The sequence below is a fragment of the Urocampus carinirostris genome, chromosome 7 (genome assembly GCF_059441175.1).
Source record: "Urocampus carinirostris isolate Australia breed hairy pipefish chromosome 7, RoL_Ucar_1.0, whole genome shotgun sequence".
NCBI classification, from domain to species: domain Eukaryota; kingdom Metazoa; phylum Chordata; class Actinopteri; order Syngnathiformes; family Syngnathidae; genus Urocampus; species Urocampus carinirostris.
This window is the reverse complement of record NC_142355.1, coordinates 21,950,036-22,059,455: the sequence shown is the minus strand read 5'-3', so window position 1 is coordinate 22,059,455 and position 109,420 is coordinate 21,950,036. Positions and strand designations below refer to the sequence as shown.

The following is a 109,420-nucleotide window of genomic DNA, read 5'->3' as shown; positions in this document are numbered from 1 at the left end:
AAAAGTACTTTTCTTTGTAAAGATATTTTTTCACGAACAACTTCGGCGTGTCCATTTATAATTTATAATAATAATACCGTATGCGGCACAGGGGATGAGTGGTTAGCGTGTCCACGGCAGAGTTCTGAGGTCATTGGATCAAACCTTCCTGTGTGGAGTTTTCATATTCTCTCCATGCGTGCGTGGGTTTCCTCTGGGCTCTCCGGTTTCCTCCCACATTCCAAAAACATGCATTTCAGGTAAATTGGCTGGTCCAAGTGAGTAAATGAGACTGTCTGGCAACCATTCTAGGGTGTCCCCTGGCCACTGCCCAAAGATAGCTGGGATGGGCTCCAGCACCCCTGCAACCTTCCTGAGGATGAGCGGTGCAGAATATGATAAATGGATAATATTGCCGTTTTATCACACAAATGTTTTATGTACACTATCTTTTTTTACATTGCTGTCTCTTAGGGATTAGAGATAGAGACGGGGGTTCAAAAAGATTGGATACATTGAGAAAGGGAATTGTGAGAGACAGAACTGGATTAGTAGCGGAACTGAGCAAGCGTTTGGATGAGAGAGTACTTGGTTGGTTTGAACACATGGAGAGGATGGATGAGGAGAGAATGTTGAAGAAGATCTACAGAGCAGAAGTAAATGGAAGGAGACCAAGAGGAATGCCCCTCTTGACGTTGATAAACGGTGTTATGAGTGCACTGGAGGAAAGGGGTCTAAATGTAGTGGAAGCTAGAGCTCTTGTTGGTGATAGGAATGAGTGGATAGGTTTTGTAAACAGATAGTGGGATGCTTAGACGTGTTCTAAGGGATGGGCAGGTCGCCTGTATGATGCGGCAGGGGTAAACCAGTGAAAACTGGCGGGCCCTGCTGTTGAACAGAAGAGTGTGTTGTGTCACCCTGACCCGAGTGACATGGCCACTTTCTTGTGTACGGTTTCATCTGGAGGGACGACAGCCTTCAGGTGGATTGGCCGGTCCAAATTGTCCCTAGGTGTGAATGAGCGAGCGAGTTGTCTGTGTGCCCTGCGATTGGCTGGCAACCAGTTCAGGGTGTCCCCTGCCTACTGCCCGATGATTGCTGGAATGGGCTCCAGCACCCCCGCGACCCTACTCAGGATAAGCGGTTAAGCTAATGAGATGAGATGAGGTAATTTGACACCATCGTGTAGACGTTATAGAAAACTGCATTTAGCTTCCTGTCGGCAATCCAAGAAATATACGACAAATATATATATATATAAGTTCCTCCTCACCCATGGTGGAGTGCTGTCTGTATCATCCTCAAAATTGGGTCCTCTATTTTTACTCAAGGTCAAATTTGAGTTACTTTTGGAGGTTCCAAAATTAAGAGTCTGACTCGGACTCATTGAAACAGATCCTAAATTATTGGGGGAAAACTCTTTCGTTACAAAATCCTAAAGGTGGGGTGTGTTGATTGAAGTGTCCTTAAAAACAGTTCAAAGTCAAATATTTTTTCTACTAAATGTTAACGATGCTGAACTGAGTTCAATGAGCCCTAATGCTTGGTGTCTGTCTTCATGCTCGCCCTGCGTTTTTTCTTTTCTTTTTGTTGTGTAGTAATACTAAAGGCCTGTTTCAAGTACAGTCCAAACGCTAACCCAAACCTCAACAAAGGTGAAAAAAGAAGAGTATGAATAGGCAAGTGTAAAATGCATTGTAAAGGCCTTTGGGAGGTTTTCAGTGACTTGAAAAGCGCTATATGAAATGCAGTCCATTTACCATTATGATTCATAACATCCATCCATCCAATTTTTGAGCCACCCATCTAGGGTTGCGATGGTGCTGTAACCCATCCCAGCCATCTTGGGCAGTGGGCAGGAGACACCCTGAACTGGTTGGCAGCCAATCGCAGGACACACAGATAATTCATTTATGACATGCCCCACTGACTCTTCCTTCTAAAACTCTTCACACAATCCGGTGTCGTGCTTTTCCTATCAATTTTAACGTTTTGTTTAAGTTACAGTGTCCAATCCTTGATCTTGTCAATAATCAGGGTTGGGTAGGGTAACTTTAACTAGGTTACTTTCAATTACTTTTGGATTACTCAAATACCAAATATGCTTATAAAAAACAAAAGAAACTAAATATGAATAAGATGATGACTCACAAGAGGTGGTAAGCTTTCTCTCCTGGCTTTGATCTCTTTGATCCCCGGCAAAACTAACATAAAATGCGACAGAAACCAAATAAAAATAAATCCAAACAGCTTGCCAACATCATTTTTGCCGTTCCATGTATTCCGTTACTCCCCAAGCCTGCACAAAATTAAGTAATTTTATTTATATTTAGTTTCTTTTGTCTTTTATTCGCATATTTGGTATTAGAGTAATCCAAAAGTAATTGAAAGTAATCAAGTTAAAATAACCCTACCCAACCCTGTGAATAATACACCCTCTGGTGTTCTGCTTTTGCCTTCAACCCTTGTCCCATCATTGCGTTGCACTTTCCATCCCATAGGTGTTGCCATTTCTGATGCTTTGTCAAAAAACGAGTGACGTTTGAAATTTACGCGCTGTGATTGGCTAAACTCGTTATCCTCTACTCCAATTGGCCATCGTGGTTTATATGCGGAAGTAGTAACGCTTGTAAACAAATGCGACTACTGACTGTTTTAAGAGAAAATATAAGCCTAAAGAGTGTTTCAACAGCAATATGTTAATATGCAGACAGAAGAAGATGAAGCTCACCCCCCAAGCGACTTTGAGAAAGCTTCTGGGACTTTTTGCGTCCTCATTGGAGTTTCCGGGAGCGTAGCTGCCCTCAAACTTCCGGTTTTGGTCTCCGAACTAATTCGTCTCCCCATGGTTAGAGTTTACTTTTTTTGGGAAGGTCTTTTTGTCTGTTTGGTAGACCCGAGATTTTCAGTTTGCACGTCTGTTCCCGAGGCTTAGTTTAAAACAGTGTGCAGTTATATTGCAGAATGAAAGAGGAAAGAAACGCGCTGTCACAGACGAGTCCTACACACAGGGCTGGGGTATAAAAATGGCTTGACTTTTTGAAGCGCTGCATCCCCAAAAAACAATAACTGTCAACCTCAGCCAATTGCTTCCCCTATGAATGATCGTGATTTCCCTTATTAAGTACCTATTGACTCAAAGCAAAACAGACTTTGTAGAAACTAAAAACAAAATAATCTGTGGAAACATTCATTCATTCGTTATCTGCACGCTTATAATAATAATAATAATAATAATTTCCTTGTATTGTCATTCTGTGTAACAATGTACACAGAACGAAATGTCGATTGCACCTGACCCGTTGTAGCGAGCCGATGCAGCCGCAGCCAACAGAGGGCGCCGCCGACCACTTTTTAAGTCTTAGGAATGACTCAGTAGGGTCGCGGGGGGGTGCTGGAGTCCATCCCAGGCATTCTCGGGCAGTGGGCAGGGGACACCCTGAACTGGTTGCCATACAGTCGCAGGGCACACAGGGACAGACAATTCGCTCGCTCATTCACACCTAGGGACAATTTGGACCGGCCAATTAACCTGACACGCATGTTTTTAGAATGTGGGGGGAAACCCGGGGTGCTTAGGAGAACATGCAAACTCCACACAGGAGGTTCGATCTCATGACCTTAGAACTGTGCCGCACACGCGCTAACCACTGCCCCGCCGTACTGCCCTTTGTGGAATCAAGTTTATTATATTTAATAAATAACGTAAACATATCTTTCTGCATCTTAGTTCTTTACCCACTAGCAGGAAATTTCGTGTGCTTGTTATACATAACAGTAGGCTACAGAATTTGCAGTGTTCATCTGTAATACAGAAAGTTTTATTGTCACAGAAATGGTCACAAATCATTGAATTTGCAACAAAGATGTCAGAGTATCAATTCACATGGCTAAAAACTCTGACTGTTGGCATTCAAGAGAGGAAGGTAGAGTGGAACTTTGAACAGTAAATCCCTTTCATAATGGAAAGTGATCTTGCCCAAATGCACTTTTTAATTCAAATATGTGTGCCCCAAAAAATCTCTGGATTAATACAGCAACAATATTAGCAATCTACATTGACGTTGTCAGCTAGTGACCAAATTAAGCGAATTAGAGACAAAATGGGCAAGACGAAATCCATCCGTCCGTCCGTCCATCCATCCATTTTTTTGAGCCACCTATCTTCACGAGGGTAGCAATGGTGCTGTAACCTATCGAAGCCATTTGGGCAGTGGAAAGGGGACACCCTGAACTGGTTGAGAGACAGACAACTCACTTGCTCATTCATACCTAGGAAAATTTCGAACCAGCCAATTAACCTGACATACATGTGTTTGCAATGTGGGAGGAAACTGGAGTGCCCGGAAGAAACCCACACAGGCACAGGGAGAACATACAAACTTCGCATGCGGAGGCTGGTACATTGAATTGAACCCTGGACCTCCGCACCGTGGGGCTGCATGCTAACTACCTAGCCGTTGTGCTGCAAAACGAGATCAGTATTTACAAAAAAAAAAAAACCCTTTTTTTGTCCTACAGAAAATGTTATACAGCGTGTTGTACAATTTAAAATGATCAAAAAACATAAAATACAGGGAAAGCGTATACATTGACAGGTATATTAATCTGATGCACAGGCCAGCCCTAACACACACACAACTTTTTTCGTCTTGCTAACTCCAGTATTTGCTAAAAAAGTGTGTTTTTTTCCCTCCAGGTAGCTGTGAAAGTGGTGTCAACCGAGCATGCCATGCATTTCTACAACTCAGAGGAGTTGTCGGTTAAAGTCTACAGAGACAAAGATGAATGGGAGGTTAGTTTCCTATTCCACAACGTGTACTCTTCATTACACAAGGTAAACCTCTTTGCCCTGCTGTCCTCTGGTTGGCGCTACAGGTCAATTAAAACAACGACTAACAGGCTCAAAGACAGATTTATCCCCTCGGCCATCACCACCCTAAACAAGAGCAGAAGTCAAGTCACATTCATTTGTACAGCCCTTAATAACAAAGTGTCTCAAAGGGCTCCACAAACCACCCTTACAACATCCCTTGATCTGACACCTGCATGAAGAGAAGGGGAAGAAAAACTCAAAACTGTGCTTAAATATGTCTTGCCAATGTACAGAAAAATTGGTATTCATGTATTTTCCTCCACTTTTGAAAAGTTTAAACTTTGGTAGAAACTCAGAATAAGGAGCGAAAACATTAACGCATTTTGAACTTGTAAGCAGGACAGGGAAAATAGGCCTTCACATAAGAAAGTCCAACCTCTTCTAAAAGCCCTCCCCTGTGACCTTTCTTTCTATCACATATCCCAGGTTACAAAAGCAAAGAACAGTAACATGATTGGCTGATAGTGACAAAGACGCAATAGTCAAAACAACGAACAACAATGTGCAATAATAGTCTAAATAAAGAACGGACATCCTATGAAATCTCCTTCGCAGGTGTTCAATATATAGCAACATTGTGAAACATTATATGCAATGAGATTGAACATGGCACTCCAGGATAAACATAAAATATAAATTATAACAAAAGTGTAATGAAAAGAAGTGCAATAACATTTATCAGCAACATAACTCCCTAAATAAGTCATAAGGTATAGATTTTCAGTTTCATTTCGCACCAACAGCAAAAAAAAAAGTTTTCAGTTTTGTGTGGTCGTTTAGGGTGGTGATGGCCCTGGGGAAGAAGCTGTCTCTGAGCTTGGTTGTCCTTATTTTGAGGACAATAGTAAAAACAGAATCAATTTATCATCGAATTTTGGAATTATTTTGCCGCTAATTCTTACACTATTGTAGTGTTGCACTTAAAACTTAGGTCAGTCACCAAACACTACTTTGTAAATCATTGTTTCCAATTTATCCTGACATTATTTCCATCTCTTTTTTTCCTCTTTTACGCATTTATTACAGTTTTTCTGGACTTCCATGTCTAATCTTGTGGCAAACACTGTTCACTATGTTTTTACAAATAAAAATAAAAGCAATTGTAATTTTAAAATATCCGGCATGGTCATTGATAAATGAAATAAAGTGGATAAATATTGTGTATTATAATAGCTTATTAATAGTTAGATGCAATAGCAGTAGAACCTGTTCACACCCATGTTCAAATGTCACATTTTTGTGCTTATGGAAAAAAATATTTCTCAAAGGTCATTCCACTAATGTACACATAAACATCAACAAAATGATATTTGAATTGCTGGCTTAATTCTAATTCCAATGTGGATTTTTTTGGTTCCAGATGTGGAACCAGCGATCTGACCCAGTGCTTCACATTGAGCTCAGACGTTGGGCCGACCTTCTCGTCATCGCACCGTTAGATGCAAACACGCTTGGAAAGATCGCTAGCGGCATTTGTGACAACCTTTTGGTGAGAACAATTGGATATTGTATTTCTATGCCAATTTCAAACGACTAAGTGTGTTTTATTGGTAGACGTGTGTGGTGAGAGCCTGGGATCCCAGTCGCCCTCTTCTCTTCTGCCCCGCGATGAACACTGCAATGTGGCAACATCCCATCACAGCACAGCAAGTGGAGAAGCTCAAAGAGTTTGGATACGTGGAAATCCCCTGCATTGCCAAGAAGCTTGTATGTGGGGACAAAGGTAAGTGTACAACCACAAAAACTAAATGCAAACTCATTAAACTGGGACTGAGACTGGATGTCATTTTTTTTGACAACCTCTAAGCGAGTGCACAAGACTGTGAAAAATATGTAGTCTATGTATACTAAAATGGGTATTCATATCTTCTTTATCACCTTATTTGGGAATTTTGTTTCTGATCAAGGTTATAGCACTATTTTTATTGCTATTTTGTTATGTTGCATTTACAACTTAGGCCAGCCTCCAAGTACTTCATTGTCAATACCTTTGCCTACTAATTGTGAACATTCTTTTTATCTAATTGTTCTCTTTCAAGTCTTCATTTTTCTTCTTATTGTTTTTATCCTGGAGTGACATGTCTAATCTCATTAAAACAATGTTCACTTAATTGTCATCATGTACAGTAAAGACAATTGTAATTTAATACTTAAATGCTAATTTGATACTTTTGATGCTAAATAGAATTGTCCTATTTTTTCCCCCTTTAAGTTGTTAATTAAGCTGTTCCAAGTAAACCCCATTCATTTTTTTTCCATACATGTTTTTATTATCTATATTTAAGCATTAACCTGTAATTTTGACGTTTGTTTTTTCATACACCATTATTCCCAATTTTCCATCTCATCTCTCTTCCTTTTTACACCAATATTTAAAAGTAGAAGCTCAAACTAACGTAAAGATAAGTTTTATTTGTAATTTCTACACCCTATTCAAACTGTAATCGTATGAATATTTCTTTTTCTCTCCTACAAAAACAAAATACGATAAACAGTTACGTAAAGAGCTGTACCATTTTTTAATGTATTTAACAGTTTAAACTGTCGTTGTTACCCAATTCAATGTACAGTAAAATTCGGATTATAAGACGCGACTTTTCCCCCAAGCTTTTAACCCGGCGGCTTATGCATCGATGCGGCCATTATATCCATTTTTTTCTAACAGCCGCCAAGGGTGCCCAAGTAGTAAAAGTAAGGGTGGGACACGTGGAATATATGTGTTGAGGAAGACGCAAGTTTAATGTGACTTTGCTCTTTGTGTCTGAATAAAACTATCATGAACAGACCCTCGTCATGGAAAAGGTGTCGATCGAAAAGGAAGCACTAACTAGCATGTTGTGAATAATTTTACGAGTCTGTCTTTCTCGTAAACGGAAATAATTTGGAGAAAGGAACGTATTACAAGAAGCAACGTCGAAGCAGAAATGTTTCAGGCGGATTTCTATTTACAGTATCTATCGGCATTATCGTCTGTTTTAGAATGAATATTTTACACGGTTGGATTCTATGGATAGTCCTTAATGTAACAAAGCAATTTTCTCGGACATTCAAAGAAATTGAAAATGACCTAGAGGACGTAATGGTGAGTTACGCCGGCCTTATAGTTTTTTAGTATATTGTTTCAGACTGATGTTGATGATTCTCTGATAAGTACAATTAAAAATGGTAATCCTATCTTGAATCATAAGAGTTGAAGCTTCCCAATGTTTTTGTGGCATGACGTATTTGAGTGACTGGTGACATCGTACAGACACGTATTTGTTTATCAAAAGTCCGGCAGCCCACCGGCAGGCCGTCAGAACGTTAAAGACTTAAGGTACCGTGTATTGTTAAAACTCTTTCTGTGTGCTGTCTTTCTTTATGAATATCTCATGTTTCAATGTGGACACATGCGTGTTATAGTCAGTCGGGCTTATGTATGTACAAAATGTTTTTTCCTTTAAAAATGTACTAGTTCTAATTTTACGGTACATTCCAAAATAAAGTTTGGGAGATTACATTCTAAATGTTTTTTTTTTTACCATAACATCGTGTACCAGATAATTTGAAGTCTAAAAAAGGATGGATTTTGCTTTCAGATTTATTTTCTATGAATGTGATATTTATTTAAAATATTTTGGAGGGTTGAGTTTTCTTGTAGAGTTGAGTAGAATTGCCTTTTGTGTTACCGTACAGAAGTACAACGGGATTGGAGAGCTTCTCATTTCAGTAGAAGAGTAAGACAGAGGTCAAAAGAAACTGTAAAAAGATAAAAGGCCTCAAGTTATACTCTACAGAGTAGCTTAGCTCAAAGAAATGCAAATTTGCACAGCGCTGATGGGCAAGTTTGAACAATGATGAGAACACATTCTATAATAGTGTAATTTGTAATGTATTTATTGCAGGCAAAGGTGCCATGGCAGAAGTATCGACGATCATCAGCGTTATTAAGCAGCACCTTCAGCAAACCAGTGAGCCGTCCCCCCAAACATGAAAGGCAGGCTATGCTTTTCAAAGAGGGACCTTTGTGTAACCTACACGTGAACATTATTTTGACTATTATGGATTACATTTTGAAATATCCGACTCAACTAATTTATTATCTAATTTACTGACATCAAAGAGATATTTTTCTATGTCAGATATGATCATGTATCAGTTTTTTCATTTTTAGACAAACTATAAGAGACATAACTGATTTGCAGCCCCCAAAATACGTACTCACATACTATAGAGTCCGTAAACTGTTTCACATTTTTGTAGGAAACACCTTAAATGGTTTGCAAGGCCAAGTTGGTGTGTAAATGAGGTAGTCCCTTTATCAACCAAGTCTCCCACTCATTAGCCCACAGAGGAACATTGCTGATTTCAATTACACAAGTGCGGAGTACCGTGCATGCCAAGGGACGGCAGAACAACATGCACGTAACGTTCTTTAAACACAAGTATTGCTAAAACCTCTACAATTTATGAATAAAGGAAAGTTGATCACAAAGCTGTCTTTTGAACTCAATACCCGAACGCTTCCTGTCAAAAGTTGCTTTCTCCTGATTATTTTGTGCCTTTAGTGCTCAACTTTGGCCTTTTAAAACCAATCAGTTAGTTATGAATCATTTTATGCTTCTCAACCACCCAAAAAACAGGGATTCTTAAACCTTTTGAATCTCATGGACAAAAGCTTAATTTCCTTTCTTTAAAAGTTGTTATTATGAGCGTCTTATGCAAGAAACTTGTTTAGCAACATTTATCACCTCACACAAGCTAATTAATGCTCAGTGCAATTATATTCGTTCGCTGCTGTTAAAAGCATACGAAAATAAATTATTTGATTCATGCTGTGCAGAAAAGTGATTGCATTTGATACCAGGAAATACGCGCTAAGAAGATGTTCACACAGTCCACTCTCAATTGGATGAACAAAATTAGTTCAAATTAGATCAATTTTCGATCAAGTAATATGTTGTGGTCTATAGTATCATGGCAGCACTGAGATCCAGCAGCAGTAGCAGAATTGACGAGGCGCCGGAATCTATTGTTAAGTGGAGATTACTGGTTACTTTAGTCAGGGCTGTCTCAGTAGAGTGATTTGCTCTGAATGCTCTTTGGACAGATTCAAAGAGATTTATTTTCAGACATAATGTTGTTCAGCTGCTGCGCAACAACATTTTCAAGTATTTTTGCAAATAATTGTAAATTTGAGGTTTAAGGTTGGTCCGCTTAAGAATAGGTTTAATGACAGCAGATTTGATGGCTACTGGAACAATACCTGAGGAGAGCAATATATTTCTAATATTGAAAATTGATAGTCCTAGAATCCCAAACAGATCTTTCATCAGGGAAGCAGGAAACGTGTCAAGCAGGGAAGTAGTTCGTTTGGCCCCACTGATTATCACGGGACACATTATTAAAACCGGAAAACATTTCTGAAAAGCCGCCAACACAGACTTGATCCAAAACCTCTGGATCTCTAAGGTAGGACAAAGTTGCAGAATGTTCATTAAAAATGTATTTCCAGATGAGTTGAATCTTTTTATTAAAACAATACCATAAAGTATTGGGCAGAATTGGTAGAACTATTAGGGTTAAGTTTCTGTCTAGTAATTGTTGCCATTGTGTCGAACAAAAATTTTGTAATATTTTTATGCACAGCAATAATCTTAGAGAAAAACGAATGTTTTAGCTGAGACAAGGGCTACTTTATAATTCAGCGTGCTGTCACACCAGTCTTGTCGAAAAACCTCAAGTTGTGTAATATTTTGATATATTATTCATTTGCCCGTCCCTAAAAAATGGACAGAAGTTCATACATGGATTTATGTCCCTACAGAGTACTGTGCTTAATTAGTTTCAGATTCACATTTTTTTTCTTTACGAATTATTATTATTTTAAATAAAACTGTACCAGTATGTATTGTTTATAGTCATTTGCCACATAATTAAATCATGCTAAATTTAAGAATAAATGAATAATTATCTGATTATTCGACTAATCGCTTCAATAGTCGGTGACCAGTCGACCATTAAAATAGTCATGAGTTGCAGCCCTCCTGTGACCCTAGTAAGGATAAATGGCGCAGAAAATGAATGGACGGATAGTTAATAATAATAATAATAATAATAATTTCCTTTGTATTGTCATTCTTTGTAACAATGTACACAGAACGAAATGTCGATACACCTGACCCGTTGTAGCGAGTCGGTGCAGCCGCAGCCAGAGGGCACCGCCATTATACCAATTAGGTATGTCTCGGCCGAGGCGCGAACCAGCGACCTCCCAGTCTCAAAGCCGGCACACTACCATCTAGGCTGCAGCCCTACTTAAAATATACGCTGCCATTTACAGTAAACAATATCTAAATTTGACTCTAGTATATTTATATCCTGTGGACACAAGATACTAGTATTCAAATGTTATTGTTTTTTCATGTTCAGTTTTTTATCCCTTTGATTTGTGTTGTTGTCCATGTCAATATTTGTGCAAGATTGTGAGTGTGTGTATGTGTTTGAGTGTTGTGCTGCGTGTCGCCTGATGTAACTTCAACAAACGATGGGCTCATGTATTCTAAGGGGATTTGCACAGCCTAGTTTCATCAGCCGTGATATCCTGAGAGAGCGCCTCCTCCTGTGTTGTTGTGCGTACACAAAACTCTCCCAACAGACTTAAGACCGCCCTTTTTTGACATTTAAGAATTTTGCAAATACATAACCGGAGATAATTCTTGTATTTCCTTGATGAAACCTGTAAGCATGCATTGTTTTACGGACCAAAACCAAATAATGCCTTCATCTGGAGCTTTAATGATTCACTCCAACTGATGGAAAACAGGGGGATGGTTCAAAGTTTACCAAGTGAAGGGATTCTTTTCTAAGAGATATTTGTCCTCAGCTATGAGGTTGCAGACCTCATGTTTAGAAAACAAACATGTCGGGCAGTGGAGTATACTTTCATATGTGACAGCTATGAATCCAAATCGGAGATTTGAAAACACGTTACAGTCGCTTAGGAGCAGACCCTTCTTCCCCTAAATGGGCTATCAGAATCTAATGATAAGTATGGACTTGTCTGACTTCAAGGTGAGCAACAATAAATCTCATTATCCTGAGAGGGAAGGTAAATCTAAAATAGATACTCAGGAGGAGACCCAAAAAAGTGGTCTGTTGTAAAAGTAGTTATCAATCTCTCCCCTTCCTTGTGTTAGACCTCAGTGTGGTCTCAGCCATACTTATGATCTTCAATAAAATCTTCTTCCAATCTGACTACACTGAGTCACTGAGCCTTCTTGCATCACCAGCCAGCGTGTCCGGTCAACCCCCTCACGCTCATCAACAATACATAACAGCAGATTGTTGTCTGTCACTTAAGGCCTCATGACGCCTTATGTTTCTCGGCCTCAGGCTCTGTTGCTAGGGTAATGGGAAGCGCCAAGCCATTCCGCTGGGAAAAAAGCCAAGCTTCACCTATTCCAGAGAAGTTTCTTCAAAACAACTGTGACAAGCCCGAGGACTGTAATTACAGTGAATTCAGACCAACCAAGATTGTCTTTGTCACTCGTGAGGGGCACCCGAGCAACCCACTAAAGTGGGCGCTCTCCAAAACTGCTCAAGTGCTATCCCCCCTCGTAAGCCTTTTATTGCAGTGCCAGCGTAAACACGTCACAATAGAGAGTTTGCAGACGCAGCTGCATTAACTGTCAGTCTAGTATCATTTTCGCCAAAGTAAACAGACAACATCTTGTTTCAACCGGAGATCTGACTGTGTGAGTGTATATCACATGCTTTACACAAGATTTACGCATTAACTTCAATAGTGATGAATTCTTTCACAACCAATGAGGTCGCAAAGACTGATGATAGCAAGATCATAGTCTAGAACAAAGTGTCCAAGTCCTCTTGGGGTTAAAATGAAAATCCAATTAATGGATAACGAGGAGCAGGAATGATGCAAGTGCAGCTTGGTGTGATCTCATCCTGAGGGTAAATAAACTTAAGTGATAGAATTTATAATCTCTGTCAAATAGACTATAACTTTATATGATCAGAAATGTCATTTGAATTGAGTAAATATTTCCACCTTCAGACCATGAGCAATCAAAGATATCAATAGAGATAAATGTCTCCTTTGATTTAAGATGTAACATCTCTTGTTTGTATAATACTAGCACAACTGTGTTAGTAGATTAGTATTCTGAACTGCTTGAAATATTTTAAGTGTAATGTACCATGAATGCAATGTATTATTCATATAAAACAATTCGCCCTGGTGCAGTTAGAGAAGTGTAAATGTGGACACAAAATAATAAATCAGAAAGGATTTATTCATGAAAAATGACTCTGCACCAAAAAGTCAACAGAAAAAAAAATTTTTTTTCATGTGATTTTCAGAGTTAAACAACTACTTTAAAGAAGGCTGGATGACTTGTCCTAGTTCCATAGTGTTGGAAATCAAACCAACTGTACAAAACATAAAAGACAATGGAGGGTTTTTAATCACTCATGCATAGATCACTCGACTGTGGCACAGTTCTGAGGTCATGGGTTCAAATCCAGTTACAGGACTTCCGGTGCGGGGTTTGCATGTTCTCCCCGTGCTTGCGTGGGTTTCCTACGGGACAACACAACCCAGAGAGTTAAGAGACAATTCATACAATGAAAATGAGGAAACAAGAGAAACAGTGACTCATATAAAATATATAACAAAGGACATTTAGATACATCTGATTCAATCTATCTAATATAAATGTATTTATAAATCCCAATGTGTGTGTCTGTGTAGACACACACATTGGGATTTGTTTGTAAGTTGCTCCAGTGCTATATTTTGTATGGAACGAATGTTTAAGATTTATATAAGTATATTTAAGGCTTGTATAAGTAACCTGTATTGTTTTGAAACTGAAAAATAAAGGTTCAATAAAATAATATGCTCAATAACGTTACAAAGCAGGCTGAATGATAAAGCATAATACTGAGAAACAAAGCTACACATTAGGCGTTGGTATGCGAAGCACTTTGAGACTCTTTGTGATTAAGGGCTATACAGATAAACATGTCTTGACTATAAAGATAAATAAAGTTAAGTTCAACTTACTTTTGGAGGAGTTAGGCGACTTCCTCCTCCGTGGTTAAAAAGTGGACGAAAAAAAAAGTGATCCAACCATTTTCTAAACTGCAACAAGTTTTCTTATTCCATTTTCATTTCAAAAGAAGCGGCTCGCCTCTTCTTTACACTGCACACCAACCATATCGAATGGATGCACGAGATATTAAACAATAAAAACGTCAAAGTTCTTAGCGTGCTATAGATACAGTGCCATACCTGTCAACCTCCATGGCTCCATGCCCTTACAAAATGTAGTATTTTCCCTTACAAAATACAAAATAATCTTACACCATATTTTTTTTCAAAAGTGTTTATTTATGTAGTTTAACATGTTATATTGTACATGTGTTTTGTTATATCATATACATTCATTTTCTGCATTAAATTATTGCTGGTAATTTACTGATTAAAGGGATAACCACAAACCTGTCTTTTATACTTACTTTTTTTTCTTAGCTTCTTTATACAACAATAATGATTCGTAATATAATGCATCAAAGCAAGTGAGCCGTCAGCACTGTTAAAATGTTCAAATGGAGTATAAGAAAGTATGATGTACTTATCAAGTCATACCCATTAAAAGAATGCAATGTATGCTGATACAATAAATATCAAGTAGTTACCTTTGGCATAAGAAGGAACACAATGTGAATTAATTTAAAAAAAAACGTATCTCGTAGTAACGTATTAAACCTCATTTTAGATACTTTGATAGAGGCCCTCAATAAAAGCCCACATCCATTGAGTCCATTTGATAGAGCTTGAACATAAGATTAGGAGCAGGTGTAACCAGGGTTGGAATACCCATCCATCCATTATCTGCACTGCTAATCCTCAGTAGGGTCGCGGGGGTGCTGGAGCCCATCCAAACAATCATCGGGCAGTGGGCAGGGGACACCCTCAACTGGTTGCCTGCCAGTCGCAGGGCACACAGAAACAACTCACTCGCTCATTTACACCTAGGGACAATTTGGACCGGCCAATTCACTTTTTGGAACGTGGGAGGAAACCGGAGTTCCCAGAGGAAACCCAAGCAAGCACGCGGAGAACATGCAAACTCCACACAGGAAGGTTGGATCTAATGACCTCAGAACTGTGCCGCACACACGCTAACAACTGCGCCGCCGTGCTGCCCGGTTGGAATACCCAATAGTGGGTTTTTCCATGCCCAATTGTTGTTTTTCCCACATTCCTAATCATCCTTGAATTTGCCACATGACACAACACCTGATTTAAATTAGTCAATCACCAGTCAGCTGACCACTATATGAGCTGCTGTAGGTTCCTAAAATGCTTGGGAGAGAGCAAGGAATAGAAGCTGTAGGTCAGTCTTGAGTATGTTCTGAATTTGAGCCCTAATACTTGATTTAACACTTGAATAATCTTTTAGACTTTCAACAATCCCTTTACTTTGAAACCTGTTTGTATGCCTGATGACCAATGGAACTGGTGAGTTTGAATCGTTAGTAGTAGCATTAGCCATAATGCTAATTTTAACATGTACTCTTTTAATACTATTTTTGTCTACAGATACAGCTTCTGTAAAAAAAAAAAAAACAATTATGCTAACATGTGTTTGTACATTTTAATGTACAATCTTGTTTGTTTTTTCCAATATGTTTGCGATGCTAGTGTTAGCATTTTATTAGCAGAAGCTTGAATATTGTTTGTAATACTTTGTAAAAGGTGACAATTATTTCAAACTTGATAATTTAATAACTCTTATGGAGAGAATTTTAAGCTGCAGTCTTGGAGAGGTAGAGGTGCAGTTTGGAAGCCTCTGCGGTGCATCTCTGCTTTTTGCAGATGATGTGGTGCTGTTGGCTTTTTTTTAAGCCGTGATCTTCAGCTCTCAGTAGAACAGCTCCGAGCAGAGTCTGAACCGACAAGGATGGAGATCAGCACCTCCAAGTCTGAGACGATGGTTCTCAGCTGGAAAAGGGTAGCATGCTTTTTCCGGTTTGGGGATGAGATTCTGCCCCATGTGGAGGAGTTAAAGTGTCTTGGTATTGTTCACTAGTAAGTGTAGGACAAAGTTGGATATGGATCGATGCAGCTTCTGCCTACATACGGACCCTTTATAAATATTTTGTGGTGATGGAGCTGAGCTTAAAGGCAAAGCTCTTGATTTACAGGTCGATCTATGTTCCAACCCCACCCTCTTATGGACATGAAATGTGGTTCATGACTGAAAGAACAAGATGCCAGTTACAAGCGGCTGAAAGGAGTTTCCTCTGCAGGGTTGCTGGGCTCTCCCTTACGGATGGGGTGATTAGCCCTGTGATCCAGGAGGAACTCTGTTTGGAGCTGCTGCTCATCTGCATTGAGAGGAGCCAGCTGAGGGGTCCCGGGCATCTGATAAGGATGCTTCCCTAAGGTGGGATGTGCCAGGACACGTTGGCGAGTGTTTAGCCTGGTCTCTGACCACCTTGGGAACCTGTCTGATGAGCTGGAAAAAGTGGCTGGGAAAAGTGAGGTCTGGGCCTCCCTTCTTAGCCTGCTGACCCCAGATAAACAGACAATGATTGATGGATAGGCTTTATAAAAGGATTATCTGGTCCCTTTAGGCCAGGTGCCCAACTGCCTCACCATAGTTGTGGATGATGAGCTGAGGAGTAAGGCAAAGAGTCTAAAGATATCCATTCTGTCGACTTCCCATCAACCCTGTTCTTGTGGGATGCGCCAAAGGCTGTCACTTATCATCCCAAACTCTCAAACATTGACACTCACCAATTTTTCTCAGAACAAATGCTCTATGGGCATTATTCATTTAAACCCATAAACTGAAGGACACTGGAGCTTGTTGTTCATGAACTCCAACCGGGAGATGCTGTCATTTGAGTTTTGTTCGACCTGGACTTGTGCGTACTGTTCTTTAATGCAGTTTGAAATTAAATGAAATTATCTGCATTTATATAGCGCTTTTCAAGTCAAGACTTCCCAAAGCGCTTTACAGTGTGCTTCATTTTCCCAATAGCGGCCATGTAAGGCGCTAACCTGCATATTGGGGGTATTAGGGGTTCAGTGTCTTACTCGAGGACACTTCGACATGTAACACGGAGGAGCCGGGATTCGAACTGCGATCTCTTGATCCCAAGACGAGCGCTCCAACTCCTGAGCCACTTCCGCCCCCAAGTTTATAAACTTTTCAGGGGGGTTTGTAGTTTTCATTATGCAATTTCAATCATTTTTTGCACAAATTGAAATACTTGTCCTGTGTCTTTATCTACTGTTTTCCTGATTTAGATTTTCGATGCTTCGGTACATGCTTTAGTAACATTTTGAAATCCATTGTAGCATTCCCGCAGTGCAATGGTTGGCATATTTGCCTGACATGTGAAAGGTCCTCGATTCAAGACAGTGTGGAAACATTTCTTGGGCTGGAGAAGGGTGTCACCGGGCTGCGCTTGTCCACGACACATCACAGGAAATGGTGCCCCTACGACCCCAGTGGTTAAGGGATCCATGTGGCTTTTAAAAGCAGTTTTAGTGGGCCGCGTGTGTGTGTGTGTGCGTGTGTGTGTGTATGTATATGTGTATGTATATACCGCTTTCAATTGCAATATATTTTCATTGGCTCAATGTAAATAAGTGCAAAAGTTTTTTGTTTTTTGCTAGGTCCTTGAAGTCAGACAAATAGAAAACCAGTGATTCAAACGAGTTAAACGACCTTTGAAAAGTAAACCCCGCCTATTAATTACAGATATCTTTCATATTGTCCACCCCTTCTCCTTTTGTCTTCCCTAAACTGCCTTCATTCCCCCTCGCACTGAGCGCGTGGGCATCCGCAGGGCGCGGGAAAGTCATTTGGAGCAGACGAACCACCCCAGGACTCGTTTATCACTTTTGTTCCCACACAATATCTTTTGAGGATCTTATTTTTCCGGTTTTAAACAGGAATTGCCACCACTATTTTTACTCTCTCCTTCCTCCTTTTTCTCTTTCATATTTTGGATTTACAGCACGTGAAGTTTCTTGGTGTCGAAAGTGCCGCGTGACATCTCAAATTTGAGGTAACTAACTTTGTTGACGTTTTGCGAAGGATGACAGTAAGATGGAAGACATATGATGTTGTTTTAAGGTTAATATTTCTGTTTGCTATCCCTGCTCACGCGTGTATACGTTATCGCGATTTCCAAGTGTTGACATTGATAAAAAATGCAAATTTCACGTAAGTTTTGCGTCATGACAAGACTTCATGTAAACTCCCCAAGAAAGCACGAGAAAAAATGTAAACAAAAGAAAAAAAAAACACATTCATCAATCCACTCTATCCCTGCAACGCGATTTTTGCGCAACGTATTTATAAAGTTGAACTGGTTCCATCGCCACTGATGTAAAATAAGTGTCACGTGAGAGGCTGCAAACTGCAAAGCTTCGTGCCACAATACGCGTCTTTAATACTTAAATTCTAAGAATAAAGGCTTTATTGGTATATGCACTATTCTTTTTCTTTCACTAACTATGCGCTTTAACAGCACTACGTTGTAAAGATGTGTTCTGCCTTTTATCCGGATACTCTTTTATCTTGTCTCTTTAAAGTCTTGATTACATGATTACTCTGGGGAGCCATGTCCAATCTTGTTGGATGCAATGTTTTAGAACGTTGATATGAACTTTGTTAAATCAGACACGCATTACTTCGTTATTAGTTCTTAAATGAGTTTATAAGAGGGTGGATACATCATTTTTCAATATTGAGGTGCAATGGCGTGTGGTAAGGTGCCTGTCTAGTGAGTTAGTCATTTTTAGAAATGAATAAACTTGCACCTTATTTGACAGGCAGAGGAATACCTCATATAAACTGTAGCATAAGAAAAGCTAGCTGTTGGCTTGTGTAGACCTATTGTACATGAATTATATCCTATTTTATTATAAATGGATGTTTGCAACGCAAACTACAAGTTCAAACTAATTTCAGGAAGTTCAAGCAAAAGAACAAAGTTCAGTCTGATATCATGAAACCACAAAACTAAAGTGTGACCAAGGGTTGGAGGAATTTTCAAAAAAGGCTGTTAAAAACAGGATAAGCTGCAAACTGAAACTTTGAGAATAGGCTGATAACACAATGTGCGAACGGTGGCAAGCAGAATACTGAAGTTGTGTTTTCCTGTTGACCTATACAACGCCTTAAAAACGTATAAAAAAATATTTCTTCAAAATGTCAGAGAGAAACTATTGCTATGATTGTTCGATTGAAGACACGTATTGTGCGGTGGCTTTCAGAATATATTCTGCCAATAACTTCTCGAAGCAGCCTCTTAATTTACCAACATTCTCCTTACATCAAAATTCAACAAACACGCGAACATGATCATTTCTTATTCGGTGACCCCGGCACATGAACTTTGGGCTGAGGTGGTGGTTGGCAGACAGAACATCCGATCCAAATAATAGAAGGTAAGGGGAAATGTATCCTCTTATTTGATCTACCTGTCGACTACCCCGAAGCAAATTTTCATTTCTTGAATTTGTGACTAAAAATGTAAGAAGAGCTGAATGAATCTAGATGGACAAAAATCAGACTATGGTTGCATATGAATAACCTATATTTTATGTTGATAATATGTGTATTATTTCCCCTCATGTTGGTTTTAGATGAGGGGATGGTGTCATAATAGTCTGTAGTTTACAATAGTCTTTGATCTGTGCAGCCCTTCACTTGGTTGGTTTCTTTTCATTGGAATCATAGGGACTAAATGTCCGTCAGTTTGTTTTTTTGCCCAAAACAAAATTATATTGCATGTTTTTTGTTTATTCGTTAATAATAAAGGTAGACTTTGTTCCAATTTTGGAAACCTAGAAGTTAGAATTCTTTAACTTTGTCATTGTGTTTTGTTATTGAGGGATTTTTGAGATTCCAGAAGGAAATGTTGACTTGGTTCTCTGCGTAATCATAGAAGTTCGAAAACCTTGGTTTTTGGGTGTTGAGAAGTTTTGAGGTTCCAGAATTTAGTTTTCAAGCGTTAAGTTGGAAAAAGTAGCCTGGAAGGAAGAATAAAGGATGTCATAAAGAGGAAGCAAGTTTACAAAGAGGAAGTATTTTTGCGGTTTTGCAAGAAAATAACCACACCTTAGGAAATTGAGGAGCGGACGCGCTCGCTCGGCAGTAAAACCAAGCGCTTTGAAGTATTAAACAAATGTGTAATTGTGGTACCACATAAAAATTGTATAATGGAGGGAAATGTTGATCACGATACAGAATGGTTTGTTTTACGCATTATTCTAGATTATGGTCAAAACATACTGCTTGGGAACAAATAAAGATTGATTTTGTTTGAGGACTGAGGGGAAGAAGGAGGAATTGCGTATTCAGGTGTAAATGTTCTGAGTATGGCTGGTTTCTTGCGTTGTCGACTGAAGCATGTTTGGTTTCGCTTATGAAGTAGAGAAAGCTTGACTGAGGATGCTGGCTATGTGTTGCACATTAAAACAGTGGAGACAAAATGTGAGAAATTGCAGCACAGTTGTCTCCTACGCCGTCAACGTACTGTAATAAGTCAGGCTTAATGACTGGGACCAGTAAATCCTTTCACCTGACACACTGTATTCGGATGTTTAATAATATACAGGCTCCAGAAATGTCTGTATATGAGGGAACTCTAGACGTAGACTTGGATGATGATGATGATGTTGCAAAAGATGTCCATGCCCACATGAGACGCTGTTTCATGCTGAAGACAGTTTGGCAGCAGGCGTAACAGCCTCTGTGAAAATATTGAAAGGAAAATGGGACACATTTCGAAATACGCAAGGGGACTCACGTGTTAAATTAAATCAAACAGGGGCATTCATTGTATAACTAAGGAGACACCCTGAAGTGCCTGTTGATTTGAGAGAAATTGACAGCAAAAGCTACTTGCTTTGAGGGAGCGCCTCATGCAGAATTAATGGAACTAACGCGCCGCTTGAAAGAGGAACAAAATGAACAAAGCCAGCGACAACGGGAAACCGTTGCGGAGGGGGAGTGCAAGGTGTGCTCCCTGATGTGTTGGCGAACAGCTATCATATTGCATTTTTGCAGAATGAGATTGCTGAATTAAAATGTCATATGCAAACTGCGACAGGAACACTCAAGGAAACTGATTTGACGGGATCTTTCTCTACTTCACAACATCCGGTGACTTGCTCTCACACCAAGTTGACCCGTCTCAGGCACCACTGCCATGATTATAAGCCACTTTCACTGTCTAACTTGAGTCTACAAATGCAAAAACTTCCTTCAATGCAGGCCGGTGGGGAGACAATGATGAAGAATTCTGGTCCAGGTAACATAATGGATAGGGAAGAAGGATCGTGGATTCTGATCTTGTCCTTCGCGTGTTTGTTGAATGAAGAGGCTGGAGATGAACTGCTTCTCGAAGTTTTTAAAGGCAGAATATATTCTGGAGACCACCACAATACAAGTCTTCAATATGACAGTCTTGGCAATAATTTTTGACAAGATTTTAAAATATTTTTTTAGGTGTTTTATAGGGCCACAGGAAACCACATCTTCAGTTTTCTGCTTTTCACCGTTTGCACATTTTGTTTTATCAGGTAATTCTCAATTCACTTGCTAAAGCTATCCCTAATTCTATTGTTTGGGGTAAAAGGTTTTTTAAAAAGGGCTGATGCAAAACAGTTCGACACTCACGATGTTTACTGGTACAGTATTCCATAACATAGCCGTCAAAATCGTATTCTTCTGTTTTTGACCAGAACAGCTTTGATGAATCTCCATTAAAAGGCTCACTTTCAGAGTCACTTTCCGTAAGAGTGAACAGTACAGGCAGAAACATTATACCAAGCATCGTCAATCTATTCTTCTTACTATAATTCGTTGGAAGTTTCCGCACCACCGTAGTCATGGTCAGGGTGGAAAAAATGACAGTTTCATTGATTGAAAGCACTGAGATGACAAGAACTTTCAAATTGCTAACTACACTACAGCGTTAGCATTCACGAGTTATTCCGCAATTATTGCATTGTGTGTGACATACTGAGCTCTCTTCTGCTGGTGGGAAACGAGGGAAAAGGCATAAAAGTCACCCTTAGCAGTAAGATGGTGGACAATCATGTTAGTTCCCTCTTTGGTGAGACTCTTGTGTATAATAAATACAAATGTATTGATTAACCTGTTTTTAAATCAATATGTGTTAATATGATAGCTCATGAATTTGTGCTTATTCTTTAAAATAGATATGGTTTGTAATAATTCATGATTTTTTTAACTAGTAGAAGACTTTAAATACTACACTGTCCCTTTAAGCCCAGTATACATTACAATCAGAATGCTGTAAACGTTTTAAGCTCTCTATTGCTATGCGACTTTTTACAAAGCTGTATGGAGTTTACATGACCAGGTTGCACTCCAAATAGACAAAAGTAATTATATCATTACGAGGAATATAAATGCTTGTAATCCTATAGCATGGCTTTAATATTTTTGCTATGAGGCCAATATGTTATTTTTGTTGAAGTGGGATTCCAGTGTTCTGAACATTTCGACCTTCAGTTAACTTGTAATTGATTAAGGCTAGGTTCACACTGCAGAGCTCAATCCTCAATTCCAATTTTTGGTTGAAATTTGATGTTTTTGTGAGGTCGTTCACGTTTCCAACTAAATGCAACTTGTGTGTTATGTGATCTCCTATGTGTACACCACAAGTTAAGCTAAAATCCTATTTTCCTGCAGTGCGAACCTAGCCAAAGAGGCCCCTTCAGGCGTTACTCATATCGTTCCCTATTTGCCATGTACAGTATGATACACACGTGATAAGTTTATCAAAGCTTCATGTGACTTTGGGTGAAAACTCGAATGTGAAAATTCTAAAAACATTTATTTGCTTGAATGAATAGGATAATCACAAGTAAGTGACCTGTGCTCATGCCTGTTTTGTATGCTTAGGTTTAAAACGTCATCCAACCGTGACAAGATGAGCTCCCGGTTGAAGAGGACCCTCAGGATATTTTGAGCAAGCATGCCTTTTTTTTGACGAAAGCATGGCGTTTGCTGGACTTTCAAAGTCACCCGAGATGTCCGAGTATATTGTTAAGCCTGTACTTCAGTATGGCGGGGGCCATTTTTCCTACAACCCTCTAGAAAAGGATGCAGGAGATTTCATAACGCCTTGGACGAACACAGGCACTTCACTCTTGGACGCAAGCATACGTCTCATGTCCGACAGTGACGCTTCATCTCCGTCTGTCAATCCACTTTTTTTAGCTCTTCCAAAAAGCATGTATGGACATAACCCCTGCTGCCAAGATCTCGCTTGTACGATGGGACACAGATACGGCTTGGAACACAACCAGGTAGCAGCCGGCACCGATTTTGAGCACGACTGGACCAAAGGAGACGCTTACTACCACCAAAGGTCACCCAGCCAGAAAAAGCCTCGAGAATGGCGAATGTTGCACTTTGATCCCAGCGAGGAACACGTCGCAAGGATGACCACTGAAAGTCCGAGCGTTGGGCTGCCCACTGAAACTGAACCGAACTTAAATGGCTACCCCTTCATACCCTCCCTCGCCATGCTAGCTTCTTTAAGCGAGCAGAGCCAACATTTACAACCTCCCCCCAGAGGCTACGCAGGCCTTCACTCCTCCCAACAAACATTTGAGCATATGACCTCAGAGCATTATCAGGAATGTTCTCCCATGTCCAAATATGGACATCCAACAAAGCACCCAATGTTTTACTACCCGCCAGCCAATGTAGGGGGACAAAACGGAACACATTGTCGGGATATTGGCGGCGACCGCAAAGAGGACGTACCCTTTATTAGAAAAAGCATCGTCCCGACCCCAAGGGAGCATTACACTATCCCTCGGACGCTTCACAGAGACATTCCTTTATATATGCACAGCGCTGAAACTCAAGGAAACCATTCCCTTCTGCAGGGGTTTGGCTATCCATGCTACGCACGTCAGGGTTTGTATTTAAGCCAAATCCAAAACTTGGAGAGGCAGCATGCACTGTCTGGGTTACCCTCACGGAGATGCAGCATTTCTCCATCGGATCAATATTTGGCTGTGGCGGCCAGCCTTCAAAAAAGAAACCAGCATATCGGATCATTGGACAGTCCCCATTCTACTTTGCACCCTATCAGTCCTACAATACCGACTGGCCAATTACCTTCCCACATTCCAATCAGCCGGCTGTATCCGCCGCTTACCGTTCGGCATGGTCATCAACTGGATCAATCTGTCCTTTCGCCGTCTGGGTTGACCTACGAAGCATTGCCAGATTATTACTCTCATTTAGGGATGTTGACATGTCCCAAACATCCCAAAGACATTCCAGATTCTGTGAGGTTGCAGCATCCTCCGTCACCAAAACAAACAGCAGATTGCATTTGTTCACTTTTGTTAAACAGACCTGAAACTGTTGTGACAACAGGCCACAAGCTAGAGTGCAGCTCTTCTGATAAAGACAGCCTTAAGAGATGTTTCTCTTCTCTTTTTAATATTAAACAAGAACCAACGGATTCATGTGAAATGGAATCCGTGGAAAAGCGACGGAAGGTTGACACCCTAGTCCTCAGACGGAATTGGGACAGGTCTCCTCAAATGCCAGTTATTGACAGAGTTTTTAGCCTGGCAACTGACCAAGCACATCCAAAACCTGCTGGAGTCTACCCCCAAGATGTGGTACCTCAAAGAGAGATTGAACACTCTAAAGTCCGACCCGCAACACCCCTAAAAGAAATTAAATCTGATCCAGATAAGCCACCCGCTGATACCTACCTGGAGGGTTCACAAATCCAAATGATTGAACCCTCAAAGATAAAAACGGAGAAAGTAGATCAGTCAGATGGATGTTGCGGCGAGCGCTTGCAGAGTCCTGCATTGTGCAGCGCGCTTCGGGACCAAGTCAAACCTCATCTGGAAGACAGGACTTTGTCAGACACCAAGTCCATGCCAACCACTCTTTTGAATGAGCCTGACAAGCATGAATGTAAACCACAGACAGCCCAGCAGATCAACAATACCGACCCTCCTTGCCCCCGGTCTCCGGAAAAAGCCCAGTATAAATCGGGTAGTCAGGTAAAACCACTTGAACCCAAATCCGGTGTCGAAATCGTTTCACCCGAAGCACTTAAGCTTCGTAACCATTACGATTTTCGACCCCTGGCTTACTTGATCGCCCCAAAAGAATCGCCTAAGCAATTTACAATTAAAGTACAGACTGCAAAAATTCCATCTGAAGTGACTGTGCCAAAACCAAAGGCAATCGTCCGGAAGCATTTCCTCGAGCTGCATCGGGCCCTCTGTGGACATGTGTCCAAAAGCGTGTCTGCAACCTCGGACAATCATCTCAGAACCTGGCGGTCTGAGCTGGAACTAACAGAACCTTCGTCAAGCAAAGCCCAGAAAATCTCCTGCTTGCTGGGGAGTAAAGCCAGACACAAGTGGCTCAATAAGGACATGGACTCCACTCTACAGGAAGTCCTTTATCGTTTCAAGGAGTACATCGTGCACAAGCGCTGCCCGTTTCCTCATGTCATTAGAACGGGGGCGGTGTTTCTCCCCATGCTGGTGATGAAGGAGATCCTTTTTCCCACAGTGCCTAGCATCTTCATCGACCAGGTGCTGCAGGAACACAAAGTGGAGCTTCGGCCCACCACCCTGTCAGAGGAGAAGATCCTGATCCAGCTCCACAAACCGTGCTCGTCACGCCTCCGGAGGCTAATGTCGCTCAAGCACCTGCCGGACGTCTATTCGGACACGCTCAACCTTTTGTACTTCTCCGACGTCTGCAAGCAACTGGGTGAGTGTGCTCAACATGTTTGTAACGTGCACTGGGTAAATTCAAGGTTTCAACCTCTGTGATTTGAGTAAGGCTGGATATACACTGGGCAGCACGGCGGCGCAGTGGTTAGCGCGTGTGCGGCACAGTTCTGAGGTCATGAGTTTGAACCTCCTGTGTGGAGTTTGCATGTTTTCCCTGTGCTCGCGTGGGTTTCTTCCGGGCTCTTCGGTTTCCTCCCACATTCCAAAAACACGCGTTTCAGGTTAATTGGCGGTTTCAAATTGTTCCTAGGTGTAGATGAGCGAGTGACTTGTCTGTCTCTGTGTGCCCTGCGACTGGCTGGCAACCAGTTCAGGGTGTCCACTGCCCGGAGATAGCAGAGTGGGCTCCAGCACCCCCGCGACCCTACTGAAGATAAGCGGTGCAGATAATGGATGGTTGGATATACACTAACACGGTGTTTCTCAACTTTTTTTTTCGTAAAAAGAGCCCAAGGCGCACTGTCCATTAATTAAATTAATTTCCGACACCAGCTTCATGTTTTAAACGTACACTGGGAAATATTTTACCGCTAGATGGCACTATTGTGTAGTGCAACTGAAAATGGGTGTTACGAAGCACAAGGTAGAACACAAACTACGGAGCCTTGACGTGACCATACAACACAATTTTTTGACCTTTTTTTTTTTTTTTTTTTTTTTTTGCCCAGCGATTTACAAAGTATTTGGTTTTTGGGAGTACTTGTAGCAGAAAATGGCGGACAATCATGTAAGCTCCTTCTAGGTCAGCCTAATATTGCGTAAAATAAGAATTTTTTGACCTACAAGAAATGCACGTTTCGATAATAGTTCATGTATATTTTTCTAATAATTTTTTGTGGGGAGGGGATTAAATGAAGTTTTTTATCACTAGAAGGTAGAAAATAATACACAGTGCCTTTTGAAAGATGCATATATTAAACAATGCCCATGGTTTTCTGCGTAAAAACTCGTCACATAAAGCAAATTACATCAAATAGGTACAAAATTGAGCCATTTCGGGCGATGTTGGAGATCAACACAATGTCAGCCACTAGTTGTAATGTACATTATCACATCGAGATATGACACTTTTGATTTATCGGCTTGTTAAAAGAAACCAGTCGAGGAACAAGCTTTCATGTCACTTAAGTATTTACACCTTATTTACTTGGATTTGAAGTCACAAAAATTATTATATTATATGGTTTCTCTACGTGACTGCTCTTCCCCCCCAAAATCCAAACGTCGAGTAGTATACAATAGGTACTCTCTTCAGACTTTTAAGTTACTGATTAGCGTTAAGGACTACCTATTAGATATGCATTTTGTCAATTTTTTTTAATTTCTGTTATTGCTATTTTCTCATGTTTTCAGGTTAATTATTAAACATACATTTTATTTATTTATTTTTTTCAAATAAAACGTTTGCTTTATTCCGATTTCTAAATCTTCGTTCGGTTTGGAAATGTCTTTCGGTTCGTTAGGCAATTTGCATATTCGGCAGCCGATCAGAAGCCTGCATCGAATAACTTCGTCTTTCCCGAGCTGGATAAGGTCGTGCATATCATTTTCCAAAGTAGACGCACAGAGAACACAAGAAAAATGGAGAATTGGTCAGGAATCAAGCCAAAACCTCAGCCTCAGAAGATTCAAAAGAAGCTAACAAAATTGATGACGCTCCAAAACGTAAACGTACATTAAAAGCATCGTGGAAAGTTGAGTTCACGTGGCTTCTAGCAGACGACACAATGCAAACATTGCATGAATGAAGATGAGTAAATACAGGTACAGGCTGATGGCATATGCATGCAATGAATGTTATAAGTAGATTTATAATAAACTTAAATTTAAAGTGTTGTTCTGTTATATATTCTGATTATCAATCTTTAAAACTTTGCAACAACGTTTTTTTTTGCAATTATTTGTCTTATTGCATTTCAAGTTGTGAGAAATGGGGCAGGCAACTTTTCAGAGTTGCCTGCCCTGGTGTCTGGTAACTTTTTGTTATTAATTTGGTCAGCCACTGCATATAAACGTACAATTTTATTTCTAGGTCAAGAAATTAGCATTTATTTTACATAACATGAGCAGAAAGATGGCGGACACAAATGTCCGCCATCTTTCTGCTACGGCTACCCACAAACCTAAAAAAGGCTTGTTAAAAAATGAGAAGTAAAATAGCGTTTTTGGGTCACACTGAGTCTCGGTAGTTAGTGTTCTTGCTTGTGCTCCTCAGCACTCGCTGTTGGTTGCAATATACTATACAGGGACATCTAGTGGTAAAAATGATTCAGACGACACTTTCCCTTAAAATATGCTGGTCACGTCACTGATTTTTTTTCATATGCCAAGAACCAGTTGACTTCAAGATGTTGCTCTGGGGTTACAATGGTACCCCCTGCTCTAAGATGTTTCTACCAAATAAGTGATTGATAATACAGTGGGACCTCAGTTATCGCGGTTAATGGGGACCAAAACAACCCGCAAAAAGTGAAAATCAGCGAAGTAGCGAAAAAAATAAAAATCTAATCTCATTATCTGCACCGCTTATCCTTATAAGGGTTGCGGGGGGGCTGGAGCCCATCCCAGCCATCTCCGGGCAGTGGGCAGGGGACACCCTGAACTGGTTGCCAGCCAATCGCAGCTGCAAATCACATTAGTTCTCGCAGCTAGCTGCGTTCTTCATCGACGCACCAGCCAAGTGATCCATTGCTAAGAGTCGTACAGCTGGGCGATTTTCCGTCCGCCCGGACGATCGGAGACAAATTCACGACAGGGTTTATACTTGCGCCGCACAGCGGGTGCCGTTCGGTCGCTCCCGCGAGCGAGCCCCTAACCCGCGGCGCGGGTACTTTCGGGCGCGATACGCACGACACCGCGACAAGCCGAGCGGGTCGGGCGCTCGGCTTGGCGTCCGGCGTCTCCCGCCCGGGCCGCGATGGCGCTACACGGCCCTCGATGGCTCCGGCCGACGGACGGGCGACCGTGGGGGAAAGAGGTAGCTGGGGGGACCTGTTGGGTTAGGGGGGGCGGTGAAGCGGAAGCCGCACCGAAACCGCGCGCCGGGAAACGAGAACGGCGCGCTGTGCTAGGGTCGTCGGCCGAGGGGGATTCCCGTAAAAAGTGAAAATCTGCAAAGTAGCGACGCCCCTTAAAAAAAAAAAAAAAAAAAATATATATATATATATATATATATATATATATCTCATCTCATCTCATCTCATTAGCCGTACCGCTTATCCTCAGTAGGGTCGCGGGGGGCTGGAGCCCATCCCAGCAATCATCGGGCAGTGGGCAGGGGACACCCTGAACTGGTTGCCAGCCAATCGCAGGGCATATATAATATATATATATATATATATATATATATATTTTTTTTTTTTTAACCATTACTGACCGCGAAGCTCTGAAACCGTGAAGTAGCGAGGTCCCACTGTATTTTCTGGGGGGCTGGTTGGCAGGGAATCATATAGGCTTTGACTTCAGATCACATGGGAACAGTCCAAATGTCTGTCTTAATATTACTGTTATGAAAAGTTTTGAAAAACTCCAAATAGCCCCAGGCTAGAAAAACAATTATGACTATATTGCATTCGTCTGAAAATCACAATAACAGAAAACAAATGTTTTGTGACATTGATAGAAAGCTGTCTTCTGTTTTGTGTTTGTCAAGTTTTGACCCAGTTCCCAGCAAGACAACTCTTGCAGAAATGAAGAAAGCATTCTTTGTCGGACACGCTAATAGCTTTAATTTGATTTTGATTTTTTTTTTCTTGTTTGAGCATTGAGACATTTCTACTCGGTCGGCAGAAGCCGTTCATATTCCCAGTAAAATGCATTTATTTTTTACAGATTCTGCATCGTCTGATGTCCTGAAGGCCAGTCAGGTATATGGACTTGATTTTTGTGTTGTCCGTTAAACTCACACTTTTCTTCCTTTTCTGTTTCTAACCAAGAAGTTAATTTACGATTAGAGGATGTCGTATGACTGCGTTGCACTTTTTCGAGATGGGGAACGGGTCATGTGGATGATTGGGGTCAGAGATGTGTTGTGGGTGCAGTGCGGTCGGTGTTTTAACCTAATCTGAAGCGGAGGAAAGAAAATAAACAGTCTTTAATGTTTGTCATCTAACGCATCTAATCAACCCTTCACTCGTTTGGCTTTACCGAATTGAATCTCACTCAACATGGACATTGTTCTGCTGCTGTTTTAATTGCCAATACTTTCTGAATTTGATGCACCCAGTCTAAGTTTTAGTTCTGGGCCTCTGATTTTGAGTTTTAAGTAACACTCGAAAAATATTTTGGTCAAAAATGTGTCCAAAATCCAAATTTAATCCATTACTTGGATTTATTTATTTCGATTATCAGGGTTGCTTTGGGAGTTTTTCCTCGACGAAATGACCCAATTTTCTCGGTTCTTCCAACACGATCTATATTGGGGTTGTTGCCAATATTTTGCCGGGTCTCTTGATTTTTGTACCCAAATTTTGGCTGTTTTTACAATACAACATACATTTTCGAGTTTTTGTAAACAAACTGACATGATTTTGTAATGAAACCTAATTTTATTTTGGGCTGATTTTTCTACACAACTTCCATTTTGGGGTTGTTTTACCCAAATTGACATGGTATTGTGGGGTAACTTAATTTTTGTTGGGGTTTTGTACTCACTCTTTGGCTGTTTTTAGAACACAACCCACATTTTGGGGTTGTTTAAAAACTACCACCTATTTTTTTCACAATATACCCACTTTTTGGGGTTGTTCTGTACAATTGGACCCAGATTTTTTTTTTTAAGAAAAAATTGGTATGGGTCAAGTTCTTTATTTTATTTTTTTATTATTTTTGGTTTTTATATTTTTTATACCTCCCCCTAAAAATAAATGTTTTGGAGTTCTGATCCAAGTAAATCAACATAAGTCAAGGATCGGTCAACTTGTGTTCCAAATTGCAGAGTAAAATATTTTTAAGTATGTGTTAACAATGCCCAACTGAGTTCAAATAGACCTTGTGCTTTTTTCTCTTCTGCGCTTATCTCCTTTTATCTTACTTTTATCAGAGCTGTTCAAAGCCGAACACTAGGTTTGAGGAAAGGGGGTTGGAGAGAAGTCATGCTCATCCCTTTTTTTTTTTTTTTTTTTTTTTTTTTTAAGTCAGCGTAGCACGAAAATGCTGAAATTAAGAAACGGCCTGCTTCCAGCAAAGTCCAAATGCCCAACCCAAAACCCCAAGAAAAATTAAAATTTAATTCGAGCAAGTCCCAAACAGGCATGAAAATCTCTCGCCTTGAGGAGTTTTGAAGTAAAAAAAAAGGGGGGCTATGTGAATTGTATGGATCCAAGGAGAAAATGTTATCAGGTGGCAAGAGGGTTTTTTTTAAGGGTTTTTTAGGGTTTTTAAGGGTTATTGTTCTATCTTCGTTATTCATTAGCCATTATCCGTTATCGGTCAGTTCATAATACGCTACAAAGCCTAGGAGCCGGGACACTTACTCTCAGCCAAAAGGCCAAGCTAAGGTCCTAGCCCTAAAGCCTTGCTGCAATCATTGCGAATGCACCGTTCCCGGAGTTACTGCAATACCGGGCCGATGCGTGGAGTGGACAGAGCAAGCTCTTATTCCATCTCCGGAATGCAAAAATCAAAGATCATGGCAAAGGCCAAGCTAAGGAGTATTGTTAGATTTGCCAGAGTGAATTGTCCGTCTATGGTAGTGCGTTTGTGTAATACGCATTCGATTTTATGTCATTATCACATTATTTTTATTCACGGTACCAGAGACTAGTGTTAGGGAATGGTGAAACCACTGCCGTCCTGAGACGCATAAATAAACTCAAAAAAGCACGAGGAAGGAAATAACTCTTTGGTGGGATTGATGATGAAATGGAAGCACATGAAATAAATTCATTGAAAGTTTCATGTTGGTATTGTGTTGATTATAAATTTGAAACATGGCCTCATGTATTCAACGTTTGTCACATTCAAAGCTTAGTTTGAGCTGAGAAAACATATTTTTAATACATAAAAACAATAGGTGTGCATGTAATACACAAATAAATAAATTTCCTGCACACCTTTCTCACCTTTTTAATTCCTGCCCCATTTTTATGCCTGCTAAGAAATGCACGTAGTGGCATGCGCGTCATGAACAAGCTGACAAAGGGTGCGGGCTATATAAATAAAAATGACTTGACTTGACTGTGTCTTAAAACCAGCAGATGGTAGCAGAGAAGTAACAAGCTTTTAAATTATGTACTGCTCCTCCTACTAATTGTATTTCCACCCTTTTACTAACCGTTTGAATTTTTACTCTAACCCTCGAAGATTTTCACGTTGTCTGGTCTTTTTGTTTCTGCGTTAAAGGAATAGACCTGCAGACTTGGGAAGACCTGACTGTCAGTAGCATTGCTCCGCCACTAGAGAGCTTCAAAGGTAAAAACCTGGAGAGGCCAAAAAGCAGAGTGAAACTCAGCTGCAGGCGCATGTTTCTGGACGACAGCAGATCTGACGACGAAGACAATTCGCAAAAGCACTTGGAAAGCAAACCAGAAAATAAAACCAGCCCTGAGTTTGTCTCACCTTCTGAAGATTCTTGGACTCACCCTTTAGCTTCGGAAGACTCCCTCAGCAGCAACAACGAAACAGAGGGGACTTCGGCTATGTTCGAGACCGGTTTGGAGGTGATCGTAAAGACTGAGGAGGATGAACTTGAGCGGAGTCACGTGACTTACAAATGGCAGCGAACGGGACGCTCGGGATGCACCCTCCGTCCCCTAAACGGGCCCCGGAAGCCAAAGGCAAGATCCAGATTGAAACGGCGCTGGGTTTTGAGATCTGCCATGCGGAGCCCTCGCGAAAACCCGTCCTATCCAGACTTGGTAGGGAAGAGGATCCGGCACCTGTACGAGGAGGACGACAAGTCTGAGGTTTGGTACTGTGGGAAGGTGATCCAGGTCCACAAAGCCGACAGCGACCCTCTAAAAACGGTCTTTGAGGTTTGCTACGACAGTGAGCCCGGTTGGAGGTATTACCTAGAGCTGCTCATTGACTACAAGAAAGGATGGCTCACAATGGAAGAGGACCCATGAAGAAACGTGTGCATGAGTATGCATGCATGGATTAACTTATTTTCCGCACTGGAGTATAAGCCACACCCCCCAAAAATAATCTTTTCAGATTTTTTTTTTTATATGAGGCACACTAAACTATAAGGCACATGGAATTCAGACTGCAGTAAGAGCTTGGGTTGTATAACAGATAAATACCGTATTTGTGTGTGTGTATACCGCCCACTTGTGTATAATGATCAACACTATCTATCTATCTACCTTGGTCATATCCCTCAAGAGGGGTGACCGACAGCAAGACAAACACATACTATAACAAAGAATATAAAAGGGATAAAAAAAATAGCAAAAAAACACAAAAAATTTTGCACCATGGCCAACCCAATTGCCCAAACACCCGAACAAGTTAGGCACCTCGGCACCTAAGTTGGTCATGCTTTCGTCCCTCCAGATGAAATGGGACACCAGAAAGCGGCCATGTCACTCAGGTCAGGGTGACACAACACACTCTTTTGTTTAACAGCAGGACCCGACAGCTTTCACTGGTTTACCCCTGCCGCATCATACGGGTGCCCAGCCCATCCTTAAGAACGTGTCCACAATCCGACTATCCTTTCACAACACTTCTCCACTCCTTTCTATCACAAACAAGAGCTCTAGCTTCCATTATATTTAGACCTCTTTCCTGCAGTGCACTTATAACACCATCCATCCATGTCAATTGCGGCCTTCCTCTTGATCTCCTTCCATTGACTTCTGCTCTGTAGATCCTCTTCAACACTCGCTCCTAATCCATCCTCTCCATGATCAACACTAATTATTAATTAACAATCCATATCAAATTTTCTTTCACTTTCTCAGATCAAACTTGCGTGGGGATGAAATGGAAATTGAACCATGGTGGTAACACACTGAATTTTACCCACCGGACCACCAGGAATCAGATTGGCATTAGATTTGATCTCATAACCACACAGTTTTTACTCACAGTACCAGAGATGAATGGCACTATACAATATTGTAATATTGAGGTAAAGTCTGAGGCCATTTTGTATGTTATCCGGATCAATTGTGGTCCAGTGTTTATGATTCATCGCTCTCACTGCCGGGACTCAGGTTTGATTCCCGGAGCAACCAATGTTTTGCGATTGTGCTCAGCGATATTTTTCGACTGATTAATCAATGCAAAACCTTGTGTATAACGCTCACCTAAACTTGGGTACAAAATAATTTGCGATTTATACACTACTACAGTAACATAATTCTGCACTATGAAGAGAACCAGATTGTAACCCCCCCCAAAAAAATGGTCTTTCTCTTTTTTTTTTTCCCTTTGTAGCATCAAACAATAAACCTTCATCACATGAGGGACCTTGGAAGACCACTCAGTTTTTCAAAGGCAAAACGGTTAATGTATGCAGTGTCATTTAATTATAACTTTTCAAATGTATCCATCATATTTTCCGGTATATAATGTGGACCAGATTATAAAACGGATCAGAATAATATGAATACATTTGATTTAGAAGCGCCACTAAGGACACCCAACGTGTACGCGGAATATAAGTGGCATTTTCAAATTTCTGGCCAGTTTCGAGGATTGTGATAGTGTATGTAGCGGTATGCATGGTGAGCAGAGAATCTGTTGCTGAGACATTTTTATCTTTGGCTATTTTGATCCAAGGACTGTTCTAAACTCCACATTCTACATTGTTACATTGTTTTCTGGAATTTGTAACACAATATTTGTCGAATACTTGAACCAAAACCAGACTGTTAGTAGCACATTATTGCGTTTAGCCAGTGAGAATATTGTTGTCATTTCTGGTGGTTTAAATGTTATCAGTGGAAGTACCTTTTTTGAAATGTTCTCATCAGCTTTAAACATGAGGTTGCTAAGCTATGGAGGACCAATCCTGCATATGTAGAAGTTAATGTGACCCGTTCTGTAGAATAAAGATGCAAGTTGCAACGGTCTATTTGTCAGATATGACATTCTAAAACACATTACCTGAGTTTTATAATCCACAAAATAGGGAAAGTTACACAAATATCGATTGAAGTTCAATATTTCCGATTTTGGAAAACAAAATTGAGTTCTCTTTATGTCTATGAATAAATATGTGCTAAAAATGTATTTTAGTCTGGTTCAATTCTTTGTTTTTTAATTAGCGTACAAATGCCTTTGTTAAAATCAAACTTTAAATTTAGACTATTCCTTTAACTGTGAACATTTGAACGACATCACGACAAAATATTTTCGAGATTTTTTTCAAGTTTTTGAGCAGTAAAAGGTGGATGGAAGGCGGTAACTCAAATGGCCATATTTTTGCAAGAGTTCCTCTTAAAGCACCGGCATTGTGAAGCTTATTTCTTTCATGATTGACACTAAAATCCCCAATTTTTTATTTGCCTCACTGTGACTCATTTTAGTAGAGCAGGTCCCAAATGTCTAGATAAATACCTACAAATATATGCAATATAAATAAATGAACACAAACAAATGATGTATTAGTCAAATATATGCCATACATGCAATTTATTAATGTATTCATGCATGTTTTCATTTATTCAGTCATTTATGCTGTACCGTATTTTGTCATTGTCGTGTATTTCGACACAGCAAAATGACTTTCACCCATTGGTATATCAGTGACTAAAGAATTGGCTGCTATACCGATCACGACAAAATAAATTAGGGCTGTACGATTAACCGAAATTGAATCGATATTGAGATGTGACTTAGTGCAATTGTGTAATCGTAAGACGCTAATTTTTTTCAAGGGTTCATAGTTCCCCTTTGTTATTTGAATGATGGAGTGTTAGGCCAAACAGAATTGTCCTAGTTTTTGTTTTGACAGCACCAGGTAAACCAGACGAGTTTTAACTGCCGAACCTTTTATTGTTTGTGAGTTGCCTGCCACACATCCACGTGTGAGCAGACAGCAACCCTTAAAAAGCTTCACAGAAGAGGGCGCTGTTTACCCAAGTTTAAAGCATGTCACTAGTATTAGACGTAGGATCGGGCCTAAAAATCCAATTAGAGGGACCAATCCCGAAGTAAACCTGAAGCTTTAATTCGGTGGCGTACCGACGTGTGCGTTTTGACGCCGGATTGCATGCTTCGGCTAAAGCAATGGTTCCCAAACTTTTGCAGGCTGGCACACCCTTGGCTCCACAATGTATTCCTATAACATTCCAATTATTTATTTTGACGTTTCTGCATAACCAAACAAAGTCAACATCTAACATAAATAACATTTGAAAAAAGGAAATGATGAACTCCTAAAAAATCAAGAACATTTGCACAGTATAAAATGTACACACTTAAAATAACCCACACAAAACAAAGTAAACAAATTGTGAATTGTGCGCACTATAAAAAGGTAAACATTGCAACTAAAAATAATCCACATACTTTTAAGGCTGTAAAGATGATATGTCTGCAATAAGTGTAATATAAAATTTACCATGTGCTACAGCATCATGTTCATCAGTGAAAGAAATGCATTCACAGTGGGTGTGGCATAGTGTGGTGCTTGCAAACTTTGAAGCGCGTTTATTGGCTTTTGCTACCATTAAAACTTGCCTCTGATTGGTCGGCGCTTTTAAAACTCTCACAATAACAATTGTGGTAAAACTCAATCACTCACTACAAAACCTTGAAAAAAACTCTGTGCCTTGCGGTTTCACAACTGCACTACGATCAAACTTCTGACTTCGGACCGCCCCCCTACAGCCCCATTCTTCCCCACCGCCCCCAGGGGGCGGTACCGCCCACTTTAGGATAACCACTGGGCTAAAGTATGCAGCTTCGGGTTTCCTCAAATCAAGCGTGCACATTTTGGTGAAGTACAGCGAAAGGAACCTGAACGAAATAAAGCTGAAAAGAAAATCATATTCTAAAGATTATAAAATGGAAATAGCGAAATATGCAGCCGAAAAAAAGAAATTTTGTAAAGCTTAATCTGTTGGTGAGAAGCCGAAATAACGTCTGACGTAGGGGTGGAAAGAGGAAGCGGCGCACTTTCTACCGTGACACAGTGGATGAAAATTTCTTTAGATTTTGTGATTTGGAGTTAATCCGATAATTAAGCATGGTATTTTATGCTAAGAGTCATTTGAATAATACAACTCCAGCGCTTGAACTGCAGCACTGAATTGTGTTATGCAAGTAAAAAGTACTGTTACCTTAAAAATACATTACTCAAGAGGCAGTAAAAAGCAATCCTCTAAATAATTACTTGAGTATAAGTATGTGATGTGCAGATCATGAAAAAACAAAACAGAACCCTGGCCCACCTCGAATTAATGATTGACATTTTCGTCCGAACCTGGCTTGAAATTTCGGGGGAAAAAAACCTTTGATGCAAAAATGACGCCATGTGTGGTTCTTCAAAATCGTAATTAAAAAAAAAAACTTTTAACATTGTCATATTCCAGTTATTACTCATAAAAACGTTTCAGACAGGATCCCATTGATATTTGACCCAACTAGTGAAAGAGTGCATGTACTGGTAGGTGATACATCTAAGGGTTAAGTACTCACAAAATAAAACAACTAGCACAGAAAATCCACTTTTAAAGTCGAAAATCGCATCTAAATTGCAATATTAGTCTGAAAAATTGCAATTAGGTTATTTCGTGCAGCCTTAAAACAAATACATAAATAAATGACTAAATACATAAAATATATAAAAAAAATTGCATTTGTGGCATATATGGGTACTACATGCTTTTATTCATTTGTTTATACGTTATATATTTATCGGTATCTGTTTAGAAATATATGTCCACATAGATTGGTCCTCCATACCAAATAGCTTTCGTTCTGTATGTTGATTTTGTTTCTTATGCGGTTTTAGATGTGTGTAGTTCACTGCATGAGAAAATTCCAGTTTTGCCTAATTTTCATGGGATGTTTTATTTATTAGTACTGTTTTATGTTTTTTATACGAGTGTTTTGATAAACATAATTTTTATACCAATCTTTTAAATAAAAGTTTGAAGAGGTTGTTGTGAATAGTATTTTTTTGTGTGTCTCGTATAACCCCTAAAGGCGATAGGGGCGTCTGTCACTATCTTGTGTTCTGCGTATTGCGCATTTATAGAATTGAAAAAAACAAATTTGTCTATTCCTGTTTTCAAAATATTAAAAACCTCAATTGTTGCGAATTATTTTACAAGAGACAATTGGTTGTCGTAAACCACGCCTCTTTTAGACATAGTAACCCAGCTCGTTCAATGCTGGGGTAGCGGTGTGTTTATATACCAGTCAGTCGGAATGTGCACTATTTCAAAGAAAAAGGAATTTGGAAGTGGCTTGAGTGCTATATTTTGAATGTTTATGGTTGATATGAGTATGTTTAAGGGTTGTTTAAGTAACCTGTATTGTTTTGTACTAAAAAAATAAACATTTCATAAAATAATATGCTCTTTAAAGATAAATGAAGTTTAACTTACTTTTGGAAAACGAGCTTCAAGAGTTAGGCGTCTTCCTCTGTGGTAAAAAGTGGACGAAAAAAAGCAATCAAACCATTTTCTCTACCGCATCAAGCTTTCTTATTCCGCTTTCATTTCAAAGGAAACAGCTCACCTCTTCTTTATACTTTAGAACCATATCGAATGGATGCACGAGATATTAAACAATAAAAACTTCACACTCCTAGCGCGCCGGAGATACAGTATAGAATGTTTACACATGAACTAGTAAGAGGAAACAGATTTCTTCTTCGAGGTGGATGCAAGGGGACCTCTGACAGCTCCACTACACGTCGGCGGAAAGAAGCACTAAGTACGGTCCTGTACATGGAAAAAGGTGCACTCAATACAAAATGTAACTTACAGCAATGACCGGATATTTTTCCGTATCCTAAAAAAATTGTTCGTATCTACCGTTTTTTTGTAAGTCGAATAGTCGTAAGTAAGGGAGCGTCTGCAAAGTATTTACTAATCCGCTGAAAGAAAAGGCTAATGAGGGCTGAGTTTTGACAGCACTGGATTGGTGTCGTTTATGAACAAATTGTTCTTACGAGTCGGATCTTGGAAGTGAACGAAGGGAGCCGGCCTACCAATCAACAGCTGGTTTCCTCAGAGACCACCTTTTTTCTCTCTTGTGATTGGTAAATATGCATTTTTGGGAATTCTGTTGTGGACTTTTGTTCAGCATGAAAAAGGTTAAATTATTTGGTATTTTATATTTTTTTGTAGAGTTTAATTATATTTCCAGGTGTTTTTACATAAAATTATAAAGTTTGTTTTCTTTTATGTCTTTCCTTTTGTTATTGGTTTTGCTTGTTTTCATTTTTGTCTTCTTTAGTCTTTCCTCCTTTCTGTGCAGAATGTTACACAGTAATTGGTGATGTAGGGATTAGAGCAACAAAAGCAACCTTTTTAGTGAGACAAGAAAAAAAGGGTTGTTTTAAAATAGTCGGAATTCCTATCTCTTCAAGTAAACTCCGAAGTTGTCACCACGATAACTGTTGCTACTCTGAATACCGAAATCAATGACTCCATTACACATACTTTACAAATAATTGAGGACTATTTGCATGTAGAATATGTGCACTGGTCGTCCACAGTTTAAGATAATAAATGAAGCACACAGATTTTGGGTGCTGTTTGGTACAATGACTCAAAATTTGCTAGAATATTTACCGTATCACTCAGACCTGTCTGTGGGAAAAGGGCACAAGAGGGTTCACAGTAAGTAACTTATGAATGTTTATTATTTTTTTCAACAAAATGTAATTAAATTGTGTCCATTTGTTTGTTTAAACGGCAGTCCACAAGGCAGGTTTCTGTGAAAGTTAACAAATAAGGAGTAAAGGATTCAGTGCTGCAATTATTGCTCGCTCGATTCTTAAGTCATCTCCTTTATGAAATATTTTGGACAATTTCAACACTAGAATTCAAGTGCCTGCACATACGTGTGTACTATTAGTTTGAGAATGGTAATTCCTTGCATAAGATCTTCAGTAAGCAGGATTTATTCATCATTTGATTGGCGGTTTTGTCCCTAATTTTTTGGCCAACAAAAATGTCATGGCAATTGATGAATATTGGCTGGGGAGAAGGATCTATCGAGGCTCCATGTAAAAATATGCGTGGTAAAGCAACTGAAGCAGCTAGGAGGAACATGCGTTACTCTCAACGAGCGACACTGTCGCTCACAACCAACCCTCGTCTGTATTGTGGCCACCTGGGACATTTTGTGGCCATCTGTCCTTCGTGCTCCAGAGAAACACGCTCAGCAGCAGGAGTAGGTGTGATAGCGTCTCCCTTGATTCTCCAAGGTACGCTCCTTTGGGGCTAATTCCTCACGTGAGGGTTCCCTAATGGTAGACTCAAGCGCCGACGGATCATTCATTGACAGCAATTTGACAAGACAATCTGGTATCACATTGGTAAAACTCTCTGAAACCTATATCATAATGACCTCAACAGTCGTACCCTGACCAACGCTCCTCGTTTCAGGCAACCATCTTGATATTCAGTTTCTACTTATTCCATCATCCACCCCTCCGTTGGTCCTTGGTTCCCCCTGGTTGGCTAATCATAACCTACGAACATAACCTTTGGGAGATCTCCCGTTCTTTCGGATTAGCCACTCCGGCAATGTGTGCACCTTACAGGGGGAAGACCAGTTCCAGCCACAGTACACCGCTTGTTTTCAAGCAAAACACAGCGTAACCTCAACATGTGCCAGTCATTGGTATAAACTCCGCGAAGGAGTGCGAGAAAGATTGGAGGGCCGACCAAGTATATTAACAGTATGTGGTCATCCGGTTTCCTCCCACATTCCAAAAACATGCATGTCAGGTTAATTGGACGGTCCAAATTGTCGCTAGGTGTGAACGAGCGAGTGAGTTGTCAGTCTCTGTGTCCTGCGACTGGCTGGCAACAAGTTCAGGGTGTCCCCTCCCCAAAGATAGCTAGGATGGGCTCCAGCACCCATGCGACCCATCTGATGATAAGCGGTGCAGATAATGGATGGATGGATGAAATATTGCAAGCGTTTTGTTTTTGTTGACTTAAAAAATTACTAGGATACTTTTTCATGATATTGTAATATTTTGAGATGGGATACTAGTTTTCACCATAATCAGCTAAATAAAACAATAAAATACTTGCGATACTTGACTTGTAATGATTAGAATATTGAAATAACGTTAGTTAATTTTCTGAGACAGTCCTGAAGATGTCAACTGTGCATTTTGTATTTGAGTGGTCCTACAGTGAATATGTTAAAGGAAAAAAATGAACAATGCTGGTAATTATGTCGAATTTTGCCTCATACCAGATATCAAGGCCAAGGCATATCTGATTTCTAAATGGGGAGCTGTAAACATGACATGTAATGCAACCCGTGACAGTGATTTGACAGACTACTGACAAGGTAGAAAAATATGTTTTCACACAAATAGCAAGAACAGTGATAGTTTTTCACATACGAGACGCTATTGTTAATAACGGGCACTTTAAAAATCACCATTGGTCAACATAGTTGGCAATATTTCAATCCATTTCCCAGGATGTCTCAGTTTGAGAAGTCAGTGTGCATGGGGGCAATGTTGTGCTCGAAAGCAGCGTATTGAGAGTCCCCCGTGCTGGCCAGTTTCAGCTGCTGGGCTGCGTGGGAGAGCTGGAAAGCGGCGTCGGGGTGGGCCGAGTCTGGCAGTAGCGTGCACTCCCGTTCCAGCAAATCGGCAACTCCCTTCAGGAGGTCCCAAAACCCGAAGGCCAGAGCGGCTTTTCGGAGGCGATTCAGCTCCTGGGAGAATACAAGAAAGTAGTTCAAATTTACTCCAAAAAGTAAATGCATTCGTGCCAACCTTTTGACATTACCGAGCGGGTAGCGCACACTCTATTCACAGTCTACAGAGAAAAAATATATGTGTGTACACATATATAAAAAAGAAAAGAAAAAGAAAAGCATGTGCCTGTTTAAAACGAAGTGGCAAACGTTTGCTAAAACAGATACCTAATGTGATCGTTGGAGCGGTTTATTCACTCAACAAAGACAGTCTCGCGGCTGGTTGACTTTATTCTCGTCATTGCAATTTTTTGAGTGTAGCATTGAAATAGTAAAAGTAAGAAACGTCCTGCTTTAAATACAGTCCGAACACCAACGCAAACCCCACAAAACATGAAAAAAGAAGTGTACAGACGCTGCCCTACAGACGAGATAGGTTAGTTAGTTCGTAAGTTGAATTTGTTCGTAAGTTGCTTCAGTGCTATATTTTGTATAGAATGTATGTTTAAGGCGTGTATAAGTAACCTGTAGTGTTTTGTACTAAAAAATAAACAATACAATAATAAACAAAGTGAGGTTTTACTTACTTTTGGGACTTGCGCTTCAAGAGGTCTTCCTCCGTGGTAAAAAGTGGCCAAAAAAAAAGCGTTCAGACCATTTCTAAACCGCATCAAGCTTTCTTATTCCACTTTCGTTTCGAAAGAAATGGCACGCCTCTTCTTCACACTTTACACCAACATTATTGAATGGACGCACGAGATATGAAACAATGATAATGTCAAAGTTCTTAGCGTGTTAGAGATACAGTGCAGTGTGTTTGCACACGAACTAGGAAGTAGAAGCTGTATTTCTTCTTTGGGTGGATGTTATGTGACTTGTCACAGCGCCACGCAGCGGAAAGAAGCACTATAGTACTGTCCTGTACTCTGAAAAAGGTGCACACAATACAAAATCTAACTTACAGCAATTTCCGGATATTTTTCGACATCCCAAAAACATGTTCGTATCTGCCGGAATCCGTAAGTTGAATAATCGTAAGTCGGGGAGCGTCTGTATAAGAAATGCACGTGCTTGCACGCAGATCGTTGATGGACTGTGAATGGGCTGCAATCATGACTTTAAGCCAGGAGATGGTGGCAGAAGTTTCAGAATTCGTACAGCACTTTTTAACAAAATAAAATGTCAGTTTATTTTAAGCACTTGGAGCATGGAGTGAGTCACCATAACGGAGGTGTGAGCATTTTGTAGGAAGAGTGGGAGTGAGGGGTGCGGGAGGAGTTACGAAGCGTTTTCTGTGCACTCAAAATTAAAGTTACTGTAACTTTGAATGAACATACACGGAAATATTTTACATAATTTTTTATATTCATCACTTACTTTTGCCCTTTTAGCTGGACTCCCGACGCCTTCACTTTCTAAATATCTTTTCAAGAAAAACGTATCCATGGGGATTTGTCTCTGCCTCCCCTTAGAAATACTATTGAAATGCATAAGACAAGAGTCATTGAAGAAAGCTATAGCAAGACCAGTAAGTGGTCTCGAATGATCTCTAGTGGTAGCCATTTGGTAATGCCCGTAACGTGGATTTTCCTTCGTATGTCGAGCAAGGTTTTTGATGCAAATCTCGTGTACCAAAATTCTCATGTCAAGATTTTTGGAGTTTAATTTTTTTTGTTTTTTTCTATTTAAATCTTTTGGTGTTTTTAAGAGAAGAAAATGGCTAATGTAATGCATAAAACAATAGTGTCAGTTCTTATGTGGAAGAGAATCCAAATCAATTTTACCTTGTAGAAAGTCTGCGTTTTATCAGGCAATTTTCTGGCGTTACGCAGAATCTTTTGCACGTCGGTCTGGAATGAATTATCAAGAGAGTAATTACAAGTTGAAGTTTGGTCTGATAATGAGCGACATTTCAATTTCCTCCTAGAGAGCCATCAGGCAGGACTTTACCTGTAGCCCGCTGGCTTTAATCCACACGGTGACGTTCTGAGCGTAGCTTCGTTTGACTGGCGGCTGCACGGGAAAGGGACTTTTGCTGTCATCCTCTCCGTAGGGATTCTCCGTGGCCTCTAAAAGACAGAAATGTAATGCATTTGTTTTTTTAATACACAGCTTTAATAATGCCGTGTAACAATTAACGTCCTGATAATGTTAAGATACAGGAAGACATTTGACCTTGAGAAGAAATGTGTTCGTAAGGAGAATACATGAAATCCTCAAAAGACAATGTTAAGTGAACAAGCTAGACAAAAATGGATGGGTAAGTTACCAGAGATTGGCCCCAGATGCGAGATCTTCCCCAGCCAAGGCAGAGGCTCCGTACTGGGTTCAAACAGTGACATCATCAGATTGGATTTCTTCTTGCTGTCTGCTTGTGAATACAGCATGCCGAACCACTCGGGTCTGATACAACAAAAGAGGTTGAGAATTCAACTCTTAAGGGACACTGTGAAATATTTGATCTCTAGATGATGCTGTATTGTATAGTGCAACAAAAAGAATACAAACTACTGAGACTAAAAGTGACCAAAACCACATTATTTTACACATTTGTATTTCTTTGCCTAGCCACCCACGGGGTTATTTGGTATTTGGAGGTACCCTTTACTCATTCAGTGCCATAACGTATGATTTATTTTTCAGAGGTATCGTCTCTGAGTGCCAAAACGTAAAAATATGTTTTTAAATTTGATGTTAAAAATTTATTATGAAGGGTTTGATGGAGCTCATTAGTAAGTATCAAGCCTGATCAAGCCATTATCAGTATAAAGAAATTACCATTAGGTGGTAGGAGTGGCTTTGATCAGATCTTTGTCCACACATTAAGGGAGCCCCCACTTCCTTGTGTTGCTTCCTGTACCCAGCGATTCAAGTGTGTAGATGGCCCCATATGGCAAATAAGTAGTGAAGCAGTGCATGAAATTAATAAATGGATAAGTAGACAAGAGCTTTGAACACCCCCCCCCCCCCCCCCCCCCAAAAAAAAAAGACCACTTCCTTTCTTCATTGTCGGGGTAAGAGCGATGATGTTTCATGCACATAAGCAGGAACGCGAATGCCATGGTGAACGAAATCGTGTAATTATGGCAATGGAAATATCGGGCACTGAAAAGTTCTTCCAAAGTTCATGCATCGTTCATGCACAAGTTTAGTGTTCTTGTAATTAAAGTGTTTATGGAAAGCATTGTTTAGATATTGGAGGGATCCAGAATGCAAAGAAATATATATAATCACCTAAGTGTAAATTCTGCTTGAAATCTATATTTTCACAAAAAACTGTTCTGATTTCTGTTTTCTTGAAAACAAGTATTTTAGAGAAACATAGCAATTATCAACGGTTGTTTCCTAAAAAATGGTAAAAGCATTAGCGTTTCCTAGCTGTCCTAACACATATTAAAACATCCGCAAGTGCAGCACAAAACTCTAAAAAAAAAAAAAAAAAGACTATTTTTTAAACCATTTGGCCATGTTTTTCTAATAGATATCTAGTACTGTTCAAAAGGACAGTCTCAACAATGCGGTAGTAATCTTGGGATTCTGTGCAGAGGATTAAGAATACATGAAAAGAAAGCAAGTCTTGTTTTTTAAGCCAAAAATAAACATTACCAATGTAAAAATCATCAAATTATCAGAGGAGCCCTCAATTTTCCAAACATGGTTTATAAAATGCGGTTAAAAACCATTCAACATTTATATCCAGTACAGTGCACAAAGAATCAATCAAAAGTGAAAGACAACCCATGTCCTTGTGGACTATAGAATGCCTGCATATGAGACACTCGTGCCTTGTCTGTCTGTCTGGGATAAAGAAGTCGCAGGTTTGAATCCAGGCTCCTTCATGTTATATGTATTTGCCTTGGCTGACACTGCTATCGGTGAGTATGTGTAATTGGGTAAGTGTAGGAAGCACATTGTAAAGCGCTTGGGAGGTCTTCAGTGACTTGAAAAGTGACTTGAAAAGTGCTATATACCCGGTAAATGCATTTACATTTACAAAAAATATTTCCAGGTGGGCCCGATTGGCTATTAAGCATTTTCATTTATTTAAATGGGAAAACTGGAATCCAACACCAAGTACACTGCATCATGGAACTAATTCAACTTGTACAACAAGCTTTGTAAACAAAAATCATTTAAGACTGAGTTAAATGGGCTCATTTAAGCTGCGCCCAAATGTGTTACAAAGACTTATTAGTCTGTCCCAGTTCATTCTGAACATGAGCAAATTGTTAAAAGCGTCTCACCCCAACTGGACCAATGCCACCATGCCTTCAACTTTGAGGCTGCCATGGAGGAGTACGCAAAAATTCGGACTTTTTCCTGCCATCTGACTTGCGGACACTTCCTCCTCCAGGTCATCTGTCCCACCGGCGCCAACATCGTCGACATCTGGAAAGAGAAGAAGGAAGATTCAGCATTAAACACCAGCAAGCCTTTTTGGTATATGCCATGCCAAAGTATAATTGAGTGAGAAAAGCATAATTATGTAACATTCTCACTCACCTTTGTTGACAGCTATAGGAAGGACCAAGTGTCGGGATATAACAGGAGGACTGGAAATGTCAGCGATTTCAATGAAGCCGACAATTTCAAGATCTGCAACAGAAAAGAACACAATGTTTAATATTAGCACAGCAAGAGTAACTTTGATTTTTCAAATGGTTTTCGACAGAGTTGAAAACTGTTATCTGTCCTTGGGAGACAAGATGAGATCAAGTTAATTCCTTAGCAGTAAAATACAGTAGTTCCACTCGAGCTTTTAATCACCATAGTATGGCATTTTTATAACTACAAGGTCTTCAAGTGTTTCCTTTGTGTGTGTTTTTTTGTTGTTGCTATAACTCAGGAGTAGATCTTATGACGATAAAACATATGTTATTACACAGTGATAATGAGCAAACCACCCAAAGTAGGAGAATTTGAAACAGACTGTTCTACGTGATGACTTGCTACTGGTGCTGTGGCCCAACGCTTCAAACATGCCAGAGAAAAGCTCCTATCATTTCTGCTTATTGAGTTTGAATAAATGTAGTTGGGTGTCTATCAATTAACGGGTGTGTGTTGTTGAGCGAATCAGTAATTCTTCGTCCAATCAATAAACCGGAGTAAGTATAGCTCCTTTAAAATTATGACACTACGGACGCTCCCCTACTTACGACCGTTCGACTTACGAAAAACGGTAGATATGAACATTTTTTCGGGATGTCGAAAAATACTCGGACACTGCTGTAAGTTAGATTTTGTATTGTGTGCACCTTTTTCCGAGTAGAGTGCAATACTGTATTTTCTTTCTGCTGCTACCGGCGTGTGGCGCTGTTAGAGGTCACCCTGCATCCACCCTAAAGAAATCCGCCTCCTTTTCCTAGGTCGTGTGTAAACATTCTATACTCTATCTCCAGCGCGCTAAGAATGTTGACTTTTTATTGTTTAATATCTTGTGCATCCATTCAATTTGGTTGGTGTAAAGTGTAAAGAAGAGGCAAGCTGTTTCTTTTGAAATGAAAGTGGGACTAAGAAAGCTTGGCACGGTTGAAATAAAAAATGGTTGGATCGCTTTTTTTTGTCCACTTTCTACCAGAGAGGTCGCCTAACTCTTGAAGCCCATCTTCCAAAAGTAAGTGAAACTTGACTTTATTTATCTTTAAAGAGCATATTGTTTTATTAAACGTTGTTTTCAGTTTCAAAACCATACAGGTTGCTTATACAAGCCTTAAACATACTCATGTAAACCTTTAACATACAAGATATAGCACTGTAGAAATTTACAAACAAATTCAACTAACGAACGATCATCTCGTAAGTAAGGCAGCATTTTTAGTTGTTATTTTATAGCGTTGACATTTACCGTCTTCTTTTGTTAATCTGGGGTAACTGCAATTGGCACTATGAATATGTAAAACTGTTCTTTTTATACACATGATAGAGACGCTACACTGTAATAACCTTTAAAGGGACACTGTGTAATACTTAACCACTATATGTTGCTCTATTGTGGAGTGCACTTAAAAAGTACTACATAGCACAAGAAATAATACAAACAATGGAGAGTGAAAGTGACTACACTGCACAATTATATTGCCCAATCTTGTACAAGATTTTTGTTTTTTTAGGGCTACCCTTAGCAGTAATTACCAAATGGTTGGCGTCACTGTTTATCACGTACAGTTTACAAACTAATTTCCAACTTTTGTTGACCCAATGAAATTAATCGCACTGGGGTAAAGGACCAAGCACAACACCAGACAAATGTCTCACACGAGTACAGGAATTCTTCATTTTTCTCTAGGATTACATTACAAAAAACAACCTGCGATAAGGGTTGCAATGTAGTGACAAATTTTTTTCTAGATTATTATTTTACAGCTCGGTGGCCTTTGGGGTAGGGCGCCCGCCCCGAGACTGGTTTGAGCCTCAGCCTGGTCATACTTAAGACTTATAACATTGGTACCAATTGGCTCCCTGCTTGGCGCTCTGCATTAGGGGTTGGAATTGGAGGGTTTGGTCACCTAAGGACACCGACAATATGTTGCAACACATCAGTTGGGTCAGCGAGGGGGCAGGGAATCCCCTCCTCCTGTAGCGATCTCCCAGAAAGAGTCAGAAATGACTCTAACCACCTCCCAATAGGACATGGCTCCGGTATACATACATACATACAAACAATTATTTTACAATGACAGTAAAAGGAAAGTAAGGGACCAAACCTTTCACTCAAAAATGAGTTGAACAAATCACATGAAAGAATACAAGCTACGGAGACTCAAAGTGTCTAAACTGCACCTTTTTTCTTCTACATTTTTGTGCCCTGCCTGTTGAGAGCATTAAGTAGAAAGATGGTAAATACTAATGTCAACCCCTTCTAAATGAGCCCCATATTATGCCAAATAAATAAGAATTTCTCAACCTCAAAGTATGTCCAAAAATGCACATTTATATTATAGAATATGTATTTCTCCATGTTATTGAAATCAATATAGTACATTCTGTTATGAATAAAGTTTTTTAACCTCTAGGACGCGGTTAAAAACACAAAATGTCCCTTTGAATCAGGAAACGTACCTGGATTGATAGCTCGAGCTAAAGGTTCCACCTCCTCATCCACCACTACAGGCTCAGGCCGGGGGAACACCTGAACGTCTGCAGACAGGTTCCCGCAGTGGAGGACAGCATGGAAGGGGCTGTAAGCTCTGTCGATTAGTCTCCTGGGGATGAATCGGAAAAATGTTGTTTTACGTAAATGAAATGACTTGTGAATACTCACAAGATGAAAGCCGTACCCAAACATGGCCTGAACACCTTGCATGCACAGCTGGCCGTCCACAGTGAAGACCTGTCCGTCACCGCCGCTGAGGCAAAGAAGTTCCTCCCATTTGTCCAAAGCGCCTGTCATCTGTAACTGTAAAACAGCAACAACAAAAAATTCTTTTTAGTCTGAAGGGGTGAGATAAAATATCTGATTATTGGAGAAAAACAGAAGCCAAGTGGTTACTTTAAGGGTTTGTAGACCGTTGAAAAACCAAATTACTTGTTGCGTAGTGATGTCAAACGAGTCATGTATAGGTCTGCTAACATTATGCTAACACTTCAGAATGCTGGTGATAAACTAACAAAACGAATACCACAACTGGTATAGTTTGAAGGATTTTATACATTTGACTATACGGGATTTTGTACGATCAAATACAAATTACATTTAATGCAGAAGATATTCACTGAGTGGGCTTCAGGTTGCTCCGTTCCAAGTGCGGAGTGTTTTGGCTGGGGAATTTTGATAACAGAATTCTGACGCAGATGGCAGACGATGTTTGAAGAACAAAGCCCTAATGACGTGGAAACGCGCGGGGATGTTTTGACCATGACAGACACCGAGGCGACGAGAATTCATGTTACTGTATATTGTCTGGATTGTGTATGGTTAATCTTATCTATCCCGGCTGACGTTCAAAGAACCTGTGCGGGTCAGATGTATCGACATTTCGTTCTGTATACACGTGTACACGAATGACAATAAAGTAAATCTGAATCTGAATACATCCCTTTGAGACTTCTTGTGATTAAGGGCTATACAAATAAACATGACTTTATTTTGTTCAATCTTTCTTATCCACATATTTAAATAATTATTGTTGTTTAGGCACATGTTTTACAGATATTGTTTAATTTGCTAGGAACTATGATCGTAACAGTTTTATGCAGCACCGCCCCCTGCTGTCAACTGTATCGGACGTCAAGCGGGCATCACAAGTTTGAAAGTAAGTTGTGAACAGGGATGGGTAGGGTTACTTCAACTTGATTACTTTCAATTACTTTTGGATTACTCCAATACCAAATATGTTAATAAAAGACAAAAGAAACTAAGTATGAATAAAATGATGACACACAACACATGGTAAGCTTTCTCTCCTGGCTTTGATCTCCGGCAAAACTAACATAAAATGCGACAGACACAAAATGAAAATAAATCCAAACAGCTTGCCAACATCATTTTTGCCGTTCCATGTATTCCGTTACTCCTCAAGCCTGCACAAAATTTAGTAATTTTATTCATATTTATTTTCTTTTGTCTTTTATTAGCATATTTGGTATTGGAGTAATCCAAAAGTAATTGAAAGTAATCCAGTTAAAGTAATCCTACCCAACCCTGGTTGTGAATACACAGAACTCACCTCCTCCGTGGTTGCAACACACATGATGTACATTTTAGTCGGAAAGGGGAATGGTAGAGGGAACTTTTTATCATCCCCGCGGTGCTTCAGCGACTGCAGTGAGTGACGCAGGGAACCTTTTCCGATGCCGAGGGAGCCGTCGGTCACTAGCACCACCTAGTGGCCACATCAGGGAACAATATCACCAAAAAAAAAAAACAAAAGCCGCAAATACCCATGGAGTGGAGACGTCAACTTTCACTTGGTCTGCTTTCTTCAAATACCTGGCAAGGACAAGCACTTCCCCACTCTTGCTGCACCACGTTGCTGACACCATTCAGAGCCGATTCCACGCATGTTTTGTCATAGTCGTCTAGGTTGCTGAGGGCGTCCTGCAGAGGGGACTTGGATGATTACTCTCGCAAACCCCTGTTAGAATAACGCTTGGCGCGTACCTGTAAAGCGTTATAATCCCTGGTGAAGGGGACCAACAGTTCCCAAAGGGACGAGAAGGCCATGAGTGCTGTGAACTCCAAGCGGTAGTTGGAGGCCATGTGCTCGAATAACATATTGAGCCCGTGGACGGCCAAGTTCTTCCTTTGGAACTCTTCGCTGCTGTCCTGAGACACCGGTCTCGTCATGGACAGGGACGCGTCCATTAACACCACAGTGGGCATGATTAAACGTGATACAGTGGGGGGCTCAAAAAGGACAAACAAAACAATTAAAAGTCCGTTATGCAGACGTTAGCATCGTTTGCCGCCATCTTTCTTTTGCAAAAGGCTAATTGTAACGTTGACTTTAAGCTAAAGGCTAGTTACTACCGAGTGCCTTTTGTGTTGACATGTGCACGATTTTTAAATTTCCGAGTAAGAAACAAGTACCAGCAGATAGTTCCGCCATCATTTAGTTCTTTTTTTAAGCGCTCCATCGAAATAAACGTATATACATTTTCATGAAAAAAATCGTATTGTAAATTGGCACAACTTTATAATCAATTGTACAACAAAACCAGTATGGAGAAAAATAAATAAATATGCCAAGGGAGAAAATATAAGTTACATAAAAATACCAAAATGTTTGCAAATATTATTAGTTTTAATAGCCTTTTGGTCAGGGGAAAGAGTTGGACAATATATATCTATATATATATATATTGAAAACTGTTATGGCCTTGCATTTTCATTCATGGATGTGATATTTTGCTAAAATGATATTACTTTAGCCCTGCGATTGGCTGGCAACCAGTTCAGGGTGTCCCCTGCCCACTGCCCGATGATTGCTGGGATGATCTCCAGCACCCCCGCGACCCTACTGAGGATAAGCGGTGCAGCTAATGAGATGAGATGAGATATTACTTTAAACTGGACCATACTTTGACTATTCTTACACTACATTCTCTTTCAAGTGGACTACACTTGACTACTCATGCACACTACTTGAGTTAATCTTGTCACCTGTACTGTGATAGTCTCAAAGGTCTGTTTAAATCGTAGAGAGAATCATGAAGAACCAAAATCACACCAGGCAGGTCCGAGATACTGTTCTAAAGAAGTTTAAAGCGGCATTTGGATACAAAAAGATTTCCCCAGCTTTAAATATCCCAAGGAGCACTGTGCAAGCAATAATATTGAAATGGAAGGAGTATCAGACCACTGGAAATATACCAAGATCGGGCCGTCCCCCTAAACCTTCAGCTCATACAAGGAGAAGACTGATCAGAGATGCAGCCAAGAGGCCCATGATCACTGTGGATGAACTGCAGAGGTCTACAGCTGAGGTGGGAGAATCTGTCCATAGGACAAAAATCAGTCCTATACTGCACAAATCTGGGCTTTATTAAAGAGTTGCAAGAAGGAAGCCATTTCTCAAAGATATCCATAAAAAGTGTCGTTTAAAGTTTGCCACAAGTCACCTGGGAGACACACCTAACACGTGGAAGAAGGTGCTCTGGTCAGATGAGACCAAAATCGAACTTTTTGGCAACATAAAAGCAGCACAGCTCATTACGCTCAACACACCATCCCCACAGTCAAACATGGTGGTGGCAGCATCATAATATGGGCCTACTTTTCTTCAACAGGGACAGGGAAAATTGTTACAATTGATGGGAAGATGGATGGAGCCAATTACAGGACCATTTTGGAAGAAAACCTGATGGAGTCCGTAAAAAGCCTCAGACTGGGACGGAGATTTGTCTTCCAACAAGACTATGATCCAAAACTTAAAGCAAAAGCTACAATGGAATGGTTCACCAAAAACATATCAAGGTGTTAGAATGGCCAAGTCAAAGTCCAGACCTCAATCTAATTGAGAATCTGTGGTAAGAACTAAAAACTGCTGTTCACAAACGCTTTCCATCCAACCTCACTGAGCTCGAGCTGTTTTGCGAGAAGGAATGGGCAAAAACATTAGTTTCTCGATGTGCAAAACCGATAGAGACATACCCCAAGCGACTTGCTGCTGTAATTGCAGCAAAAGGTGGCGCTACAAAGTGTTAACTCAATGGGGCTGAATAATTTTGCACACCCACATTTGTGTTTTTTATTTGTTAAAAAAGTTTAAAATATCCAATAATGTGTGTTCACTGATTGTGTCCCACTTATTGTTGATTCTTCACAAGAAATTACAGTTTTATATTTTGATGTTTGAAGTCTGAAATGTGGCAAAAGGTCACAAAGTTCAAGGGGGCCAAATAGTTTCGCAAGCCACTGTATCTATCCAAAATAATTCAAACAGAATTTATATTTTTTTGCTTTGTTTTGACTTCACAAATTCAACATTAATCAGGATACGCGTTGACACTGCTGTTGTTGCTTAGAACATATTGTAAAGGAAATATTTGTATTGGCTTCACCTTTAATGAATGAAATGTCTGCTGACGGTGCCAGAACACAAAGTTACATAAGAAATACCAGGATGCATAACATCATGTGAACTGAGAGCTTTTATGGCCAGGGCCTGTCATATTCGTCAAAACAACGCAGAGGTTCTTTAAAAGTCATTTGGAGGTCAACAGATGGTTCTTTGGGAGTGCTTGCTGGAATAATTGTCCTCTGGAGAGTTGTTATGAACACCATACTATTCTCGTTTGTCATATTTTAAATATATTCTCATTTTTTAAAAATTAAAAAAATAAATAAAACAATACAAATTACTGTTATATTTAATTTTCTTCAGAATTCCAGAAAATTCTTTGCCGTCACGCCTCTGAGCTCCATTTTGTGGATCTCAGTCTTTACATATCTGATGGTGTGGTGGGCACATCTGGTCAGATTTTGTGGCATTTTATTTTGTATCGCACATATATTAAAAACTAGTGTTTTAAAATATTATGGCACTTTAGGTTAAAGATATTTACACTTCACTTGAAAAATATTAGCATTTTTTTTAGATCATTTTAAGGTTCTTTTGTAACCTTCTGGATGAGCCGTTATCACATGTTAGTCGTTTGACAACTCGTGGGAAAGTTGGCCAGTGTTCCAAGTTTTCTCCATTTGTGGATAATGGCTCTGACAGAGGTTTGCTTGAGTATCCGAATGGCTCAAAATGAAAAAAGGTTAGGGAGTGGCCATGTCCTAGTCCGGATTTAAATCCAATTGAGATGCTGTGGTGTACCCTTAAACGGGCAGTTCATACTAGAAAACCCTCTGATATGGCAGATTTTGTAAAAATTAGCAAAGAAGAGTGGGCCAAAATTCCTCCACAGCTTCATGAAAGACTTATTATCAATTAGCGTAAAGCTTTGATTTCTTTCGTCGCTGCCAAAGGTGGCCCAACCCGGTATTACTTTTTAACATAAGGCCATGTAGGTTTTGATGTTTTTGTGCCTTAATAAAAGGAATCTATGTTTGAAAAATGCATTTTGTATTTCCTTGGGTTATCTCTGTGTGATATTGAAATTGGTTTGATGATCTGAAACCTTTGTGATGGATACCTATGCAAAAACACAGAAATCAGGAAGGGGGCAAATACTTTTTCACGGTGGTGTAAGATGAGGTGTGCCTTGATGAGGTGAGAGTGAGACAATACGGTATAGTTAATCCTCTTAAAGCTTGCAGGTTCGTATTAGCTGTTATGCTGATCCGTTGTGAAGACGTGTCCTGCGTCCTACATAAACTCCTGGCCAGCCTGCAACTCAACCTGCTCAACTTCAGACAATTCAGCATTCTGTGACCCCGCCGTTCTAGTAAGTTTGCATCTTTCTACAAAGGCATCGTTGGTGTTGATTTAAAAAGTATGAAAATATGTCATTTCTGTGGTTACATGTGGCTATTTGGATCTTAGGTTTTTTGCCCAAATCAGTACTTAAGTGTTATGAAATGATAGAAATCACCTACTAGAAATTTTAAAGCCCCAGTGTGTAATATTTGACCAATAGAAGGCACTTTATTGTCTAATGAGATCGAAAACAGGTGCCAAGAGCAAACAACCCAGCAAGATGCCAGACAAACATGGCAGCGACTTCTAGGTAGGGATTCCACTATGTAAAAGAAATACAAATTTCTTGACCTCTAATTTTTTCTAATAAAAATTAACATTGGTGTGATAGTTCATGTATTTTTGCCTGGAATTAAAATTAATGTTTCTTTTTGTACTAAATGAAAGGTTTTTGTACCACTAGGAGGCACTAAATATTACACACTGTCCATTTGATAATTAATAATAAACCAAAAGCAGCAATACTTCTTTTTTCATGTAAATTCTACAAGATTGAATCAGACATTGAGGTCAAGCCCCACCTACATTGAACACCTTAAAACAGGGGTCTCGAACTCAATTTACTTGGCCAGCCAGGGTCTGGGTGAGTTAAGGCCGAATCGAATTTTCCATCAGAAAACCTCTGATAAAATAATTCGCCTAATTTCAAATATCTTCAAAAATTCTACAGACAATAAAATATAAAAATGGAAAAATGTATGATAAAAATATAAAAATGATTACATCCATCAATCAGTCATAAATTAATCCATAATTTCTGTAGGCTGCACTTACAGTACATTAACGGGATAGTGTGTATTATATGACAACCAGATGTCACTTAATTGTGCAGGACAACTGAAACTACAAACGAACTACAAAGCTAAAGGGGAAATACAAACTACAAAGACTCTAAGTTACCAAACTGACCTTTTTTTTTTTTAAATTTTATTGGCCAACCTTAAACAAGTTTTTTGGGTTTTGTGGGTACCCGTAGCAACAAGATGATGGACAATTATGTCAGATACCTATAGGTGAGGCTTGTGTAAAATAAATGCTAATTTCTTGACTTAAGAGTATTTAAAAATGTTTTTCCTTTATTTGTGTTTATTTTGCTTATAATTCAAATCAATGTTGTTTTCTTAATGAATGAACTGTTTTTACCACTAGGAGGTGATGAATAATACACAATTCCCCTTTAGGTCAAGCTTTGCCCACATTTGGCCAGGCCAAAAATATATTTGTTTTATATCAATTTCTGATTAGGAAGCACTTGAAATTGCTGACAACGAAAAGAAAGCAAAAAAATGTGAATCTTGCAATTAATCCAAAATGTCTGCATCAAAGTTAACCAAAATGGCAGGCTCCCATCGAGTTTCAGATAAGGCTCATTGAGGCTTTTGGAACCAGATACGTTTCTAGTTCAGCAAAAATCCAAATAAAGAGAGAAGACATCAATAGATTTTAAACTTGCAAGGAGAACAGGAGGTAACTGTACAAAAATCAGTAACGATGCCAAATTCCAAATCTGTTCTAAAAGTCTTCCCCTGAGCCCTATCTTTTGATTAAATCTTTTAGGGCACAACAAGCAGATCCACTCTAAAGGTTGTCGAAATAAAAAAACAACAATATGGTCCGATAGTAATAATGATGTAAATAATGCATAGTGGTTGAAATAATAAACAACAATGAGGAATAATAGCCAAAATAACAAACTAGCATTCTATGAAATCTCCTTTACAGGTGTCTGATTTTCTTTCTTCACCCTCTTTGGCAATTAGATTTATTCCTAACCAAAGCCAAAATTTCTGCGTTTTAACTTAAACCCAGATATATCAGTATATTAAAATAATTTTAAAAACGCAACTAACACATTTAGAAACTATATAAGTCAAGTCATGTTTATTTCTATAACCCTTAATCACAAAGAGTCTCAAAGGGCTGCACAGACCACAGATTATTGCAAACCACAGACTATTAGTACACCATCCCCTGATCTAAAACCTACATGAGGGCAGGGAAAAACTCAAAACCTCAACATGAGGAAAATGAAGAAACATTGAGAAGGGACCACAAATGAGGTAATCACCTTCTAGGATAACCAGGCTGCAACGAATGTTGCAATAACAAATAATGCACAGATATTGTCAACTGGAAATATAGGTCATTCATAAGCTAGAGAATAGAAGCATTTTTTAAACCTCAATTTAAACATTTCCACCGAGGTTGCAGATGGAATCTCAGACTGCAGAGCATTCCACAACACCAGGACCCGAATGTAGAACGCTTTCGAACTTGCGAATCTCTTCTTGGCTCTTGGGATCACTAGTAGACCAGCATTTTCAGAGCGAAGGCTCCGGACCGGAACATATGGGGAAATTAAATCTACAAAACTGTTTGAAAGAAATGTACGCCCCCACCTCAAAGGCAAGCAATTTAAAAACACTTTGACCGCACAGAAATGAATACACTTTCTGTTTTTGTTTATAGTTTTTGGATGGCACAAAACTTTAAAGAATTAATAAAAAAAAAAATCTAAATAAAAAACCCCAAACCTAGGTAAATCTATGGATAACTTTTTAAATGTAAATGGTCTGCATTTATGTAGCGCTTTTCAAGTCTATGAAGACCTCCCAAAGTGCTTTACAATGTGCTTCACACTTACCCATTCACACACACTCACATACCGATAATATTGCCAGCCAAGCAAGGCAACTACCTACTTATCAAGGACATTAGGGATTCAATGTCTTGTCCAAGGACATCATTGCAAAAAACTGACCTTATTAATACATTTTAACAATGTGAGCAATTACTTTTCACAAAATTTAAAGCTGGGGTGCGTCATTGGAGGTGTCCTTAAAACAGTTAAATGTTAAATATTTCCTCTATGGTGTAAAAGTAGTTTGTTGGCCTTGGGAGGGATGGGCGTCACCAGGCTGTACTTGCCCAAGACACACCACAATGTGTGGTGCCCCCACGACCCTAGTGGTTAAGAGATCCACCCACTCAACAGCCCTTTGAGACTTCTTGTGATTAATGGCAGTACAAGTAAACTTTACTTGACGTCCTTAATCAGGGGCCGGCTCCCATACAAACACATGCGACTGTGTACAGTAAACAATGCGATGATAGTCCTACCCGACCGAAGTGTCCAAACACGTGTCGCTGGGAGTCATTGGTTGACCAAACCCACCAATGACAACGTCTAATGCCGAGCGCCAAACAGGGAGGTAATGGGTTCCAATTTTGTAAGTCTTAAGGTGTCTGATATTAAAAAACAGAATAAACCAATGTGTTTTTTTTTTAACTTCCTAGGAGGCGTTTTGTGGAGAAGTTGCACCTAGAACCTCTACACATTATAGATCTGGACTTTGGACTTAGGTTTCACCTATACAACTCGTTCATGAGAAGAAAAACTTTAATGCGTTAAGTAGGATTTTTGGTATTATAGTGGCCTAATGTAAAATGTAAATCATTGAAGAAATGTGTAATCCCGTCAGTCCTGTTTATTTGGAGCCGGACTGTCTCACCATACCCTAATGCATCAGAATCCAGAATAGGTCTCGTGATCTGGGATTATGCATTGCCTGAGAAGGAAACGACTGCAGTTGGGGCGAGTCTTATTCCTCCTAGCCGGGGTTTTCACCTGCACATTGTACCAGCTGAGTATCACTGGCGGACCCTTCAAGCAGTCGTCAACGCTTCAGGTTGGGGACGCTTTCACTGAAGGCTCAGCTGGGTGGGTGGAGGATGTGACGGCCAGGGGTCGGCAGGAGCAGAGAAACCGAACGACGCGGGCGACCCCTACCAATTCCAGCGTAGATCGTAACATCACCACTGCATCTCCTCTATCGGTGACCTCGAAGAAGACGACGGTGCATTGCATCTATGTCCTACCTGAACCTAAGGAAGAGGTCCCCACCCCATCTTCTCCCAGTGAAGGGCCTCACATTAAAGGCGAATACCCCAAAGATCTATTCTCGGTGGAGGAGCGAAGACGTGGCTGGGTGGTCCTGCACATCACCGGGATGATGTACATGTTTGTGTCGCTGGCTATCGTATGCGACGAGTTCTTCGTTCCTGCACTTGGGGTCATCATTGACAAATTGGAAATATCCGATGATGTGGCTGGAGCAACCTTCATGGCAGCCGGGGGATCGGCCCCGGAACTCTTTACCTCCTTGATTGGGGTCTTTATAGCCCACAGTAACGTCGGCATCGGGACCATCGTGGGTTCTGCCGTTTTCAACATCCTCTTTGTGATTGGCATGTGCGCACTCTTCTCCCGGGAGGTTCTCCATCTCACTTGGTGGCCTCTCTTCAGAGACGTCTCCTTCTACATTTTGGACCTGATCTTGCTCATTATTTTCTTCCTGGACAATGTCATCATGTGGTGGGAGAGTATGACACTGGTGGCCAGCTACACCATCTATGTTGTCTTCATGAAGTTTAATGGTCAGTTAGAACGCATGTGCAAATCACAGCTTTACAAACACAAGAGTATTGTCCGGATCATTACTGATGAGGAGATACAAACGGTAAGAAGGACTTTTGTCTTATCTTAGACTTGACGAGACCACATTTTACATATATCCCTCCACGTCAGTGATCTGCGGTAAAGTTTGCATTTGGTGATGCACAATCAGATTTAAAAAAAGGAACCTACTGTATATCTTATTCATTTGACTGGCAGAGCTAGAAAGAAACTGTAGCATAGAAAACCAATGAAGACTATATGCTGTTCCTTTTGAATAAAAACATCAATTATAGATAAAAAATACTATTTCAAATGAAGAATACTTGATGGCTTGACACGGCGACCCAACTGAAGATGAACGGTGCAGATAATGGATGGATGGATGGATGGCTTGACATGTTAATAAAAGTACAAAAGAAGTTCCAAAAAATTGTTAAGTCAAGTAAGAAAGGTGTTGCTGTTGGTGGAGAGGATCCAAACGCTAATACAAGCGTCAAATTGACCGTTTCATTGGGATAAGGGAATTAACAAAAACTTATCTGCGGGGGGAGGAAATGAAGTAACGGCAACAAACACGGGGTCCCCAAAAAATCAAGGCTGTATAAATATACAAAAGAGTCTATAGTCACAGACAGTCAAGGGTTCAGAGAAGCCGCACGGACAGGCAGAAATGTCAACGATCTGACACTGGGCATCTCTTTGTGCTGTTCTTATATGGAGGAGTTTACTGAACACCAGATGCGCCTAATCAGGTAATTACCCTGGTGTGCTGGGACCTCACAAAATAACAACACTAAATAAATATAACCCTTTTGAAAATGTTTTATTCCCATGATGCCTCCTTGACTGCACGTAATTGATTCCTATGTCCTGTTCAGCATATTGATCTTGTGAGTTAAGCCACCCGATTATTTAAATTTTGTAGCTTGCTGTCATGTGTAGTAGAAGTAGTGCTATCAACTGCAATATCAATCATTGAGAATCATTGTCTTTGGAGCTGTAAAATGAATTCTTCAACAATAATCTTTGCTTGTCGTGCCGTAGACAGAATTTTTCATCATTGAGAATATTCTCCAGTAGGGTTGTTGACAGAATCATCCGCCAATCTTCTTAGCTTTTGCACATCGTGGTCATTAAATATGGGATTGTTTTGGGAAAAGAAGAACTGTTGGGAAATCTATGGGGACCTCACAGTGGTTATTACTCAGGTCCCAAATATCTTCCGAGAAATGAAAAATGGGGGCGTCATCCCTGCAAAAGAAAGAAATGTCAAGAGCAGCATGTGCAAAACAGTAATTGCAATACAGATAAAAACAATGTTTAATCAAAATATTGATGCTCACAGACCAAGGTCAATGCTGAGGGTGATGATGACCCCCCTCCTACTCCAGATGACAGGAATCGGTTAAAGGTAAAAGCAAAAGCAGAATTGTTCTTCTATTCCAATTATTTCTTGTCTTGTTTGAAAACTGACCTCCTTCCTTGGTTTACATGATGATTGCTACCATGACAACAAGAAACCTCTGTCAGCTTACTCGGGATTCTTGTCACTCCCATTTCACATTATTGGTCTTGTTTCCCCTGTAGCAGCTGAAGCCATCCCTTCAACGTGGTGGAAGTTCAGCTTCTTTGCACAATAGCACCATGAGAAACACCATTTTTCAACTCATGATACATACTTTGGACCCTTTGGGGGAAGGTGAGGTTGTAAGGTTGTATTGCTTTTGTGCAATCGCAAATCACTGAATGCAACCACGTCTCTTGAACCACAAGAAACCTACAGTCTATCTTTAGTAACGAATTCCAAATCCTTTACGTGGACAATCTGACATAAGTACGGACAGGCGGCTGTGTGTGGTAACGCGGGAAAGGAACCGCCCGGTATTGGCAGGTAGCAATGCTGACTGGCATCAACGCAAACTTATGATGGAGGTCTCGCTTTTGCCTCTACCCACTGCGTCTTCACTGCTTGTCCCCGTGAATACTGAGGCATAAAATCGTAGCTCATGCACAAGTGATCATGACGTCACACACTGCAACACTGCCGCTGGGGCATACCATTGTTTAATTGGGGGAGTTTACGCTCTCTCACCCAGACACCTTGCCTAAACCGTTGTCTCTTACAAAGCTTATTTAGAGCCGAAAAAAACGAAACAAAATTTTATACTGATTTTTTTAAATACAAAATTTGGGGTGCACGTTTTATAGGTGTGCGCGCTATACATGAATAAATACGGTATTTACTTAGCAGGATGTGCGATAAAATCAATAGGAAATGAACAGAAAATGTTCCAATGGTAGCTTCTAAACCAAGTCATGGCATGCAGATGTTTCTTTTTAATGATGTGAACACTTGCAGGTAAATTCAAGGACAAGGCTGAGAGTCTGAATAATGTGGTGAAACGAAAGACTGACGGTCAAATTGCAGCAAATAGTGAAGGTAAAACACAATAGGTAAACTATCTGTCCTGATTAGCATCTCACAGACATCTGACGTCTTTGTTAGATGAAGACGGCGAAAAGGAGCAGGCCAAAGAGGACAAAGCTGGTCCTGCGTCCGAAAACGAGCAAAAGGAAACCCCCGACGATGAGAAGGTACTCCCCACTGTGCATGTCAAAAAGCCCAGAAGTCAATCTTTGATACCTTTCTACGTAAGGTTAACGCGAACGCTCTCAAATTCATGCTCGTGTCCGGTACTGTAGTCTTCTTATTGTAACGCCACAGGAGGACCAACCCGCAGGGGAGGACGGGTCCGGCTGCGACGGGGAGGACAGCAGAGACTCCAGCGACGATTCCAGTGACGACGATTCCAGTGACAACGATTCCAGTGACGACAACTCCAGTGAAGAGGGGGAAAAGGAAGAAGAACCTCTTTCCTTAGAGTGGCCCGTCACTCAACGCAAGCAAGTCACGTTCCTCTTGCTGCTGCCGATCATCTTTCCACTCTGGCTTACCGTCCCTGACGTGCGCAGACAGGTCACTGCATTTAAATGCTTCAACGATTACATATAAATCACATCAAATGCGGATTTTTGTTTTCTGACAGAGTTCCAGAAAATTTTTCGTGGTCACTTTCCTGGGATCTATCATGTGGATCGCCATCTTCTCTTACCTTATGGTGTGGTGGGCACATCAGGTCATTGCAATTTTTCTAAACACCCAGAATTATTCATTTTTATTAAGTGATACAATTAGGCCCCCAAAGTGAATAAGAAGTTGAAATGTGAAGGGGTACGTCCCAAAATGTAATAAAAGTAACTGCAAGTGTCGATGAAGTTCTCCAAAATCAACAGGAAGTGCTTTTAACTAACAGGAAGTGCAGCAGAAAGAACAGAAAATTACCTAGAAATGCTCCGAACTAAGGGCAGCTCAGCAGATGAGTGGTTAGCACATCCGTGGCACAGTTCTGAGGTCATGGAATCAAATCCAGGTACCAGCCTTCCTGTGCAGAGTTTGCATGTTCTCCCTGTGCTTGCGTGGGTTTCCTCCGGGCACTCTGGTTTACTCCCACATTCCAAAAACAGGCATGCCGAGTTAATTGGCCGGTCCAAATTGTCCCTAGTTATGAATAAGCGAGTGAGTTAACTGTCTCTGTGTGCCCTGCGACTGGCTGGCAACCAGTTCAGGGTGTCCCCTGCCCACTGCCAGAAGACGGCTGGGATAGGCTCCAATACCCCCACCACCCTACTGAGGATAAGCGGTGCAGATAATGAATGGATGAATGGCTGCTCCAAACTAAATACCCCTAATTAAATATGAAATGATCCTGTTGTGCCCCAAAATCAACAGAAAATGCGCAAAAATCAACAGGAAGTTTCACATAATGATCCATACTAAATTGGAAATACCTCAAATTGAAAGAGAACTTACTCCAAAAACCTACCAGGAAGTGCAATAAAATAATAGGAAATGAACAGAAAATTTTCCAAACTAAATTTCCATCAACCTAAAATGAAAAGGATGTGATCCTGTTGTCCCCTACACTAACAAGAAGTCCCTAAAACCGAACAAGAAATGCACTAAAATAAACGGAGTGACCTATATACTGTATAATCAAACTCAATTGAAAACCCCCAAATCAACGGCAAGTGCCTTGAACTTTATATAAAGTCTAGTAAAATAAAAAGTAAATGATTTAGAAATGATCCAAAGTAAATTGGAAATCCTCCAAAATAAAGAGGTAAACCTAGACTCACTCAAAAAAACTAATAGGAAGTACCTGCAAATTGACAGGAAGCTGCCAAAGAAAACCCTCCCAAATTAATGAAGGGGCACAAATTTCACATGGATGTACCCCAACTTCCTAAGAATTTATCAAGGAGTAATCCAGAAAGCCCCCAAAATTGAGGGCCCTCAATTTGACAGGAAGTCTACCAAAATAACCTTATGATGGGAAGTGTCCCAAATTGAACTCAAAGTACCAGTTTGTGTCCCAAAATTCATCAGGAAAGGAACTGGAAGTGATCCTATTAATAATTTAATGACCCACAAAGCTCCCAAATTAAACAGGGAGCAATCCAGATCGGCCTCGACCTTCACAGAAGGTCACAGGTAATCACATCAAAATTAATGGGGAGTGGCCCAAATTTACCTGGAAGAGATGTGCTTTAAAATAAACAAAAACTTTCAGCTAACGAACTGGGCGTAAGACCAAAAAAAGAGAGAAAGAAAACACCAGGTGGCCCAGAAAGCTTTCCAACTTCAACAGGAAGTGAACCCGAGTTGGTTTAAAGTCATCAAATCAATCAACAAGAATTCACTTAGAATGAACAAAGGAATGGGAAATGCTCCAAGTGGAAATGGGAGTGACCCTGATGTGCTGCTCTAAAATCCCCAGGAAGAGCCCCGTAAAGGCTCCAGAGTTAATTGGAAATCACCCAAATTGAGAGGAACGTCTCCTAAAACAAACAAACGGGAAGTCACTCTGAATAATGCCCACAGTATTATAACATGCCTTAATTGACCTTAAAGTGGCATTGAAATACAAAAAAAAAGCACCCAAAAGGTTCCTGATTTGAAAAGAAAGTGTTTTAAGGATAGTAGGAACTCGTTATTGTCACGGTTGCCATGGCGCCCAATTGGCCCCGCCCGTGTGACCCCAGCTGCGGCTCATTGACAGATTGCTTTCTGTCTATTTAAGCTCAGTGCTCTCATTTTTCCTTTGTCAGTCCGTCAACGAACTTATGCCCTGAAAGACGTGGGTTTCGACTCGGTCCTGTTCCTGTTGGTATTTCCTGTCTTGTTCCCATTTATTTTGTCCTGTTGGATTTCGGTTTCCAGTTTTGTTTTCGTCTATTTTTGTCCTGTTCATTATTTTCTCCAGTTTTCGTTCACGTCTGGTTTGTCCTGTCTATTTTCGATATCCTGTTTCATTATCTATCCTGTCTGTCCCATCCTGTTTGGTATTGACCCCATCTGTCCGATATCAACTCGGGCAATTGGTATCGATCTCGTCGGCCTCTGGCTTCCTATCATGATTTCACGCCAGACTGCTGCCTAACGTGCATGACTCCCCATTTCCCGTAAAGTAAAAGGCTAGTGTGAGTAGCGTCACGCGTTTAGGTCCTGATCCTGTTCTGGTTCATGACAGTTATGTCCTCAAACACAGAATTGAAAGCCCATCATTCAGGGGTCATTAATCTTTTCGAAGCCGAGGTACATTTTATTTTAACTGATTAGCGTGAACGGCTACAAGTTTAGGATGCGTTTAGAAAATAACCACCTATCATGTTATTATTAGGTTGTTACTATGTTATTATTGTGTTATTTCCATGTGTAATTGATTATAAGACAATTTGAAATAAAACCACTCAAGCACCTGCCTTGTAGAACGGGGCTGTAAGTGATTTACATATATAAATCACAGGCTGAATTTAAAAAAGACAGTGGTCATGTCATTGATTTCTCATGCCAGTTAGAAAACACATTTTCTTCGCGATCACGGTGGGTCATTGCCGGTGTGCTATTTCAGAACCGGTCATGAGCAATTTAGATGTTCCAAGAGGGTTATATAGTGGTCGTGGGCTCTATAACTGCTCAAGATGATCCACTTTATCATAACGTTACTTGTGATTTACCTTTGGTTTCTCTGTCCAGGTGGGCGAGACCATCGGAATCTCAGAGGAGATTATGGGCCTGACTATCCTTGCTGCCGGGACGTCCATCCCTGACCTCATCACTAGCGTGATCGTGGCCCGTAAAGGACTTGGCGACATGGCCGTGTCCAGTTCGGTGGGCAGCAATATTTTTGACATCACTGTTGGGTGCGTTTTAGTCCTCTCAGCTCTTATGCGTTCTGCAATCCATTTTTATTTCGTTCATTTTGTTTTGCATGTTAAGTCTCCCGCTGCCCTGGCTGATGTACTCGGCTATCCACGGTTTTGTTCCTGTGGCGGTCAGCAGCAACGGTCTGTTCTGCGCTATCGTGCTGCTCTTCCTCATGCTCCTCTTTGTCATCATCTCCATCGCGTCGTGCAAGTGGAAGATGAACAAAGCTTTGGGCTTCACCATGTTTGTGCTCTACTTCATTTTCCTGGTGCTAAGCGTCATGCTGGAGGATCGCATCATCGTCTGTCCCGTCTCCATCTGAAGGTCTCGAGACTCTGCTACGGAATCCTAACCCTAGGCGGTCACACTTCCTCAGTATGGCGCACATAATTATTGAACATTGGGTGACATGAATGTGTTGAGGTGGCAGCTCCTGTTTGCACTGGAAGTCTTCGTTTGCATATTACATCTGTCATTTGTGATCATAAAAACAAACGGTGAAGCAGCACTTAAAAATGCATGATAGTTTTGATGATTTTACAAATTGTTGAATAAAATTGTTGTCTAAGTTAAAAACCTTAAAGCTTTAACTTTGAGTGACTACTTTTCCACGTTTTTTCAAAGTAGAGATGACTGAGTTGAAGCTTAATTTTTAACCTGGAAGTAGGTAGCGAATCACATTGCATGGCAGTTGTACACCGAGCTTAAATATTAGCGTGTGAATTTTACCAAATTACCACAGAGGTAGCATCCATATCAAACTTGCGTGGACCGCACTAACATTACCGTAAATTCCGGACTATAGAGCGCACCTGATTATAAGCCGCACCCACCACATTTTAAGAGGAAAACCGATTTTGTACTTACACAAGCCGCACCCGTATATAAGCCGCATGCGCCCATATTAAAAAAATGTAACACAAAATTAACCCAAACCCGACTTTAAGTCCCGCAATTGAAACTGAATGTCCTTCATAAAAGTACACAGTCCAAAAATCACAGCCAGCAAAATGAACGGAAAATGATACTAGTACTTAAGGTTTGATGCAGACCTGCAGAGTCTGGGTCCCGTTGAAAGTAATCCAAGGAAAAAAGTTTATATTTCCAAAGGTAAGGGTGGGAAGAATATATATCCGCTATTGTCCGCCGCGTCCACAAACACTCACCTTTACCGGTCCCCACTTCCAGTCAGTCCGCATTTTTTTCGCCCCCTTCTTTTTTATCCGCCCGTGCAAAACATATCAGAATAAGTGTCTAAAATAAATACATTACAAAAATATACAGTTGCAAATACATATTATACATGGTTACACATATTTGCAAAGAACGATGGTACACCGAGAGAGTTTTCAAAGCTTTAATAATAATAATATAACGTGCTTCGATTTGCTTTCGCTTTTAATATAGGTGTACGAAGTGCTTTAGCCCATATTTTTATTTTTACACGTTTATGTTAGCGTAATATTTCGTACAGAAGATTACAATTACGTGAACGTACGATTAGCCTGGGTTAGCTTTATGTTAACGTTAAACATTTAACGTAAACATTCAGGGTGTTGGAACGGATTAAAACAATTTACATTATTTTTAATGGGAAAAATGATTTCGGTGATCGAACGAATCGGTTTTCGAACAGGGTTCTGGAACGGATTATGGTCGAGAACCGAGGTTCCACTGTATGCACAAGCCAAGAAGTTTCAGTCTTCCTCGACGCGTATATTCCACCGGTCTAAGTCTTACTTTTTGTACTCGAGCGCCGTTGGCGGCCATAAGAAAAATTACATAAATTGGCCGCATCACTGAATAAGCCGCTGGGTTGAAAGTTTGGGAAAAAAGTAGAGGCTTATAGTCCGGAATTTACGGTACGTGAATATATGTAGTTCACAAACATTTCCTTCTTGGGCTCGATTGTTGTTGCCACTGTTTTTGACTTTTCCTTATCACAAACTTTCTTGGGATCCATTATTATGGGAAAAAAGGCAATACATCACTCTAAATAACAATAAAATGAAATGTGGTCTATCTCAAACAATAATCGGGGCAGGCAAAAATTGACTGAATAGGAGGAAGAAAAGGGGAGAATTAAGACGCGGCACGGCTGGGGGCTATTCTGGACGCAAGATTAAGGCTGGGATACGGGGTACAGGTGGAGCAGCCGAGTCGGCGAGCTTGTCTGATTTATAGAAAGAGCCTGATTTGGGTGGCTCTGCTTTTCTTGTGTTAATTTTGTTTGTAAATAAGCCGACCAGCTTATTTCAGTACTGTATTGTGTGATGAAGTTCAAAATTTAGCTGTTTAAGTGTTCATATTATGGATGGAGGGCCCAAACTATCGTCTTACAGGCCGTAAATTTCCCATGGGCCATGAGTTTGAGACGTATGACAAATGTGAGAACATATTGTTTATGAGTTAGAATATAATGTCAGGGCATTTCCGATGACTGTAAGATAATTTGTGTACCGACATTGCGAGAAGTTTGTGGAATTATAGATTATTCTATGATATGACAGTATGACAGAGGACTCAAGAGTGTTTTGTACTCAACGTAAGAAGATTTTAATAAGGTGAAAATACATTTTATGAAGTGATAAGCGTGAAAGCAAATCATTGTTCAGGTCCCTTGAGTCGAGCATTTTGAATGTAAAATAATCAGATCATTTAAAATGTCCGTGTGTTTTTATTTCAAAATAAGCGCATGGAACAGATCCACTTTTTCGTTTGTTCAATATAAACGAATGTCCGCCTCACAAATGTGAGTAACAAACCTTGACACAAAAAAGTACAAAGACAGGTTCTGACGTGACAAGCTGAAATGAAAGGACATTGTGTATTATTTAGCGCCTCCTAGCGGTAAAAGGCTACATTCATTAAATAAAAAATATTGATTCGAATAATACGTACAAATACATGAACTATCAGATAAACATGTATTTTTTAAAAATACATGTAAGTCGAAAAAGTTGCATTTAATTTACACATGGTGGTGCTCACGTAGAGGGAGCTGACATGATTGTCCCGCTACTACGGGTACCCACAAGAACCAAACAAACCTGCGAAAGACAGAGCAGAAAAATGAATAAAAATGGTGGGGTTTGGTCACTTTGGATCTCCGTAGTTTGTATTCTTCCGGGTGCTTTTTAGCGCTCGTTTTTAGTTGCACTACACAAAACAGTGGGCAAATATTACACAGTGTCCCTTTAAGGAAGTGATACAGAATTAGGGCAGGGTACAACTACAACAATACACACAAAAATGAAGCCCTGTGCAAAAAAACGAATTGATCTTCACATTTGAATTGAAGCAGCTCATTTTCTCTGAAACAAAACCCACAAAATACATCAAAATCTGTACATAATTTTTGTTCATTTACTGTCACGATATCGACAAACGAGATTGTGAATACTTCATCTGAAATGTTTGATAAAAAAAAAAGGTTTTCACGTATTTTGATTGTACTGTACCGAGGGAATGTATCTGTAGTGGTCCCTTACAACATCTTACACAACAAATCTCACTTGAAAAGAGTAAAGTATTGCTTTAAAAAGTATACAGATCATATACGAAATTTCCCTTCTGTTTTTTGTTTTTTGGTACATTGTATAAAAATACACAAACCTTGTGCACATTAATTCATCTAGGGCTCCCTTCTTAACTTGGAAATCACGTTTTTAATCATTAATATTAGTTTAGCACATTCAGTGCCATTGACGGATATTGACGTCCAAACTTGGTTTCCCGTTTGAGTGAGTTGGCAGTGAATGAGTTAGTGTCTTGAGATATTGAAAGTGTACGTGGTGAGGACGAGGAAGGATGTGTTTTGCGTTTGGTAAATCTCTATGTGTTACGGTAACGTGCAGTCAGGTGAGGCAGGTGAGGCTGTGCCTCATCATGGAAATTAAAATTAAAAAAAAGAATTAAAATGTTATATTTATTCAGCTTTAAAGTAAAGATGCTCCCCTACTTATGAACATTCGACTTACGAAAAACGGTAGATATGAGCATTTTTTTTCTGGATGTTGAAACATATCCGGACATTGCTGTAAATTAGATTTTGTATTGTTTGCACCCTTTTCTGAGTACAGGGCATTACTGTAGTGCTTCTTTTCGCCGCTACCGGCGCTGTGAGAGGTTACTGTTTAATATCTCGTGCATCCATTCAATATGGTTAGTGTAAAGTGTTAAGAAGAGGTGAGAAGTTTCTTTTGAAATGTAAGTGGAATAAGAAAGCTTGATGCGGTTGAGAAAATGGTTGGATCGCTTTTCTTTTGGCCACTTTTTACCACGGAGGAGGAAGTCGCCTAACTTTTCCAAAAGTAAGTTAAACTCAACTTCATTTATCTTTATTTTTATAGTCAAGTCAAGTCATGTTTATATGTGACGCCCTTAATCACAAGGAGTCTCAAAGGGCTGCACAGACCGCAGAATGTCAACGCCTAATGTTTAGCTTTGTTTTTCAGGACTATGCTTTATCATTCAGCCTGCTTTGTAACGTTATAGAGCATATTATTTTATTAAACCTTTATTTTTCAGTTTCAAAACAATACAGGTTATTCATATAAGCCCTAAACATACTTATATAAACCCTAAACATCCATTCCATACAAAACATAGCACTGAAGCCACTTACGAACAAATTCAACTTATGAACGATCGTCCGGAACGTATCTCGTTCGTAAGTAGGGCAGCGTCTGTATTTAATTTAACTTCACTTTTTTTTCTAATTTTCTTTTTCAAAGTAACTGAATTTTAACAATATATTATGATTATTGAGTACTTAATACGTATTACTGTGTTGAATGTCTGCTGATGCAGATTGAGGCACGCCATTCTCTTGCCTCTTGACAAAGGGCGATTGTGAGACCAAGAATTCCGATTTGGTGCACACCTCAGCCCAAAATAATATTGATATTCTTAGAAAGCTAACAGAAAGTCAAGGCATCCAATAATTACATTACATTATTATTATCATTATTAATAAAATTAGTCTGCACATATAATCGTGTTGAGCATCCGCAAACGCAGACTGAGGCATGTAATTCTCTTGCCTCATGGTAGAGGGCGATAGTGGTACCAAGGATTCCGATTTGGCGCACACCACAGCCCCAAACAATAGAATAAGTAATAGTAGTAGCAGGCTAACAGCAAGTCAAGCCATTCCGTAATTTCTTTCACGTTGCATTGACTTTTTCATAATGGAGGATTACTTATTTATTAATACTTTTATTTGATAAGAGCAGTATGTAAAATAATACTTTGCTAAGCAACTGCAGAGTGATGCATGCAACTTTCTTGCCTCGTGTTAGAGGGCGATAGTGAAACCAAGGATTCTGATTTGGTACAAACCTCAGCCCCAAACAACAGAATTAGTAATGGTATTAGCAAGCTTGGTGCTTGGAGTTCATTCATAATGAAGGATTATCTATTTCTTGATGCTTTTATTCAAAAAGAGCAGTATTTAAGATATTACTGTGCTGAGCGTTTGCAGAGTAAGTTTCACAAATCTTTTGCCGTATAGGAGAGGGCAATAGTTAGGATTGCCTACTGTATCTTTTGATAAAATATCAACACAAAGGCTTCACTTGAGTTAAGGTAAGACAATAAAACATGTTTACATATTGCTTTCCCGCACTACCGATGCTGAATAAGAAGTAAGTTCATTTCTTTAGAAATCTGACTGTGCCTCACCAGACACGAACCTCACCGCACGTCACTGATGTGTTAGACACAAAAACGCTAATAAGATATTTTGTTCAGTGGCCTTAATCACGTCTTTGACAACTAGACAGACTCAAACTGAAAGTGCTTTAAAACAGTCTCAAGACGGGTCGCCAGGACCGCAAATTCATACAAAAGTCCTATTACTGTACAAACAAATGACTACTACAAGTTATAGTGAAAACACAGTGAAATGTCCTCAAGATTTACTCACTGCTCTGTACCTCCCGGCGCTTAACAGTAAATACATGTCAGCATGGCAGTTGAGTTGAAGAGTCTATAATCCTCTTGTGCTTGGGAAGAGCTCAGGTGAGCCGGTCCTGAGTCTGAAGTTCCAAAACTGGCATGTGCTTCACAAAGTTGGCTCTCCGAAAGTCTTCCTGCACTCCATGACTCCCGCTCCAGGGGGGCGGTCACAATTGTGTGTCAGTTTGACCTGGCTTGGTGTGAGGCGGTCGTAGGCCAGTTTGTACTCGCGGTCGAAAGCATCTGCAAGAGAAATAGCATCAGTCCAGAGAGTGCTACTCTCTCACACAGGTCTTGCTTCACTTTAAGCTAGATTATTGTATGGTTTGTGGCCAGTAGCTAACATGCTGTATAACCAGCCTGTTTTGCGAGCTCAATCATACAAAAATAAAACGGTTACTTTTTTAGCCTTAACAAGTAATAATAATACCAAGAAGAATAACTCTTAAACCTTCAGATATACTAATAAACATAAACCTCCAAAATTACTCAAAGCGCTGTCCGGAATTAAATCATCATTGCAGCCTCAGTCAGGCTGGTTATGTGGCACGTGTATTTCTTAGACGCGCTTACATGAACTCATCATCATCTTTTTTGAGGGTTTGGGTTGGCGTTTGGAATATATTTGAAACAGTCTTTTTCTTACTTTCACCATTTTCATGCTACAGTAACAGAAAACAGCGAGCATGAGCATGAAATCCCTCTTTGCCCCCCTGCCTCTTTTCCCAACAGTTTAACGTGTTCCGCAACCAGAACACCTTTGGCCCAAGTACGATAAAAGCAGATAGGTGCGGTGGAATGTTTTTATAAAGGCTCTTTGAACTCCATCAGGCATTGTCAACACGTACTTAATAGATACAATTTTCTACTTTCAATTTTTTTATCAACACCTCAAATGGCGCAGCCCACTTTTGATGAGTAATTAAAAAACAACATCCAACTAAAGTGGTGAGTATAATTAGTATTACTAATGAATAAAATAATAAAATCTTAAAATAACTTTGTTTTCTTCATGTTTTAAGTAAATGGCTTCATTTGATTGGTAAAAGTACCATTGATTTTAAATCCCTTCCACAAAGATATAGCAATCAAAACAGACAGCATAGTTTTAAAAGAGTTTCTGCACACGAGAGTGTTAAATGTACAAGTTTACAAGTGTCGTTTTTATTTAACTGAACTGGTTTTGAAACAAGCCTGAACCTATATAGTGTTAAATATCTATAAGAGTCAGTGTATTTACCAAAAAATGCTACATCAACATGTGGAAACATGTTTTCAGGAGTTAAACTAACACTGGTGATTTTTCTGTGCCTTACTAATTTGTTTGTTTTAATTGAAATACAAAATTAAATACTTTATTTATTGTTAAACATCAGACCAAACACACTGGTTTTGCAGTTTTTTTCCATGAAAACAAAAGTAGAAGTAAAAATCGAGTTTTTTGACACAATTACTCAGGTAAATATAAAACACGCTATAAATAATATAAAAGAACACACTTTTGCTTAGCTTTTTGGTTGTTAGGCTGAGCTTGTTTTTATTTTTCAAAATACCGGTATTTATACTGCACAATTCTGTCAAAAAACCTTCTAAAGCCATCGAGGTAAATGTTTGGATGACCTAGGTGAAGTGGGCTCAGTAGACTTGGCGAAGTTTAAGGAAACTACAAACAAACTAAAACTACAAAAGCCACTTAAACGAAGAAAGGGAGTGACGACTAAATTTTGATATTTATACTCTTTTATCTTAGCTTTGTTGACAACCCAACTATGCAGTTTTCTTTCTGAAAGGCAGTTCTATTTGACTTTTTAGATTTACGTAGAACACTACGTTTATTGAGTTATTTTTTCATGTTGACATGTTTTTCTACTTACTTATATTGATGTTGCTCTTTCCCAAAGACACCAGAGTGAGGAACAATAAATCTCTGTACAAGCTCCTAGAGGGGAAAACCACATGCAAACGTTAGTCGCTTCTCACCGCTGCTCGACTCCAAAACAAACGTGAAACTCCTCACCTCTGTCTTTTAAAACCCAACTCAGGACCAAGCAGTTGAATGATTTGGCTCATGGGCTGGTAGATTTCGCTCTTTTTGATGCTTCTCACTAAACTTTGAAGCAGCTCCACGGTGAAAAGTTGCCCTTCCTCGCAGAGGCCTGAGCGGACCAGCGAGTTGGCACCTGCGACAAAAGCGAAATACATTTTTACTTGTTTGCATCCATAACAAACCTGAGCCTTTCAACTAAAACCCTGCTAAAAATGTCCTTCCAAAATTCAAATATGTGTAGGGATTTTTTTAGCTTTCATTTTGAAACAAAGATTGAAACAAATTATTCTTTTCTGCAATCAGTAAACAAATTTGCCTCTAGGTGTTGCTTGTGCTCCACCATAAATCTTTTTTTTTCTCTGAAGGATGCTACAATTTCCTACACTGACAAAAAAAATTAATCGCGTTATTACTCTGAATCCCAAGAAAATGGGTTTAATGAACTAGGGTGATTGAAAAAGCACACACAATTTATTGACACAGAGAAGTAATGAGAGGAAAAAAAGGGTGAGGGGAAGGCGCCGGAGATTATGGGAGTTTTCGACCACTAAAAGTCTGAAAGTACTCGCACAAAAAGAAAATTTCCCGCTAGAATACTAGTCGATTTAGGGAGATTCCCCGGTACAAAAAAAAAATGCTAATTCCCAAGAACCAGCAAACATGGTGTTAAATCTGAAACCGTCCTCTTACTTGTTGTTTTGGCTGAAGTCAAGGCCGCAGTGCAGGCCTGCACAGCCGCTTGGCACGGCCATCATGCGAGACCAACCAGCCAGGCAGACAAAAGCTTAATCTATTTATATGGGACAGTGACACTCGACCAGATCATGCCTCTATGGGCGTGGTCTTAGATATCTGACACACTCAATATCGGGTGATGGTGTTTGAAATTGCTAAACTTGTTAGAAAGCCAGATGGTGTTTGAAATTGCTAAACTTGTTAGAAAGCCAAAGACATGAGAAATTTGCTTAATGTTCTGTACTTGAGAATGTCCATCCAATTGACATAATTACATACAGTGAGAACTTTATTTTATCAATACATTGCCTTAAATGTTGTAATTCCATTCAAATTGTTATCAGATTTCATTATGATACATGGTGAATTGATACGTTCGGGAATTGTCCATCCATTCCAAAGCGAGCCACCCGGAACAAAGTGGGTGGAAGTCATTTTTGTGCTGGGCTTATTTGCTCTACACATGTTAGGTAAAGGCTAATAAATTGACTTTCAGGTTACCTAAATGGAGAAAAGAAGTTTCACGTCTTTAGCCACCAATGGCACTGAACATGTAAATTCAACCATTTAATGAAAATTAATTTCTTACTAACTTACAATGTGTATTCCAGAGGATGTAACAAGGGTGGACTTTGTCTTGATGCAATTTGAGATTGTCCCACATGATCCTCACCAAGACCTGCTTGCTGTCCTCCGAGGAAATGCCAGAAAGTGTCTGCAGGGGTGATGAAAATAATTCAACTTATTGTCATTTTCAGATTCCAGATTGGTTAAAAACTGCTAAACTAAATCACATGGAAATATCTAAGCATTTCTTTGCAGCTTATATAACAAAGCAGCTACAAAAAAAGACTATGCTATCTTTTGGACGCAGGAAAAGACTAAGTTAAATTTCCGTATAAAAAAAAATATGACGCTAGTGTCTGTAGATGTTAGTTTCTGGTGCCTAAGAAGATGACACTAAATTTCGGTAAAACGAAGACAACACCAGTTGCTTTGTAAAAAGAGAACACCACTTTTTTTCAGCATAAATATCAAAGTGGTTTCTGCAATTGAATAGGGCACTAGATAGCTTTTTGCACTAGAAATGACAATGCTAGTTTTTGATAATAAAGAAACTAGATTATAGTATTAAAGAAGATAACCTAGTTAACATCGAAGCGCACAGGGAGCGCAGTTGAAATTGTTGCAGTTGCTGTGTTTTGCGGAAACGTGGCTCACGTTTAGCATTCCGGACGCTAACGTGTAGCCACCCGGAGCAATCCGGCTTCAACGCCGCTAAACAGAGACACGAAAGCCGGGGGGAATCGGAGAGGAGGCGGACTTGCTAACACGAGGTGGTGTATCCCTGGATTTTCACAAAGAAAAGTTTTCCATCTGCCGCAGGGATGTCGAATTTTTGGACTGGCGTGACGTCATCCACTTCGCTACAAGCACCCCTAGGGCATCATGTTCATCTGTTAATAAACAACGGGGTAGACTGCTGGAAGTGTGAATTTCCCTACGGGGATGAATAAAGTATCTATCTATCTATCTATCTATCTATCTATCTATCTATCTATCTATCTATCTATCTATCTATCTATCTATCTATCTATCTATCTATCTATCTATCTATCTATCTATCTATCTATCTATCTATCTATCTATCTATCTATCTATCTATCTATCTAGTTATGCTGCCGAAAAAGATTAACCTGTACTTGTTTTGAGCATTAGAGAAAAATAATTTTGTTTTTGGTGGAGAAGCCAAAGCTACTTTTTGGCATAGAAAAACTATACCAGTTTTTAAAGCACAAGAAGGTGACAAGGGTAGGTTTTGGCATAGAATCCGTTAATGCTAGTTTTCGGTTAAGGGAATGGTAGTTATTTAAAAAAGAATAAAAAAGGAAGAGTGGGTATCTCTGCAAAACATTGACATTTGTTTTTTTCAGAGTACAAGAAAATAAATTACACTAATTTCTAGCTTAACAAATGACACTAGTTCTTGTTGAAAACACTGCTGGTTTCTAATGAAAAAAAATGCTCGTTTTCAGCCTACAGGAGAAAACAGCAATAGAAGTGAAGTAAAACACATACAGACACACATCTGTAAAATTATTAATATTTGTCTTTTTGTATATGAGGTTCCAGAGAGTACTGCAACACCAGACCACCCATTGAAAAAACATAACCGTTTCAGTCTGACACATACTGTTATAGATGAGACAGTAAATAATGTTTAGCAGGCATGGGAAGGGAGGATCTGGTTAATTAATCTTAAAGTATGTTTTCCTTCTAAATATTTGCATTTGCATCAAAAAACACCACATATTATTCTAATAAATCAAGTTTCACAGACCTGGTCGCCATGGCGACAATGTTGGTTGGCCAGGATAAGAGCTGGCAGATGACTCGGCAACTCCAGCCTTCTAAAGAACCAAACCAGGTTCCAGAAGACGATAGGGTGCTGGTCCACAACGCCCGGCGAATATATGGCCTGTTCACCTTCGTTCACAAGGAGGCTTTCCAGTTCTTTCCATAGAACCAGAGGGCTCAAATACGGAACTGTCGCCGCCTCTGAAGACCCGGCGTCCTTCGCAGCTGTGTAGTCTGTCTCTGAGGATTTTGGCTTCGGGTCTAGCGATCCAGATGTGTTGTCCCCGGGAGGTTTCAGATCTTTGACATCTACGTTGAGGAAAGGCAGGAAGGCTGAGCCGCAGAAGGGACACGTGCTGTTGAGGTTGGAGTCGTTGGCTGTCCAGCCGGCCATGATCTCCTCGTCGTACACCAGAGAGTCACACGTCTTGCAAAGCGAGCAGCTGGACATCATAACCTGTGACCCAAAAATGTCAGCAATGGGGTGGAATGTACCTGGCGACATGTGATATTTAGATTTGTATAGCTATCAGCGCACCTCCACTGTGTAAGCAGGAGAAGGCCTGAAGCGGTTTATTTCAGGCGAGGTATCGGGAGTGTGAAAACTTCGAGGGGGAACTGTCAGTCCTCCTAGAAATAAGAGCAGAAGAATTCAAAAGTCAGCTGCTTAACATTGACCGCAAAGATTACTCTACGTTGTTGACAAAAATCGATCGTAGAAATAGTCAATTCTATTGTCAACCATTGTCGCTAGACACGTTTTTCCAGCAGAGTGAAGCATCTTAAGTTTATATCCTCTGCTGAGTTGTGAATGCGCTATAGCGTCTGCAAGCATTTCAGCCTGAATACAGCAATCAAAAAGAAGACTTGACCACAAGTTTGCAAAGCAGACCGTATCATGTACGTAACCCAGTGATCCCCAAACATTAAAAACAACAGTCCGACAGTTGAACAGAGCAGAGTCTGACTCGCCTCTGTAAGATTCAAGTAACATTCTTGCTAAGACTGTTTTAATGACATGCATTGTAGATTTGCAACACGTATATTTTAATATAAAAGAGAGCTTGTGCATTATGCCGGACTTTGTAACTTATTTGAAATTAAATGCATGCAGTCCAAAGAACAGACATCATACTTTTGTTACAGACTTTGCAGTTGACCATAGATAGTATGTACCTCACAAAATGCACATAACTTTTTTTTTTTTTACTCTTTTACTGCTACTAGCCTGTTCTTGGTTTATAAAATGGGATATACATTGTTTACTTGGTTTTAATTTATTATTTATTTAACTGTCCTTAAATCATGAACAGAGGTTAGTTTATTCATGGCTTTATGTCTCCAATCACGAGCACTGTGTCTTATTGGTTTTTCAATAAAAGATGTATTTTTCATTGTACTAATTATCATTTGCCAAATCATTAAATGATCTTCACGCCAAATTTAAGACAGGAAAACAAAATTATCCAATCATCCGAGTAATCGTTTCAATAGTCGGTGACTAGTCTACTATTAAAATAGTGGTGTGTTGCAGCCCTACTCAGTTATCCAAAGTAGTGAAACTAACCAGAGAAGGAGTTGTGTCGGAAAACCCTGTCTGGGGAGGCGGGGCTGTTGATTTGGGGGTGGCCCACCACGGGGCTCCGCCTGAGTCGTGCCGTGCCAGCGTGCAGAGGGGACACAAAACTGTCGACATCGAGGCAGGATTCGTGATCCGCGAGCGAGGAGCAATCGGTGTCCGCCAAGGGGAGTGAGGATACGCTAATGCGATCGCAGTCCTACAAGACAAATAAAATCGTTCAAGATAAAAAAAAGGATCTGTGGCGCCCCACTTGGACACAACTGCTTTCAAAATACTAAAAAATGGACTCTGAACCTGGACAATGTTGAAATACTTGAAGCTGCCAGGTAGCCTAGCAATAAATGTTTGGAAAATACTGAAGATGGATGCTGAAGCTTGTGAAAAATGCTAGGGAGATGAAATGGGTGGAATTTGGCTAATGAGCAATAGGGTGACTTTGGTGACTATTTTGCCCATCCAGAATCTGTAATATCTCTGTATTCATAGTGCATGCACTACACTCATAGTACATTGTTTGTTACTTTTTATTACCAGTACTTTCAGACTTGAACATTTAGTATACGAGTTGTATTTGCAACAAAAGCCTTGTTCCCGATACAAAGAAAAATGCTGGTCAGGAGCAGTCCCAGAGGTGACCACTAGAGACCGCTCGTGACTGCTTATGGCCAGTATTAGCTTGTCTAGTTTGCGCATATAAACTACCAAAAGCAAAACTATTTTAAAAATAATGCTGTAATTTTGTGCGTGTATGTTTATTAAAGTTGCAGTAACTTTAATTTTAAGTGTACATGAAGTGCTTACATATCATCAACGATCTCTCGATCTCATACCTGTCAACCTCTGCCAATTGCTCCCTTTATCAACACTAACAAATCCTCCTTATTAAGCGATAATAAACCTTACAAACACAACGTGGAACCTGTTTACTCACAGGAAGAAAACTATGCAGAATACCACCACAATAATAAAAATCTACGATGACGTTGTCATCTGCTACCAGTGACCAAGACAATTTGGATTAAAGCAAAAATGGGCAAGACAAGATCGGTGTTTTGAAAAAAAAAAAAAAAAAAAAAAACATTTTCAAAATAAACTCACATTTTGATTTCCTTAATATCATCCTATTCATCTCATTACTGTATTTTTTATGTTAACCATATTTTTAAGTAGAAGTCGCGTTTTTTTTAATTGTTTGGCCAGGGGTGCGACTTATACTCCAGTGCAACTTATATGTCAAATTATTAACACATCATTACATCGTTGAGTTTTAAATTTGTATCACGGATATATTATTTCACATGTTCTTTACACACTAAGCTGCAAGATTTTTGTATTTTCGTTTTGAAAATGTTTAAAAACTTAAATGTGCTGTACGGAATTTGGAACTCTTTCCCTTGCTGACACCATCTTCTGGCTTCTGTCAAGCTTCTTATGATGCACATACAAATGTATTTCTGGGACGTGTTCGAATAAACTGTTAGTTTTTCATTTTTGGGGGGATTTAGCTTGACGTTTTGACTGTATTTGGAACAGGCCTTTTCTTACTTTTACCGTTTTTATGCTACACTAACAAAAACTGCGATGACGAGCATTAAGTCACTCTCCAAGACCCCCAGCCCTCTTCCCCCTTTCCTCATAACTAATGTGTTACACGTACTCGACAGATTTGCTAAAAGTAAGATGAAAGTAGTAAGGCATGGAGGAAAACATTTTTATAAAGGGTCTTTGAACTCAGTTGGGCATTGTTAAAAAGGATCCGTAGGGGAAACCTTTGTTCGCCCAATGCTGACCTGTGTTAATGAAGTCTGTGAGGACAAGCGCGAGTAGAGGCGACTGGCCTTCTCGGCGACGCCCTTGCCGGCCATGAGGACGCTGCTCTTGAAGCTGTCCAGGCTGGGTGCGAAGAGGGAATCCATGGAGAAGGAGGCATTGGACGGGGTGGGCGAGGAGGGCAGCACCAAGGAAGACGGCCGCTCCCGGACTTTGTTACAAACGCCTGAAGGAAGTGACGGCGACGTCCTGAGCCGCTCTCGGGATTTGACGGGTATCGGGAGGTGGGTGTTGGAGCGCAACAGTGCATGGGGTCGAGTGGACCGTGAAGAGGGACTCGGTTGCTTCTGCAGGTCTATGTCAGGTCTGCAGCTCCTCAGCGGGCTGTTGGCGTTCATGTACGTTTCAATTTCCTCAGCCAGCTCGCGGCGAGCACTGGGTGTGACGACATCAGTCTGGCTATGTTCTTGTGCCGTGGCCACGATCGAGAGGGGATCAAAACCAGACTCGATGTTGGATCGACTCGATGTCCTGCAACTGGTTCTAGTAGGGTTCTTTTTGCCATCGGGTTCTGCTGTCTCTTCCACCCCGCTCAATTTCTCAGAAGCTAAGTGATGGGGTTCGAGTTGAAGGGCAGTGAGCTTTGGTGTGCCTGATGCGGTTAAGTCCAGAGATGTCGGTCTCTCCACTTGTGTCGGAGGTCCACACGGCATATCAGTAAATGATGGACTGGAAACCAGACTGCCAGCATTGCCTGCAACACAAAGATGTCCTATTATGAGGTGTAACAATTGAGAGGAATATATAACCCAAGAGGTAAGATCTTAAGCCCGAGCCCAGCTTGAACTTTTGGCTTGTCTGTTGCTGCCTTTTTTTTTTTTTTTTAATTATCCACCCACAATTGTTCTATGTTTCTCTTGCTCTGTGGATGATTCGCTCAAATAATTCCTTCCCCCTTTCGGGCAAATACAATATGGAAATTCAAGTTTGAGCTTGATCGCTTAAACTCAAGTTAATTTGTCAGGCTCAGGCTGGTTTGAGCTTTAATACCAACGAGCGAGATTTTTTTAGGCCAGATCTCATCTCTAAATGAGGTTAATTTGGGGAGATGGTTGGGGGAATTGATTAAAGGTTAAACATGTAAGTAAAGGAAAAGCAGGTAAGTTTTGAATATATTATTGTGAAAAGTTATGACAGTCAAAAAGATGGGACCAAGATAAGCTCTCGCTTTTTACCGTCAGCCCCTTTTTTCTTCCTAATTTTTGAATGAAGAAAAAGAAAAATTACAAATTGTCAATAAATCCAAAGTTTATCTTTTTAACTATGTGTTGCTGGCTCTCAGTTTTGCCTATTTTAATTCAATTTTTTTATATAATTTTGTGAATTATTTGGAGAATATCAAAATATTTTGCTCATTTTAAACAGTATGTGACAGGGGTGAGTACACCCCTCACATTTCTGCAGAGATTTCAGCATAATGTTTGATTGAACAACACTGAACATCGCTTTGACACAATGAAAGGTAGTCCGTGTAAAAGTTTATATGGTCGTGTACATTTATTTTTCCGCTCCAAAATCTCAAAATATAGCTATTAGTAGCTAAACCCCTGGTAAAAATAGTGAGTACACCATTAAGTAAAAGTTCTTGAAGTTCGATAAGTTGTGTGGCCACGATTTTGCAGGACCACCTTAATCCTCCTGGCCATGTATTTCACCAGAGCCTCACTAATTGACACTGGAATGCCCTTCCACTCCTCCGTGACAACATGACTGAGCTGGGGGATATTCAAGATTTTGTGCTTCGCCACCTTCCTCTATTAGATTTAGATCTGGAGACATGCTTGGCCGGTCCATCCCCTTTACCCTTACTTAGCCCCTGTAGAAAAGCCTTGGTTACCGTAGAAGTGTATTTGGGGTCATTGTAAGGCTGAAACATTGCCCATCGACCCAGTTTCTGGAGGGAGGAGAGCATTCCCTGCTCCAGTATTTCACAGTACATGCATGAGTTTGTGTTTCCCTGAATGAAATGCAACTCACCAATTCCATTTGCACTCATGCAGCCCCAAACCATGACATTCCCAACACCATGCTTGACTTTAGGCACATTTTATTCCATTACATCAATAACAATATTAGTCAATGATATAATATCTTATCTTCTTATTTTACTCAAAATATCTATGTACAGAAACGCATATTGTATCTAAAATGAGCTAAATTTTTTTTTGGAAGTAAAAATAATTTGTTGATAATCAAAATCATATTTCACTTGGTACAAAAAGGCAACTAGGCGGTCAAACAATTAGATTAATTAAAATGAGCAAAATACTCTGCCAACAGATTTGTCTTTCTAGTAATTTTCTAGTATATTTTTTTAAATGTATTAATCAGTATCATATTAAAATATGCAAATAAGTAAAGTGGATTTTATACGATAGTAACTATGAAAGCATGAATTTACGTAAGACAAACCACTCATCACTGAAATAGATTTGACCCATCACATCGTGCTAGTGATGCAAGGGAAATCCAATTACCAAAAAAATGATTTGGTTATGTAACACTCACAAAACACTCATCACTAACACATTATTCAATGTGGATGAATATACAGTACACCCACCCTGGAATGGGTTTTACATACAGGAATGTTGTTATTTGTTTGAGCTGTTTGGGTGTAGTTATCCTAAAACTCACTGTGCTGCCTTGTTGCTTTGTCCTCCCCCAAAGGAACATTTTCAGCTTCTCTGCAGCACATCTCCTCCTTAGATAAGGAATCATAGCCTTGGTCTGACTGGCCACCTGAAAAGGAGTTTACAAAAGGATTTGTGAGCTATTCTCCCTTTGACTCTTTTCATCTGCATAAGTTTCCCCTGAGTAGGTTGAAAGGGAACTTAAATGCAGCGGAGGAGTAGAGACGGAGACAATCGACATTTCGTTCTGTATACACGTGTACTAGAATGACAATAAAGTAGATCTGAATCTGAATCTGAAATTGGGTTTGCCTACCTGTGCTAAATCCATCGTCACTGGAGTCCATTTTATTGAAATCGGCATCAATGGAGGTACGCTCGGCTGAGTCATTTGCGCTGTCCAAACTGCCGTGGCTGACCGTGTCTAGATCGCTACCGTCTGGGGGCAGATAACACACACGAAGAGTCGTTCAACTTTTAAGTATACGAATATTTACAGAATTACCGTATTTGTTCGTGTATAACACGCACTTGTATATAATGTGCACCCTTAACTTTTTATTAAAAATGTGTATATTAATATACATTATAAATATACATGACACACGTAAAGGCAGTCGGTTTTATCTCATCATCACACGCTTTTAGACACGGTACCAGAGATGAATGTTAATTTTATTGTGTATTTCAGTTGTTATAATGAAAAATTCTATTCTATTCCTCTATTTTATTCTAAGAATTGTAAGTGAAAAACGTTGATGAATGTGGCCATGATGAAATCATTTATTGACAACGTAAACTATGAACACAACACCAATATAAAATGTACATAGTATTTATCTAATGTCCTTCAATTTCCGATTCATCGCCAAAAACAACCAATAGTTGTTTCCCTCGTCGTTTTTATGCCTTTATTCATATCTTTCAGGATGACTTTTTGTTTTCTCCATTCCCTAACATTCGTCTCTGAAAAAAATAGTATGATAGTGGAATAAAATGTACTGTAATGCCTTTTCGAATGTCATCAATATGGCAACCTTTTCTGTACCACTGACCAGTTTCATGTCTGACTGTATTATCGTGGCCCAGCTTAATAACAACATTGGTATTAGTGACCATAAGAGTAATAATCCCAAATCCACTAGACCACTAGGGAACTTAGATGACACACAAAAAATCATTAGAATTTATCTCATCATCGTACTATTTTTTTTACTCACGGTGAGTGAAAACAGTGTGACGTTGAGATAAAATCACGTCAAAGGTGGTCCAGTGGTTTGGATTCAGAGCTCTCACCGCTGCGACCTAGGTTGAATTAAATGGTTTGCTATTATGGTCAGCGATATTTTCCTCCAAACTTTGAGTCCTTTTTTAGGAAAAAAAATCCATAAGGAAAACAAGCAAATTCAATTACTACTCTTCGTGTTAACGTGCCTCTCTGACATATTTTATTCTGTTGGACACTTGTTTTGCTAATAATGTTACAAACCATCCTATTCATGTTAATCGCAGATAAAAACAATACAACCTTGACGTTTTTATTGAACAAGACCACAAATGACCACCTATAAATAACAAGTCTTGACATGAATCACCCCTGGACAAACAATTCAACATTATCGGTGTCGCGGCAAGGGAGGTTATTGTTGTTCTGCTAAGGATTTACCACTTTGCACTACAATGAACCATGGAATGATTTATGGTGTGCAGATTGTTGTTATTGGGTCTTTTACAATGTGTGATAAAAAAAAATCGTCTTATTAGGCTGTAAAGAGAACTACAGTCGGAATTGTTAGAAACAACGTGTGATGGACTAAGAAAGTTAGTTTGGGATCAGAAGTGTGCATTCATTTCTGCCAACGTGATCAATGAGATATTTTTTCATTAGACACTAAACACATCAGTGGATGATTTATCAAAGCTGCCTGCCTGCAACAGTGTGATATTGGTGGTAATGAGGAACGCCGAACTGTTGTGCAGATAAATTCCAAAGTCATTTTTCATTTTGAAGGCTTTGCGCCTGAGTGGGACATTTCACAAAGTTTTCTTGAACTCTTTAAATGCAATAGTGGTGTGCATTTTGTCTCCTTCTAAAATGATGACCCATGACAAAGAAGAGGAGGATCAATTAAGTTGAACAAAGTGTAAATCTGGAGTGTTTAACAGATGCCCCGCTGGCTGTTTCAGGCCCGCCAACAGACATACCCAAAAGACAATACTGAGAGAAGCACAAGAGAATAATGAAATAAAATGATCTGCATTTATATAGCGCTTTTCAAGTCAATGACTTCTCAAAGCGCTTTACAATGTGCTCAACATTTTCCAATAGCGGCCTTGCAGCCATGCAAGGCACTAACCTGCTTATTGGGGGTATTAGGGGTTCAGTGTCTTAACCAAGGACACTTCGACATGTAACACGGACGAGTCGGGATTCGAACTGAAAAAACGAGCGCTCTACCTCCTGAGCTACTGCCGCCCCATTTCGCCAAACAATGACCTGCACTTTCAAATATGTCCACTGAATGTCACCAAAGCCAAGCGCCGCTGCCAACACAAACAACCCACTGTAGCTGTATTTGCTGACTGTTATTTAGTAACCAGAGAACATTTGAAAAAACACCCATCCTTATATTTGTTATTTTACTTGAAATAGAAGTCACGGACATGCTGTTTAAGACAACACAATTGCTCTCACCTATGGTGAGTGGATGTCTCTCTTAACCGCAAGCTATGTTTTTTACCCTAAGTGAATGTAAGTTATCTGTGAGTCCCTGGATTAAAAACACAATATTAAAATGTAGCATCTGGGTGTTTTTGCAAAAGTTTATAGAGGCTTTAGGTCCTTTCTGTAAAATAAACGAAATCTAACTGCAAAGTTGGAAATTTAGGTTAACCTTTTGATTCAAAAGTAAATAAAAGCCAGAAATAGACTTTTAATCAATCATTTAAATCCTTAATATAGTTTGTATGCTATTTTTGTCACTTTACACTTTGCATTAGTTTCCCTGAACTATATGAAGTGTAGTGGAAATTAATTCAATTGTTTTTCATTTTTACATATAAATGCACATTTGTTAAAAAATAAATAAAAGATAAAATATTAGTAAAGGAAAAAAATATTGAGGAAAAATAAACCCTAATATTCATGATATAATCAAATCTTACACCCTGGAATAAAAATGGTAATTTACTTGCTAGCCTCTTAAAGATACCGAGCCCTTGTGCGGCCCCTGTGAAAGTGTTTTTTTACCTTGTGGGTCCCTAAGCTAAAAGCTTGATACCCCTGGTGTAAATTAATGGTGTTGATCGGTGATCAAAATCTTTGATTTAGTAACAGCACAAATATGATGAGACTAGTTAAGGTCTCCACCCTAGTTGAAGTTCTGGGAGCTGAATTCGAGAAATACATGGATGCCTTCAAGCCTTTCCTCATAGTCTGCCTCAAGAATTATAATGAGTAAATATCCAAAGCCAAACCCTACCTGACAATTGAGTTTCTCTGTGTGGTGGTGTGTTTTTCTTCCCAGCTTGCTTGAACTGGCCGACGCCCATTACCACATTTCTCAGCTTCCCCCACAAAAAGAAGCCACCTCTAGTAGTGGACGGCCACGTACTCTCCAACACAGCCTGCAGGAAAGTCATTATTAACACCATCAGCCTAAAAAAGCCTTGCAAGGCAAGGTTAAGAAGACATACTTTGTTGTAGTAACCGTAGGTAATAGCATTGGGTTGAATTCCAGCCTTTTTCATCTCGAACAGCACCTTCACTGCCAGAACTGGCTGGCTGTATTGACCACATAATTGCAGCAATACACGGTAACACACCTTGGACGAACAAAAACAAATAAAAATGGCTTTTAATAGAACAATAACCCTTAACTCGATGCCATATTTAGAGAAGGTAGTGGGTCTTTGTTACCTCATCAGGAGCCTGAAGCTTCTTGTCCTGCATTCTCCTAAGCACGTCGTATGCTGTGCGCAGTGCCCGCACTTTGGAGGGACACGAATCGACAAAACTGGGTAGGCAGATGAACCAGAGGCCGTAGCAATGTCGCAGAAGACACTTGGACCACATCTGAGGCATTGATGAATAGGTTCGGGCCATCTTTTGAGCAGATTTGATTTCCTATGAAAAAACAATAGATATTAACTGGTTTAAAATTATTTCACGTTAACACGTGCGGGCAAACGCAACTAACCTGTTTGGAGCGTCTGAAGATGGCCGTTGGGCTGGCAGGACTGCAGTGGCGGGAAGTTGGACCTACAGGTGAGTTGTTTGCTCCCTGAAGAGGTTGTAGAAGTTCTGAGTTCATAACTGGAAACCTAGAGTAGCTATAAAAATTTGGAAAATGGTGTTAAAGACGTAAAGCACACCTACAAATTGCAATTTTGTATTAAGGTCTAAGTGAATAAGGTTGGGGTAACCAATGTTGTTAGATGATAAGACAAAGACATTGATTCAACACTCAATAACACAATCCCTTAACAGTAACAATCAAACAAACAATAACCAGAAAGAATAGATGGAAGCAATAAAAAATAAACCCTTCAAATGAAAGTTTGTAAAAATACTCCACTAGAGGTCACAGTATCTTAGAATGGAGCTATCAAGTGTGCGTTTAAATAAAACGCACGGCGGAAACTCAAAGGATACCCCTTTTGCAAAAGTCTAAAACCTAATTTCATATATTAACTCAAAAATTAACAGAGATAATTACACTAAATACACAATGAGCAGCTGAAAAGAGCTGATGTTGGTGGCTTTATTTAGCAGCTAGCAGGAGAAGCTACTAAAAAGACCAGAAAAAGATTGAGAGTAAACCAGAATTTTTCAAGCAGCAATGTTCACTTACATGACCAGCTGTTGAAGGCTAGTGACGCTGACTGACAAAAAAAGCCTCACTTACAAGGAACAACTAACAATATCAATAGTAGCTGCAGTTGAGCAATATCCAGCAGACAAGTGGCTTGAGATGGAAACAATGGAAACAAAAGTCCAAGATGACAAGCACCAGAAGACTTCAGGCTTCAGTCGCATGCTTAGTTCAGCTGTGACATTTGCCGTCAAAAACATCACAAGCTATGCAAGATTTGCATTGGGAGTTGTCCGTCCGTAGAAGGAATATGGTTATCAAACACATCATATCCTTCAAAGGGCGTCCGGTGTTATGTAATTTGATTACACATTTCTTAACTCACTAGTTTTTTTAATTAAATCATGTTTATGTTTATGAGACTAGACAGGGCTTAGCTTTGATTTGATTAAATGAATCGAGTACTTTTACACCTATAGGGGGCTACTGTATAACAAACGCTGGGTGCTCTAACACAGTTGACAATAGTCAAGTCAATGTTTATTTGTGACGCCCTTAATCACAAAGCAATACACAGACATCGTCAACATGGAATATACGTCATTCATAAGCTATAGAATATAAGTATTGATGATTATTTTTAAGTTAAGTCATGAGGAAAATGAAGAAACCATATGCCTAACAATACCTGTAGCAGAGAGGATGCTCTTCTCCCTCTGGCAGAAGAGGCAGCTCTGGCGGGTTGATGTAAACTGTGTGCTCACTGCGATGGGATTCGTCCAGTTCGATTAGTCTGGCATCCTCCGGCTTTTCACTATCAATCTAAGGAGCAACAGAAAGACGGAAACAAAACATGACCAACCATGTAGAATCATCCTGGTTTACAGGACTCTGGTTTTCTCTTGATATAAATGGGATGGACAGCTGAGATTTGTGTAAAATGTTTTAATTTCATTTCATTGGATTTTATTAAAAGATGACTATTAGAATAGCTCCTGTGCGGTACTGCACTCAAGGCTTTTTTCCACTTGTCGAGTGGATGATTCAAAGCAGCAACTTTCGACTGCCTCAGCCTTGTTTCGATTCCGCTCCTTTATTTCTTCCGCTCGATGCCCTTCCTCTTACAAATGAGAGGTATTTCTCAACTTCCCTCGTCGTCCGGCTGATGAATGAATCAATGATTCCATTTCTCAATACTAACCGCAGTGACCATTAATACAGCGGCACGACACACGTGTGACATCCTGATTGCAAAAGTTTGCAAGCGGAAGACATAATGCTGTTTTTTTGAAATTTCAATTCATGTTAGGGCAAAGATTGGCTGTGTTTTGCACCCAGGATCGAATGTATGAGACAATTAACTAATTAGGTGGAACCCCCGGTGCAGCTTTTTATTTTTCGTTGGCTTTCAGGACTTTGTCACTTCTTTGTGATTGTGACTATATTTTGGCAAACTATTTTATTGTGACAAACATTTGTTTTTGTTCAGGTTTAAAAAACAAACAAACTGCAGAGTAGATTTAAGCCCTAACCAGACACAAGCCCGAACAGAATATTTAGTCGGGTCGGGTCTAAAATAACAAACCTTACTTTGAATTAGGGCCGGGCTTCTCTCTCGCTGAATTTTTTACTTTTTTAATCATCCGCTTGGTGCTAGGCACGTGGGCTGGGGCAGCCTTGCACGAAAGACGGACAGAAACCATTACGCGAGCGGATCCTCCACAAAGAAAAATAATTAAGAACAATGGCGGGTGGATAATAAACAGAAAGGTCAGCAAGAGAGGAGCCCTTCTCCTCCTCACAAATGAAAAAAAAGTCCTCACAAATAAAATATCGAAATTCCTGTTTGCATCGGGCTCGGTCTTGGTTAATTCAAGTTAATTACGCTTATTTATATTTTACAAATTTGATTATTTACAGTTTCTTGCCTGATGATGAGATGTGATTTATGATACTCATAATGTATTGTTATAAAATATGATTGGATGACATGAATAATGTGAAAGTGTTCCGTTTGTAAGTGGACAGGACCTGCCCTTTTTTCCCTTCCCTGCTCCCCTTCAATTGTTAATAAAAGCTGTTGATTTTCAACTTCTGTAACCTTGACCTTTATTGCAGAGGGAACTTAAAACATTTGCGTTGCTTGGCCTGTTATTTTTTTTATCTCTATCCAGCACGGTCTGTAAATTTGGCTGCAAATTGACATATAACTTAAGTAGTCTTTTTTATCAGCAAGTACCCTAAATTTGGCCACAGAGGCAATGAATTAGTTACGATGTCGAGCCCTTAATTTTTTTGTCCATCATGAAGTAGATTACTCTGAAATTCGCGTCTTTTTTACCGACAGATACAGTACTGCAAATACTGCATCATTTGCTAAAAAAAACAAATAGGTTGCAGAGTCCATCTCTGAATCTGTTGTTCATGAATAAGCAAATCACTAAGAAATTCTTGCATTTACTACTACAAGTACTGTAAATTCAGCAGGATATGTGTGTAAATTGTTTGCAATGTCCATCCTTAAGTTTGTTGTCTATGTTTAAGCTTTTCAGATAAAAAATCTTGCTTTTTTTCCTGCACGTAATGTACATTTGGCTGAATATGCAGGGAAATTGGTCACAATGTCATGCCCAAAAATTGTTGTTCATAATTAGGCAACTCATTTAAATGTTCATGCTTATTGAAAACCTATGCCATACCATAGCACAAACCATTTCCTATTATTGAAGCAGTGAACTCAATATTATACCTTTATCTGCATCATCATTCTTCATAACTGAATCATTAAGAACTCTAATAACAATCATAAATCTTTCTTGTTGTCTCAACTGCTTTTACTCTACAGGTTGCTATGTCAACAATGCAAGGGCTAAAAAATAAGAAGCCAATGAAAGGACCTTCTTGCACTCTGAATGTACAATCACAAAAATATGCATTATTGTAAGGGGAGAAAGAGGAGACAACATGAAGTCCTTGGTGCGGTGCAGAATTAAACCAATGATATGTTTTGACAACAATTAAAGTTAATGCCTGTTTACCTTGGCAACAGTGGAGAGCTAGGGTCGGTGTTGACAATGACAAATCAGAAAAAGGAGAGAAAGAGAAAGATGTTACGCAACAAGTACAGATTTGGAAATGACAACATCAAGAAAAAGAAGGAATCAGCAAATGGTTGTGTGCCAAATGTTTAGATAATAGAGCACCATTACCTACTCCTCATGAAAAGTAGCCATTTTTCCTAAGATGTAAAAGATAAAGAGCAAAAAAAATGGTTGGAATCGTCACCTTATCAGTGCACTCGTCGAAGAAAGCCAGACTTGCGTCTTTGTCACTGACAAAGGAGCATTCCTCAATGAAGCGGCTGAACATTTGGGTCTTAGTCATGATTGAGTAGAACCTCTGATGGGAGCGGTCTCTGCTTTTCAAGAAGCCTGTGAAAATATGTATTATATTATGAAATGTAATCAAGTGGACCCTCGTTCATCAAATTGCTTTGTTAATACGTGTCTTATCAAAACCGCTGCTAAAGACATGTTCTGCGCTACTTTGATTGCACCATTAATCTCAGACACAATTCATTAAGAATTTGTTTCATTCCTCCAACATTTAGTACTTTAACTCAGTGTTTTTCAACCAGTGTGCCAGGACACACCAGTGTTAGGTGAGACCTTGTCTAGTGTGCTCTAGAATTTTGCCCAATATTTTTTTTCTCTGCAAAACAGCTTGCCATTGTTCAGCATTTCTGCTTTTACCATTGATCAATAATGTCTATCCATACCAGTAGGTGGCAGCAGATTACATTTTTTTTCCTTTTTATATAAAAAAATGCGCCATGGCTCAAAAAAGGTTGAGGCAAACTCTCAGCCAGCCCGCTCAAAGAAAAATGCAAATTTACAACATAAGTAGCCAATAACAATAAATGAGTTCACTGAAGTATAAGAAAAACCAAAATGTACATTTGATGAGCGAAAACAAATAAGAGGCTAACCTTGAATGTCAAAAAGGGAGCTGACATCAGTGGTCTTCTCGGAGGGGGCTTGCGTTATGGGTTGCAAGTACGAGCGGTAACCTCTGAGGATGGCTGCCATGAAGCGCAGGAAGGCTTCCTGGATCTCCAACTCCAAGGTTTGGAGAGACTTCCCGCCATTGAGCTCACCGTCAGCCGCTGCATACTCCATCTGTACGTCTTCATGGCTTAAGTAACCACCTGAGTGTGCATAACAGTATATTTTGAAATGCATTTTTGATACCACCATTTATGTGTTTTGCCAGTTTGAATTCATGGCTCTGTTAAAAGTATTTTGAGGATCCAAACATTGAAAATCGTATTTCAGAACGGGTAAAGACAATTTTCAGAGATGAAAAATGTTCTCCTAGTAGTATTTTTAAAGTGACAGTGTGTATTATTTGACCACTACATGTCGTTGTTCCTCGTAGTGCAATCAAAAACAAGTGCTAAAAAGCACAAGGAAGATACAAACTAGGGCAACTCAAAGTGACCAAACCGCACGATTATGATTCTCATTTTTCTGGCTAGCCTTTACGAGGTCTTTGGGTACTGACAGCACCAACATGACGATTATGTCAGCTCCCTTTAGGTGATGCTTAGCCAAAATTCATATATAAAAAAGATAGCGATGTAAAATGTACATTTTAATCTGCAGATTCTTAAACTGTAATGGATGTATTTTGGCACTGCCTCTTGGTCAAAAATAATTGGAGTGAAATCTGTACTTTTTTAGTCTGTAAATTTGACAAGGGTTTTAAAATTTGAAATATTTTGGAAGCATATCATGCTTAGATCACACTGAAACATGTATTAATCAACTCCAATAATTTTATTATCAATCTTATCATTATACCCAAATCCTACATTCACGAGTGCAAATTCAATGGTAAAACATCTTTCATCGCCTTTAAAATGTGAAGAAAAACAGTACATGTTGTCCATTAAGCTGTCCACGAACCACATAGCCATTAAAACTAATAATATTTGCAGATATTTGGGTACTTTTGTAATGCAATCAACTTTGGGCCAGGATCCAGCTTAAACCCCCCCCCCCCCCCCCTTTCTTTCTTCTTTTAATCGCCCCCACCCCGCTGGACTCTATAGAACTCAACTTATCCTTCTTCGCCCACATGGAAAACTTATCATTGACAGATTACCAGTTTGCAATAGTTTGATGTTATCCTTAATTTGTGAAACAAAGGACATTCATGGGTTTCCTTGGAGCCCCTAAAAAAACAAACATTGTCAATACTAAAATAAGCAATTTAGAGTAAAGCACTCAACTGTAAGCTTTTTTGTGAAGTGGCACTAATAGAAGTTCCCCTTTTCACAGCCATTTTATCGGAAATTGCAACAGAGCCATGTGTTATGGGGAAAGTTAAGTAAAACAAAAGTACTTGTGGGAATTCCTGAACATGGTTAATTAGATGGTATTACAAGAGTGGAATCCTCAAAGGTGGTTCTCAAATTACCCTCATTTTGGATCACCATTTTGAGTATCGGGTGACTTACTGTTAAATTCCCCATCAAAGCTGACTCAGCAACTAAATTATTCATGAAATAGGATATTGGCCTTGACTCACCCTCTGTGAGCTGCTGGTGGAGTTTATTCAGGGAATTCAAAAGATGCTTGCAGGCTCTGCTGGGCAAAATCTTCCACGTTAAAGCCTTTTTGTCCTCTTTCCTGCAAGCACACAGCATGGTTCAGTTACACAGGGAGGACACATTGCCAAAAGGACTAAAGAGGGAGGCAGGCAGTCTCAAATCAAGAGCGTCAATTTAATCTCCCGATCAGACAACCTTTAAAAATGAGCGCTGCATAAAAATGATTTAGTAGCGCCTCTTAGTGATAAACTTGACTAAAGAAAACTATTTAAATATCATCTTTGCAGTCACTCACTGAGAAATGGTGTTGGTGTCCAGATCCACACAGCTGATGTCAGCCGGGGGCACGTACAAGTCAAAGTATCGGGAATCCACACCCACTATGAAAGGACATGGGGCGCTGAGTACACCCGCCAGGGCCAGCGGGCACAGAGGAATGTATGGGCATGGCCAATGAAAGGGGAATATCATCTGAAATGTTGTTTTTGTGTTAAATGTGAGATTACTATAGTTTTGGTAGTTTTTATGTGCACAGGAAAAGAAAGCACTTACAGAAACAAGGGCCTCTGTGACACTGGTGAGTACGGCAGGTCGTAGGGAGTGAACCAGGATCTTGTGCTCTGTGACAGCCAATACTAGCAGTGTGGCAGCATTCTTCGGCCCCAGGTTCAGTAGTAATGTGGAGAGGCTTCCGCCACTTTAGGGGGAAAACAGTTTTAAAATATTGATAGCATATCTACGGCTAATGAAAGACACTGTCTTTAAAGTTCTAGAAGTTGAATTTAGCGTGGCCACTAGCAGCCGGCGTTACTGACTTAGATAATATCATTAGCATGTAGCATCACTGAAAATGTCTCAAAAATAAGCAGCGAGTCAATACAGGCACTAGCATTAGCAGATGGCATCACCCATTAAGAAGTTAGCATTACCGCGAATGGAATAGAATTTATTGTCAATGTATGTTGCAAATTCCCATCTAAACATGGTATATAGTGTTTCCACATAGCAGAATTGAGGATGATTATTGACTTATTGACTCTGTTGTCTACCTTAGGGTAACAGTTCAAAAAAGTAATGTCCAGAGTGGAAAGTGTCCTTCCCAATTTGAGGGGCTTAACTGCATACAAATCAGGCTTACTCAACCACTGGTTTGACTGCTAAATCGTATCTATCTGAAAATATAACACAGCTGGTTTCTAAATGTAAAATAAATTTCATTTTTGTTTTCTGCGTATTTATATGTTTTGGTTTTAAAATATATCGGGATAGCACAAGGTAAAAAAAAGTCTTACTGGCTATCAATACCTAGAATACGTATAAATGTTACATTAAACTTTCCTTACATCATAATGAAGTTTTTTTTTTTCCAAGTCAAGTCATTTTTATTTGTATAGCCCTTAATCACAAAGAGGCTCAAAGGGCTACAACACAACCTTTTATTTTTTGGGATTGTTTGATAACAAAACAACAACTTTTTTGTTAAGTAGCTAGGTCATATGAAGGCAAGAGTTGGATCTGTCCACTCTTGAGCCAAATTGAAAAACTAATCCCTCGTTTATCAGAGTAAATGGGGTTCGCAATAATCTGTGGTCTGTGCAGCTTTGCACTCATAGGTTGTCACGATTCTTAAGCTTTGCCCTACCTTAGAGGCAGTGGAGAGGACACAGGCTGGCTCAGAATCAGGCTGTCATGTGGCGAGAGCTTTAATAAACAAAAGCACAAACCGTGAACATATGATATTCTAATACCAAATGAAATGTCAACATTGATTTGCATTTAATACCTGCACAAGGATACGTGGCCTCTGGGTGGAGGGGAATGGCACACTTTGCATGAAGTGAGAGATGTGCCTGTAAACACAAACCAAAATTCAGAACCATTAAAGTATTTTCTCACACACAAAAAGAGAGACAGTAATGTCTGACTTTTCAATTGGCAGCGCGTGTGGACCCGAAATTGAATATCGATAGAGGAAGGTGAGGAAGCTCCTGAACGACTGGAAAAAGGGCCAGTGTGAGAGGAGGCAGATGCTCTTGTTGCCGTAAACACTTCTGGTACCACCCGGACCCAAGTCAGAGCTATGGAGGCCGAGCTGTGACAACTGACGCTCGGACAGCAGCTCTTCTGGGTAAGGCTCGTAAAACTGGATTGCTGCTCCGTACACCTGCAAACCCAAAACAGTCATCGTCTTACAACACTGAAGCAACATTAGCTTTAGGAAACATTTATATGCGAATGTGTCAACACGAGAATCACTTCAAACAACTGCTATGACATCTTTGTTCCTCCTCACAGTAAATTTGAATTTTCTGGCATGAGGTACCTAGGGGCCCCGAGCACTGATGCGTTTAGCAAAGAGCTATCCATTATTCACAACATGAGCTGCAAATTTTCCTTTTACGCCGCATTGCTCGCAAAGTCTAAACGAGTCTTTCATCATTCCAACACAGTCCTTGGACTTGGAATCTGCTCAGAGTTGAAATATTGTCAGGATACTTTGTTATTCTTAGAAAGTGGACGTGAATCCATGAACATAATTCATCCCTGTGGGACACAGCAGAGTGAAATGTGTGATTGAAGGAGACATGTTGTGGTTTCTCACGATTTAAAACGGTTCCCAAGTTTGAATAACATGTTCGTCACAATAAAAGACACCCAATGGAAAGAATTACAGCACTCTTTACACATTTAATTATTGCGCTGTTAAAATTAGGGCGTTTACAGCATTTCCTTGTGTGAGTCCGGCAGTTAGGACCACACTAAAATACAAACCTGGGCATCCAACAAAACCGTGCAGCCATTCTTTTATTTAAAATATATTAAAAATGCCATTGTCAGATAGCTAACATGTCATGGTCAGACACCCATAGTGTGGGTGTTTGTTGATTTTGTTTTTTTTTACTGATTGTATTGAAAATAAATTACTAAAATGTTTTGGAACATAAGTCAACCTTTCTTTCATTTCTTTTGTTCCTATGATGTCGATTCTGAAGGGAAATCTGGCATCATTTTCTTCTACACTGAATAATAACTTCTGTTTCTGTCTTATTCTACCCGGAAAGTTTGCTACTACTTATTTTTCATGAGAAGCAAAAATTGTGATTGATGTATCTTTTTTCTAATAATGCAATTTTGGCCTGTCTGGGAAATATGGTAACCATCAAAATCCTCCCATTTTAATCCATCTCGGGGGGACTATAGTGCTCTGGACCTTTAATGACATCCCTGTGTTCATGTTCACAGCTCGGCTGACAACCAGTCATTGCTAAACTAGCAAACATCATGAGACTAAATAAAACAGGTGGCTCGTGACTGCTTGTGACTTGGGTTACTGTCTATTCCTTTTCAGATGACAAAAAGCACCAAAATAGCCACGCCACCTTGACATAGGTAATAAGTCCATACCTTAAACTAGCCTTAAAGTAGTACTCTCTTAGTCACAAAAGAAATTGTTGGCAGCTTACCTTTTCTCCTGACGCTCCTGTCAAGACAAACGTGGAAAAAATGGGAAGGGCTTGTTTGGTGTGGGCAGGCCAGCACTCAATTGTTGCTCCCATGGGCATACAGAACATAGGCACGGACTCAGGCAATGGAAAGGACTCATAGTCCTCTTTGGGGTACCTGCTAAGCAGACCTGTGACAAACGTATTCACATTCAGAACTTAGCTTTGTTTGCATTACAACTTGTGTATTTTTTATCAAAAGTGTTTCACTGTACCTGCTTTGCATGCAATAGTGTTTGCTTTCGCCAGAGATTTCTTGTAACACAAATAGACGGACGATCCCCACTAAAAAGAGACAAAAGACTGGTCAATAAAATCCCCCTTTAAAAAAACTAGCCTGTAAAAATACAAATACAATGGTACCTCCTCTTACGAGCTTAAAATTTGTTCTAACATCGTGCACGTAGCTCAAATTTCTCATTTAACGTGCACATTTCCCTGAAATGAAATAATTCAATAAAATTATTGGTCTGCTCCTCAGTCTAGTGTTGCTTGATAAAGATAATTTGCAATAACGCAGATTATTGGTAGAGGTTGACATGAATGAGATCAAGATACTGTTATTCATACGTGAGCGCTAATTGTACACTTAAAATTAAAGTTCTTATAAGTTTAAAAAGACTGTAATATTTAGTGCCTCCTAGTGGTGCAAAAACTTTTTGTTCAGTAAAAAAACAACGACATTTGATTTGATTTGAACATTAGGAAAACATACACGAACTATCATACCAATCAAAATTTTTAGAAAAAAAAAATCATTGGTCAAAAAAATTTTACATATTGAAATCCCTACCAAGAAGTCCCTGCCATGTTTGTCGGTCATCTTGCTGCTACACTGAAGTCTTATTGCTGGCACTGGTTTTTGTTCGCATTGAACAAATTTAATGTCACAATGAGGCTTTAAATGAACGTACACACGAAAAGTTTTTTACAGCATTTGAAAAATGTGTTTTGCCTATAGTAGTTTGAATACGCAGACCGGAGGTGATGCTGGCGGTAAGGAGTCACAAGCAGTAAGCAGTATCGAGCTGTCTCTAGTGGTAGCCACTGCGACTGCTCGTAAACTGGATAACCAAGAAAGATTTTTGTCAAAAAAAACTTGTATATTGAAAATCTCCTTTTTAGAGGTGCTCGTATAAAGAGGTAGTGTACCACTGTGCAGTATGTACTTTTCCCTTACCATGCTACTGTTGAGGTTCTTGTCCACCTTGCAGAAGGTGTGAGGGGGCGTCTCGCCCTTTCCGGGGACGATGACGCAGACATCGGTGACGGCCAATGAGGTGTGCGGCTGGCTTTTCGGAGCGCGGCGATAAGTGATGTAGATGCGTTGGGATGACGAGCTGCTGATGTTGGCCGGGCGACCAGAGGGCGTGGTCTGGACAATGTGACATCCAGGCTTCAGCTTTTCTTTCCACTCATACAAAATCCTGAAAAGGAAATGCAGTGTTTTTGTCAATTTTTGCCAAATTCTTGAAACTCAATTACTGAAATCAAAGACTGGTTTAAAAGAATGATGAAACAATATTCATAGACATTCCTTTTCTTAATCTCATATTGATAAATTTATTCTGTTTTTATTATTGGACCCCTCTAAGAGAGAATGTATAGGATGCTATTTCAGCATTTTGACCATTATACCTCACTGATTATTTTTTGCTGTTTACAGCATTGTCACTATCAGCCAATCATGTTGTTGTTCTTTGATTCCCACACGCTTTAGGGCTGATCTTTTTTGTAACCATGAAGATTTAATTAAAAGAAAGGGATACGGTGAGGGCTTATAGAACAGTGTGGAATATCTTATCTGAAGTTCGGGCTCCTGTTTTCTTACAAGTTCAAAATCTATCAATGTATTTTCTCCTTATTTTGAATGTCTAGTTAGTTGGTTGACTCCTCTAACCACTAGGGTCGTAGGGGCACCATTTCCTATGGCGTGTCTTGGGCAAGTACAGCCCGGTGGCACCTATCCCTCCACAGGCCAACATATGTTTTCACTTGGTCTCAAACCGGGGATCTTTCGTGTGTTAGGCGAATGTGCTAACCACTGCACTACAAAAACACTTTTTGAGTGTCTACTAAATGGTGAACTTCTCAGATACAAAATTATAGGAAAATAAATAATTCAACATGTCTTGTTTCAAATACATTAATTAGAAATATAAAATATTTTGCGTCCCCTGCCCACCGCCCGATGATTGCTGGGATGGCCTCCAGCACCCCCGCGACCCTACTGAGGATAAGCGGTGCAGCTAATGAGATGAGAGATGAGAATGTAGATTTTAATTTGGATCTTAATAGGTTTTTATCATGTTTTTGATGTTAAAAATAGATGGATTTTGCATTATTGATATTGAATTGAAATGCAATAATCGATTAAGGAAATTAATAGAAACACCAAGCACTAATAAAGTCTAACAACAAGCCCTTTAATGAAGATGATAAGTTTATTCTGCATGTTTCTATTTTTAATATTGGACACCTGCAAAGGAGATTTTATAAAATGCTAGGCTTGTTCATTATATTGACTATTATTCCTCAAGTTTTTCCGATATTTTGAATATTATACAATGTATACGTATTTGTCATTATACATCATTAAGGGCAAATCTGTTTTTTAAGATAGGAGATTCAATCAAAAGAAATAGCGGCGGGGAGGGTTTTTAGAAAACGTTGGAATATGGCATTGTAAGGTGTTTTTTACAGTCTTCTCCTGATCTTGCATGTTCAAAATTAATTGATTAAATCTCAACTAAACTATGAAGATATCAGTAAATCATCCAAGTTTTGTCTTTCTAAGATGTGTTCTGCCCCAGCACAGAGGAAGCAGAAATATTAAAAGAAGATATAAGAAAATTATATTAAAATTAGCATCATTTCCTGGCAAAAAGATTATTATTTTCTTATCTCAATATATATATTTTAATAAATTTTTGATGTAATTAAATGTATTTAAAATTCTTTAAACTTGACTTTTGTGGAGTGAGTGGTTCAATTGGTTAAAGTCAGCTATGTTTACATCCACAACCATGTAATTTACATGGGCTTGTGAAATTACCATTCTTAGGTCTAACCTGCCAATGTGCAGATTTTCTCCTGCGAAGAACTACTATGCATTTTCCTGTTGCGGTTCCGATGTGTTGAAGAAAGGATTAATGTCACCCGATGCAGAGAAGTGATTAGTGCCGGTGGTGGGTAAAGGGTCAGTGAGCGAGGATTAGTGCTTACCCAAGATCGGTCAGTGGAGGCTTATCTCTGCCTCGCTTGAAGCACAGGAAAATCTGCGGCCCCCTGAGGCTAGCTCCATTGAGCTCAGCCGACAGGCCTGAAGGGGTGCTTTCCAGGCAGGTGAAGCCGGGAGGTACCTCTTCACCCAGGGAGCGGATCACCACGGCGACATCCGTGATGGGCGCTTTGGGCTTGGCGTATTTGGGCGCAGTATCATCAAAGTCCAGCTCTTCCTCCAAAAGCTTGGACGAGTCGGTGAGGCCTGCCACTACAAAGTAGTCGGCGACACGGGGCGCTTTATCCTCCATCATTTCCCATTCCCAAAGTGATGGCTGGAATGCGGAGTGGAGAGGGAAGGAAGAGGACATCCATGAATTTTAATCACTTGGCTGGGCGCAGCATAAAAGCATGAGGACTGTTCAAATCACATTTCAGTGTGTCGCTGAGCATAATGTGAAAGTTTAATGGGTGCATTGATGTAAAATGTAAAACAGACGTAACCTATATAACGGTTACTTGGGGAAACAGGACTTATAATGAGAGCATCTGGAAACACTTTGGTTCTTGTCTCACAAAATCTCGATATTTCAGGCAGAAAAATAAAAAAGCCTTGAGACTGGTGACCTTACTCTCCACCGTGACTGATTATGTAATCCAAAACATGTGCTTTTGAGCAGAATACAAAACAGACAAGATAACGCGGAATAACTTCAGGGAGATAAGAAGGTACGCTATTTTGGGGGAGCTTTTAACATTTGGACACAGTCGACCGTGTAGAGCAAAAGAAAGGGACTAGGTGACGTTATCGCAGAGAATGAAGTGCTGACAGCCTGCGGTGCTAAGTGTCTGTTTTATTTCTCTCTGCACGCTCATCACCCTTTCTAGTGCAATCATATCATACAAATTGCTTGGCCAGAGCCCCACACCGTTCTTCTCTTACACTTCCGAGCTAACCTGGATGTTGTTGTACCTGCCATCAATGACGTCTGGTTATTCAGGCGAGATGTTACTCAAAAAACAGAAATTCTAATGAGTTCGGCAGAGTTCCACACTACATTTCGTTAAAGCCCCAAAGTGTAATATTTGACCACTAAATTATACTGCTCTGTCTGGTGCGAGCGAAGGCTAGTGCCTCAGAGTGGCGGCATCCTGCCAGACAAACATGGCTGGGACCTAAGTGAGGTGTCCACGGTGTAAAAGATAAACACATTTCTCAATTGAGGTTTTTTTTTTTTTTTTTTTTTTTTTTAGAAAAAAATGAAAATAAAATAACATTGGTATTATAGTTCATGTATTTTTGCCTAGTATTCACATCAATATTTGCTTGTTTTTACTAAATCAAAGTTTTTTTGTACCGATAGGAGACACTAAATATTACACACTGACCCTTTAACATAAAGCAAAATGGCATTACTGACAATAAATGTTTTTTGAGAAAAAAGGATAAAACTTACATTTTCATGAACAATAATTGTACTTATATATTTTTATGTTTTGAAATCACCAACTTAGTATGGATACCACAAAATGAGTCCGTCAAAAAAATTAATCTATAAGCAAATATTAAACTAAAAACATTTTTTCTGTGCGACAGTGGCCTTACTATAATGGATTTCTTATGTGATAATGCCCTTACCAACAGCTGATGAATTCGTAGGAAATGTTAACAAAAAAAGTACTGGATTTCAAAATGATATTTTATGCGATAATGGCTTAACAGTATGCCAGTACAGCCATTGTTGCATACTAGGTATGCAAGTAGTTAAGGCCATTATCGCATGCCAACTGTAATAGTTTGGAATTAGGAATTTTAATAATTCCAATATTGAAAAGTTAATAAAATATGAATGACTCAGACGGTCTTCCTGCCTCCCATGCACTAAACAAAAAAATCAAAAATAAAAAAAATAAGTCAGGAGTGCCATTTTAGCTTAAGGTAAACGATTTCCTTTAAGATGAAATTATCAAGAATGATCAACATTAAGCATATTTTTCTTCCCAAACTGATACCAGTACAAGTGCTCAGGACTATCCAACAAGTACTGATACAAAGAGTAGTTTTGATGCATAAAATCTTCTCCCTATCCAATAAATATCGGCTTTTTGTTTAACTTAAAGGGCCAGTCTGTATCATTTGATCACTAGATGTCACTGGATGGTGAAGTGCAAACAAAACACGCGCTAAAAAGCACAAAGAAGAAAATGCACTACGGAGATTCAAAGTAACCAAGACGCACCATTTTACTTCTCAATTTTTTGCCCAGACTTTTTAAGGATATTGGGTACCTGTAGCAGCAAGATGGAGACAATTATGTCAGCTTCTTCTAAAAGAGGCTCATGATATGTAAAAATATTGCCTAATATACCGACCTACAAGTATGTTTACTTTAAATGCATGTATCACATGTCAGGTATTTTGACCATTATTCAAATCAATATTTCATTTTTTAATGACACGTTTTTTTCCAGTAGGAAGGAATAAATAACACACCATGTCCCTTTGGGAATCTTATGGACAGTCACAGAGGGAGGAGTGATTTACAACAATCAAATGGAAAAAAAATGTTCACAGGTACAGTATAAACTACAATTATTTGTCAAACTTTGAAAGGTTTAGCTTTCTAGTTTCAAAGAACTGTATTTAATTTCGAAATACCGGTCGGGAGCCTTCGCTCTGAAAATGCTGGTCTACTATTGATCCCAAGAGCCAAGAAGAGATCTGCAGGTTCGAGAGCGTTCTCCATCCGGGCCCCGGTGCTGTGGAATGCTCTTCCCCCTGAGATTTGATCTGCAACCTCAGTGGAAATGTTTAAATCTAAGCTTAAAACACACTTTTACTCTATAGCATATGAATAATCTATATTTTGTGTTGATATTATATGTATTATTTGCCCTCCTGTAGGTTTTAGATGAGGGGATGGTGTCATAATAGTCTGTAACAATAGTTTGCAATAATATTTGATCAGTGCAGCCCTTTGAGACTCTTTGTGATTAAGGGCTATACAAATAAACATGACTTGACTTGACTTGACATGACATATTTCACTAGTTCACAGATATTTCACTCATTACGGGTTGCTTTTGTAATGCAACCCTAGCGGAAAATGAAGAACTCCAGTACGTGCCTGTGGTGTGCTCTGTCGTTTTTCCTTTAATTGTCTCAACAAAAGTTAGAATAGTACAGCAAACTGTTGGTGAGAAACAGTGATGCCAAACCATCTGGCAATTAAAGCAACTCATGTGACATGATTTTGAAATGTTCATTGTTATTGCAGGTGGCTGATTTGTTCTAAACAGTGTTGAGTCTCAGTGGGGAACCAGCAAGACTCAGCTAGAAAGAATTACAGCGACTTGGTCGCCACTCTTATTACATTCGGCTCAATGTTTTAGTTCATATTGAGAAAATAAAACCATCCTTTACTTTGTGATTATTTTGTGTGGTTTTGACTGGTTTCAATCATCTAAATTCTTTTGTATTCATTTTGTAAAGCTCGACTGGTTGACAGCCAACTACAGGCATGCTGTAGATTTAAAAGACAAACAAACTTTCGTACCGAAGGATAATTTAGGCTTCAGCTAAGCCAAAGTGAGTGTTTTTGGTATGTGGAAGGAAGCCAAGTATGCACAGGAGGGGGACAGCCAAGATTCAAACCCGGAATCGCCGTGATGCGAGGCAGATGTCCTAACAATACAGGGCAAAATTAAATAAAATGCTGAGAGTCATTGATTTCGAAGCCTTAGATGAGGGGATGATGAGAGTTCTGAAGAAGGTAGCCAAAAATAAATCAGCTGAAGATGTTGCACATCTCAACGTCTCATAGAATCAACAGCATGGGCCGCACAGATGTGTTAGAAGTATACTTGACTTTTAAGTGCTGACTCTTCAAAATTACACGTTACCTGTCTGTAACCGAGCACTAAATTTATCACACCAACCATATACATTGCATTTCATATTTCGAGTGCTCAACTAACATGATTACATTCAGAAGTTTTTTCACGCTTGAGCGGATTTCCTTAAACAAGCAACTTCCCTAATCTAATTCGTTATCGTTGTTGGTGAGTCATGAACAAGCATCATCATTGGTAATACCACTTAAGACAATCTGTTCCCAAACGTTTGACTGTATCCGCAAAGGGCACCAAAACTTAAGGTACAGTACATTAGTTGCAGCTGACCAATAAGGGTTTGATAGTTGTCTTGTTTTTCTAATCAAAATCCTTGAGTTTAAACCATTACCATTACTATCACTTGCAGCAGGAAATATTTTTCCCCTGCATGCACACATGTATTCAGTTGATTTCCTTTAACAATGACATAGCGCTTAATATTGAATGCATGCTTAATTTGGATAAATAAATGATTTTTCTTTGGTGATGGCCAGATTTGACCCACGGTAACAATATTAACCAATGATCCAGAAAGAAATTGGATAGGGATTGATTCTTTATGGTTAGTTGGTTGGTTGAATCCCTTAAGCACACAGGTCGTAGGGGCACCATTTCCCGTGGTGTGTCTTGGGGAAAAACAGCCTGGTGGCGCCTATACCTCTCAAGGCCAACATATGTTTCCTTATACTAGAAAAAACTCTGATCTGATTCAATTAAAACAAACAATGACATGCATCCTCAATTTCGCATTAACGTCCATCGCAATTCCTACTTCATGTTCGGCGCCTCCTAGCGTCCACACACACAAAGAACTTGCATTACCAAGAATAAATAAACATACGCTTGAATACATGATGGAACTGTAAGTTGTTAAGTGATGAAAACTGCAGTTTTACCTGAACTAAAAGTCAAAGATGTAGAGCAAGCATTTTAAATTCACATTTAATGATTAACTTTTCAGTTGAAGGAAATATTTTATTCAGCAATGGGTTCGGTATACTCAAATTTAAAAAGGGTATCAAGCCATTCCTAATTTAAACTCCGCGCAGACCTTCTGTATTTTCTGTTTATTGCGTTTTAGGTTACCTTCATCTTGTTTTTTCTTTCATGACTGACTGCAACTAAAACATTTGAATGACATCTGAGCTTGGTACCTTTTGATATGGATTTTTTAGGACAATTGTGATATCATGTAGTATACAATTTAATTTTCCAGATCAATTATTATTTGTGTTTCAATAATAAGTAAAAGGAAAACATGACAGATACATTTTCTGTGATTATGAATGTTGTTATCCTATGTTTTACCAACCAAACTGAACTACTGTTGTGCTTTTGTAGATTTGAATATCTTGTCAAATGAACTCAACCGGCCGAATGATTGCAGTGGCTTCCGTTTTAGAGAAAATAGATTAATAAAGGTGGTAAACTTGCTGGACATAGGCCAAGGGTCTCCAACCATTTTCAGGCGTCAAGCTACTTTTTGTTATTAATTAGCGCAAAGGGCATCCACTTTGATATACATTTATAAAATAGCAACTTAGTTAGATGGCTTACTAAAAAGTAGCTTGGTCGTTAACGAGAAAAGTAAACAGGTCAAAAAAATTAAAAGGGAGCTAGATAGCTAAAAGAGTAAAAAGCCATTAAAATAACTAGATAGAAAGCTAACCTGCATTGGCTCTCTGTTAGCTTAAGATGTGATTTTAAGGTTCTGTTGGTAGTATACAAAATCATGCATGGACTTGCTCCCTCATATCTTTCATATTTAATTTCCCCCTATGTTCTGGTCCGGAGCATTCCCTCTGAATATGCTGGTCTACTAGTGATCCCAAAAGCCAGTAAGAGATCCGCAGGTTCTAGAGCGTTCTCTGTTCGGGCCCCAGTCCTGTAGAATGCTCTTCCTCCTGATATTCAATCTGCAACCTCAGTGGAACTGTTTAAATCTAGGCTTAAAACACACTTCTATTCTATAGCATATGAATAACCTATATTTTATGTTGACAATATCTGTGTATTATTTATTATTGCAACATCCATTGCAGCCTGTTCATCCTGGAAGGGGGATTACCTCATGTGCGGTCCCTTCTCAAGGTTTCTTCATTTTCCTCATGTTGAGGTTTTTGAGTTTTCCCTTCCCCTCATGTAGGTTTTAGACCAGGGGATGGTGTAATAATAGTCTGTGGTTTGCAATAATCTGTGGTCTGTGTAGCCCTTTGAGACTATTTGTGATTAAGGGCTATACAAATAAACATGACTTGACTTAAAAATAATCATCAATACTTATATTTTATAGCTTATGAATGACGTATATTCCATGTTGACAATGTCTGTTTATTGCAAGATCCATTGCAGCCTGGTCATCCTAGAAGGGGATTACCTTATGTGCGGTCCCTTTTTAAGGATTTTCCTTTTCCCTCATTCTGAGGTTTTGAGGTTTTCCTTGCCCTTATGTAGGTTTTATATCAGGGGATGGTGTAATAATAGGCTGTGGTCTGTGCAGCCCTTTGAGACTTCTTGTGATTAGGGCTACAAACAAACATGACTTGAACATTTTAACTGAGAATTGAATTTCTAAAATAACTTATACTATTACTTTTTTTACTTTCTTCTTAGTAGGTTAATTACTAAAAATAGGGTTAAACAGGCTCTGTCAACCAATAACAATTTCACTAGAAAATCACAATGACCCAGCACTGCTGTGCTGTTTTCAGAACATGCCAGGGGTACCTCAATTGTCCTTGGAGGGCATCTTGGTGCCCGCGGTTATGACGTTGGAGACCCCCTGACATAGGGATTTACAGTAATTACCACTTAATCGACAACTAGCAATGTGAAAACATGGTTTGTGAGTAATGTGCCTCTAAATTGTCTTTTGATGTCAGTATTACTCTGAAATCCATAAAAGAAACATGTAGATATCTCATTCCACCCATCCATTATCCACACTGCTTATCCTCAGTACGGTCACAGGGGTGCTGGAGTCCATCCCAGCTATTCTCAAGCAGTAGACAGGGGGCACCCTGAACTGGTTGCCAGCCAGTCACAGGGCACACAGAGACATACAACTCAATCGCTCATTCACACCTAGGGACAATTTAGACCGACCAATTAACCTGATGTTTTTAGAATGTGGGAGGAAACTGGGGTGACCGGAGTAAACCCACACAAGCACATGCAAACTACACACAGGAAGGTTCAATCTTGGGACCTCAGAACTGTGCCGCGGACGCGCTTATCACTCAGCCGCGGTGCTGCCTTAGATATGTGTATTTTTTTTTTTTCAGCTCATGAAATATTTCATGCCAAAAGCAAACAGCATTCTACCTCTCCGTCCCCAGTGTTGCTGTGTTTGTGATGGAAGGTTTATGTAGAGCGCAAAGGAGAAAAAAGGCAAGGGGGAGGACATCACATCTCCCTATACATTAAAGCAACGCGACCTTTAATCACCATCATCATCCCTCATTTGCAATACAGTATATGTGATGCACAGCGCTAAATCCTCATCTTGCCGTTTGAAACCATAGAGGATAATGATGGATGAAACGGCTTGGGTCAACCATCACATCTACGGAAGAGGCGAACACAACAATACAGGGTCGCTCTACGCCTAAGTGTCCATTTTAAGCAGCATCTCTCTGCTTCCATCAGGACCGATAGGTCGCTTGGAAAAAAAACAAAAAACAACACGACTTAAACGACCACGAGCGAACGTAGGCGACCTCACGACTGCTCTTTGACGTCTTCTTATAATACATTCGTTGTTTTATTAACCATTGTGACGCAAGCGATGCACTGGTGTGATAATATCCCTAACATTAATGTCAAATTAGAACCGTGTCGCTTACGTCACATACGAATGGGTCAGTACTTACGTCTCAAGACGAACGTGACGAGAAATCCCGTCTCTCGAAGCCAAATGACGCTCCCTTTGTTATTCCGCTCCTCCTTTATCCAAAACGCAGCGACATGAAAGAGAAATTCGGTTGAAAAGCGATAAAAGCATTAAAATCATCAGCGGCGTGTCGGCGCACGTATTCCTGAGTGGCGATTTATTCTCATCTAAGCGTGACACGTGACCTATTACAAACACGAGTGACGTCACACGTGACGTCTGATCGTGCGTGTTGAAAGCGGTAATATTGCGTATAACAACCCAAAAACATTTTTTATGTCTGAAAATTCTTAAGTAATATAATAATTTACACTGTATTTTAAAAAACTAAACCAAGAAGTATTTAATTGCTGTTAAAAGTGTCGATAAAAACTCATATTGTTGTGATATGATATAATGAAATTGTGTGTTTAATTGCTGTTAAGAATATCGAAAAAATTGTTAAAACGTCATATTGTCAGATATAACGAAATTGTGAATATGCTTAATTGCTGTTAAGATTGTCGAGAAAAAAATTTCAAACCTCATATTGTTTATTTGCTGTTAATAGTGTCAATAAAATTGTTCAAACCAAAAACCCTGTATTTTATGTCTGCCACCCAACCCTAAAACGATATTCAATGGCATTTTAGACATCCTCTGACACAAAAAAATTATATCAGGTTAATTAGTGATCATCCCCCTCCCCCTGCATATTTTCAATTTTTCTTTCAAAATGAATGAATGATTTATAAAATAAAAACAGGATAAAAACAACGACTCAACAACATAAATAATGTTAACATAACATGTTCGAAAAGGGGTAGTCGGAAGCAGGCGCTGATCATCGTAGTACCCATCTATCAACGTTATAATTCTACTAGTCAATAAATTTATGATATAATAATGGTAACAATAACAACAAGGTTAACCACAGTTGTAAACACAGTATTTACATTCTATACCCCATTTTCTTTCTCACATTCAGATGACAAATATTATTCAGGAGATAGGACATAAATTGGCTGATAGCATTTTCTCACGTATACAGTCACACAATATAATAGCTCCTAGCGCTGCTGCCACACAAGATTTAGCAAACATATTGGGTCAGCCTAGTCATGTCTCAGATGTATCACAGGTTCAAATGGTTACACAGAGAAAGGTTAAGGAACCACCATTCGAGAGCGTTCTCCGTCTCCGTGTTGTGGAATGCTCTTCCCCCTGAGATCCGATCTGCAACTTTAGTGGAAATGTTTAAATCTAAGCTTAAAACTCACTTCTATTCTATAGCATGTGAATAACCTAAACTGCTCATGTGTAAATAACCTGTGAAGCCCTTTGAGGCTCTTTGTGATTAAGGGCTATACAAATAAAAATGACTTGACTTGACTCGACATCAAATACCTGCTTATTCACGACATCTTAGCAAGTATAAATATTTTTACACTAAATTTCTTTCTAGAGCGTGCCTCTGTCAAGACCAGAACGGAGACAGGACCCACTTGCGTTACGTTTCTCTCAGTTTTATTGGGAAGAAAGGAAAGGGTTGCATCCACGATCCGGTGATCGCTGGGCGCGGGAAGCAGGTCGCTCTGAAGGCGGAAGTGGAACTCCCGTGGCGAGCGATGGCGGTGTCGGGAATGAAAAACGGGTAAGTAGCCGGGGCGGGAGAACAAAAAACGTGGTCGGGATCGGAAACAAGTCGAAAGCCAGGAAAGCAGAGTTGACGTGGTCAGGATAAAAAAACGGGTCAAAGCCGGGAAACAGACGGGGGCAAAAACAGGTCTGAGTCAGGGTCAAAAAAGCTTGCTTATATCAAACTGAGGTTCGCAGATGGACTGACAATAGGTGACAGAAAGGGGTGGGTTCAAATAGGGACAGGGAGCCAATCAGAGTCCGAGGCAGTTGGCACCAAAGGAGCGGGCACAGGTGCATCACATCAGTTATCATGACAGCCTCAATAGTTCAACGTATTGCCTATTTGTCAATTATTTTAAATGTATTTGATATAGATCTGAAACGCTGCTTGTAAAAATAATACATGATCATGAACAAACCATTATTTCATATTTGTTAAAAAAGTACATTCCTATAATGAAAAATAATCTTCATACAATTTATCTTAATCAGTTGTTTCGTCTCTTGACAGATATCAATATCAAACCTGAAAACCCGAAATGAGTCTGTCATAAAAATAAACATTTTGTGAGGAAAACTATCATTCGTCGATATAACACCACCCCAAAA

At 39.6% G+C, this 109,420-nt stretch overlaps 5 protein-coding genes and 1 pseudogene across 11 annotated transcripts; 3 read left to right on the top strand and 3 right to left on the bottom strand.

Annotated features, from left to right (window-relative positions):
• Positions 1-2,585: 2,585 nt before the first annotated feature.
• On the top strand, positions 2,586-9,329 carry ppcdc (phosphopantothenoylcysteine decarboxylase). Of its 2 annotated transcripts, none has more exons than XM_088339313.1 (5): positions 2,586-2,827; positions 4,679-4,774; positions 6,216-6,344; positions 6,410-6,578; positions 8,740-9,329. In XM_088339313.1, exons 1-5 carry the CDS (start codon positions 2,684-2,686, stop codon positions 8,826-8,828), a joined length of 627 nt encoding a protein of 208 aa, XP_088195439.1. In that variant the 5' UTR covers positions 2,586-2,683; the 3' UTR covers positions 8,829-9,329. The 2 variants fall into 2 exon arrangements, with proteins under 2 accessions (XP_088195439.1, XP_088195438.1); XM_088339312.1 differs by having other exon boundaries at positions 4,679-4,816.
• A 13,536-nt stretch (positions 9,330-22,865) lies between these two features.
• prmt2ip (PRMT2 interacting protein) lies at positions 22,866-37,775 on the top strand. Of its 2 annotated transcripts, XM_088340159.1 has the most exons (3): positions 22,866-25,689; positions 29,544-29,578; positions 32,055-32,185. In XM_088340159.1, the coding sequence occupies exons 1-3, from the start codon at positions 22,920-22,922 to the stop codon at positions 32,058-32,060; spliced, it is 2,811 nt and encodes a 936-aa protein (XP_088196285.1). In that variant the 5' UTR covers positions 22,866-22,919; the 3' UTR covers positions 32,061-32,185. The 2 variants fall into 2 exon arrangements, with proteins under 2 accessions (XP_088196285.1, XP_088196286.1); XM_088340160.1 differs by lacking the exon at positions 29,544-29,578 and having other exon boundaries at positions 32,055-37,775.
• LOC148362675 (U2 spliceosomal RNA) lies at positions 31,241-31,360 on the bottom strand (annotated as a pseudogene).
• A 1,693-nt stretch (positions 37,776-39,468) lies between the features above and the next one.
• On the bottom strand, positions 39,469-51,030 carry ints14 (integrator complex subunit 14). The gene is made up of 11 exons (XM_088340158.1): positions 50,614-51,030; positions 50,443-50,550; positions 50,180-50,335; positions 48,791-48,909; positions 48,573-48,715; positions 46,017-46,109; positions 45,758-45,902; positions 43,783-43,916; positions 43,464-43,582; positions 43,298-43,363; positions 39,469-41,531 (listed from the first exon to the last, which is right to left on the bottom strand). The coding sequence occupies exons 1-11, from the start codon at positions 50,833-50,835 to the stop codon at positions 41,298-41,300; spliced, it is 1,539 nt and encodes a 512-aa protein (XP_088196284.1). The 5' UTR covers positions 50,836-51,030; the 3' UTR covers positions 39,469-41,297.
• A 3,196-nt stretch (positions 51,031-54,226) lies between these two features.
• Positions 54,227-65,696, top strand: slc24a1 (solute carrier family 24 member 1). Of its 4 annotated transcripts, none has more exons than XM_088340156.1 (10): positions 54,227-54,347; positions 57,677-58,899; positions 60,184-60,249; positions 60,426-60,537; positions 61,198-61,278; positions 61,345-61,433; positions 61,564-61,815; positions 61,886-61,975; positions 64,936-65,070; positions 65,179-65,696. In XM_088340156.1, the coding sequence occupies exons 2-10, from the start codon at positions 57,940-57,942 to the stop codon at positions 65,494-65,496; spliced, it is 2,103 nt and encodes a 700-aa protein (XP_088196282.1). In that variant the 5' UTR covers positions 54,227-54,347; positions 57,677-57,939; the 3' UTR covers positions 65,497-65,696. The 4 variants fall into 4 exon arrangements, with proteins under 4 accessions (XP_088196282.1, XP_088196283.1, XP_088196280.1 ...); XM_088340157.1 differs by having other exon boundaries at positions 64,936-65,102; XM_088340154.1 differs by having other exon boundaries at positions 61,345-61,490.
• Positions 65,697-69,681: 3,985 nt separating this feature from the next.
• Positions 69,682-107,361, bottom strand: dennd4a (DENN/MADD domain containing 4A). 2 transcript variants are annotated; one of them, XM_088340151.1, is made up of 29 exons: positions 107,172-107,361; positions 99,409-99,740; positions 97,364-97,610; positions 96,399-96,468; positions 96,145-96,314; positions 94,606-94,844; positions 94,464-94,530; positions 94,323-94,381; positions 93,233-93,377; positions 92,976-93,151; positions 92,659-92,759; positions 91,055-91,273; positions 90,352-90,497; positions 90,105-90,122; positions 87,755-87,888; positions 86,452-86,584; positions 86,172-86,378; positions 85,949-86,077; positions 85,735-85,879; positions 82,569-82,691; positions 82,257-82,361; positions 79,580-80,313; positions 77,775-77,985; positions 76,746-76,837; positions 76,191-76,664; positions 74,447-74,564; positions 73,085-73,247; positions 72,942-73,006; positions 69,682-71,310 (listed from the first exon to the last, which is right to left on the bottom strand). In XM_088340151.1, exons 2-29 carry the CDS (start codon positions 99,717-99,719, stop codon positions 71,174-71,176), a joined length of 4,938 nt encoding a protein of 1,645 aa, XP_088196277.1. In that variant the 5' UTR covers positions 99,720-99,740; positions 107,172-107,361; the 3' UTR covers positions 69,682-71,173. The 2 variants fall into 2 exon arrangements, with proteins under 2 accessions (XP_088196277.1, XP_088196279.1); XM_088340153.1 differs by lacking the exon at positions 90,105-90,122.
• Between the last annotated feature and the right edge of the window lie 2,059 nt (positions 107,362-109,420).

Excerpts from the sequence above, each read along its gene's own strand:
- ppcdc (XM_088339312.1), top strand. The coding sequence starts at position 2,684 with ATGCAGACAGAAGAAGATGAAGCTCACCCCCCAAGCGACTTTGAGAAA. Across the intron at positions 2,828-4,678 it reads AACTAATTCGTCTCCCCATG|GTAGCTGTGAAAGTGGTGTC; the intron begins GTTAGAGTTTAC and ends TTTTCCCTCCAG. Across the intron at positions 6,345-6,409 it reads GCATTTGTGACAACCTTTTG|ACGTGTGTGGTGAGAGCCTG; the intron begins GTGAGAACAATT and ends TTTTATTGGTAG.
- prmt2ip (XM_088340160.1), top strand. The coding sequence starts at position 22,920 with ATGGCGTTTGCTGGACTTTCAAAGTCACCCGAGATGTCCGAGTATATT. Across the intron at positions 25,690-32,054 it reads CGACGTCTGCAAGCAACTGG|GAATAGACCTGCAGACTTGG; the intron begins GTGAGTGTGCTC and ends TCTGCGTTAAAG.
- ints14 (XM_088340158.1), bottom strand. The coding sequence starts at position 50,835 with ATGCCCACTGTGGTGTTAATGGACGCGTCCCTGTCCATGACGAGACCG. Across the intron at positions 48,910-50,179 it reads GTGTTGCAACCACGGAGGAG|TTACAGATGACAGGCGCTTT; the intron begins GTGAGTTCTGTG and ends GCTGTTTTACAG. Across the intron at positions 43,364-43,463 it reads TTAAAGCCAGCGGGCTACAG|ACCGACGTGCAAAAGATTCT; the intron begins GTAAAGTCCTGC and ends AATTCATTCCAG.
- slc24a1 (XM_088340154.1), top strand. The coding sequence starts at position 57,940 with ATGCATTGCCTGAGAAGGAAACGACTGCAGTTGGGGCGAGTCTTATTC. Across the intron at positions 61,491-61,563 it reads AATCTTTGATACCTTTCTAC|GAGGACCAACCCGCAGGGGA; the intron begins GTAAGGTTAACG and ends GTAACGCCACAG. Across the intron at positions 61,816-61,885 it reads TCCCTGACGTGCGCAGACAG|AGTTCCAGAAAATTTTTCGT; the intron begins GTCACTGCATTT and ends GTTTTCTGACAG.
- dennd4a (XM_088340151.1), bottom strand. The coding sequence starts at position 99,719 with ATGATGGAGGATAAAGCGCCCCGTGTCGCCGACTACTTTGTAGTGGCA. Across the intron at positions 94,531-94,605 it reads CACGCGCTGCCAATTGAAAA|GCACATCTCTCACTTCATGC; the intron begins GTCAGACATTAC and ends TTGTGTTTACAG. Across the intron at positions 80,314-82,256 it reads CAAAGCAACAAGGCAGCACA|GCAATGCTGGCAGTCTGGTT; the intron begins GTGAGTTTTAGG and ends TTTGTGTTGCAG.